Source organism: Panthera onca, chromosome A3 (genome assembly GCF_046562875.1).
Source record: "Panthera onca isolate mPanOnc1 chromosome A3, mPanOnc1 haplotype 2, whole genome shotgun sequence".
NCBI lineage: Eukaryota > Metazoa > Chordata > Mammalia > Carnivora > Felidae > Panthera > Panthera onca.
In genome coordinates this window covers 89698591-89842769 of record NC_138341.1, presented here as the reverse complement: position 1 = coordinate 89842769, position 144179 = coordinate 89698591, and the positions used below count along the sequence as shown (strand labels likewise).

Genomic DNA, 144179 nt, shown 5'->3' with positions numbered 1-144179 from the left:
AGGACTTGGTTCCCTAATTGCTGGCAAGGTCTCTTTCAATGCTGACCCCCTCCTCGTTCCTTCTGCCCATGTGCAAACTGTCTGCTTCTCAGAATGAAGGCACCTCTGTCATCCAGGTCAGTGAGACATGCTGGCTCTCCTTTATGTTCCATAGCACAACAGGCCAAGCACCAAGTGCCCAGACACTCAAGGCCTCCTTTCCTTTGGTAGAGCAGAGCCTGGCACCTCTCATTGAGCACAGGAGCAGAGTGAGAATTTTGGCCTACCCAGGGGTGCCAAGTGATTGAGGGATGCCTCTATGGCACCTAATAGAGAAAAAAAATACATTCTCAAAAACACAGCAAGGGAACAGAAATGGGTGCCAGGTGGGCCAAAGCTCAACATTTCAGGTGGGAATGGGGATCGACTTGGAAAGAAGTTTTGTTTGATTTTCCCTCAGCCCAGAAGGAGACTAGCTCCCTGCCCAAATCTCCCGCCAGCATACACACCAAACTTCCTCTGTTAGGTCCCTTCACATGCCTTGGGCCTTTGAATGGACGCATACTTCTGAGACCCAGTGATTTAATGAACAAGGGGCCTTGTGGCAAAAACTCTCCAACAGTCTCCAACAAGTCCTCTCCAACAAGGACTGGACCAGACTCTCAGGGGCAAGGCAGAAGATAGGACTCTTGAGACACTGATTCTGAACACATTGTGAGAAGAACCTTGTTTCTACAAGAGAGCAAGGATGCATCAAGGTGGATGAGGAGGGCCAGAGCTCTCCAGAGCTTGGAAGGGGTATTCTATGGAGAAGGAATGCCCTGCACCAGCTCCTGGCAACCTGGCTAGAAGAAGAAGAAACACTAGAGAGCTTATGCAACAACACCATCTAGTGTCTCCATCTGGGAGCCATGACAGCACCAGACCTGCCTTCTTCCTTCAGAAGGACCTACGGCACCTGGAGGCCTGGCTGGCTTTTGTTGCTTTTTGTATCATTGAATGGAGTGAGGAGTGACAGTGCTATAGCTGGGAGGTTCCCCCAGCTGTGGCTCCAAAGTGGAGAGGGGCACTGGTGCCATCTTATTGTAAGAGGCTCTTTCTGTGCTGACCAGCTTCTGGAGCCTTTGGCTGCTGTGTGAAATGTCTGCTTTACTGAAGGAAGGCACATCAATCAGGCAGAGAAAAGGGGCAGGCTGACTTCACCCCCCACCCCTTGCGACAAACAGCCAAGCACCAAAGTCTAGGTATGGAGGCCCATTCTCCTTTGGGTTGGCTATCAGATGTTAATGGCTGTAACTGAGCACAGAACGAGTGCAAATCCAACACCCATCTCTGGGTGCTTGCTGACTGAGGCCAACTTCATGGCTCCTAAGGATGAATGAAGAGGCAGTCAGAATCACAAAAAGGGAGAGGATATGGCTGCAGCCAGGACCAAAGCTTTCAATATTTCCAACAAGTGGGAATGCGATCAATTTGGAATGGAGATGTTTATCTTCATTTTCAACAGGCTCAGCAAGGGGGACAGCTCCCAGCTAATACATCTGGCCCAGCATCCCCACAAACAACGCTCTGCTGGATGCCTTACATTTTTTCTAGGTCTCTGGATGTCCATGTAGACCTGAAACCAAAAGGCCAAGGCCACATTGGCTCCACCTGTTGCACAGTCACAAGGGCTGGTCCCTGTTGGACATCTGCAAGCCAGAGACAGTACTCTGAAAGACTGAATTTGTATGGATCCCAAGACAAATCTTGATGGATGATAAAGCAATGTCATGAAACTGGATACACCAAGGGCCAGACTTCTTCATGTTTATAAGAACCTCACTAGCACAATGTATTCGCAAGCTGGCTTGCTCAGGAATCACAACCACCTTTTGTGGGCTTTGGCTCCAGAAGTCCTGCAATGGTTGCCCTTTGGAGCCCTGTGAGCCAGAGACCCACTTTTCCCTTATGAAATAGAGGGGAACATTGGCTTCTGGTGTGCTTCTACCCCTAGTGTCCTACAAGAGGGACAGCAGGAGCTCTAGATATGAAGAATGTGCTTCCATGTGGTGATCAAGAGGTGGGAATGAGGCCTTGGTGAACTATTTATTCACAAGGCTTTTTGTGTGCTGATCAGGTCATGGAGCATGCTGCACATGCACAGAATGTCTGTTCTTTGGATTGAGGGTATCTCCATCCACTAGGGACGGGGGTCCAGGTGGCCACCCATTCCCATGATACTATAACCTGCCCACCACCAAGGGCTCAGGGACAAGGGGTAGAGCTGTCCTCTTGGACATCAGGCCCTGAGAGCCCTGCTTTGGTTCAGAAAAGGCTTGGAAAGTCACCCCCAAACCAGCAATCTTAGTCACTGTAGGAGACAGACACAGGGTCTCTCTGTGTGAAATGAGAACAAGTTAGGAAAGCAGCAGTGGGAGAGGAATGACTCCAAGGGTAGTCAAAGCTGTGAATTCAGATGGGCATGGGGGAAACCAAGGAGAGAGACCCTGACTTTCCTTTCCCCTTGACCCACACAGGAGGCGGAATCCACCCTAACCATGGGTTTAGCCTAGAAATTATCATTCTCCCTGGGCACCTTCACACACCCTGGGTATAAGCAGGGCCACATCATTCTGAAACAAAATTGAGAAGGGCCCAATGCAATACCTCTATCACCATCACAAGCACACCACCAACACCCAAGCTGAAACAAGAGGATATTACTCTGAGACACTATCCCAGAAGAGTGTCCATGTAAACACTCTTTCATCATAAAGGTTCAGGAGTGGAAATGGAGACACACACGGCCAGAATTCTTCACCACATTTGAGATTTGGAGAAAGTTGAGAATGGGTACTTACCCAGCACCATCTCCTATCAAGCCCATTGTATCCAGAATAAGAAAGGCCTGTGGGATTAGGCCAAAGGGGTCCTCTGAAGGACTACTCCTGGGAGCCCTGTCAGCAAGAAGCCTGCCTTCTTTCTTAAGGAGCCAGGGATTTCTGGCTTGGTCTATCCTGCCACGTTTCCCATCAGTTGTGGGAGACTGCAGTATTTGAGCTGTAGCCATGGGGTTCTGAGGGCTCTTGGTCAGGAATGTGCAACAAAAACTTGGTTCCCTAATTCCTGGCAAGGGCTCTTCCAATGCTGACCCCCTCCTCATTCCTACTGCCCATGTGCAAACTGTCTGCTTCTCAGAATAAAGGCAGCTCAGTCATCCAGGACAGTGAGGCAAGCTGGCTCCCCTTCACCCTCCATAGTACAGGAGGCCAAACACCAAGCACCCCGGCACTCAAGACCTTCTTTCCTTTGGTAGAGCTGAGCCTAGTACCTCTCACCAAGCACAGAAGATTGGGAGATTGTGGCCTAGCCATGATTGCCATCTGAGTGAGTGATGGCTCCATGGAGCCTAGGGGAGAAAAAAAATACAATTTCAGAAACACAGTAAGGGAAAGAAAACGAGTGCCTGGTGGGCCAAAGGTCAACATTTACGGTGGGAATGAGGATCCAGTTGGAAATATGGCTTTCTTCATTTGCCTCTGCCCAGAAGGAGGCCTGATCTGTGCCCAAAGCCCCAGCCTAGCCTAAACACCAGACATCTTCCACTGGTTCCCTTCTAATCCCTGAGCTCTGAATGGCTGCATATTTCTGAAAGCCCCAGAAGTAATGGAGTAGTAACCCTGTGGTAATTTCTCTTCTGCAGTCACAAGAATTGGATCAGACTCCTAGGTGGAAGACAGTGGATAGACTCTTGAGACACTGATTCTGAATGGATTGCAGGAAGAGCCTTGTTTCTACAAGAGAAAAAAGATGTGTCAATGTGGATAAGTGGGGCCAGAGATCTCCAGAGCTAGGAAGGAAAATTCTATGGAGAAGGGAGTGCCCAGAACCAACTCCTGGCAACCTGGCTGGCTGTGAGAAGAAGAAACAGCAGAGGGCTTAGGCAAAGACCCTCCAGAGTTTCCTTCTGGAAGCTCTGGCAGCAACTTGACTACTTTCTTCCTTCAGAAGGACCTATAGAACCCTGGGTCTTGGTTTGATTTTGTTGCTTTCCCATCATTGAATGGAGTGAACAGTGACAGTGTTGTAGCTTGGAGGTTCCCAGAGCTGTGGCTCCAAAGTTTGAAGAGGGGCATTGGTGCCTCTTCAGTACAAAGCTCCTCCTGTGCTGACCAACCTCTGTAGCCTACTGCTCTTGTGTGAAATGTCTGCTTTTCAGAATTTTCAGATGCTTTTCTGCATCTCAATCAGGCAGGTAGGAGGTAAGCTGGCTCCTCCACCCCCTACCCTTGGCTACAAACAGCCAAGCACCAAACTCAGTGATAGGAGGGCTATTCTCCTTTGCAATATCTGATGCTCATGGCTGGTACTGAGCACGGGACCCAGTGGGAAGCTGACGCCTGTCCCTGGGTGCCTGCTTAGTGAGTGCCAGCTCCAAGGCTCCTAAGAGTGAATGAAGAGGAAGTGAGAAACACAGGAATGGAGAAGGTATGGCTGCAGCCACATTCAAAGGGCATTCCATATTTCCATCAAATGTGAATGCAATCATGTGGAAGGGGATGTTTATCTTCATTTCCCCTAGGACCTCCAAAGGGGCCAGCTTCCCGCTAATATGTCTGGCCCAGCCTCCACACAAACAGCTATTGACCGGGCCCCTTCCAAATCCTTAGTGCTCTGGATGTCCATGTAGTCCTGAAACCAAATGGCCAGGGACGCTTTGGCTCCACCTGTCCCAAAGTCACAAGGGATGGCCCCATTTGACATCTGCAGCTGGATATAGTACTCTGAAAGAGTGAGATTTTATGGAGCTAGAGATGTACCTTGATGGATGATAAAACAATGTCTTGAAAGTGGATGCACTGAGGGCCAGAGTTCTTCATGTTCAGAAGAACCTGATCAGCACAATGAATTAGTAATATACCTTGGTCAGGAATCACAAGAACCTTTGGGACCTTTGGCTACAGGAATTCTCCACAGGAGCCCTTTGGAGCCCCATGAGCAAGAAGCCCACATTCTCCCTTAAGAAATACAGGGGGGTTGCACCTGGGCAGCTCAGTTGGTGGGTGACCAATTTTGTCTCAGGTCATGATCTCATGGTTTGTGGGTTTGAGCCCCGCATCGGACTCTGTGCTGAATGCTTGCTCTGAGCCTGGAGACTGCTTCGGATTCTGTGTCTCCTTCTCTCTCTGCCCCTCCCCCGCTTGTGCTCTGTCTCAGTCTATCTCTCAAAAAATAAATGAATGTACAAAAAAATTTTTTTAAGGAAATAGAGGGGAACTTTGGCTTCTGGTGTGCTTCTACCCATCATATTAGTGGAGAGGGGTAGCATTGGCTGTGACATATGAAGAATGAGCTTCCATGTGATGATCAGATGTGGGAACGAGGCTTTGGTCCTCTATGTATTCAAAAGCATTTTTGTGTGCTGATCAGGTCCAGTATCATGGTGCACATGCACAAACTGTTCTTTTGATGGAGGGCCAGATGGAGGACCCTCCATTAGGGTCAGGGTTCCATGTGGCTACACATTTGCACGATAGTGTAGCCTTCCCACCACCGGGGGCTCAGGGACAGGGGGGCCAGCTGTCTTCTGGGACATCATCTCTGGGAGCCATGCATTGGGTTAGGAAAGGCTTGGAAACTTACCCCTAAACTGGAGACGTCGGTTGTAGGTGACAGGCTCAGGGTAGGGTAACTGTGTGTGAACTGAGACCAAGTTAGGAAAGCAGCTATGGGAGAGAAATGACTACAAAGTGAGCCAACATGTTCATTCAAATGGGCATGGGGGAAACTGAGGAAAGAGACAATGACTTTCCTTTCCCCTTGTCCCACACAGGAGCCTGGATCCACCCACAACCACAGGCTTTGCCTATCCATAAGCATTCTCCCTGGGAACCTTCACATACCCTGGGTATGGGCAGGGCCACATCACTCTGAAACCAAATTGAGAAGGACCCAATGCAATACCTCAATCACCATCACAAGCACACCACCAAACCCCCAAGCAGAAACTAGGGGATGTTACTCTGGAACACTGTCCCAGAATAGTGCCCTCGCAAACCCTCTTTCATCAAACATCTTCAGGAGTGACAAAGGAGACACACTGCCAGAGTTCTTCACCACACATGAGATTTGGAGAAAGTTGAGAATGAAGTACTCAGCGCAGTCTCCTATCAACCAGGTTGTATCCAGAATAAGAAAGGCCTGTGGACTTAGGCAAAGGGGGCCATCTATAGGCCTACAACAGGGAGCCCTGTCAGCAAGAAGCCTGCCTTCTTTCTTTAGCAGGCAGTGATTTCTGGCTTGGTCTATCCATGCCATTTTTCCCATCAGTTGGGGGAAGAAGCAGTGTTTGAACTGTAGCTATGGGGTTCTGAGTGCTCTTGCTCAGGAATCTGCAAAAAGGACTTGGTTACCTCATATCTTCAAGGGCTCTTCCAATGTTGACCCCTTCCTCATTCATACTGCCCAGGTGCAAACTGTCTGCTTCTCAGAATGAAGGCAACTCAGTCATCCAGGACAGTGAAGCAAGCTGGCTCTCCTTTACTCTTCATAGCACAGCAAGCCAAGCACCACATACACAGGGACTAAAGTCCTTCTTTCCTTTGCTAAAGAAGAGACTGATAGCTCTCAATGAGCACAGGAACAGAGTGGGAGATTGCGGCTTACCAAGTTGTGCCAGCTGAGTGAGTGATGGTTCCATAGCGCCTAATGGAGAAAAAAATACATTCTCAAAAACACAGCAAGGGGAAAGAAGTGGGGTCCAGGTGGTGCAAAGTCACCATTTCAATTGGGAATGGGGATCCACTTGGAAAGAAGATTTTTTCCTTCATTTGTCCTCAGCCCAGAAGAAGGCCAGCTTCCTGACCAAGTCTCCCACCAGCAAACACACCAAACATCCTCTGCTTGGTCCCTTCAAATGCCCTGGCCTCAGAATGGATGCATACTGCTGGAATCCAGCGATTTAATGAAGAAGGGGCCTTGTGGCAAAAATTCTCCCAGAGTCACAAGGACTGGCCCAGACTCTCAGGGGCAAGGCAGACTATAGGACTCTTGAGGGGGCCAACATGGAAGAGAAGTAGGGCCATCCATACTTCCCACATCTCTCAAAGAAGTGCTGAAGCCAAAGGACTTTGAACCACAGAGTCTGTTAGGAAAGAGACTGAATATACCAGGAAGAAAAAGGAACAATTGGAGAAAAGATAGGTGGTTGACTGTAAACTGGGGAGATTAAAAAAAAGGCCACATAGGAATTGGAGGGGAGGGATCTCCTTCCACGGAGAGAGAAAAGGAAGAGAAAGGACGCCTGGGGAAGTGTAGGACTATACCTGGACAGGAGATAGACCTCAGCCTGGGACTGAGAGGGATCCTCTCTCTAACTGCAGGTTTTCTTCAGACTGGGGCTGGCTCCCTGTTCGCATACTTGGGGAGGAGGGGAGCCAACTCTGGGTTCAATGGTAAGTCAGGGGCACAGTCTGAAGTGGGAGAAAGTGGTCCCCTCCTTTGAGGGCTGTGTGATAGTACAAAGCCTGCCTTCGTCTGCCACCCCTGGGCTCAGTGGCTGGATCGAGGGCTCAGTCCACAGTAGGAGAAAGCGTCCCCCTCCCTGGAGTGCTGCGGGAAAGACAAAGCCTCTCTGCTGGAGACCAGCTCTAGCAACCAGGCGTTCCCAAAGGAAGAACAGCATTGGTGAAAATAAAACAAAACTAAAATAAAAAACTAGAAAATAAAAAACTAAAATAAAAAACTAAGATAAAAACAAAAAATAAAAATGGACACAGACAACAGCAGTGTGTTGATCTGGCAAATTTATTATAGTAAACTTGGCATTATATATGCTAGTGATTTCCTTGTAGCATACATCATCTATATTTTTCTAACATTACCTAATTTTGAAAATGTTCCTATGTATAAACAACCTGTAAGAAATAACATGGTGATTTTCCCCTAACTTTACCACATACCCTTTGATTATAGATTAATTTCTTACATTATTCCATTATGCATCCGCCTTTATAATCTACAAAGCATTTGCTTTGCTGTTCTCGTGAAAGGGCATCCATTTCTCAACACCTCAAGTGGAACAGTTAGAGGGACATGACCTCCTAACCACATGAGGCCAGAAGAACATGTTTGACTCGGTCTGAGGTGCCAGAAAAGGGCTGAAAAAGCCTTAGAAACCCATGCCTCATACATTCTCAGAGAGACAATGCACCTAGGAACCAATGAACCACTCTGTAGCTTAACTGACTAGGTTCAGTCATCATCTGGAATGCCTCTGGGAGGCCAGGTGGGCCTAGGGGTTGAAGTCACCTGTGTACAGAGATACACTCCTTAGTTGTCAGAATGAGGCTTTCAAATCCATATGTCTCTCCTTTACAGGCCCTCTTTGCTGGCAAAGGTATGAGGCTATCCTTCCTGTAAGAAGAGGAATCTCCATAGAGGATGGCAAGGGCTAAATGTAAGGCCACACAATTTCTTGCAGAGCCTTTTTTCTTCCCCAATGGTTCTTTGCCCAGGGAGCCTTCTGAGGACAATTCCCCACCAGACAATACCCCAGGTACTTTAATAAGACCAAATTACCTAAAAGCGGGAGTACAAGAAGCTTCATTGTTGGTGGGCCGCCCTGCAGTCACCTGTCCGTCCACAGCCCAGGCCCTGCCACTCAGGCTGGGATAGCTCGGCTTCCAGCACCTCCTGAGTCTCCCTGCATCCGCCACCCCTGGGGTCTCGACGGCGAGGTCAGTGGTACAGTCTGCAGTAGGAGAAGGCAGCCCTCCCTAAAGGGCAGTGGCACAAAGCTAGCTGGGACCACATATCGGGCCACACTGAGAGGTGCTTCCCAGTGCCAGAGTGCACAGAGTGGGACATTGAATCCTAGCCAAGCGAAAGGTCAGGGGAGCTGGCAGAGTGAGAAGGACCATCCCGTCTGTGCCCATGGCACAGTGAGGACAACTGAAATGGAGTCCGCCGGGTCCCGTCCATGGAGAGGAGACTATGGGATCACCATTTCCCTACCACCACTACCATCAAGGCAGAGCCTCAGGGATCAGTCCCAGGGTCATAATGGAGGTGGGTCCAGACTACACCAAACCATGCCCCTTCGCACCAGGTAACTGTATATTTACTGGAGCTGGACAGACCCTGCGGACAGCTCCCCCAGACCAGCACTGCAGCATTGCCTGGTATAACTCTAGGTCAATTTTGGATATATAAATATATTCTGTCGCCCATTATCTCTCTCTTTATCTCTTCTGTCCTCTAGGCTGGTTACTCTGGTTATTGGTTTGTCTAAATGGACATATTTAATCCATTCTCTTGATACATGTTCTACACCTCCTTCTTTACATTCCTTTCTCTCTCTCTGGAATAATCAAGCCATATAGTTTCTCTCTCTGGGTAATGTTATCTTCATTTCTTTTTCCTGCCCTTCTTTATTTTCCTTTCTTTCTCTCTGGATTAAGCCTTTTAGTCTCTCTGCCTAGTCATTATTTATTTTTTCCTTTTCCCTGCTCCTGTCATTTCTCTCTTTGTATGTTCTCTTCCATCAGCACAACCTTCACCCTGTTCTTTACTTGTAATCAGTATTTCGGGGTTTTTAGCTTTTAGTTTTTATTTGTTTGGGTTATCTGTTTGTGTGTTTGCCTGTTTTTGTCTCCTGTTTGTCAGTTTGTTTGTTTTCCTTTACAAGGCTACTTCAAAGAACAAATCAAAGCACACCTGGTGGAGGGTCCAAAATATCACTACGAGTTGGGTAATAACCAAAGTCAACAACAGAGAGCAGGTAACCATCTCCAAAAAAAACACCTTCTGAAAGTCCAGGCCCTGGACAGTGTATGATGCTCCTTTAATATTGCAGTGCTCGCAGGTGCAGAGCACACAACAATGTTTTAAATGCATAAGGGACACAAAACTAGCCAAAATGATGAAATTGAAGAATTCTAAAAAAAAAAAAAAATTCCAGGAAGTAGCGACACCTAATGAATTGATTAGAATAATACTCATGAAGTTAATTGCTGGCCTTGAAAAAAGCATAGGGGACAGCAGCGAATCTATTGCTACAGAAATCAAGGGAATAAAAAGTAGTCATAATGAATTTAAAAATGCTATAAATGAGGTGCAAAATAAAATGGAGTTGGCCACAGCATGGCTTGAAGAGGAGAGGGGAGAATAGGTGAATTAGAAGATGAAATTATGGAAAAAGGAAGCTGAGAAAGCTGGGAAGACTTGAGAAGCAAGTGATGCAATCAAACAGAACAATATCCATATCATAGAAATTACAGAAGAAGACAGAGAAAGGTGATGAAGGTGTACTTGAACAAATCATAGCTGAGAACTTCCCCAATCTGGGGAAGGAAACAGGTATTCTCCCTTAGACAACTGGAATCAATCTTCTGCATGACATATCATAGTGAAGCTGGCAAAATACAAGGATAAAAGAATTCTGAAAGCAGCAAGGAATAAACGAGCCTTAACATACAAAGGTAGATACATAAGGGTAGGAGCAGACCTATCTACTGAAACTTGGCAGGCCAGAAAGGAATGGCAGCAAATATTCAATGTGATGAACAGGAAAAATATGCAGCAAAGAATCCTTTATCCAGCAAATCTGTCATTCAGAATAGGAGAGATAAAGGTTTTCCCAAACAAACAAAAACTGAAGGAGTTAATCACCACTAAACCAGCCCTACAAGAGATCCTAAGGGGACTCTGTAGGTGAAATGTTGCAAGGACCACAAAGTATCAGAGACATCACCACAGGCATGAAACCTACAGATATCACAATGACTCTAAACCCATATCTTTCAATAATAACACTGAAAATAAATGGACTGAATGCTCCAACCAAAAGATATAGGGTATCAGATTGGATTAAAAAAAAAGACCCATCTATTTTATGTCTACAAGAGACTCATTTTAGACCAGAGGACACCTTCAGATTGAAAGTGAGGGGGTGGAGAACTATCTATCATGCTAGTGGAAATCAAAAGAAAGTTGGAGTAACCATACTTACACTAACTAGACTATAACTTAAAGTCTGTAACAAGAGATGAAGAAGGGCATTATATCATAATTACAGGATCTATCCATCAGGAAGAGCTAACAATTATAAATGTCTATGCACCAAATTCGAGAGCATCCAAATATATAAAACAATTAATCACAGACATAAGCAACCTTATTGATAAGAATGTGGTAACTGCACTCCACTTACAGCAATGGATAGATCATCAAGACAGATAATCAGTAATGAAACTATGGCTCTGAATGATACATTGGACCAGATGGAGTTGGCAGATACATTTAGAACTCTGCATCAGCAACAGAATATACTTTCTTCTCTAGTGCACATGGAACATTCTCCAAGATATATCACATACTGGGTCACACAACAGCCCTTAATAAATATAAAACAATTGAGATACCATGCACACTTTCAGATCATAATTCTATGAAATTTGAAATCAACCATGGAAAAAGTCTGGAAAGCCTCCAAAAGCATGGAGGTCAAAGAACATGCTGCTAAAGAATGAATTAGTCAACCAGACAATTAGGGAAGAAATTAAAAAAAATATGGAAACAAATGAAAATGAGAATACAACAATCCAAATGCTTTGGGGTGCAGGAAAGGCAGCCCTAAGAGGAAAATACATTACAATCCTGGCCTATCTCAAGAAACAAGAAAAATTCCAAATACAAAATCTAATAGCATACTTAAAGGAAATAGAAGCAGAAGAGCAAAGATACCCAAAACCCAGCAGAAGAAGAGAAATAATAAAGACCAGAGCAGAAATAAACAATACAGAATCTAAAAAAAACAGTAGAGCAGATAAATGAAACCAAGAGTTGGTTTTTTGAAAAATAAACAAAATTGATAAACTTCTAGCCAGTCTTCTCAAAAAAGAAAAGAGAAGACCCAAATAGATAAAATCATGAATGAAAATGGAATTATTACAACCAATTCCTCAGAAATACAAGCAATTATCAGGGAATACTATGAAAAATTATATGCCAACAAACTGGACAACCAGGAAGAAATGGACAATTTCCTAAAAACCCACACACTTCCAAAACTCAAACGGGAAGAAATAGAAATTTTGAACAGACCCATAACTAGTGAAGAAATTGAATCAGTTATCAAAAATCTCCCCAAAAATAAGAGTCTGGGACCAGATGGCATCCCTGGGGAATCCTACCAGACATTTAAAGCAGAGATAATACTTATACTTCTCAAGCTGTTCCAAAAAATAGAAAGAGAAGGAAAACTTACAGACTCATTCTATGAAGTCAGCTTTAATTTGATTCCTAAACCAGAGACCCAGCAAAAAAGGAACTACAGGCCAATATCCCTGATGAATATGGATGCAAAAATTCTCAACAAGATACTAGCAAATCGAATTCAACAGCATATGAAAAGAATTATTCACCATGATCAAGTAGGATTCACTCCTGGGCTGCAGGGCTTTTTCAATACTTGCAAATCTATCAAGGTGATACATCACATTAATAAAAGAAAAGAACCATATGATCCTGTCAGTTGCAGAAAAAGCATTTGACAAAATCCAGCATCCTTTCTTAATAAAAACCCTTGAGAAAGTCAGGATAGGAGACTGCTGGGTACTTCATTCTCAACGTTCCCCAAATCTCATATGTGGTGAAGAACTCTGGTAGTGTGTGTGTCCATTAACACTCCTCAGCATTTTTTATGAAAGAGGGTTTGCATGGACGCTATTCTGGGACAGTATTCCAGAGTAATATCCTCTTGTTTCTGCTTGGGAGTTTGGTGGTGTGCCTGTGATGGTAATAGAGGCATTGCATTGGACCCTTCTTAATTTGATTTCAGTTGATGTGGCTCTACCCATACCCAGGGTGGGTGAAGGTGCCCAGAGATAATGCTCATTGGTAGGTTAAGCCCAAGTTGGGGGGTGGATCCCACCTCCTGTGTGTGTGGGGGGGAAGGAAATGGGGGAGGGAAATTCAGGTTCACTTTCGTCAGTTGCCCCAATACCCGTTTGAATGCACAGCTTTGACTACCCTTGGAGTCATTCTTCTCCCATTGCTGCTTTCCTAAATTGTTCTCAGTTCACATAGAGAGACCCTGTGTCCGTCCCCTACAGACTGAGGTAGCCAGTTTGGGGGTGACTTTCCAAGCCTTTCCTGAACCAATGCAGGGCTCTCAGAGTCTGATGTTCAATATGACAGCTATCCCCCCTGTACCTGAGCCCTTGGTGGTGGGCAGGTTATAGTATGATGGGAATGGGTAGCCACCTGGATCCCCACTCCTAATGAATGGAGCCACCCTCAATCCAAAGAACAAACATTCTGTGCATGTGCAGCATGCTCCACCACCTGATCAGCACACAAAAACCTTGTGAATAAATAGTTCACCAAGGCCTTGTTCCCACCTCTTAATCATCACATGGAAGCACATTCTTAATATCTCGGTGCCCCTGTTGCCCTCTGGAAGGATATGATGGGTAGAAGCACACCAGAAGCCAGTGTTCCCATCTATTTCTTAAGGGAGAGTGTGGGTATCCTGCTTTCAGGGCTCCAAAGGGCAACCTTTGCAGGGCGCCTGGAGCCAAAGTCCATGAAAGGTACTTGTGATTCCTGAGCAAGCCAGCTTGTGAATGCATTGGGCTAGTCAGGTTCTCCTAAACATGAAGAAGTCTGACACTTGGTGACTCCAGTTTCATGACATTGCTTTATCATCCATCAAGTTTTGTCTTGGGATCCATACAAATTCAGTCTTTCGGAGTACTATCTCTGGCTTGCAGACGTCCAATGGGACCAGCCCTTATGACTGTGGGACAGGCAGAGCCAATGTAGCCTTGGTCTTTTGGTTTCAGGTGTAAATGGACATTCAGAGACATAGAAAAATGGAAGGCATCCAGCAAGAGTTATTTGTGGGGATGCTGGGCCAAATGTATTAGCTGGAAGCTGTCCCCCTTGCTGAGCCTGTTGGAAATGAAGTTAAACATCTCCATTCCACATTGATCACATTTACACTGGATGGAAATATTGAGAGCCCTTTGGTCCTGGGTGTAGCCATCCCCTCTCCCATCCTGTGTTCCTGAATGTCCTTCATTCACCCTCAGGAGTCATGGATCAGGCACTCACTCAGCAGGCACCCAGGGCCAGGAGAATGTTCCTACTGTGTCCCTAACTCATCATAGCCATCACCATTAAATACCTCAAAGGAGAATAGTCCTCCTATTCTTGAGCTTGGTGCTTGTCTGTTTGTAGTACGTGGTGGGGGGGAGTGGAGCCACCTCACTTTTTTGCTCTGCCTGATTGAGGTGACTTCCTTTGAAAAAGAGACAACTGACACAGGAGCAGTAGGCTCCAGAAACTGGTCACCAGAGAAAGAGCTCTTTAGAATAAGAGGGCATCAATGCCCCTCTCCATACTTTGGAAACACAGCTGGCAACACCTCCCAGCTACAGCACTGTCACTGCTCATTCCACTCAATGATGCATAAGCAACACACCCAACCAAGTCCCAGGGCTCTCTAGATCCTTCTGAAGGAAGAAGGCAGGCCTGGTGCTGACACGGCTTCTAAGATGGAGACACTAGATGGCACATTTGCCTAAGCCCTCTGGTGTTTCTTCAGCCTCTTATAGCCAGATTAGCAGGAGCTGGTTTTGGGCACTTCCTTGTCCATGGAATTCCCCTTCCAAGTTCTGCAGAGCTGTGGTCCTCCTCGTCCACTTTCACACATCATTGCTCTCTTGTTGAAACTAGATTTTTCCCACAGTATTTTCAGAATCAGTGCCCAAGAGTCCTATCCTCTTCTGTGCAACTGGGATTCTGACCCAGTCCTTGTGACAGGAAAAGAGATTTTGCCACAATGTTCCTCATTCACTAGATTTCAGAAGTATACAGCCATTCCATGGCCCAGGACATTTGAAGGGGTCAGCAGAGGATGTTTGATGCATAGTCTGGGCCAGAAATTTGGACAGGGAGCAGTCCTACTTCTGAGAAAAGAGGAAATGAAGCAAGACATCTTGTTTCAAGTGGATCCCAATTCCACTGGAAATGTTGAACTTCAGCCCACCTGGCACCCATTTCCTCCCCTGGCTGTATTTATGACAATTGTTTTTCTCCTTTAGGAGCCATGGAGCCATCACTCATTCAGCTGGCACAACTGCTTAGGCTACAATCTCCCACTCTGCTCCTGTGCTCAGTGAGACCTAGCAGGTTCTGCTCTACCAATGGAAAGTAGGCTTTGAGTCCCTGCATGCTTGATGCCTGTCCTACTGTGCTATGGAAGGTGAAGGGGAGTCAGCTTGCCTCTGTGGCCGGGATAACCGAGTTGCCTTCATTCTGAGAAGCGAATATGAAGTGGACTTGGGCAGTGTGAACCAGGAGGTGGTGAGCATTGGAAGAGCCCTTGCCAGGAATTAGGGAACCTTGTCCTTGTTGCAGATTCCTGAGCAAGAGCCCTCAGAACCCCATAGCTACAGCTCAAACAGTGCTGCCCCCCTCAACTTATGGGACACGTGGCAGGGATAGACCAAGTCAGAAATCCCTGGCTCCTAAGAAGGCAGGTTTCTTGCTGGCAGGGCTCCCAGCCGTAGTCCTTCATAGTAACCGCTTGGCCTAATCCCAAAGGCCTTTCTTATTCTAGATACAACCTGATTGATAGGAGACTCTGCTGGGTACTTTTTTCTCAAATTTCTCCAAATCTCTTGTGTGGAGAAGATCTGTGGCAGTGTGTGTCTCTGGCAGTGTTGAAAGAGGGTTTACATGGACATTATTCATGGACAGTGTCTCAGAACAATATCCTCTTGTTTCAGCTTGGAAGTTTGGTTATGTGCTGTGGTGGTGATAGAGGTATTCTATTGAGCCCTAACCAATTTGGTTTCAGAATGATGTGGATCTCCCAAAATTCAGGGTGTGTGAAGGTACCCAGGGGTACCCTAAGCCTAGTTTAGAGTGGATCCCACCTCCTGTGTGGGACATGTGGAAGGGAAAGTCAGGGTCAACTTCCCTTGATTTCCCTCAGGCCCATTTGAAAGCAAAGCACTGACTCCCCATTAGTCATTCCTCCCCCATTTTAATTTTCTTTCTTGTTCTCAATTTACACAGAGTCCATGTGACAGTCCCACACACAACAGAGTCACAAGGATGGGAAGTGAGTTTCCAGACAGTTCCTGAGCCACAAGCGTTCTGAGTGTCTGATGTCCCAGAGGGCAATTGATGCTCATGTCCCTGAGCTATTGTTTTTAGTAGTTTATTATAAGAATAGTAAATAATTTCTCTTCTTGGGAACAAGTGTTTCCCTGGAATCGTTTCAGAGTCCTTGTCTCAAAGTCATATCCTTTCCTATTAAGATCTGAGTTGGGTACCATCCTAGTGAGTGGCCAAATGGGCCTTGCAGTTTGGGTACCAGAATTTGTGGACATCACCAATCCTAGATCATCTACAAGTGTCCAGTTGAGAATGTTTGTGTGTAAGCTAAGCCAGAAGCTTTAGGAAAAAAGCTGGCCTTCTGTCTGGAACGAGACTTGATTAAGAAATATATTTTTTCGCTGGTGTATATCATTCCCTTTAGAAGATGCAGAACTTTGGTACTGCTTATACTCATGCACAACGCATTGCTGCTTTTCTAGCTAGGTCTCCGCTCATGTCCAGGAGCCATGGCTGTATGTATGTTGCCAGTTTCCCAGTCAGCTCCTGAGGAAATTAAAGGTATATTGGTCTAATATCCCAGAGGAAACCTGGCCCTTCCCTCTCTTAGTACATGGTGTTACTTAGCTGGCCCAGGTACTCACACACATAGGTATCCAGTTGGACTACTCTCCTCACTAATGGAAATCGTTTCTTTTGACAAAAGGCACGTTTTCATGTTGGCAGGTTGTTCCAGGATCTTGTCAGCACAGAAAGTACCTTTGGGTGGAATCCTGCACCAAGACATGCTTCTAAACAATTGCCCATCAGCCAGGGGCACATCTCTGCTACAGCTATATCACTGCTGCCCTGTGTACTGTTGGAAAGGGCAGAACACATGCCCAGAACCAGGTCTTTCCTTCTACTTCTGAAGGAAGAATCTGGGCAGGCTTCTTGGTGACAGAACTTTCAGGTGGAACTTAGGGACAGCACTGTTTGACAAACCCCACAGGTGTTTGTCCGTCCTGAGTCAATCAACAAGCTGCAGAAGACTGTGCTAGTCACATCACATCTTTATCCTTGATGCTGAACTCTGACACTCCGTCCAGCCATTTTCACCCCTTTGCTCTATTTTAACTCTGAGTCTTCCCTGCAGTCCATTCCATGTAATTGTCTTACAGTCATATCCTGGGTCCTCAACCGGGGTTTCTGGTCTAGTGATTGTTGACTGTGACACATGTTTGGCCAAATGGCCCCTGGCTCTTCACCAGGATAGTTTTCCCTATATGCTTGTGCATCTGTGTTTGAGTGTCACAGAGCTCAGGTTTCTGGCCATGTAGTCCTGTGTTTTTGTGTTTGTTTTGCCACAGATTCTCAGATCCTTTCAGGTTTTCAAGCATCTTGAAAAACAGGAATAACTGTAAAATGGGAGGTTGTTACAGTATCTGAATGATGTTCAGGGCAATGTCTATTTTCAACCAATGAAACCTTAATAATATATGACTAGTCAAGACAACCCTGCTGTAGTACACCAGTCTGCTTTTCTTCCAGGTGTATTGCATACTAGCCAGCATCTTGACTCAGTACATCCTCATTATAGGTTATCCCTGGCCTTCTGCAACACATCACATCATGCTTATCGATTTCTTGTGAGGGTACACATGTGAGAGCACTTTAATCCTCCAAACATAGTCTGGGAGAAGTGAACCGATAAGGAGGAAAACACCAGGTGCTGCTCTACTGGGTTCCACCTTATCTTCCAGCCTTGCCATCTACCACGGACCTTTGGACTGTTTTGGAACTAGTCCTGCCAGGAAGAACTGTCCCTGTTGCTACTGTTGAGCATGATGAAGGAAGACAGCACTGCACAGACCAATGCCATGGTTGTCACACCGTGAGCACAGAATGGCTTTGCTGGGCCACACTGCCTTGATGCACAGGGCTATTCATGCCTTGGCACCTGGCCCAGAAACCTCCTTGTGGTGGTGACCTGCACCCACCAACCATGCCTGTGGTCCTACAGGTCCCTCTGTGCCCCAGGTGGAAGGTGAATCCAAGTCTGAACAAGTGAAAGTACTGCCATTAGCAGGGGCTGGGCTGCTTTGCTTGGGGCCCACCTCCAACATGCACATGCTAGTGTTAAAATCTATCCCTGGTCATGGGTTAGTGAGTGACAGCTCCATGGCTCCTAAGTCTAAATGGGGACATAGTTAGACATAAAGCCATGGAAGGGAGAGTCATTACGTAGGGCGAAAGTGCCATATTTTCAATGGGAATAGGACCAATCTGGAAAGGCACCGTGTAACTTCATGTCCCCTCAGTCAAGAAAGAAGGCCAACCCCCTTCCCAGTCCTCTGACCCAGACTGAATGCAAATGTTCTAATCTGGGCCCTTCCAAAGCCTTAGGTCTATGAATGCCTGCATGGTTTTGATAAAACCTTGCCCAGACCCTATGGCCACATTCACATGGAACAGAGTAGGAATCCCACCTGAACACCATGATTATTCCTTTGAGAGACTGCATCAAACACCCCAGTGAGGACCTGGATTGCAAATAAAGCAAAGAGATGAAAATAGATTCCCAGAAGGCCAGAGTCCTTCACTAGGAATGAGAATGGGATGATGTGGAGAATGAAGCGCCTATTGCCATCTCCTTTGCAAGCTGGCTGTCTCAGGAATAAGGAAGATTTGTGGGGTTTGGTGAAGGGAACCCCGTAGAGGTTACACACAGGAGCGCTGTAAGCAAGGGGTCTGCATTCTTCCTTCAGAAAAAGATGGAAAGCCCTGGCTTTGAGAGTGTTTCCTGCCTTTCCCATTGGTAGACAGGAGTCGCAGTGATTCAGCTGTGGGTGTTTGGGTCTCTCTCAGGATGGTAAAGTGGTTAGATCCCAGCCTGGGTGCAGTATTTCCTTCAACATCCCTTGGTGCACTGACCAGTGCCTTGAAGCAGAGTGCACATCAATGAACCATCTATTTTTCAGGATGAAGGCACCTCTTTCAGCCAGGGGAGGGAGGCCAGCTCGTTATACATCCCTGCACTGACTCTAGGTGACTAAGCACCAAGCCCTCAGGGGCAGAGGGACTTCCTTTCCTCTGCGATACCAAACACTGAGAGGCATAAATTGCCTCAGGAACTGACTGGGAACTGCACACCAATATTTGGACCTGGAACACAGCCCCATGCAGCCTGGAATTTTCAACGTAAACAGAGTACATTCTTCTGAAGCCCTTGCTTTGAATCACTCCCAGGAAAAACCTAGTTTGAGAAAAGAGCAATAAAATGGAAATAGGCACCCGGAAGACCAAAGCCCTTCATTACAGAAGAGAATGGGATAAAATTAGAATTAAGTGCCTACCCCTATCTCCTGGCAGGCTGGCTGTCCGGGGAGTAAGCAACACCTGACAGCTTATGGAAAAGGAAACCTCCATTGCCTACTCATAAGAGTGAAAATCTGCAGGAGTTCTGTATTTTCCTTACAAAACAGGAAAAGTTGTATTTGGCTATTTTTCCTGTTCTTCCTATCAGGAAATGAAAGCACCATAGATGTAGAGGCAAGGGTTTCCTGCTCCCAGCTGGTGGTGAAGTGTTTGGACCTGAACCTGATACAGTAGTTCTTCAAAGGGCCTTTTCTGTGCTGACCAGGTCTGAAGGATAGTTTGCATAAGGGAATCATGTTTCACACAGAATGAAGGCATGTCTGCCCTTGACTGCACTTAACCAGAGCTGGTCAAGAACCAAGCACTCAGGAACAACAAGGCCATCCTTCCTTTGATTTGAAGTTAGTTTGTTCTCCCATAACAACAGACCACAGTGGGAGTTTAGCACCAGTCTTTGGGTTGTACTTGTGTGAAGTGAGTGACAGCTCAATGGTCTCTGGAAGTGACCCAGGACTTAGAAAATAAATAGCAAACTGGTGGGTATGGCTACAAGGGAGGCCAAAGCTCTACATTACTAATGGGAATGAAATATGTTGGCCATGTATATCTACTTTCATTTCTCCTTGCTCCATGTGTAAGGTCAATCCCTTCCCAAAGCTCTGACACTGCCTACTCACATCTATCCACATCCAACTTGGCACCTTCATATGCCCTAGGCTTCTCATTGTGAAAAGAGGTGTAATAGGAAGTTACAAGAGGTCCTGTTGCCAATTTATACCAGACTCACCGGGACTCAGCCAGAGGCCCCAGTACAAAGTGGAGGATATTGCTCTGAGACACTGACTCTGAATAGACTCCAGCGAGATGTTAGTTTGAAGAAAAGAGCAAAAGGATGGAAATAGAGGGCTAAAGTGCACATTACCAAGGAGAGCAGAATGAAGCTGAGAAGGACATGCCTAGCAAAATCTCCTGAGAAGCTAACTGTTGTCTATAGTAAGAAACACCTGTCTGCAGGGACAAAGGGAAACATTCATTACCTACACCTGGGTGCCCATTTGGCACAAGGCTTGCACCTTTCTTTCAGAAAGAGAAGGAAGGCTCCTGACCTTGGCTCCTTTGTATGGCCTACACCTAAGGGCATAGAAAGGGCAGTGATTCAGCGGTAGCAGGTTAGTGGTCCCATTGGTGCTTTAGGTATTGTAACCAAGTCATGGTGCAGTATTCCTTATAAGGGCTTTGTGGGGCTGAATTGTCCTGTAGTCTACTGTGCATGCCTGATCCACCAGCCTTAGAGGATGAAGACATTTCAATCAGCCAGGGGAGGGAGGAAAGCTGGCTACCCACCATGGAGATTTCCATGGCCAGACAAGCAACAAGTTCTCATGGACAAGAGAGTCATTATTCTTTGAGATAAAGTAACTGATTGCTCTCACATAGCACAGGACCAGAGTGGTATTTCATCAAAAATCCATGAAGTGGCTGTGTGGCTGACAGACCAGTTCCACTTGGTTGTGACCTGACCTAGTTAAGAAACAAAAAATGGATGGAAAGGGCTATAAGGAAGGCCAAGCTTCTACATTAATGAGGAGATTAGAATAAAGCTGGGAATGAAGTGTCTAACATAGTTTCTCCATCAAACGGAAGTAAGGCCAGCTCCCTTCGAAACCCTGGCATTGCCTACACCTGGATACTCTGCTGGGCACCTTCAAGGACCCTATGCCTCCCATTGTCAGCATACTTCTGAAAAGCAAATAATGATGGGTCCTGTGCCTCAAACTATGCCAGAGAACTCCCGACTTGGCCAGAGTCCCCTACATAATGGAAAACATATTTTTCTGACACATTTACTCTGAATTACACCTCAGGAGAAACTAGTTTGCAACTGTTAGCATTAGGGACCATGAGATGGTAGTGACCTCTTTGCCAGTAGTGTAGAGCACCCCCCGAAGGGTTGAGTTGAGGATGAGTGTTAGGTGAGGATGAGGCTTATGGATTGTGTTCCTAGGCCTCTGAGGTGATGGTGAGGTTTAGGGTTGGGTATTGTCCACAGTCCTTCACTCCAGTTCCATCCTAGTTGCAAAGAACACAACTGCCTTTTCTATTCCTGACTGAGTAATCTTTCATCAGTCTTGTGTTCCAAATTCCTTATTTGGTAAGACCTGAGACCTGGGTCTGGGTAGGGATAGTCATGACTAGGGTTAGGGTTAAGGCCCAGCAGTTTGTAGGCGTCAATCCAGAAACCTCAGCAGTACAGAAACCTCCCTGGAGGGTTGCTTTGAGGGCAAAATTCAGGAATTAGTCTCAATTCAAGGGCTAAGCTCATTGTGTGGTCTAGAGTTAGGATTGTGCTCAGAATCCTGTTCTCAAGGCTGCATGCCAGTCCTTGCATTCCAGTCCTTACAAATGGCACACTATCCTTTCTTTCTAGCTAAGTCACCTTGTATCATTCATGTGTCTCAATTCAGTTGTGTCTTTGGAACTAGCACTCAGGCCCAAGTAGGGCCAGGGTGATGGCTAGGATTAGGGTGAGGCTGTTGAAAATTATAAAGGTCTATATGCTGGCAATGCAAAGACCTACATGGAGTGATCAGTTGAGCCTGAGTGTCCAGGTGTCCATCAGGGTTTGGTTTGGAGTAAAGGGCTAGGCTGATTTTGTGGTCTACATTATGTTTGTCACCAAGAATCATACATCTGGGTCCATCGTGGTCTTTGCAAATGGCAAAATTTCCTCTTATGGACTTGGCTGAGCAACTTGGGTCAGACTAATTCCTGAATTTTGCCCTCAAAGCAACCCTCCAGGGAGGTTTCTGCACTGCCGAGGTTTCTGGATTGATGCCTACAAACTGCTGGGCCTTAACCCTAACCCTAGTCATGACTATCCCTACCCAGACCCAGTCATGTGTTCCACATCTGTAGTTTTGTCAGACCTAGCATTCAGTGCCATATGGGGTCAAGGCTTTGGCTAAGGTTATGGTTAGGGCGAGGAAAATGATAAAGGTTTACTTCTTGCAGTGGGAAGATACACAGAAGGCTCAGCTGATGTTAAGTGTCAGTGTGAGGGTCAGCATTAGGTTCTGCTTCAGGTCTGATCTTTGCAACAGCACCATTTCTTATGCGTCTGGTTGAGCCATTTGAGTTGGTCATTTGTCTCCAATCCATTGTTTCCTAAGTCTTGAAATGTGGGCTTGGAAGACCACATCCATGGGAAAGGTTAGATTTAAGACTCAGGAGACAATAGAGCCCTATCTGCCAGCAAGGCACAATGCCCTCACTGTAGAGGTCTTTTGAGGACAAGGGTTATGGTGAGGATCAACCTCGGTGCAGCCTAGGGTGCAGGGACTGGGCTGCTGGTGTGCAGCCAAGTTAGATTTTCTGTTGGAATCATATTCTTTTTTCCATACCAGTCATGGCCAGGGGCATGGATTCCTTCTGTGTTCCTGGCTGAATAATCTTGCATTGGTTATGTATCCCAAATCGGGATTTTCCTCAGACATAGGATTTGGGCCAGGTTAGAACCAGTGCCAATGCTAGAAATAGGGTAAGGACTCAGGAAATGGTAGGGGCCTATCTGCTGGCAGGGAAAAGCCCTACCTGGAGGACTGAGTAGAGGGCGATGGCCAAGGTGAAGGTCAGTCTTCAGGTTTACATTCAAGGGCTAAGCTGTTGTGGATTATGGTAAAGGTTTCACTCTGAAACCTTGGTCCAGTTATTGGAAAAGGCATCAATTCCTAGTACGTACATGGTCAAGTAATCTCGCATCAGTTCTGTGTCCCCAAATCATGGTTTCCCCACATCTGGAATTTGGAACCAGGTAGGGCAGAGCCATGGCTAAGGCTAGGGTTAGGGCCTATTAAATGATGGGGACTATCTGCCAGCAGTGTAGAGCCTTCCTTAGGGGGCTGAGGTGAGGGTGAGTTTTAGGGGGATAGTTATACATAAGGTTCTGTTCAGGGGCTATGCTAATAGTGTGAGTTAGGGTAAGATTCTCCCTCAGACTAAAACTCCCTTGTTCCATCCTGGTTGTTGCAAATGGCATGATTGTTTTTTCTCTGCTTGGGGCTGAATAACCTTACATCAGTCATGTGTTCCATTTCTGTTGTTACCTCCAACCTGAGATTCAGGCTTGGAAAGAGTCAGATCCATGACTACTGTTAACTTTAGGCACTGGGAGATGGTAGCAGCATGCCCAGCAATGGTACATTGCACTCCACAAAGGTCTCAGAGGACAAGTGTTAGGGTGAAGTTCAGGCTTATGGATAATGTTCAGTGTTAAGGTGATAAGTACAGCACACAATTTCCAAATGAACCACCTCTCATATACCACTCAAACACACTCCACATACACACCACACACACCAAACCCAAACCACATATACAGAAGACAGATGTACCTTACAGTGGGGGAAGAAGAAGAAGAAGAAGAAGGAGGAGGAGGAGGGAGGAGGAGGAGAGTCGGAGGGAAAGGGAGAGGAGGAAATGAAGGATGAAGAGAGGGAGGAGGACGAGGAGAAGAAAGTTTAAAACTGTGTGGAAAGATCTAAAACTATAAAGAACTTATCAAACTCAGCACCCTCAAAACAAATAATCCAATGAAGAAATGGGCAAAAGAAACACATACAGACTTTTCCAAAGAAGACATTCACATGGTAACAGACACATGAAGAGATGCTTTGCATCACTCATCACCAGGGAAACCAAAACCACAATGACATACCACCCTGTTTGAATGGCTAAAATTAATAACTTGGCAACTGCAGATGTTAGCAAGGATGCAGAGAAAGAGGGATCCTTTTGCACTTCTGGTCGGAATGCATAATGGTGCAGCCACCCTGGAGAAGAGTATGGAGGTTCTGCAAAGAGTTAAAAATGGAAGTACCCTATGACTCAGCAATGGCACTGCAAGTAATCCAAAGGGTACAGGAGTGGTGACTTGAAGGGGCACAAACACCTCAAAGTTTATAGCAGCCTTATGGACAATAGCCAACGTATGGAAGGAGCCCAAATATCCTCCGACTGATGAATGGATAAAGAAGATGTGGTATATATGTAAAATGTAATATTACTCGGTGATGAAAAAGAATGAAATATTGCCATTTGCAACAAGGTGGATGGAACTAGAGTGTATAATGCTAAATGAAGTGAGTCATTCAGAGAAAGACAAATATAGCATGGTTTCACTCATGTGGAATTAAGAAACATAACAGTTGAAATTAGGGGAAGGGAAGCAAAAATAAGATAAAAACAGAGTGAGACACAGCATAAGTGACTCTTAACGTAAACAAACTGAGGTTTGCTCATGGGGTTTGAATGGGGGATATGCTAAATGGGTGATAAGCTATAAGGGGACACTAGTTGCGATGAGCCTTGGGAGTTATATGTAAGTGATGAATCACAATTCTATTATTGAAATCATTATTTTACTCTATGTTAACTAGCTTGAATTTAAATTTTTAAAAAGTTCATGGGAAAATATTAGAATGAAAACATAATGGTCCAAAACTGCTGGATGCAGCAAAACAAATTCTAAGGTGAAGTTTTAGCAATACATGTCTACTTCTAGGTGCAAGAGAAATGTCAGGTAAGCAACCTAATCTGGAATTCAAAGGAGCTAGCAAAGGACAACCATAAAACCTAGAACCAGCAGAAAGAATGAAATCATGAAGATTGGAGCAGGTATAAATGATAGAGAAATGAAAGAAAAAAGAGAAAAAAAAAAGAAAGAAGACAAAAACAATAAAAGGGATGAAAGAAAGGAGAAGCTGGCTCTTTGAAAAAAAATCAAAATCAAAAATCAAAAACTCTTTCTAGACTTATCACAGAAAAAAAGAAAACACTAAAATAACATAAAATAACAAATGAGTAAGGAGAAATAACAACCAACACCACAGAAATACAATCTCGTGAGGGGATATTATGAAAAACTACGTGCCAGTGAATTGCCAACCTAGAAGAAATTATTAAACTCCTAGAAACATATAAAGGACCAAAACTGAAACAGGAGGAAACAGAAAATTGGAACAGACTGGTACCCAGTAAAGAAATCAAGTCAGTATTGATAAAGTTCCAACATGCAATATCCAGAATAAGATGGCTTCACAGACAGATTACACCAAACCCTTAAAGAAGACTTAACACCCATTCTTCTTAAACTATTCCCAAAAATACAAAAGGAAAGAAAACTCTGAATTCATTCTCTGAGGCCAGAATTACCCTGTTACCAAAACCAGGTAAAGACACCATTACAAAAGAGAATTATAGGCCAATATCCCTGATGGACCTACATGCAAAAAATCTCAATACAAGAATAGCAAACATCATGCAACAATGCATTAAAAAATCATTAACCAAGGTCAACTGGGATTTATTCCTGGGTCACAAGTGTGGTTCAATACTCAGAAGCCAATCACTATGATACATGATATCAATAAGAGGTAAGGAACCAAAAGATCATTTCAATACATGCAGAAAAAGCATTTGGCAATGTACACCATCCATTCACTATATTAAAAAAAGCCCTTCAGCAAAGTATGTTTAGAGGGAGCATACATAACTCAACATACTAAAGGCTATCTATGAAAAACATAGCTAACATCATCCTTAATAAGCAAATACTGAGGGCTTTTCCCATAAGGCAGGAAAAACACAAGGATGTCCACTCTCACCACCTGCACTCAATGTAGGACTTAAATACATAGCCAAAGAAATCAGACAACAAAAAGAAATAAAAAGAAATCCAATGAAGTGTGGAAGAAATAAATCTCTCATGTTTCCAGGATAACATATACCAAACCCTAAAGGCTCCACAATAAAAATGGTTCAGACCTATATGTGAATTCAGTGAAGTCTCAGGATCCAAAATCAATGTACAGAAATTTGTTGCATTTCCCAAGATTAAAAATGAAGCCACAAAAAGAGAAATTAAGAAAACAATCTGATTTACAGTTGTGCTCAAAAGAATAACATTCCAAGAATAAATAACCAAACAGAAGAAAGACCTTTCCCTGAAAACCATAAAACACTGATGAAAGAAATTCAAGATGGCACAAAGAGATTTTTTTTAATGTTTTTTTTGAGACAGAGAAAGATAGAGCATGAGTGGGGGAGGGGCAGAGAGAGAGGGGGACAGAGAATCCTCAACAGGCTCTTGGCTCAGAGCTGTCAGCACAGAACCTGAAGCGGGGATCTAACCCACAAACCATGAGATCATGACCTGAGCTGAAGTCGGATGCTTAACCAACTGAGCCACCCAGGCGTTCCAAGATTACACAAAGAGATAGAAAGACATTTGAGCTCATAGATCAGAAGAACAAATATGTTTGTAATGTCTATAGTCCCCAGGGCAATCTACTCATTTAATGCAATTCCTATCATTTTTCACAGAACTAGAACAATCGTAAAATTTCTATGGAACCATAAGAGACCACGAACAGCCAAACACTCCTGAAAGAGAAAATCAAAGCTGGATGCATGGCAATTGCAGACTTCAAATTGTATTACTGGCACAAAAATAGACACACAGATCGAGGGAACAGAAGACATCCAAATGACTAACAGACACACGAAAAGATACTCAACATCACTCATCATCAGGGAAATACAAAGGAAACCACACAATGAGATACGAACTCACACCTGGCAGAAGGGATAAAATTAATAACACAGGCAAAAACAGATGTTGGCGAGGATGTGATGAAAGGAGAACCCTTGCACCTAGGTGGTTAGGTTCCTTAAGCGTCCAACTTTGGCTCAGGTCATGATCTTGCTGTTTAGGGTTCGAACCCTTTGTGAGGCTTGGTGCTGACAGTTCAGAGCCTGGAGCCTGCTGAGGATTCTGTGTCTCCCTCTCTCTCTGCCCTTCCCCCTCTCCCCCTCTCAAAAATAAATAAAAACAATAAAAAAAGGAAGGGGAACCCTTTAACACTGTTGGTAGGAATACAAACTGGTGCAGCCACTCTGGAGAACAGTATGGAGGTTCCTAAAAAAAATTAAAAATAAAACCACCCTATGACCAAACAATTGCACTACTAGGTATGTCTCCAAAGGATACAGGAGTGCTGCTTCAAAGGGGCACGTGCACTCCAAATTTATAGCAGCCTTATTAACAATAACCAAAGTATGGAAAGAGCCCAAATGTCCATTTACTGATGAGTGGATAAAGAAGCTGTGGTACACACACACTGGAATACTTCTAGGTGATGAAAAAGAAGGAAATCTTGCCATTTGCAACAGCATGGATGGAACCAGAGTATATTATGTTAAGTGAAACAAGTCAGTCAGAGAAAGACAAGTATATATGAATTTACTCATGTGGAATTTAAGAAACACAACAGATGAACACAGAGGAAGGGAAGGAAAACATAAGATAAAAATACAGAAGTGGGGCAAACCAAAAGAGACTCTTAAATATGGAGAACAAACTGAAGGTTGCTGAAGGGTGTTGGGAGAGGGGATGGGCAAATGGGTGATGGGCATTAAGGAGGACATTTGTTGGGCTGAGCTCCTAGTGTTATGTGTAAGTGATGAGTCACTGGGTTCTCCTCCTGAAACCAAAATTACACTGTTAGCTAATCAACTTCAATTTAACTAAATGAGGTTTAAGAGATAGAGCAGAATAGAAAAACAGATGCACACACAAATAATGTTCTATTAGTCTTCAAGTAAGCAGGAAGGAATATCCAATATCTTTTCATGGTGCTGGGAAAAGGGGACAGCATCATGCGAAAGAATGAAAGTGAACCACTTCCTTACACCATACACATAAATAAGCACAAAATGGATGAAAACCCTAAATGTGAGACCTGAAACCAGAGAAATCCTACAACAGAACACATGTAGTAACTTCTTTGACATCAGCCACAGCAACTTCTTTCAAGATATGTCTCCTGCGGAAAGAGAAACTAGAGCAAAAATAAACTCTTGGGACTATATCAAATAAAGAGCTTCTTCACAGTGAAGGAAACAATCAACACTAAAAAGCAACTTATGAAATGGGAGAAGGTATTTGCAAAGGACATATCTAATAAGTTGCTGATATCCCAAATGTGTAAAGAACTGATATAAAACAAACACCGTCCCTCCCCCCAAAATAATCCAGTTACAACCTGGGCAGAAGACATGAACAGACATTTCTCCAAAGAAGATATGCAGATGGCCAACAGGCACATGAGAAATGCTTATTTATCATCAGGGAAATGCAAATCAAAACCAAAGTGAGATACTACCTCACACCTGTCAGTATGGCAAAATTCAACAACAAAAGAAGCAGTGTTGACAAGGATGTGGAGAAAAGGAACTATTCTTGGGAATGCAAAGTGGCCACTGTGGAAAACAATATGGAAGCTCCTCTAAAAGCTAAAAATACAACTACCTTATGATCCAACAGTAGCACTACTGGGTATTTACCCAAGCTATAAAAGAACACTGATTCAAAAGGATATATGCACCTGTGTATATATTGCATGATTTGAAATAGTGGAGATACGGAAGCAGCCCAAGTAGCCATCAATGAATGGATTATATATATATTCCATATATATAATGGAATAGTATTCAGCCATAAGAAGGAATGAAATCTTTCCATTTTCAAAGACATGGATGGAGCTACAGAGTATGATGCTAAGTGAAATAAATCAAAAAAAAGACAAATACCATAAAATAATTTCACTCATATGTGGAATTGAAGACATACACAAGCAAAGGAAAAAAGAGAGAGAAAGAGAGCAACAGCTAGGAAACAAATTATTAACAATAGAGAACAATCTGACAGTACTAGAGGTGGATGGTGGGAGGTTGGTGAAATTGGTCATGGGGATTAAGAGGTGTACTTGTCATAATGAGCACAGGGTGATATTGTAGACCTGAAACAAATATAGCTCTGCACATTAACTGACTGGATTTGTAGAAAAAAAAAGAAAATACACTGAAAAAAAATAAAATTAAATGAGGACCTATCCATTCATTTACTAGGTGAATTACATGAGAACTGAGTTATGGCACTCTTGCCATTCCTGCAGTGGGTTAAGAGCTACCTTGGAGGAAGTTACAGTGTCCTCTAAGGCACAGAGCACAGAGACTCCTCCTCATGTGGCCTCCTCCTGCTCCCTTGCATATAGAAATATTTAGCTGTAATTGTACAAGCGTTGAAGAAAAACCAGGATGAAAATAATCTACGGATAGATATAGGAGGCTTTGCAGTGAATAACAGTGGGAAATAATCCATGCTTGCCATCGTGGGCCTGTACTTGTGATGATCTTGACCCAACTCAAATACAGGTTCATTTTGTATGAATTTCTTTACCACCCATCCTTGCTCTGTGCCCACCACTATATCTTTATTACTGACCATGACAAAATGTGACCTGTGCCATGTGGAGATAACTTCCAATGAGGAAGACAGAAGTGAAAGGGGGCGTCCATGGGGTTAGGAGGGATGGTAGACAATAGCAAAGGGTCATTTAAAATAGAGACCTGCACTTCAAAGAAAACTTCTCCCAAAAGGAAAATGTAGCACATAGGTCTTGTAAAAGGAATGAAGTAGAGCTTTTGGAAAAGTATATATATATTGAACAAAAGCTGTGTGATAATGTCACCAGTGTATTTACTCCTAGAACAAAAAATTAAACCGGAATGGACTGGGTACTCTCTGGCAATTTGTCTCACCAAATTATAGCATGTTGGCAGAAAACTTCTAGGCCTCTTTAATTTTTCCAACAGCTTCTCTAATCCTGTGACAATGAAATCATTCTCTTTGGAAACTTCCATTGTGTCATCTTCCTTATAGACTTCCCCTTCTTTGTTTATGAAGCAGCTTAAGCAAATCCAGGTTACAGTTGCCAGTGGCTTTCTGTATCATTTGGAAAGACAACATAAGGAAAATGAAGAAACTAAAATCCTGGCATTCAAAGCTAGTCACAGCCTGTACTATTTTTCGACATTGGAGCATTTTTTTCCACAGAGTGGAATCAATGTGAATTTGGTTATTTGGTTGGGTAAACTGTTTTGTTTTTGTTTTTATTTTCATTTTAACTGAGTAAATCCTACTCCATATCTTTAAATATCCATTCATATTGGTGTTCAAATTTTTTTCCTCTACTTCTCATAGGGAATAAATTTCACCGGCTCATAATGCCCTAAATAATACACAGAAATGACAACAAGTAACTATTGGAGTGCTCTCTAAATTCTTCCTTCAAAAAATCATGAGAGCGTGGTGGCACCAGTTTGTATTTCAATCCGCAGTGCAAGAGTGTTCTCATTTCTCCATATCTCACCAACAACTGTTGTTTCTTATGTTGTTAATTATAGCCATTCTAACAGGTGTAACGTGGTATCGCATTATGGTTTTGCTTTGCATTCCCTAATGATGAGTGTTTGAGCGTCTTTTCATGTGTCTATTAGCCATCTGGAAGTCTTCTTTGCAAAAGTGTCTCTTCGTGTCTTCTGCCCATTTCATATCTGGGTGGTTTGTTTTTTGGGTGTTGTGTTTGATAAGTCATTTCTACATTTGGGATCTTAACCCTTTATCAGATATGATGATTGCAGAGGTCTTCTCCGATTTGGTAGGCTGCTTTGAGTTTTTTTCATTGTTTCCTTCACTGTGCAGAAGCTTTTGGTCTTCATGAGAGTATTACTCAGTCACCAAAAAGCATGGATTCTTGCCACTTATAACTATGTGGGTAGAACTAGAATGTATCACACTAAGCGAAATGAGTCCATCTGAGAAAGACAAGGATAATATGACTTCACTCATATGTGGAATTTAACAAATGTGAAGGCGAGGAAGAGAAGAAATGATAGAGCTTAATGATAGAGAACAAACTGGGGGTTGATAGAGGGAGGTGGGAGAGATTGGGTGGATGAGTTATGGGTATTAAGGAGGGCACTTGTGATGAGCACTGAGTGTTATATGTAAGTGATGAATCACTGAATTCTAATTCTGAAACCAACATGTTAACTAATATTTAAATTAAAAAAAGAGGAAATGTATTAATAGCCACTCATTTTGTCATGGTCCATTAAAGGGTTTTGACACCAACATTTTTAAGGGGTATATCATGGTCCTGCTCCCAGAGGTTTTGGATCCTCTCTGAGGAGGTGTGCCATTCAGGGCACTTAATGTCAAAGTAGAGATAACACATGCCTACATGAATTACTTGTGCAAATCTCCAACCACTGTCTTTGGTTTCTAGAAGCAGACAGCTCACCATCAGAATCAAAGGTGATGGCAACTGAAATCATGGCAACAATGATCCTCCAGTAAGAGAGTTGAGGTCCCTCTCACTACTGAAACATGCATGCCCTTATCTCTAATGCCCAACAAGGGGTCTAGTTTCAGGAGTTTGGTGAAATATTTTGGCTGGGTGAGAAATTACAACAAATCCATTGTCCTTTGTTCATTTTTCTAATGATGAGTGAGGCTGCATGCTTATCACTTACAGCCATTTCCAAAATGTAGCCACTGTTATCACTTCTGGGTGATCCTACTGAACACACTCTCCTAGACTTCCCCAGGGGACAAAGACAGTGATCCATGTCTAGTCACCAAACTTCACTCCTTGTGAAACCACTAAACTGTTAGTGACTTCCTTCTAGCCAACAGAACACAGTTGGAGTGATCCGTTTCAGGATTTCATGGGATAAATTCTGCCACTTTCTTCTTAGTCTTGTGTTTTCTCCATCTCTGTCTGTCTCTCCTCTCTCTCTCTCTCCCTCCCTCCATCTGCTCTCTGTCCTCAATTGCTTTCTCTCTCCTCTACCCCTAAAATGGGGGATCATGCACTACTCGGGACTACTGTATGAGACCCCTATACAGGAGAGAAAGAAACAAGTTCCCAGGTCAAAAGATTGAAACATGCTTTCAGTTCAAACTGAATTGTGACATTGCTCGTGTGAGTGAGCTTGGGTTAAATTATCAGTTCGTTGAGTGTCCATTGACAACACAGTCCTGGCTTCATAGAGACTTTGAGTCAGTGTCATGCAGCTGTGCTGTACCTGGATTGCTCTCTCATAAAAATCTGCAGCTATTAAATATTTGTAGCTTTAATATTCAAGGTATTTGGATAATATTGTTACAGAGGAATGCATAACTAACAGTCTACTAGGTCCCAGCTCTGGTCTATTCTTTGCCTCCTTCCTTCCTCTCCCCTCCCAGGATCCCACAGACACATTTTCAACCTTTCGAATGTTTCTAATGGACAAACTCAATTCTGTCTCCTATTCTCTACACCAGCAATATCGTTTCCTGACACACTGTGGGCATGTGCAGTGTGTCTCCCTCTTGTCATTCTTACCTAAGCAAATGTCACCTCAGTGAGGCCTGTCATACCTTCCAGTGTCTCCCTACTCATTGTGTCCTAACAGCACACTCATTGTTTTCATGATTACAGATCTTGCCCTTTTTTTCAAATATCTTGTTTTCATACCTTTGTTCATCTCCCCTCCAGCTAGACTGAGAGCAGCAGTCAGAATCAGGAACGACTGGCCTGTCCTCAGTGATAAGAAACCCTAGGCAAGTTCCCACTCTGGTGGTGTGCTGCCACACAGCAAGTAGTTTTTGATGTTGGAGAAGAAAGGTTCTTCTGTTACTGAGAACTCAGTGCCTGGCAGGACTGTGTTGACCCAGATGGTCACTGCCTGCTCTCTACTCACCTCCTGAAATACCTGAACTTCCTTCATCCTGAGATACTAATGGTTTGTCAGTGCAAAGTCCATACCTTGCAGAGATAAGGATAGAAAAAAGTCAACTCAATAAGTAAAAGACCAGAGTGCATTTCCTGGGTGTGAGCCAGGAGCTAGACAAGAGTCCCTAAACCAACATTGTTCTATCACTGAAGGAAAGGAATGGAAAAGAGTGAAAGCCCTTTTGCACACAAGACTCTTAAGAGCAGCTAAAGGATGCTCCCCTTAGATCTGGCTGACTTATGTTGGTGAGGACACTGACTTTGCCTCGGGAAAAGTGCTAGTGTGCTCATATGAAGCTTTCTACAATTTTCCTCTGAGATGAAGAAGTTTGGACCTTGGTGCATCCCTTCAGATTCCCTTGCTCTTTCATTAGTGAGGATTTCATTAGGGGACATTCACAGACATAATCTAGGAGGATTTTCTGATTTTAGTCACGGAGTTATGACTAGTTCCCTGTTGGAAAGGCAGAGTGGTATACTACAGCTGGTTGGCTTTTCTAGTCATATATTGTTAAGGTAGCACTCATGGAAAATACATAGATCTTGTCCTGAAAATCATTTGGATACTGTAACAACCTCCCATTTTATAGTTATTCATGTCTTTTCAAGATGCTTGAAAACTTGACAGGATCTGAGGATCTGTCCGTGGCAAAACAAACACAAAAACAGGCCTGCGTGGCCAGAAACCTGAGTTCTGTGCCACTCATGCAGAGATGAACAAGCATACAAGGGAAAGTATCCTGGTGAAGAGCCAGGGGTCCCTTGGCCAAACATGTGTCAAAGTCACAATGACTAGACCAGAATCCCCGGTTGAGGACCCAGGATATGACTGTAAGACAATCACATGGAATGGACTGCAGGGAGGACTCAGAGTTAAAATAGAACAAAGGGGTGAAAATGGCTGGAGGGTGTGTCAGAGTTCAGCATCAGGGATAAAGATGTGATGTGACTAGCACAGTCTTCCACAGTTCTTTGATTCACTCAGGAAGGACAAACACCTGTGGGATTAGTCAAACAGTGATGTCCCCACGTTCCACCTGAAAGCTCCATCACCAAGAACCCTGCCCAGATTCTTCCTTCAGAAGCAGAGGGAAAGAACTGATGCTAAGTGTCCTGCCATTGCCAACAGTACACAGGGCAGCAGTGATATAGCTGTAGCCAAGATGTGCTCCTGGCTGATGGGCAAATGTTTGGAAGCAGGTCTTGGTGCAGGATTCCACCCAAAGGTACTTTCTGTGCTGACCAGATCCTGGAACAATCTGCCTATAAGAAACGTGCGTTTTGTCAAAAAGAAGGGATCTCCATTAGTAAGGGGAGGGAGTCGAACTGGATACCCATATATGTGCATACCTTGCCAGCTAAGCAACACATTGTGCTCAGGGAGAGAAGGGACATGTTTCTTCTGGGATATTAGACCAATATACCTTCAATTTCCTCAGGATTTGACTGGGAAACTGGCAACATACATACAGCCATGGCTCCTAGACACGAATGGAGACCTAACTAGAAAAGCAGCAATGGGATGTGCATGAATATTAGCAGTACTGCATCTCCCAGGGGAATTGCATCCATCAGCAAAAAAATATATTTCGTAATCAACTCTTGATGCAGACAGGAGCCCGGATCCTTTCCTAAAACTTCTGGCTCAGACTACACACAAGCATTCTTTACTGGGCACTTGCAGATGCTCTAGGATTGGTGATGTCCACAAACTCTGATACCCAAACTGCAAGGCCCATTTGGCCACTCACCAGGATGGTACCCAACTCAGAGCTTAATAGGAAATGATATGACTTTGAGACAAGGGCTTTGAAATGATTTCAGGGAGACCCTTGTTTCCAAGGAAGATAAATTATTTATGATTCTTATAATAAACTACTAAAAACCAAGAGCTCAGGGACAGGAGCATCAACTGCCCTCTGGGACATGAGAAAGAACCCTCCACTGGCTAAAGATCTGCCTGCGAATTCACTTCCCATCCTTGTAACTGGGCCATGTATGGGACAGTCACATACACTCAGTGTGTAAATTGAGAATAAGAAAGAAAATAAAAAATGGGGAAAAATGACTAAAGGGAAATCAAAGCTGTACTTTCAAATGACCATGGGGGAAAGTGAGAGAAGGTGAGTCAGACCTACCCTTCCTAATGTCCCACACAGGAGGTGGCATCCACGTTAAACTCGGGTTTAGCCTACACACAAGCCTTCCCCCGGGTACCTTCACACACCCTGAAAACTGGCAGAACCACATCACGCTGAAACCAAATTGGGTAGGGCCCGATAGAATACCTCTATTCCCATCACAAACACACCACCAACACACCAGGATGAAAGAAGAGGATATTATTGAGACGCTGTACATGAATAATGTCCATACAAACCCTCTTTAAACAATAGGGTGGCAATGGAGACACACACTGCCAGAGATCTTCACCACACATGAGATTTGGAGAAAGTTGAGAAAAAAGTAGCCAACACAGACTCCTATCAAGCAGGTTTACACATGAGTCCCAGGTTCCTCTTGTGATCCCCACAAATCCAGTCACTCAGAGTCATAGCACCGACTTGCAAATGTGCAGTATGGACCAGCTCATGTGACTTGTGGCACAGATTGAGCCAAAGGGGCCCTGGCATTTTGGCTTCAGGACTCCATGGGCATCCGGGGTCCTAGGCCATTCGAAGGGGTCCAGCCAAGAACTGTGTGTATGGGTGGTCGGCCAGATGCAATAGGGGGGGGGGGAGATAGCCTCCCTGCCCAGGGAAAACGAAGTTTAACATGTCCCACCCAAACCGGTCACATTCTCATCGGATGGAAATGTTGAACGCACATTGGTCCAGGCTGGAGCCTTTCTCTCTCCATTACTTCCCTTCTGCCTGAGTCTTCCTCCAACCTGAGGAGCCACAGAGCAGGCACTCACTTCAGCGGGCACCAAGGGGTGGGCTTCGGGTTGCCACTCAGTTCCGAGCCCAGTGACAGCCATGAGCATCGGCTATCCCAAAGGGGAGGCTCCTATTGCTGAGCTTGGTGAATGGCGGTTTGTAACGTGAGGTGAGGAAGTGAGCAAACTTGCCTCATTGCTCTGCCTGATGGAGGGGCCTTCCGCCTGAAAAGCAGACCGCTCACACAGGAGCAGGAGGTTCCAGAGGCTGGTCAGCACAGAAAGAGCCCTTTACAGGGAGAGGGCCCAGTGCCGCTTTCCACACGTCAGAGGAAGACCTGGGGGCACCTGACTACACCACTGTCACTGCTCACTCCATTCAGTGATGGGAAAAGGAAGGGCAGCAATGTCCAGGGTTCTCTAGGCCCTTCTGAAGGAAGAAGGCAGGCTTCTTGCTGAAACGGCTCCCAGTTGTGGACGCTACATGGCACTGTTGCCTAAGGCTTCTGGTGTGTCCTCTTCTTCCCTCAGCCAGGTTGCTAGGAGCTGCTTCTGGACCCTCCCTTTGCCACATAATTCCCCTTTCAAACTCTGAAGAGCTCTGACCCTCTTTCTCCACCTTTACACATCTTTTGATTTCTTGTAGAGGCAAGATTCTTCCCATCATCCATTCAGAGTCATTGTCTCACGGTCATATCCTCTGCCTTTCACTTGGGAGTCTGATTCAGTCCCGGCTGGAGACTGTGGGACAGATTTTGGCCACAGGGCTCATTCCTCATCAATTCGTTGGGTTCCAGAAGTATGTGGTCACTCGGAGACCCAGGCCAATGGAAGGGTCCCCTCAAAGGGTGTTCATTTGTCAGTTGGGTGAGAGAGATTTGGGTAGGGAGCTGGCCTTCTTCTGGGCCAAGGGCAAATGAAGTAAGACACCTCCTTTCCAAGTGGCTCCCAACTCCTACTGTGTATGCCAAACTTTGGAGCCCCTTATGCCCATTGCCTTCACCTTGCTGCATTTCCAACCTTTTGTTTTCTCCCTGAGGAGCTATGGAGCTATCAGAAGCTCAAGGAGCTCAACCGGGTATGCATCAAACTCCCACTCTGCTCCTGTGCTCAGTGAGAGCCCTCAGGCTCTGAACTAACAAAGGAAAGATGGCCTTTATTCCCTGGAAGATTGGTGACTGTCCTGCTCTGGTATGGAAGGGGAAGGGGAGCCAGCTTGCTTCACTATCCTGGATGACTGCGTTGTGTTCCTTGTGAGAAGCAGTCAGTTTGCCCATGAGCAGTACGGACAAGGTGAGGGTCAGCCCAGGGGAAGCCCTTTCCAGGAACAGGGGATGATTTCCTTGTTCCACACTCCTGAGTAAGAGCCAGCAGAACTAGATACCTAGCTCAGAAGTGGGGCCTCGATCAACTGACAGAACGTGTGGGAGGGACAGACATAGCCAGAAATCTCTGTCTCCTAGAATCAGAATGCAGGGCACCCAGGTGTATTCCTTCAGAGGGCTCCCATTGCCTAACCCACAAGCACTGCTTATTCTGGCTACAGCCAGGTTGGTAGGAGACTGCTGGGTACTTATTCTCAAAATCCTCCACATCCCATATGTGAGGAAGCACTCTGGCAGTCTGGGTCTCAAGCTCCACCACTTACCATTGTCTTCAAAAGTGGTGCTGCATGATGTTTATCAGAGCCAGTGCCTTTGAATAATGTCATCCTCTTTCAGCCTCGGTGTCCAGCATAGTCCTTGTGGTTATGCTCTAGGTATTGCAATGGGCGCCCCCTCTCATTTTGGTTTCAGAATTATGCGACCATCTCCAAACCTAGGGTGTATGAAGGTTCCCAGGCGGAATGCTTGTGCTCATGGTTAGTCTCAGCCAGAAGGTAGGGCAGTGGATGCTGCGTCACCTGTGCTTACCGGGTGAGGGAAGATGGATATCTCTTCTTCGATTTGACCGGGGGCCTTTTGAATGCAGAACTTTGACATCCCCTGGTAGTCATTCTTATCCCATTTCTGCTTTTCTCTCTTGACCTCACTTCACACACCAAGACCATGGGGTGGCCTTGTAAACAAGAGTTGCGAAGATGCACATGTAGGTTCCAGAACATTCCTGAGTCTAGACAGGGCTCTCAGAGTTGGGTATCGCTGAAGAGACCTATACATTCTGTCCGTGAGCCCTCAGTTCAGAGCAAGCTACTGCATCGCAGGAATGGGTAGCCACATGGACCCCTGATCCTGATGGATGGACATAGCCTCAGGCAGAGGAAGAGACAGGATGTGCCTGTGCAGCCTGCTCCATGACTTGACCAGAGAACTCAAAGTCTTTGGAACGTCTCCTGCACCAGGCCTTGTTCTCATCACTCGATCCTCCCATGGAAGCACCTTCTTCATATCTCGGTGTCACTGGGGCCCTCTCTTCTGATACGACGGGCAGAGAAGCACACAAAAGGCCACAGTTGCCCTCTACTTCTTGAGGAGGAATGTGGGTCTCTTGTTCACAGGGCTCCGAGTGGCTCCCTTTGCACAACACCTGTAGCCAAATCCCACAAAAGGTCTTCTGACTTGTGAGCAAGCCAGCTTGCTAATATATCGTGCTTGTCAGTTTGTTCTAAACGTTATCCCATTCTCATCCTTAATGAAGAACTCTTGCCCTAGGCTTATCAAATCTCATGATACTGCTGTTTATATGTCAAGGTATGCCTTGGGCCTCATACGTTTCAGTCTTGCACAGTAATAGATGGGTCTTGCAAAAGTCCAGGGTGGACCAGCCCGTGGGTAGTATGTTAGAGGTTGAGGTAAAAGGGCCGGCATATTTGTTTCAGGACTACATGCAGCATATGGGCAAGGTAAGGGGTCCAGCTGAGATCTGTTTGTGTGGAGGATGGGCCAGAGGTATTAGGCGCATGCTGGCCTCCATGCTGGGCCTAGGGGGGAAGGAAGTTTAACGTGTCCGGTCCACGTTGATCACATTCCCATTTGCTGGAAAGGTTGCACACTTGGGTCCTGGCTGCAGCCATTCACTTTCCCTTAATGCCTTTCTGACTCGTTCTTTGTTCACCTTTATGAACCATGGAGCTGGCATTCACTCAGCAGGAACCAAGGGGTGGGCGTCAGCTACCCACCTGGTCCCCTGCTCAGTGACAGCCATGAGCATCAGCTATCCCAAAGGAGGATAGCCCTCGTATCCCTGAGCTTGGTGATGGGCTGTTTGTAGCAAGAGGTGGGGAAAGGAGCAAACTTGCCTCATTGCTCTGCCTGATGGAGGGGCCTTCCTTCTGAAAAGCACAAAGTTGACACAAGAGCAGGAGACTCCAGAAGCTGGTCAGCTCAGAAAGAGCCCTTTACACCAAGAGGGCACTGATGCCCCTTTCCACTCTCTGGGGCAACAATGGGGGCCACGTGGCAGCCATAGCACTGTCACTGCTCACTCCGTTCAAAGATGGGAAAAGGAAGAAAAGCAGACAAAGTCCAGGACTCTCTAGGTCCTTGTTCCACTGTTTTCAGTACATGGCACTTCCCGAATGCATAGGACCCTCACAGGGTTGGGAAATTTTTCTCAATGAAACCAGACGTTCCTTGAAAAGTGCTTTCTCGACCGTCTTGTTTCACAGAGTTGAATATATGGCCCCTCACACATAGACCCCTCATGGGTTTTCAAACACTTTTTTCCTAAACTTAGTGAAACAAGATGTTAGATGGGAGATCGTTTGTCCACAGTATTCTCTCACAGTGTCGAGTAAATGTCCCTTTGCCCATCGATCCCCAACCAAGGTTTTCACACCCTTCTACCTTGGTGATAAAAGATGTCAGTTGCAAGATGTTTTCCACAAAGTGCAATTTGATGGAGCTGAGTTCTAAGACAGTTTCAGCAAGCGTCTTCATACTTTTTCGAACACTTCTAACTTAGTAAGCTGAGGTGTTATTGGAAAGACAGTTTCCCCACAGTGTTGTTTCACAGTTAGGTATATGACACTATTCGCCTAGGCCCCGCAGGCGTATTCAAACACTTGTAACTTAATGAACCCAGATTTCAGGTGAAAGAAGGTTTTTCCCACAGTGCCATTTCGCAGAGTTAAGTGCTTGCCTCCTTCCTGGTAGGTGGAGAAAAAAGAGTTGAAACCATTTTTTTTTTTTTTGCCTGGGGAAATCAGATGTTAGGTGAAAGATACTTTGTCCCCAGTGTTGTTTCACAGGGTGGAGTCCATGGCACTTTCCGCCTAAGATGCGCATAGGTTTTCAAACACTTCTAACGGTGAAAACAAGATGTTGGTTGAAAGACGGTTTTTCCACAGTAATCTGTCACTGTGTTGAGTATAAGTCATTGTCCTCATTGTTCCCCGCACAGATTTTTCAAACATTTTTAACTGAGTGAAAAGAGATGTTAGTTGAGAGATGGTATGGCAACCGTGTTGTTTCACCAAGTTGAGTATCTAGAGCACACCGTGTAGGCACTGCATTTGATTTCAGAATTCTCACTTAGTGAAACCTGATGTTGGAAAGTTTGTCACCACAAGGCTGTTTCACAGAAGTGAATATATGGTGCTTACGACACAAGCCCCGCAGAGTTTGTCAAACAGTTCTAAGTGAAACGAGATGTTAGTTGCAAGATGGTTTCCCCACACTGTTGTTTCACAGAGTTGAGTAAATGGCATGTACCGTGTCGGCTCCGCATAGGCTTTCCAAGAGTTTTCAGTGAGTAAAATCAGATGTTGGTTGAGTGCTTCACCGCAGTGTGGGTGGACAGAGTGGTGTATATGGCACTTAATGTGTAGGACCCCTGCGGGGTTTCAAACACACCAAACATAGTGAAACCTGATGTGTGCTGGTGAAGTTTCAGCACGCTGTTGCACAGAGTTGAGTACATGGCACTTTCGTTATTGGCCCCGCATAGGTTTTCAAACAGTTGTAAGTTGGGAAACAAGTTGTTAGTTGAAGGATGGTTTCCCCACAGTATCCTTGCCAGAGTTGAGGAAACGGCACTATCCTCCTAGGCCCCGCATACACTGTACCCAAACCTTTCTAACTTAGTGAAACCAGATGTGGGGTGATGGTTTCCCCACAGTGTCGTTTCACAGAATTGAGGGTATGGCACTTTCCGTGTAGGTCTTGCAAAGGATTTCAAAGCATTTTGCCTTTGTGACACCAGATGGTAGTTAGGTGAAAGGTACTTTCTCCACATTGTTTCTCTCAGATTTAAGTATACAGCCCTTATCGTGTAGGTCCCGCATAGGTTTTGAAAGAGTTCCCACTCAGTGAAACCAGATGTTAGTTGAACGTTGGTTCATCCCCGGTATTCTCTCATGCCCTCAAATATCTGTCACTTTCCTCATCGTTGCCCGCATAGGTTTTGAAACACTTCTCACTTAGTGAGATGAGATTTTAGTTGAGAGAAAGTCTCTCCACAATATTTTTACACAGGATGGAGTGTATGTCACAGCCACCATTTCACCCTGCAAATGTTATCACAAACTTCGAACTTCGTGTTTGAAAAACCTATGCGGGGGCCTATGCAGATAGTGCCATATGCTGAACGCTGTGAAACAACACTGTGGGGAACGCATCTTCAGATATCATCTGGTTTCGCTGTTAGAAGTGTCTATAAACCCATGGGGGTCCGCCACGAAAGCGCCATAAGCTCAAGACTGTGAAACACCAGTGTCCCGACACTATCTTTCAACTACCATCTGGCTTCAGTACGCTAAAAGTGTTTGAACGATTTGCAGGGCCTATTGGGATACTACCATACAGTCAACTCTGTGAGGCAACACTGTGGTGAAACAACCTTTCAACTTACGTCTGGTTTCAGTAAGTGATTAAAACCTATATGGTGCCTACAGGGGAGGCGCCGTCTGCTCTCCTCTGTGAGGCAACACTGTGGGGAAGTAACAGTTCAAGTAAATGTTCAACTAACGTTCAACGAACGCCTCGTTTCATTAAGTTAGAAATGTTTGGAAAACTTGCGGGGCCTTTACCGAAAGTGCCTTATAGTCTCTCAAACGGCACCATGCGGAAACCATCATCTTTCAACTAACATGTCGTACTGCCAAGTTAGACATGGTTGAATACCCATGTGGGGAACGATGTGGAAAGTGACATATACTCGACACGGTGGGAGAATACTGTGGACGAACCATCTTTCAACTAACATCTTGTTTCCCTGAGTTGGACGTGTTTGCAAACCTAAGGGGGCCTAGGAGGGAAGTGCCATATACTGCGATCTGTAGAGCCGCACTGTGGGGAAACCATCTTTCAAATGAAACCTTGGCTCACTAAGTTAGAAGTGTTTGAAAAACCCGTGCAACACCTACAAGGAAAGTGCCCTAGAGGCAACACTGTGAAACAACACTGTGTAGGAATCTTGGAACTCATATCATGTTTCACTGTTACAAGTGGAGAAATCCTGGGTCTGTCAGTATAAAGAACGCGCCATTGACTTAACTTTGTGAAACATCATTGTAGGGAAACTAACTTTCAAAAACCACTGGTTCAACTAAGTTGGAAGTCTTGGAAAACCCATGAGGGGCCTACACGGAAAGTGCCACTCAACTCTGTCACACATCACTGTGCTGAAACCATTGTTAAACATCTCGTTTCACAAGTGTAGAAGTGTTCGAAAACTTCTGTGGGGCTCATGAGTAAAGTGCCATTATCCTCTGTCAAACAGCACGTAGGGGAATAGGTCTGCCCACTAACATCACGTTTCACTAAGTTACACGTCTTTGAAAACCAATGTGGAGCTTACGCGGAAAGTGCCATATACTCAAATCTGTCAAGGAGCACTATGGGGAAGCGATCTGGCTCCTTCCATCTCCTTCCGCTAAGAATTGATGGAAACAATGTGTTGCCTAGGAGGATAGTGCCGTACACTCAACTCTGTGAAACAACACTGTGGGGAAAGCTTCTTTCAAAGAAACTACCACCCACTGTCCCCAAGTTAGACGTGCTCGAAACCTCTCCCGCCCCTGTGCGGAAAGTGCTGTGTACTCAGCACAGTGTAACACTGTGTGGAAACTATTTCTCAAGTAACATTTCATTTCACTGTTAGAAGTGCTTGAAAACCTATGTGGAACCTTTGGGGAAAGTGCCATACACTCAACCCGGTCAAGCAGCACTTTGGGGAACCAACCTTTCACCTAACATCTCTTTTCACCTGAGTGAGAACTGTCTGAAAACCTATGCGGGCCCTACCAGGTAAGTGACATATACTCAACTCTGTGAAACAACACTGTGCAGAAACCATCTTTCAACTAACATGTCGTTTCACTAGGGTAGAAGTGTTTGAAAACCTATGCGGGACCTATGCGGAAAGCACCTTATACCGTAATCTGGGAACTACACTGTGGGGAAACCTGTCTTTCCGCCACATCTTGTTTCGCTAAGGGAGAAGGGTTGGAAAACTTGTGCGAGGCCTATGCCGAAAGCGACATATACTCATCTTTGTGAAAGAAAAAAACAAAACAAAACACAACAACACCGTGGAGACGCAGCGTCTTTCAACTCACATCTGGTTTCACAAAGTAAGTTAAGATAGTTTGAAAACTTATGAATCACTCACAGGGAAAGGGCCACATACTCAACTCTGTGAAACAACACTGTGGGGAAAACATCTTTCACCTAATATCTGGTCTCACTAAGGGAAAAGTGTTTTTGACTACACATGCGGGGCCTAGGCAGACAGTGCCATAGACTCAACTCTGTGAAACAACACTGGGGTGAAAGACTCTTTCAACAAACAACTGGTTTCTCTAGGTTTGGTGTGTTTGAAACCCCTTATGGGGCCATCACGTAAAGTGCCATACACTCCGCTCTGAAATAACACCGTGGTAAAACATCTTTTCAACTAACATCTGATTTAACTGAGAACTGTTTGAAAACCGATGCGTGTGGGGAGGGGGCTACACGGCAAGTGCCATATACGCAACTCTAAGAAGCAACATTGGGGGCTGGGGGGAAACCATCTTGCAACTAAATGTCTCGTTTTCACTAGGTCAGTAGGGTCTGAAAGACTAGGCGGGGCCGATGCCGAAAGTGCCACACTCCCAGTTCTATCACGCTGTGCTGTGCAGAAACCATCTTTCAACTCAATGTTGCATCACGGAGTTCAAAATGTTGGACAACCCATGCATGGAACGATGTGGAAAGGGACATATACATGACACTGTGAGAGACTCCTGTGGACAAACCATCTTTGCGCTAACATCTCATTTCACCAAGTTGGAAGTGTTTGAAAACCTATGCGGGGCCTATTCCCAAAGTGTCATACTCTTTGAAACCACTCTTGAAAACAACGCCGCAGTGACACAATCTTTCAACTAACATCTGGTTTTGCTAATTAGGTGAGTACCGCTTGAAACCTATGCGAGGACTACAGGGTAAGTGCCGTATACTCAACGCGGAGAAACAACACTGAGGGGAAACCGTCTTTCAACTAACATCTGCTTTCACTGTGACAAGTATTTGAGAAAATAAGCGCGGCCTATGCCCAACGTGCCACACACTCAACTCTCAAACTGCACTTTGCGGAACCCAGATTTCAACTGACATCTTGTATCTCTGAGTGAGAATTGTTAAAAACCTATGCAGGGAACGATGTGGAAAAGGACATACAGCCGAGACTGGGAGACAATACCGTGGACAAACCGTCTTTCAACGAGCCTCTTGTTTCACTAAGATAGAAGCGTCTGAAAACCCATGCAGGGAAGCATGAGGAGAGTGCCATAAAACAACAGTTGTGCCGAACCATCTTTCCACTTACAGCATGTTTCACTAAGTGAGAAGTGTTGGAAATCTATCGGGAGTCTAAGCGGAAAGTGCCATCTACTCGACCATGTGAAAACACTGTGAGGAAGCCATCCTTCAACTACTATCTTGTTTCATTACCTTGGCAGTTGTTGCACAACCTAGCACAGCCTATGAGGAAAGTTACATGTACTCAACTCTGTCAAGTAGCACTTTGGGGAACCTATCTTTCAACTACCATCTCGTTTCCCTAAGGTAGAAGTGTTTGAAATCCCTGGCGGGGACTATGCGGATAGTGCCATATCCTCTACTCTGTGAAACACTGTGGGGATACCGTCTTGCAAGGAAGATCTCTCGTCACAAAGTTAGGCGTGGTGGTAACCATATACGGGGCCTGGGCAGAGTGTCATATACTGAACTCTGTGAAACAACATTGTAGGGAAACCATCTTTCAACTGACATGTCCTTTCACTAAGTTAGAGTTGTTTGAAGAGCAATGCGGGGACTAGGCAGAGAGTGTCATATGCTGGATTCTGTGAAACAACACTGTGGGGAAATGCTCTTTCCACTAACTGTCTCATTTCACGAAGTTAGAATTGTTTCAGAAACAATGCCGGACCTGCCATAGCCTCAACTCTGCCAACCAGCACTTTGCCAAGCACTAGTGTTTTGAAACTCTCTTTCAACTCTCATCTTGATTTCGCCAGGTGAGAACTGTTTGCAAACGTATTCGGGGCCTAGGCCAAAAGAGCCATATGCTCAGCCGCGTCGACTGGCACTTGGCAAAAATAATCTATCAGCTAACAGCTTGTTGCCCTAAGTTAGAAGTATCTGGAAACATACGCGGGGAACGCTGGAGAAAGTGACATATACACGACTCTGTGAGAGAATACTGTGGACAAAACCACCTTTCAACTACCATCTTGTTTCACTAAGAAGGATTTGAAAACCTATGCGGGAACTATGTGGAAAGGTCCACATACTCAACTATGTGCGAAAATACTGTGGACAAAGCATCTTTTACCTATCTGGCTTCAAGTTAAAATAGTTTGACAACGTATGGATCACCTACAAGGAAAGAGCCATATGCTCAACTCTCGAAACAACACTTGAGTAGGAACCACATTTCATCTAAGATCTGATTTCACTAAATTAGAAAAGTTAGACTACACGTGCGGGGCCTAGGCACATAGTGCGATATACTCCACTCTGCGAAACAGCACTGTTTTGAAACCCTCCTTCAACGCTCATCTGATTTCACTGAGACAGACCTCTTTGAAAACGCTTTCGGGGCCTATGCCAAAAGTGACCTATACTCCACTCTGTGAAAGAACACTGTGGTGAAACCGTCTTTCAACTCACATCTTGTTTCACTGAGTGAGAGAGACTTCTTTGAAAACCTAGGCGGGGCCTACACAGTAAGTGCCATATACTCAAGTTTGTGCAAAAGCACCGTGGGGAAGCCATCTTTCAACTGCCACCTCATTTCACCAAGTTAGAAGGGTTTCAAAAACTATGCGGGGCCGGTGACGGAACTGCCATATACTCGGCTCTGGCAAACGGCACTTTGCGGAAACCGTCGTTCAACCATTTCATATCACTACGTTCGAAGTGCTTGAAAACCTATACGGGGAACGATGTGGAAAGTGGCATGCATTTGACACTGAGAGAACACTGTGGACAAACTGTCTTTCAACTAACATCTCGTTTCACTCGATAGAAGCGTATTCAAACCTAGGCGGGGACTATGTGGCCAGGGCCAGGTAATCAACTCTGCGAATAAACAGCATGGACAAACAGCTTTCAACTAAATATCCAGTTTCACAAAGAAGACTCTGAAAAGCTATGCATGGAACTACTGTGGAAAGCGCCATGGACGCAACTCTGGACACATCACGGTGGGGAAAGCATGTTTCCCCTAGAATCTGCTTGGACGAAGTTCGAAACGCTTGAATACACATTCGGGACCAAGGCGGATGGTGCCATATACTCCACTCTGGGAGACAACACTGTGGTGAAACTCTCTTTCAACCAACTCCTGATTTCACCTTAGTGAGAACTGCTTGAAAATCTATGCGGGGCCTACAACGTAAGTGCCATATACTCTACTCTGTGGAAACAACACTGAAGGGAAGCCATCACCCAAAATCTGGTTTCACTAAGTCACAAATTCGTTGGACATACACGGGTGGCCTAAGGGATAGTGCCTTTTACTCAACTCTGGCAAAGACACTTTGTGTGGAAACGATCCTTCAATGAACATCTTGCTTCAGAAGTTAGAAGCGTTTGAAAAACTATGCGGGGCCAATGATGAACGTGCCGTATACTCAACTCTGAATGGAACAAACACCATGCTGAAACTATCCTTCAAAAATCATCAGGTTTCACTATGGTAGATGTGGTTCAAACCGCTTATGGAGCCGACACCTAAAGTGCCAATCTACACTGTGGTGAGACAGTCTTTCAACTAACATCTGAATTCACTGAGAACTGTTTGGACACTTATGCGGGGCCTACGCGTTCAGTGCCATTGACTGACCTCTGTTGAAGCAATGCTGTGGGGAAACCACCTTGCAGCTAACATCCCACTTCACTTCGTTGGAACTCCTTGACAAACTTGCGGGGCTTGCAGTGAAAGTGCCCTATGGTCAACTCTGTGATGCAACCCTGTGGGGAAAACCTCCCACTAACATCAGGTTTCACTAAGTGACAACTCTTTGAAGACAAGTGTGGCGCCTACAGGCCAAGGGCCATATTCTCAACTCTGTGAAACAACCCTGTCGCCAAACCGTCTTTCCACTAACATCTCGGTTCACTAAATTAGAAAGGTTTGAGATATCTATGTGGGGAACGATCAGGACAGTGACATATACTCGACGCCGTGAGAGAATAATGTGGACAAACCATCTTTCAAACAACAACACTGAGGGGGAACCATCTTTCAACTAACATCTTGTTTCCCTAAAATTAAAAGGTTTTCAAAACTCCGTGGGGCCTATGCCCAAAGTGCAATATACTCAACTCTGTCAAACTGCACTTTGCGGAAAGCATCTTTCAACTACTACCTTGCATCACTGAGTTAGACGTGTTTGAAAAGCTATGTGGAGAACAATTATGAAAGGGACTTGTCATTGACACTGTGAGAGATTACTGTGGAAAAGCCATTTTTCAACTAACATCTTGTTTCACGGTTAGAAGTGTTTGAAAAACTGTGCGCATCTTAGGCAGAAAGCACGTGTTTTCAACTCTATGAGACAGCACTGTGGGATAAACATCCTTCAGTTAACATCCTGTTTCACAAAGTGAAAATGGTTTCAAATCCTTTGCATGGCTTACGTGCAAGGAGCCATACACTTAACTCTGTGAACCCACACTGTGGAGAAACAATCCTTCCCTGAGTCAGAAGGGTTGGAATACATATGCGGGGCATAGACGGCGAGTGCCATGTGCTCGACTCTGTGAAACAACAACACCGTGCAGAAACCGTCTTTCCACTAACATCTCGGTTCACTCAGTCAGAAGTTTCTGAAAATGTCTGCGGGACCTGTGCCGAAAATGCCTTCTATAGCACTTGGCGGAAACCGTCTTTCAAGCAACATCTTTTATCACTAAGGTAGAAGTGCTTGAAAACCTTTGTGGGGATCGATGTGGAAAGGGACATGTGGAAAGTGCCATGTACTGAAATCGGTGGAAAAACACTGTGAGGAAACCATCTTTCCACTAACATCGCTCGGTGAGACGTGTATGAAAACCTACGCCCGCCCTATGAGGAAAGTACCGTACACTCACCTTTGCGAAAGCACACTGTGGGGAAAGCACCTTTCACCTGACATCTGGTTTTACACCGTTAACGTAGTTTGAAAGCCCAAGCATGACCTACATACAAAGTGCCAAATACTCAACCCCCTGAAATAAGACTGTTGGGGGAGGCGCTCTTTCACCTAAACTTTGTTTCACTGAGTTTGAAGTGTTTGAAGACTCATGCGAGGCCTATGAGCACAGTGCAATACACTCACCTCTGTGAAAGAAGCCTGTAGAGAAATCATCTTTCAACTAACGTCTGGTGCCCCGAAGTTAGAAGTGTTTGAAAGCCCACACGGGGACTATGCAGATAGTGCTAAATGAGTCTGTGAAACAGCCTTGTGGGGAAACCTCTTCAACCACCATCTTGTTTCACTAAGTGACCTACAGGTGCTCCAGGGAGAAGGGCCATATACTCAACCCTGTCCAACAACCCTTTGGGGAAACCATCTTCAACTAAAGTCTTGTTTCTCTAAGTTGGATAGTGTTTGAAAACCCACGTGGGGAACTATGAGGGAAGTACCATCTAGTCAACTGTGAAACCAGAGTGTGATGAAACCACCTTGCAACCACCATCTGATTTCCCTAATTCAGAAGTGTTTGAAAACCAATGCACATCCCAGTCAGAAAGCGCCATGTACTCAACTCTGTGAAACAACACTGTGCACTGTGGGATCAACATCTTTCGATTAACATCATGTTTCAGTAAGTTAGAAGTGTTTGCAGACCAGTGCTGGGGACTGTGAAGAAAGTGATATAAACCCGAGTCTGTGAAAAATACTGTGGAGAAACCCTCTTTTCAAGTAACATCTAGTGTCTGTTAGAAGTGTTTGACTACTATGTGGGGCCTATGCCTAAAGTGCCGTGTACTCAACTCTGTGAAACAACACTGTGGGGAAACAATCTGTCAATTAAGCTGAGGTTTCAATAAGTGACAAGGCTTTGAAAACCTAGGCGGTCCTACAGGGTAAGTGCCGTATATTCTACTCTATGAAACACAGTGGGGAAACCATCTTTCAACTAACATCTCGTTTCAGTAAGTAAGTTAGAGGTGTTTCTAAACCTCTGTGGGGCCAATGCCAGAAGTGCCATATACTCAACTCTGTCCAACTGCACTTTGTGAAGATCTACTTTGAACTAACATCTTGTATCACTAAGGTAGAAATGTTTGAAAACCGGGGGGGGGGGGGCTGGGGGAGGGAATGATGTGGAAAGCGACGTACACTCGACAGTGTGAAAGAGTACTGTGGAGGAAACCTGTTTCAACTAACGTTTGGTTTCACAAAGTTAGAAGAGTTTGAAAACCTACGCAGGGCCTGCCCGGAAAGTGCCATATACGTAACCATGAACCAGCACGGTGGAGAAACCACATTTCCCCTCAAATCTGCTATCACTGTTAGAAACGTTTGACTTCACATGCGGGTCCTAGGCAGATAGTGCCATACACTCCACTCTGTGAAACGGCACTGTGGTGAAACAGCCTTTCAACTAACGTCTGATGTCACCAAGAGACAACTGTTTGAAAACCTATGCGAGGCCTACAGTAAGCTAAGTGCCACACACTACACTCTGTGAAACAACACTGTGGGGAAACCGTCTTTCAACTACCATCTGATTTCGCTACTTTAGAAGTGTTTGAAAACCATGCGTGGACATGCCATAGACTCAACTCTGTGAGACCACTGTGGGGTAAACATCTTCCAATGAACATCTTGTTTCGCTCAGTTAGAAGGTGTGTAAACCAATGCTGGGAACTATGAGCTCTGCTCCTCGGGTGGGGGGGAAATACTGTGGGGAAACTCTCTTTCAAGTAACATCTGGTTTCACTATGCCAGAAGTGTGTGAATACCTACGCGGGGCCTAGGCCTAAAGTGCTACCGTGTACTCAACTCTAGCAACCAACACCTTGGGGAAAGCATCCTTCAACTAACACCTTGTTTCACTAAGTTACAAGTGTTTCAAACCCATGCCAGGCCGACACCGAAACTTTTGCCATGTACCAACCCTGTGAAACAACGCTGTGGTGAAACCATCTGTCAACGAACATGGGGTTTCACTCAGTGAGAAGTGTTTGAAAACACAGGCAGGGCCTACAGCGAGAGTGTAGGAAACCATATGAAACACCCTGGGGAATACATCTTTAACTTGTTTCACTCCGCATTGGACGTGTTTGAAAATATATACAGGGCTTAAAGGGAAAGTACCGTGTATATACTCAACTCTGTGATAAAACACTGTGGAGAAAGCATCGTTCAACTAGCCTCTTGTTCCCCAGCTGAGAAGGGATGGAAAATCTAGGCCTAAATGCATAATGACAGTACCATACACTCAGCGCCTTGAAAATAAACCACGAAGAAACCATCTTTTGCCCAACATCTTGTTTCACTACGTTAGACATGTTTGAAACCCTATTCGAGGAACTCTAAGGAAAGTTCCATACCCTCAATCCTGGGAGACAACAATGTGGAGAACCTGCCTCTCAACCAACACACCAAATTCTCTTGTTTCACACCCACCGCACTATAACCGACACTAGAACCAACTCACCAAGGTCTATGCACCAAACACACTCCGCACACTTACCTCTTCTTACACACCACAAACACCGCACTTCCACCTGCCACAGTGCCTAAGAAACACATAAAACACCAACACGCCGCACAGAGACAAAACATAGCACAACACACGGCAAGTACCACATGCATTCAAACCTCCCACGTGCCACACGATGACACTGCTTTCAAAATCGCATTGGACACACCCTACGTATAAACGACATGCGCAATTTACATGGAACATACCCAAAGCACATCACATACACAAAATATCCGTCACATAGTCCAGACATCACACACACACCACACTACCTATACAGCACAGGTAGTCCACCCCCACGCACACTTTCACATATACCATGCACAGAAATGCACACAGCACACATACACCAGAGACGTACTGCTGATAATCCACATATGCATGCCCTTTCCTTACACCACACACCTAGCAAACACAACACCTCAGTGCTCCACATACACCCTGCTACATCTCTGATGCCCCTATCTGCCGATAGGAAGGCAGGAAAGACATCCAAAGCCAGGGCTTTCCCCTCTCTACTTGAAGGAATAATGGAGGGCCCATGATGGCAGTACTTCGGGTGTGTCCCAGAGAGAGGTCCCTTTCCTGAAGCCCGTGGCTGTTTCTAATTCCTGAGAGACTCACCTTGCTGAAAGACTGTGCTAGTCCCTTCACTCACAACGGTCTCCCTTTCCCATCTGTGATGAAGACCTCTAGCACGCCAACTATCATTTTGAGCCCTTTTGCTCTACTTCCAAAAGAGTTTCTAAACCCTGGGCTTCATTCCAAGTGAGTCTCTCAGAAGAACAGCCTCTGCTTTCAAGTGGAGAGCGTGGCGAAGTCCCTGTGAGCGTGCAATGGATTTTCTCAAAGGACCACCCCTTCATCTGGTTTCAGAGGTATACGGACATCACGAGACCAGGGTCATTGCAAGATGCCCAGTGGAGAAAGTTGGTAGGTATGCTGGAGCAGAGGTTGCAGTGCCCATCAATGGGCTGAGAAGAAATGAAGATGACGAAGACCTCATCTTTCCAGAATGATTCAGTTCCCACATGGAATGTCGAGGTTTGGTGCGCCTCCTAGTCATTTTCTTCCCATGGCTGTCCTTCGGCATAACTTTTTGCTCACACGTAGGGGCCACAGAACTGTCCCTCACTAAGCTGGCACCCTGGGGTAAGCCACAGACTCCCACTCTGGCCCTGTGCTCAGTGAGGGCTTTTCGGCTCTGCTATACCAAAGGAACAATGGCCTCCAACAGGATGGTGCTTGGCCTGCGCTGGTAGAGAAGGTGAAGGGGAGCTGTCTGGCTTTGCTCACTGACTTGATTGGGTTTCATTTTGAGCAGCTGACAGTTTCCACATGAGCTCTGGAAAAATTCCATACAAAGTCTCTTTGGACATAAAAGTTAAGTGGTAGAAACTGAGATACAGTCTCTTAGAGGTCTTCATCATACTTGAGATTTGGAGAATTTTGAGAATGAAGCACCCAGCCGAATCTACTATGAGGTTGGTGGTATTTGGCAACAAAATGCCCATGGGCTTAGGCAAAGGGAGCACCCTAAAAGGGCACACCTGAAAGCCCTGTCAGCAGAAGCCTGCATTCTTTCTTTAGGAGCCAGAGATTTCTGGTGTTGTCTGTCCCTCCAAATCTTTATAGCAGTTTAGGGAAGCAGCAGTATTTGGGGTGTTGCTATTGGGTTCTACTGACTCTTGCTCAGGAGTATGGAAGAAGGACTTCTTTCCCTATTCCTGGAAAAGTCTCTTCCCCTACTGATCATGGCCTGGTCCATACTGCCCCTGTGCAAACTCTGTTCTTCCTGAAATGAAAGCAACTCCATTATCCAGCTCAGGGAGGAAAGCTGGCTCCCATTCACCTCCCATACCACAGCAAGCCAAGCAATAAGTAGTCCTGGACTTTAAATGTCATCTATCCTTTCCTTTGTTAGACCAGAGCCTGATAGCTCTCACTGAGCACAGGAGCAGAGTGGGAGTTTGATGCCTATCCAGGGGTGCCAGTTAAGTGAATAATGGCTCCATGGCTCCTAAGGGGGAGAAAAAAGTCAGAAATAAAGCAAGGGGAAGGAAATGTGCCCAAGGTGGGTCGCAGTTCAACATTTCCAGTGGGAATTGGGACCCATTTGGAAAGAAGATGTCTGACTTCACTGACCCTTGGCCTAAAGGAGGCCAGCTCTCTGCTCAAATCTCTGGCCCAGGCTTCACACACACATTCTTTTTTTTGGACAACTACAAATCCTTGGGCCTATTAAGAGCCACATATTTCTGAAACATAATGAATTAATGTAAAAGAGCTCTGTGGGAAAATCTCTCCCACAGTCAGAAGGACTGGGTCAGACTTCCAGGTGGAAGGCAGAGGATAGGACTCTGAGACACTGACTCTGTATGTATTGTGGGAAGAACCCGATTTCGATAAAAGAGCAAAGATGTGTGAAGGTGATAAGGAGAGCCAGAGCTCTTCAGAGATAGGAAGAGGATTTGTGTGGAGAAAGAATTGCCCGGCACCAGCTCCTTACAAACTGTCTATGAGAATAAGAAGAAACACCCAAGCATGTAGGCAAACGAGGCCTCTCGAATCTGCATCTGGGAGCCCTGTGAGCAACAGGCCTGCCTCTTCCTTCAAAAGGACATAGAGAGCCCTGGGACTTTGTCTGAATTTCTTGCTTTCCCAGCACTGAACGGAATGAGCAGTGACAGTGTTGTAGCCATGAGATGCTCCCAGCTGTTGTTCCAAAGTGTGGAAAAGGTCATTGGGGCCATCTTCTTAAAAAGGGCTCTTTCTGTGCTGACCAGCTTCTGGAGCCTCCTACACATGTGAACACTTTGCTTTTCAGAAGGAAAGCACCTCCATCAGGCAGAGCAATGAGGAAAGCTGGCTCCGCTCCCCCACCCTTGTTATAAACAGCCAAACACCAAGTTCAGGGATTGGAGGGCTATTCTCCTTTTGCATATCCCATGTTCATGGCTGCCACTGAGTGCAGGACTGAGTGGGCACCCATGTGTGCGTGCCAGCTCCATAGCTCATAAGGATGACTAAGACTGAGTCAGAGGAGCAGTAAGTGAAAGGGAATGGCTGAAGCCAAGACCAGAGGGAGTTTGATATTTTTATCCCATGGGATTGTGATCAATGTGGAAAGGACATGTTGAACTTCATTTCTCCTTGACCCAGCAAGGACACCAGCTCCCCATTAATATGGCTAGCCCAGCTTCCACCCGAACAGTTCTCAGCTGGACCTCTTCAAATTGCACCAGGGCTCTGGATGTCCATTGATTCCTGAAAGTAAAACACCAGGGCCCTTTGGCTCAACCTGTCCCATAGTCACAAGGGATGGTCCACACTGGACATTTGCAAGCCTGAACTATTATCCTGATAGACAGAATTGTAGGGACCCCAAGACGAACTCTGATGGATAGTAAAGCACCGTCATGAACCACGATACTCCTAGGGGTAGAGCACTTCATTCAAGATGAGAATTGCAAAATGTTTAGAATAAACTGACCAGCACAATAGATTAACAAGCAGTCTTGGTCAGCAGTCAGAAAAATATTTTGGGGACTTCTGGCACAGGACTATTCCAGAGGATGTCCCTTGGAACCTTGTGAGCAAGAGACCCTTATTCTTCCTTAACAAAGAGAGGGAAGATTTGGCTTTTGGTGTGTTTCTGCCCATCGTGTCAGTAGATAGGGGCAGCAGGGGCTCCGAGTTATGAAGAACGTGCTTCCATGCGATGATGAAGAGGTGGGGACGAGGCCTTGGTGCACTATGTTTACAAAAGGATTTTTGTGCTCTGATCAGGTCATGCAGCAAACTGCACCTGCACAGACTGTTTCTCCAAATGAGGGTATCTCCATCAATTAGGGGTGGGAGTCAGTGTGGCTACCCATTCCCATGATGACTTTAGCTTGCTCAGTACTGAGGGCTCAGTGACAGGACTGCTAGCTGTCCTCTCAGACATCAGAATCTTAGAGCACTGCACTGGGTCAGGAACGGCCTGGAAACTCACCTGCAATCCATGGACACTGGTTGTGTATGGGACAGCCCCAAGGTCTTGGTGTGTGAATCAAGACCAAATTAGAAAAGCAGCAATGGGTTAGTAATGACTCCCAGGACAAAGTTCTGCATTCAAATGGATATGGGTCAAAGAGAGGAAGGAGATAATCTATATTCCCTACCCTCTTCCCATCCATGAGGCAGTTTCCATCCCTAATCTCTGGCTGAGCCTACCACAAGTATTCTGCCTCAGCGCCTTCGTACACCCTATGTTCTGAAACCCAATTGAGAGGGTCCCATTGCAATACCTGTCTCACCATCACAAGGTCTCCACCAGACTCACAAGCCAAAAGAAGAGAATATTACTCTAAGACAATGGCTCTGAATATATTTCATTCAGAACCTTATTCAAAAACAGGGTAATGGGTGGACATGGAGACACAGATGGTCAGAGTTCTTCATGCATGAGATGTGGGAAATGTTGAGAATGAAGTGCTCAGCACAGTCCCCATCGACCTGGTTGAATCTGGAAGAAGAAATGCTTGTGGGGTTAGGCAAAGGGAACCCTCTGAATGACTACAGCTGGAAGCGACTGTTAGCAAGAAGTGTGCATTGTTTCCTTAGGAGCCAGAGATTTCTAGTTATGTCTGTCCCTCCCGCTTTTTCTATCGGTTGGTAGAGGTATCAGTGCATGACCTGTAGCTATTGGGCTCTGCTGGCTGTTGCTCAGGAGTCTGGAACAAGGACATTGTTCACTATTCCTGGAAAGGGCTTTCCCCATGCTGACTACCTCCTGGCCCTGCTGCCCATGTGCAAAATGTCTGCTATCAGAATAAAGGCAAGTCAATCTTCCAGATCCGTGAGGGAGGGTACCTTGCCTTCCCCTTCCATACCCCAACAGCCCAATCCCCCAGCACTCCGGATTAAAGGCCTTCTTTCCCTTGTTAGATCAGAGCCTGGTACGTCTCAATGAGCCCAAGAGCAGAGTGGGAGTTTGCGGCCTACCAAGGGTTGCCAGCTGAATGAGGGATGGATCCATGACTCCTAAGGGAGAAAAATATAGCCAGAAATACAGCAACGGGAGGGAAGGTGTGTAAGGAGGCCAAAGCTAGACTTTTCCATCAGGAATTGGGATCAACTAGGTAAGAAGTCTTACTTCATTTCACCTCGACACAGACAGAGGCCATCTCCCTCCCCAAACCTCTGGCCCAGTCTATACAAACATCCTCTGCTGGTCAGCTTCAATTGCCCAAGACCATTGGGTTGCAACATATTTCTGAAACACAATTAATTAATTAATAACACCACGATGACAATATCTCTTCCACAGTCAGAAAGATTAGACCTTACTGCCAGGTGGAAGGCAGAGGATATGACTGTGAGACACGGACTTTGAATGGATTCTAGGAGACCTTGTTTGTACAAGAGAAAAGATGTGTAAAGATGTAAGAGGAGATCAAGACCACTCAATGAATGGAAGGGTAATTATGTAGAAACAACATCCCAGCACCATCCCCCAGAAACCTGGCTGTGGGATGAAACCCACAGGTCTTAGCCAAAGAACCCTCTACATTCTCCACCAGGGAGACCTGTCATCCAAGGCCTGTCTTCTTCCCTAAGAAGGACCTGGAGAGCCCTGGGTCTTTGTCTGCCTTTCTTGCTTTTTCCACATCAGGGATGGAGTGAGCATTGTCTGTGTGGTACCTGTGAGGTGCCCCCAACTGTTTCTCTAAAGTATGGAAACAGGCATTGGTGCCATCTTCAGTAAAGGGCTCTTTCTGTGATGACCAGATTCTGGAGCCTACTGCTTTTGTGTGCACTCTTTTTCAGAACAAAGGCACCTCAATCAGACTGGGAAATGAGGCAAGCTGTCTTCCCCTACTCCACCCCTCACTACAAACAGCCAAGCACCAAGCTCAGGGAGAGGACGTCTCCCATCGAATATCCCATGGATATTCCCATTTGGAATATCCCATGCTAATGGCTGTCACTGAGCACAGGACAGAGTGGGATCTTGACACCCATCACTTGGTACCTCCTGAGTGTAATCCATGACTTCTTAGGGTGAACAAAGACATAGTCAGAAATACAATAAGGGAAAAAAATGGCTACAGGGAGGACAAAGGTTCTTTCAGTATTTCTATTCACTCAGAATATGTTTACTGTGGAAACGAGATGTTTAACTTCAATTCCCCAGGGCCCACCCATTATGAGAACAGTTCCAACCTAAAATCTCTGGCCCAGCCTCCACACAAACACTTCTCAGCTGGACCCCTTCCAATGCACTAGGGCTCTGGATGTCCATATAGTCATGAAACCAAAATGTCATGGCCCTTTTGACTCAACCTGTTCTGCAGTCACAAGGGCTGTTCCAGATTGGACATGTGCAAGCTGAAGATACTACCCTGAAATACTGAATTTTTATGTATCCCAAGAGGATCCTTGGATAAAAAAGATATATGGTGAAAATTGATACACAGAGGGCCAAAGTAATTCATTAAGGATGAAAACTGGATAATATTGAGAATGAACTGACTAGCATCATATATGAGCAAGCTCACATGGTGGGGAACCAGAAGAACCTCTTGTCAGCTTTCACAACAGGAGTACTCCAAAGGATGCCATTTGAGAGCAAGAGACCGACATTCTACCTTAAAGGAAAAGAGTGAAACTTTGGCTTTTGCAGTGCTTCTGCCCATTGTTTCAGTAACAGGGGCAGCAGTGACTGAGATATGAGGAATGTACTTCCAAGTGATGATCAAGAGATGGAAACGAGGAATTTGTGCACGATTTATTCAAAGGGCTTTTTGTGTGCTGCTCAGGTCATGGAGCATACTGCCTATGCACAGACTAGTTGTTCTTCAAAATGAGGGTATGTCTTACAATTAGGGGTGGGATTCCATGTGGCTACCCATTCTCTTGATTACTGCAGCTTTCTAAGCACTGAGGGCTCAAGGACAGGAGGTCTAGCTGTCTTCTGGAATAGGAGACTTTTAGAGCCCTCCATTGGCTCGGGAAATGCCTGGAGACTTACCTTCAATCCTTGGACTAGGTTGTGTACCAGACCCCATGGATTTGGCGTGTACCTGAAACCTTGTTAGAAACACAGCAATGGGAAAGGATTACAAGGTGAGTGAAAGTTCTGCATTCAAATGGGCACGGGTCCAGTCAAGGAAGGAGATATCTAACTTCCTTTCCTCTTCCGCACACAGGAGGTGGGATCCTACCAAAATTCTGGCTTATCCCACACACAAGCATTCTCCTTGTGTACATTCACACACCCTAAGTTTGGGGATGGCCACAGAATTCTGAAATCAAATTGAGAAGGGCCCAATGCAATACGTATAGCACCATCACAAGGACACTACCAGACTCCCAAGGAAAAAGATGAGGATGGTACTCTATGACATTGGCGCTGAGCAGATTCCATGAAGATCCATTTTTTTTAAAAAATGTCTCATTGGTGGAAATGGAGACACACACTGACAGAGTTCTTCATCACACATGAGATTTGGAGAGTGTTGAGAATGAAGTAGCCAACACAGTCTGTTTGTCTTTTGTCCTAAGTCCATTTTTCCCCAGACCTCAACTGTGGGCCCCTCTTAGGGCCAGGGCCCAAGGTAGGGTTACGGTTAGGTCCCAGGAGTTGACAAGTTTGGAACTCTAGCAGCACAGTGGTCTCCTTGGACGGCTTCAATTTAGCCTGAAGGTCAGGCTTAGTGTTTGGGTTTAAGAGCTGGCCATGCTGTTGGCCAATGTTGGGTTTGGCTTCAGAATCCCCCTAGTACAGCTGTACCCCTGCTTTGGAAATGGCACAGTGACTTTCCAAGTTCCATGCTGAATAATTCTGCCCCAGATAGGGGCTCCAAATCTGTTCTGTTCTCAGACATAGGAATTGGGCCTCCACAGGGAAAGGGCCTTGGCTAGGGTGAAGGTTATGTCCCAGGAGATGTCAGCGGCTAAACCAACACCAGTACATTGACATCCCTGGAGGGCTGTGTTGAGGATGCCTGTTAGGGTGCAGAACAGATATAAGGTTTTGGTGCAGTGGATGCCTGATTGTGTGCTCCCAGTTTAGATTTTGGCTTCAGATCCCATTCTGAAGCTCAATGCAGGCCGTGAAAATATCATGGTTAGGTCCTGGGTCCCTGTTAGGTCCTAGGATGTGACAGGTCTGAACCCAGGCAGCATATGGGCTACCAGAAGGCAGAGTTGAGGGCGGAGTTTTGGATGTGGGTCAGGCTTAGTCTTTGGATTCAAGGGCCGGCCTATAGGGGGGGAGCCGAGCTTAGGTTTGGTCTCAGGATCTTCTTTGTGCAGCTCCATTCCTGCTTTAGAAATAGCATGGCCACTTTCCAAGTTCCATGGCGAAGAATCCTGCATCAGTTATGGGCTGCAAATCCGTTCTGTTCTCGGACCTAAGAATTGGCCCCCCAAAGGGAACGAGCCTTGGCTAGGGGTTAGGGTTAGGTTCCAGGATATTTCAGGGGCTGAATGAACATCATTCCGATGACCTCCTTGGAAGGGTGAGTTGAGGGCGACTTTTAGGATGCAAGACAGGCATAGGGTTTGGTTGCAGTGGACGCCCGATTTTGTATCCCAGGTTTAGATTTGACACTAGGTCTCCTTCTTATCTTCCATTCAGGCCCTGGAAATATTATGGTGAACTCCTGAGTTTTTTGCTAAAGAGTTTGATGCCTTGCATTGATCCTTAGTCTTTTTTTAAATCTCAGACCTAGGAGGTGGGCCCTGTTCGAGCCAGAGCCATGGCTAGGGTTAGATTTGGCAACCAGGAAGTGCCAAGGGCAGAACCACCCACAGTACAGTGATCTCAGTGGAGGGCTGAGTTGAGGGTGCATGGTCGGGTGTGGATCAGGCTTAGAGTTGGATTCAGAAGCCAGAAGATTGGGTGGGCCAGGGTTAGGTTAGGTCCTACAATCCCCTCCTGCAACTCCATCCCAGCCATGGAAATGTTATGGTGACATTCTGGCTTCTACCCTGAAAGAGTCCATATTGGCCATTGGCCCCAAATCCATTCTTTTCTCAGACCTCTATGGTAGGCCCCCTTAGGGCCAAAGGCCTGCCTACGGTTAGGGTTAGGTCCTGGGAAGTGCCAGATGCTAAGACTGCAGCCGTGCAGTGATCTCCCCAGAGGGTTGAGTTGAAGGCGTGTGGTAGGGTGTGGGCAAGGCCTCACTTTCCCCTTGGTGCAACTCCATCCCTCCTTGGAAATGTCATGGCCATTATTTGTTCCCTCAGGATTAACCTGCGCTGGTCATGGCCCCAAATGTCTTCTTCCTTCAGACATAAGGGATGGGACCCCTGAGGAAAAAGCCTGGGGTAGGGTTATGGTTAGGTCTTTGGAGGTGCTGGGGCCTGAAATGTCACCATTTAAGGGATCTCCCTGGAAGGATGAGTGTCAGGTACTGTTAGGGTGTCGGATACCCTTAGCATTTGTGGGAAGGTGACAGATAATTGTGTGTCCCAGGCTTAAGTTTTGTCACTGAATCCCCTTCTGCAACTCTCTTCTGACCCTGGAAATGTCATGACCATCTCCTGTTTCCCTCGTTACATAATTCGGTGCTGGTCATGGGACCCAAAGTGTTCTTTTATCTGCTTTAGTAGGTGGGCCCCTTTCGAGCTATTTTCCAATTATCAGAGAAACCACCACACATATACCACATAAACACACTTCACATATACACTACCCACCCCAAGCTTACACCACATATACAGAAGACACATGCCACTTCCTTTGCACATATACTACATATACCACATACACTGCATATATAGATACAAACATAACACAATACACACCCCTACACCACACCTATTCTGAACACAGCCCACACTTTGTACAAACACATACATCACATAACACAAGAGTATCACACAACCACATCATACATAAACCACACACACACCACACAAATATCTTCCACAATTTACTACACATAATATACATATAACACACACACAATCCCAAACATGTGACACACAAACACACTCCACGTATATAGCACATACATACCATACACGCCCCACACACATCACAATTATATTACACAAACTCCCATATGCCACACCACCAAACCATACATGCACCAATGACACAACACATGTGCCATGCAGAAATCTACATTACACGTGGACACGAATACCACAATCACAACATATACACCACACTTACAGAACACATAAAGACACTTACAGCACCTATAAACCACTAACACCCCATACACACACCACACATGGCAAACAAATGCCATACACAGACACAAACCACATATACACAACACATACCATAAATGCAGAACAGACAAATGTTCTCAACTACAACCATTCCAAACATATACCAAACATACCACACATGTACCTCCTGACTCATACCAAGACACCGCACACACCTTGTGATTAATTGTCTGAAACTACACTTTTCAAGTGTCTTTCACATTCATCTCATAGGAAGGTTGTTGAAACATTCTTTATTAGTGTGTGTTGGGAGAGCTAATATGGCAGAAGTGTATCTCATCCCTTGATATGAGATAGCTTGATAGCTAGAACATCATTCTAATACTCAAGAAATCAACCTGAAGACTGACGGAACAAAGTCCGCAACTACATGGAGAGAAGAAGCCACATCAACGAAGGTAGGAAGTGCAGAGAGGTGGTTTGGGGGAGAAACAGATAAAGGGTGCTGCAGAGGAGATGTAGCCTGCATTGGGGAAAAGGGTGACAGAGAAAGGAGCACACAGGGGAACACACAAGGTGAGTATTTCCCCTGTGAAATACGTGAAAATTTGATCAACATCACTCCTCATCAGGGAAATACATATCCAAACTGCAATGAGATACCACCTCACATCTGTTAGAAGGACTAAAATTAACAACACAAGAAACAACAGGTGTTGACAAGGATGTGGAGAAAGGGAAACCCTCTGACACTGTTGGTGGGAATGCAAACTGGTACAATGACTCTGGAAAACAGTAAGAAGTTTCATAAACTGTTAAAAATAGGACTACCCTAGTGCACCTGGGTGTCTCAATCAGTTATGCATCTGACTCTTGCTACCCACTCAAGTCAGGATCTCAGGGTCATGGGATTGAGCCCCCTTTGGGCGCTGCACTGACATTGTGGATCTAGCCTGAGAGTCTCTCTTCCTCTCTCTCTCTCTCTGCCCCTCCCCACTTCTTTCTCAAATAAACTAATTACTTTGAAAATCGCCCTTTAAAAAGAACTATCCTATTATCCAGCAATTGCACTTGTAGATATTTACCCAAAGTTTACAAAAATAACAACTTGAAGAGATACGATGTTTTTAGCTGCATGATGAACAATAGCTAAAATGGAACAGATATAGATACAAATAGATATAAAGAGTGCACTTTGTAATGTGCACTGGGTATTGTATGGAAGGGTGGAATTATTGAATTATACCCCTGAAATTCATATTACACTTTATGTTAACTAACTGGAATTTAAATAAAAACTTTTAAAAAATTCTATATTAGCCATAGATAAAGGTCCTGTGCTGAAGTGCCTAAAGAATCACTGTGTTTCAAGTGACACTCTTTTTTTAAAAATATAATGTATTGTCAAACTGACTTCCATACAACACCCAGTGCTCATCCCAACAAGTGCCCTCCCCAATGCCCATCATCCATTTTGCCCCTCTCCCCCGCCCCCCATCAACCCTCAGTTTGTTCTCTGTATTTAAAAGTCTCTTATGGTTTGCCTCCCTCCCTCTCTGTAACTTTTTTCTCCTTCCTCTTCCCCTCCCCATGGTCTTCTGTTAAGTTTCTCAAGATCCACACATGAATGAAAACATATGGTATCTGTCTTTCTCTGACTGACTTATTTCACTTAGAATAATACCCTCCAGTTCCATCCATGCTGCTGCAAACGGCAATATTTCATTTTTTCCCATTGCCAAGTAGTATTCCATTGTTTGTAGCAGCACTTTCAACAATAGCCAAATTATGGAAAGAGCCTAAATGCCCATCAACTGATGAATGGATAAAGAATATGTGGTTCAAGCGACATTCTTGTCCCTCATAGACATATATAGTAACACTTTCCCCACAACATCTCTGTGTAAACACTTATGCTTTACTGCTGAAAAGTACCCTTTGTTCCCAAAGGGTTTTGAAAGCTTCTTGGGGATATGTAGTCAAAAGTATTCTTAAACCCATGTGTAGAAGTACTAGGAAATGGCCTAGCTTTAGGTGCCTAAAGGTACAGTGTGATAATGCATTCTTCACACAGCATTAAGTGTATATATAGTAGGAATTATTGTTTAAACCCTCTGTATTTGCATGACGGAATGTCCACGTTTTTTGTTCCCAGAAAAAAATGCTTTTCTTTTTCTTCTTTTTTAAAATTTTGTTTTAATGTTTATTTCTGACACAGAGAGAGAGCATGAGCAGGAGAGGGGCAGAGAGAGAGGGAGACATGGAATCAGAAGCAGGCTCCAGGCTCTGAGCTGTCAGCACAGAGCCCGACACGGGGCTCGAATTCACAAACTGTGAGATCATGACCTGAGCCGAAGTTGGTCGCTCAGACGACTGAGCCACCCAGGCACCCCAAAAAATGCTTTTCTTAAAGCATTTGTGAATTAGCTTCTCATAAATATCCAGTAAGAAGTTTGCCTTCATCCATCTGTATAAGAACTAGGGAAGGCCCATGTACTGAACTACCTGAAATAGCTGTGTTCTAAATGAGGATTTCAAATTCCTTTTCATTACATATAAGTACAAGTGTTCTTAAACTTGTTTTTATGAATGCTACGGAAGGGACTTATATTTAACTGCCTAACTACAATGTGCTTAATACATCTTTAATTTGGTGTTTAATTTGCATCTAGTTGGGTATTTTGTTTAACGTTTCTTTATTATCAAATGGCTATGCACTTAATTGCCACAAACACCATTGTGGCTGAGGCAATTTGAGTTAGCTTCTTAGATTCATCCAATAAGAAGTGTGCTTCAATCCTCTGAATAATCACTAGGGACTGTACAGGTGCTTTGCCTGAAACAGCCATGCACTCAGTGAAACCTCTAATATTAAAAAAAAATGAAATAAAAAGTTTCTTTGTATACACACCTATACTTAATGGCTTAAAACTACCCTGTTTCAAGACTGGTTAATGACTTTGAATACATGCAAATACACTCATTGGAACACTCTATATGAGAAAGAGGAAATGGCCAAGGGTTTAAGTGCTTAAAAGTACAGTGTTCTCTGTAGGGCTTTCACGTGGGATATCACGTATATGTAGTTGGGCCATTTGTTTAAATACTCCATATTTGTGAGAGGCTGATGGCAGTGTGTTTAACTTCCTAAAAGTAAAGGATGTATGTCAAGTGGCTTGCATAGGCCTCTTACACGGAAAAGAAGTGCTTAAAGCCCTAGAGAATGGATATGGCCTTAGCTCCTTGAATCTGCAGTGTACCAAAATTCAGTTAGCCTTTTTGGTCAATGTAGGATGAAGTTCTAACACCTGTGTATGCAAACTAAGGAATGGTCTGCTTAATTTTCTAAAACTACTTTGCTGAATGTGTCTTACATGTAGCTTTTCACATACATCTCACTGGAACATTTATTGAAACAGTATATATTAGTAATACAAATGGCCATGCGCTTTACCTCCTAAACACATACTGTGCTTCAAGTGGCTGTCAATTCCCTCTTTAAAGTGTTTTTTTTTATTTTTTTATTATTTATTTAATTCCATTTAGTAAAAATACAGTGTTATATTAGTTTCAAGTGTATAATCAGAGTGATTCAACACTTCCATATATATCACCCAGTGCTTATCATGAGAAGTGCACTACTTACACCCCAAGACTATTTAACCCATCTCTCCATCCCTTACCTTCTGGTAACTATTAGTTTGTTCTAAACAGTTTAGAGTCTAATTCTGGGCTTGTCTCTTTCTTTCCCCTTCGTGTGTTGCTCATATATGTTTCACTTAGATTGCTGGCCCTGTTCTTTCATGGGGGATAAATTTGTCTTCTCACTTTCTCTATGTCTCCATGTCTGTTTCTGTATAAAATATATGTTAATAATACAGAAAGGCCACGTGCTTAACTTCCAGAAGCAATACTGGACCCGAAGCTTATTTGAGTTAGCTTCTTCAATTTTTCCAGTAAGTACTGTGCTTAAGTAATTCTGAATAAGAAGTAGGAATGCCCTTGTGCTTAACTGCCTGAAAGATCTGTGCGTTCCATAGGGATTTCATTAACTTTTAGGTTCGTGTGGTAGCAAGTCCTCCTAAACTTCATATAAATAGAATGGAAGGACTTTATGCTTAACTGCCCCCAAGTACACTGTTTGTAAAGGGTCCGGAGGTTCCACTTAGACATTCGTACAAGAAGTACTTCTTCATCCTTCTGTGTAAGTTCTAGAGCATGGCGGTGAGCCTGAAATTGCAGTGTGCTTAAGGCAGATGTCAATTAGTGTTTCAGATAAATGTAGTAAGAAGTGTCCTTAACCTCTCTCTCTGTAAACTCTAGCAAGGGGCCTTGGGCTTAAGTGTCAGAAACTTCATTGTGCTTATAGCATCATTCCTGTAGCCCTCATACATATCATAGGATCTTTTGTTGAAGCACTGTCTATTAACAGTAGAAAATGACCATGTTCTTAACTGCCTAAAACTACCTGGTGCTTCAGATATTCTTCATGTAGTCTTTGGCATAAGTCTCATAGGAGCTTTCATTGAAACACCATGTTAGCAAATGGAAAGGCCATGTACTTCTCTGCCTAACTATGCTGTGCTTCAAGCCTAGTTCAAAAAGATTTTTGGATACACACAGTCATAACTAGTCTGACTCTGGTGTAGAAGCTCTGGAAATGCCTTTGCTCGTACGTATCTAAAAGTACACTCGGGTTAATGCATCTTTTGTGTCACTTATAATGGACATCTTTTATAAACTTTTGTGTAAACCCTGTCTATTTAGCCTTAGGAAATGCTCTTGTGTTTAATTGAGGACAAAAGCCTGTGCTTAAAGCACTTTTGAGTTAGCTTCATGGATTTATCCAGTAAGAAATGTGGTTCAATCTTGAAGCACTAGGGAATGCCCATGTTTGTTTAGCTACCTGAAATACCTGTGTTCTCAATGAGGCATCCAAATGCCTCCTAAATACAAATGGTCTTAAACTTACTTTGATCAGCAATAGGGAAGGGCCTTATGTTTAAGTGCCTAAAACTACACTGTATTTATTTATAGGAGACTCCTTCATAGGAGTCTTTTTGAAACACTATATGTTAGCCATAGACAATGGCCATGTATGTGCCTAAAAGTATACTGTTTTTCATGGCACTTGCATAGACCTCTTATTTAATAAAAAGTGCTCCTTAAATGTACCCCATAAGTATTAGAAAAATGCCGTCTGGTTTTTTTAAGTTTATTTATATTGAGAGAGAGAGAGAGAGAGAGACAGAGAGAGAGATTGAAAAGAGGGCAGGGGCAGAAAGACAAAATCTCAATCAGGCTACACTCCATCAACAGAGCCTGATGCCATCAACACAGAGCCAGATGTGGGGATCAAGTGCATGAACTGTGAGATGATGACCTGAATCAGGATCAACAGTTAGACTCTTTCTTTTTTGAAATCTTTATTTTTTGAGAGAGAGACAGCATGTGAGCAGGGGAGGAGCAGAGAGAGAGGGACACAGAATGTGAAGCAGGCTCCAGGCTCTGAGCTGTCAGCACAGAGTCCGACACGGGGCTCGAACTCAAAACTGTGAGATCATGACCTGAGCCAAAGTCGTATGCTCAACCGACTGAGCCACCCAGGCACCCCAACAGTTAGACTCTTAAACAACTGTGCCACCCAGGCACATGGGAAATGCCTTGACTTAACTGCCTTGAACTAAACTGGGCTTAAAATAGCGGTCAACGAGCATTTTAGATGAATGTTGTAAAAACATTCTAACTCCCTCTGTAATAACCTAAGAAAGAGTTTTTCCTTAACTGCCTGAAACTACACTGCACATTAAGCATCTTTCATGGAACGCCTGAGACATCCAGCTTTCTAGGAGAGCCCCTTCATTCTCAAAATTCTCCAATTCTCATCTCCTAAATAATGCTGCTCTTTTATATTTCTGTATTCACCACTTTGCTCAATTTTCCAACAAGTTTACCCCTAGGGCTCATTCAGAGTCGGGTTCTCCAAGGAATATCCTCTGTTTGGAAGTGGGTAGTCTGCTCAAGTCCTTGTAGAGGTAGGTGTTACACAGTACTCCCTTTTAATTCAGTTTCAGAATAATATGGACACCCAGAGGCCTAGGGCATGTGAATGTGCCCAGTGGAGAATGTTTGTGTGCAGAATGAGCCAGAGGTTTTGGAAGGGAGCTGGCCTCTTTTCCGGGGGTGTGGGAATGAAGTTAGACATCTTATTTCCAGATTTATTCCATTCCCATTGGAAATGTAGAACATTGGCCTTCTTTGGAGCCATTCGCTTCCCAACACTGTTTTTTCCAATGAGATCTTTGTTCACACTTAGGAGCCATGGAGCTCTCACACATTCAGCCAGCACCCAGGAAGATGCTGGGAGTTCCTATTTTGGTCCTGTGGTCAGTGAGAGCTACCAGTGACAAATATAAAAAGGGAAGATGGCCTTGGTGCTTAGAAAGTTGTGTTCTGGAAGGTGAAGGAGAGCCTCATTCTCCTGGTTGATTTAGATGCCCTCATTTTGACTAGCAGACAGTTCACACATGCAGAGTATGCTCCAGGAGCTGGTGAGTGAAAGAAGAGTTCTTTCCAGGAAGGCAATACCAGGTCCTGGTTCTAGACACCTGAACAACTGCCAAGAGCACCCAACATCTACAGCTCAACCCACTGCTGTTTCTATCCACTGATGGGACAAGTGGGAAATACAGACAAAGCCAGGGATTTCAGGCTACTACTGCAAGAAGAGTACAGGTTTCTTGTGGACAGTCCTCCCAAAGGTAGCTTGTAGAGGGCTCCCTTTGCTTAAGCTCACAGGCTTTTCTTATTCTTGAGACAGACATAAAGCTAGAAAGCTAGTTCTTTCTCAACATTCTCCCATTAACATCTCTAGTGAAGAACTCTGGCCATCCATGGTTTCCCTTTGACATTGTTGTCTTTTTTGGGGAAACAATGTTCTGCATGTAATCCATTCAGAGTCAGGGTCTCAGAGTAACATACTCTGCTTCTTCTTGGGAGTCTCCTTCCGTCTTCCTCCCTCTTGGGAGTCTGATGGTATAAGTTTTGCACTGGGCGATTCTCAGTTTGGTTTCAGAACTATGTGGACATACAGAGGCCTAGGGCATTTGACAGTGCCCAATGGAGAATGTATGTAGGCTAAGTCAGAGGTTTGGGGAGGGAGCCAGCATTCTGCATGGGGTAAAGAAGTGAAAAAGTATATATCTCCTTTCTGAATTTAGCCCACGCAAAATAGAAATGCAAAACCTTGGCCCTCCATGGACTCCTTCCACTGCTGTTGTTATTTTCCTATGTCACCATTCACATTCCAAAATCAAAGGGCTGTCATTTACACAGCCATGGTACGAGAATCAGATGCAACTTACCTATCAGTTCTAGAGCCTTTGAGGACTCAGTGTCTGATAGTCCAAAGGAAAGCACGCCCTCCTGGTACTTACCCTTGTACTAGCATAATCTTAGGAAAGGGAAGTCAGTTTGCTTCATCCTGTAGCTGATTATGAAACCTTCACCCCGAAGATCTGAAGGTATATGTATGCAAAGTATGCTATAGGAACTGTTCTGCACACTACCAACCTCTTTAGTGCAGACCACACCAAAGCTACATACCAAAACGTGACCACCAGCAAAGAGCATATATCTGCTACTGCTATATCTCTGCTGTCCTTATCTGCCGATGGGATGGCAGGAAACACATGCAAAGCCAGCACTTTCCCTATCTGCTTGAAGGAATAATAGAGGACTCATGACATCAGTACTTCATAGGTAGCCTGGAGACAGGTACCTTTCTAAAACCCATAGGTGTTTCTAATTTCTGAGACAATTTGTAAAAGATTGTGCTAGTCACTTTGTTCACAACAGTCTTCCATTCACATCTCTAATGAAGAACTTTAGTCTGCCAACAATCACTTGAACCTCTTTGCTCTATTTTCAAAGGAGTTTCTCCCTGTGGTTCATTCCGAATGAATCTCTCAGAGTAATATCCTCTGCTTTCAGTAAGAGAGTCTGGTGGAGACCTTGTGACTGTACAATGAATAGTGTTTGTAAAACGACCACCTTTTCACTTCATTTCAGAAGTGGACCAAATTAAGATGGACATCCAGAGGCCTGGGTCATTGGAAGATGCCCAGTAGAGGATGTTTCTATGTATGCTGGGTCAGAAGTTGCTGGAGAGAGTTGGCCTTCTTTATGGGCTGAGAGGAAATAAAGTGAGACATCTCCTTTTGGACTGATCCTATTACCATTTGAAATGTCGAGCTTTGGTTCTTCAGCTCACCATATCCTACCCATGGCTGTGTTTCTAAATAAATTTTTTTTACACACAGGAGCCATAGAACTTTCACTCACACAACTGGTGCTCTGAGGTAGGCCACGAACTCCCACCTTGATCCTGCGCTCAGTGAGAGCAATCTGTCTGCTAAACCAAAGGAATGATAGCCTTTAGTCCTTGAATGCATGGTGCTTGGCCTGCTCTAGTATAGAAAGTGAAGGAGAACCAGCTTTCCTCACTCACCTGGTTGACTAAGTAGCTTCCACCTAAGAGACAGATTGTTTGGACATGAGAAGTATGAACCAGGAGGGGTTCGGAACAGGAAAAGCCCTTTTCCAGTATCTGAGAGTAATTTCATCCTGTTTTAAGTTAGGAGTCTGGTATTGCCCATGTGATGGTGATATAGGTTTTGCAATTGGCCCTTCTGAATTTGGTTTCAGAACTGTGTGGCCATCCAAAATCCTAGGGCATTTGAAGGTGCCCAGGGAGAATGTTTGTGGGTAGGTTAAGTCAGAGGTCAGGGGAGGATCCCGCTTCCCCTGTGAGACAAGAGAAAGGAAAGATAGATATGTCCTTCCTAGATTTGACCCATGCCAATTTGAAATGCACAGCTATGACTCACCTCATAGTCTTTCCTATCCCATTTGCATTTCTACCTTGGTGTCAGTTCACACTCCAAGACTATGGGGGCTGTCACATACACAACCAGGGTCCAAGGATTTGTGGAGATATTCCAGTCAGTTCTTGATCCAATGGAGGGCTCTCAGAGTCTGATATCCCAGAGGACAGCTGACCCTACTTTCCCTGACTGCTCATTACTCAGCAGAATACAGTTATCATGGGATTATGTAGCCACATTTACTCCCACCCATAACTGATGGAGATACTCTCATTTGGAAGAACAGCCAGTCTTTGTATGTACAGTATGCTCAGGACCCGATCAGTGCACAAATCGCCCTTTGAAGAAAGAGAGAACCCAGGCCTCATCCCCACCACTCTGGTCATCAGATGGAAGCAAATACTTCATGCCCCTCAATCACCCATGCCCTTATCTACTGATCTGATAGGCAGAAACACCCCCAAAGCCAAAGGTTTTCCTCTCTTTCTTAAGGCAGAATATGGGCCTCTTGCTCACAGGGAGCCAAGAGACAGCCTGTAGAGGACTCCCTTAGCCAAAGCCCAGAAAGATTCTTCTTATTCCTGAGCCAACCACCTTGCTTACACATTCTGCTAGTCACTTTATTATCAACATTATCAAATTCTCACCTGTAATGAAGAACTCTGGCCCTCCATGTATCCATTTTCACTGCATTGCTTTATTATCAATCTAGGTTTTTCTTGGGTGCATACAAATTCAGTCTTTTGGAGTAATATCCTCTGTTTGCAAATGTTGAATCTAGTCAAGCCCTTATGACTATGAGATAGGTTGAGCAAACGTGCCCCTGATATTTTGCTTTCACAACTACATAGACATCCAGAGGCCTAAGGCAGTGGAAGAGATCTAGCAGAGAACTGTTTGTGTGGAGGCTGAGCCAGAGGGATTAGGAGCCAGGTGGCCTATATTCTGGCTGAAGGGAAATGAAGTTAAACATCTCCTCTCCACATTGACCACATTCCCATTGGATGCACTTTCCCCTTACTGCACTTGGGACTGTGTCTTTCCTTCCTCTTTGGAACCAAGAAGTTGGAACTCACTCAGCTGGCACCAAGGGATAGGTGGATGTTTCCACTCTGTCCTGCACTCAGTGACAGCCATCGCCATCTGATATCCCAAAGGAGAATAGCTCTCCAACCCTGAGCTTGGTAGTAGGCTTTCTCTGGAATGGGGGTGAGGGTGAGGCAAGGGAGCCTGCTTGCCTCATTCCCCTGGCTGATTCCAGTGATTCCATCCTGAATAGTAAACAGTTCAGAGATTCCATTTTGGGGTGATACCAGACAAAGGCTGGCTGGGATTTCCTCTGTGACCTCCATAAAAATGTACCCCAGAGATATCCCTGGGAGTAAGATACTGCCTCCTCCATGCATGCAGAAGAGAGAGGAAAGAAGAAAATGTTTGTTGAGGGGTGAAATATGTGCAATGCTCTCTGCCCAACTAGCTCTAACCCTTTCCCTGAGCAGAAATGAGGGATGGGGTTGGTGCACAGGGGTTAACAATAGGCCAGCAGTTCCATAGATGGTGGTACAGGGTGGGGTCTGTGGTGTGGTCCTCCCACCCAAAAGTTCTTGCCCTTTTCTTTAGCCCATGCCACCACTGGCTGCCCTCCCTCTCCTTCCCATCCCCACTGCCTTCTCCCATGTGCAGATGTGCTGTATAGTGAGTTCATACCTCTTGCTCATGGTTGGGGGAAAGGTGAGGGGCATCTTCCCATTCTGGAAGCCAGGCCCAGCAGGGGCAGGGCCTGGGGTGAGGGTCCATTCTCCTGCCCCCTCATATATCATGGGAGGAGCAGTCATCAGGAGGAAGTGGCCATGTGGCCATACTCAGTGGGTGCACAGACCTCTGCTTGAGAGGAGCTTGGGGGATATGTGGCCCCAGAGTTGCTGGTACCCTCACAGCTGGCCCAGCCCTGATGTTTGTAGTGATGCCTGCAGGTGGGAGGCCTGCAGCTGCTGGAGTGGGAGAAGGGTGGGACAAGTGAAGTCTACCTACCTCAGGCACAATATGTAATGGAGCATCAAAGACTTAGTCATCAAGATGAATAATAGTTTAATGTGATATTTTGAATGTTGTATTGGCAAACCTCAGCCCGGAGGCCTGCATGTGTGTTTGGAAACAAGTACAATTGGGAGTCCTGGCTATCGTCTCACTACCTGGCCATTTTCTTGGTGGGAGACATGCCAAGTTGACTGAGGTCAGACTGAGTCAAATCTGTGCTCTGTGTCCCCATGGGGGCCACAGCAGGCAAGTTTACACCATGGGCATTGGTGAATGCTATGAACCAGGGCTTTTCCCAGAGAGCTGTGTGTCCAGAATCTGCCTGACCCCGTGGGTCTGGAGCCTAGTCAAGATGACTTATGTAACAAAGCCAGTGGGAGCCTCATTTCTTTCACTCTCCGGGTGGATGTACAGATGGAGTGTGGACTGGGGCATCCTCCACCCAGCCTGGCAGGGGCGGGGCTACAAGCATGGTTCCTGTATGAAAGACTCACTTATGCTTCTTGGTAAGTGACCATACTCTGCTCATGAGGTAAGTAGACAGAATTCCAACTGGGTATTTCATGCAAGATTTTAGCCTTAATTCTTCAGAAATATTTGATGTAAAGTGAGTTTCGTCTGCCCTTAAAAAGTAAACATAATAATGATAATACCAAATAGCAGCTTCCTAAAGTTCAACCCAGGTGGGAGGGCTTTCTTCAAATGGTGAAACAAAATTTAAAATAGAAAAACTGGGAAGAGTTAAGATGGTGGAGAATAACGGGACTCTGGGTTTTCTCAATCCTCAAACACAGCTGTATTAACGTCAGATAACTTGGAACAGCCAGGAAATAGATCTGTGGAGTGGCAGAAGGATCTCCACAGTTAGAAGGACACAGTTTGGCTAATTCAAGGTGTGTGGATGTGAATTGGGGGAGAGAAAACAGCAGAGATGCAGAGGGGAGGGAACCCTTTCTGTGGAGAGCAAAAGGGAGAGAAATAGAGTGGATGAGAAAGTGCAGCATTGAGTTAGCACAAGAGAAAAACCTGTCTGGACCAAAGACTGGGGAGTGAGAAGTACTGTGTGTCCCAGTTCTTTTTTTGCAAACAGCTTCTGTAGCCCAAACTGAGGTTTTGGAAGTACTTGACTTTCTCTAGAGTGGAGGTGTGGCTTGTGTTCCTGGAGAGGAGACAGTTCGCCCCAGAGTGCATAGTGTGGTGTAGAAATCTCTGAGGTGTCCTGCGAGAGAACAGTCCCCTTCCTGGAATACTTTTGGAACAAGGTTTACTGACTCCCATGGACAAAAGACCTTTCAGTTGACAGCCAAAGGCTTTTATCAGCAAGGTGGAGAGTCTTTACTCTGGAGGAGGGGAGTGGATCCAAGCAATGCTGGATTCTTTAAGACTTTGGGTTTTGAATCAGCTGCACAACAAAGAAAAAAAAAAAACGGAAGACAGTTTCAATGCAGGGCAAGCTGACTTCCCTTGTATTCAGTGAGGGCTGCCACATTGAATATTCAGTGGGGGATGAGATCCCAAGTCAAAGGACTTCTCTCTCTTCCTCCTCCTCCTTCTTCTTCTTCTTCTTCTTCTCCTTCTCCTTCTCCTCCTGCTCCTCCTCCTCCTCTTCCTCCTCCTTCTTGCTTTGGAATCAGGCACATAGTTTCTGGCTTATTTTTTGGCATTTCCTCTTATCTTTTTTAAATCTGTTTTTTTATTCTTTTCCTTTTCCTTCTTTTCCCTTCTGCCTTTTCCCCGTTTTTACTTTCTTTTTCCTTGGAATCAGCCTGTTAATTTTTTCTGTTTTTTGTTTGTTTTGTTTGCTTGTTTCCGTTCCTTTTCCCTTTTTATGGGATCAGTCTTCCCCCCTCCTTTTTTCCCCTAAGGTTACTTCAACAAACAAATCAAAGCAGACCTAGTTAAAGGTGCAAACACTCCACCTCTGCAAACAAGGAGGAACTCTACAGAGGACTCATAAAAGGGTAAGAACCGCTAAATGCAACAGAATGCACACAGCATACACCAGAAACACTTCCTGAAATGCCAGGCCCTAGAAGTGTATGACCCCTTTTAAATATAGTAGTATTCTCAGGTGCAGGAAAGATAATAAGCTTTTAAAACACTTAAAACACAGAAACGTAGCCAAAGTAACAAGGACAAAAGCATTCTTCCTTCCCGCCCCTGCCATATGTCAAGCAGAAATCACAGCCAAGGATTTACTCAAAGCGGATAAAAGCAATATATGTGAGCCATAATTTAGAAAAACAGTCAAAAGATTTCTAGCTTGGCTTGAAGAAAAGCATAGAAGACACCAGAGAAATCCTTGCTGCAGAGATCAAAGACCTAAGAAGTAGTTAGGATGATTTCAAAAATACTATAAGTGAGATGGAAAATAAACTAGATACAGTGACAGCGAAGACTGAAGGAGTAGAGGATAGAGTAGGTGCAATAGAAGTTAAAATGATGGAAAATAATAGAGCTGAAAACAAAATAGGAAAAGGAAATAGCTAAATAATGCAGGAAGACTTAGAAGGTTTATTTGAACAAATTATACCTGAGAACTCCCCTAATGTAGGGAAGGAAACAGGCATCAAAGTCCAAGAGGCACAGAGAACTCCCTGTAAAATCAACAAAAACAACTTAACACCAAGACATATCATAGTGAAACTAGCAAAATACAAGGACAAAGAGAAAATTCTGAAAGCACCTAGGGACAAACAGTCCTTAACTTGCAAGGATAGACACATAAGGTTAGTAGCAGACCTGCCCACTGAAACTTGGCAGGCCAGAAGGGAGTGGCAGGAAATATTCAATGTAATGAATAGGAAAAATATGCAGCCAAGAATTCTTTGCCCAATAAGGTTGTTATTCAGAACAGAAGAATAGATAAAGACCTTCCCAGACAAACAAAAGCTAAAGGAGTTAGTGATCACTACACCAGCCCTGCAAGAAATTCTAAGGGGGAACTCTATGAGTGGAAAGCAGCAAACATACAAAGGACCAGAAACAATACCACACAAATGAAAGCTACAGCTTACACAGTAATTCATATCTTCCAATACATATCTGAATGTAAATGGACTAACTGCCCCAGTCAAAAGACACAGGATATGAGAATGGGTAAAAGACAAGATCCATCTATACGCTACCTACCAGAGACTCTATTTAGACCCGAGGACACTTGCAGATTTAGAACGAGGGGATGGGGAATAATCTGTAATGCTAATGGACATCAAAAGAAAGCCAGAGTTGTAATTTCCTTATTTGACACCATGAGGTCTTTTATTCATGTGAAAATTCATCAGCATTTTATAAAGTGTAATAAACTTAAGCTTAACTACCACTAAAAAAAGCCAGAGTAGCCATACTTATAACAGAAAAATTAGATATTAAAACAGACTGTAACAAGAGATGAATAAGGGCATTATATCATAATTAAGGGATCTATCCATCAAGAAGAGATAACAATTGTAGGTATTTATGCCCCCAAGATATATACGCACCAAAATATATAGATCAATTAATCAAAAACAAGCAAACTTGTTGATGATAATACCATAATTATAGGAGACTTTAATACTCCATTTGCAACAATGGACAGATCATCTAAGAGATAATCAATTAAAAAAACAATGAATCTGAAGAAGGGACACAGGGACAGAGGCACATTGGGACAGAGGGACTTGACAGATATATTCAGACCACTTCATCCTAAAGCAACAGAATACACATTCTTTTTGAGTGCACATGGAATTATGCAGAATAGATCCCATCTTGCATCACAAATCAGCCCTCAACTGGTACAAAAAAACTGAGATCATATCATGCATATTTTCAGATCACAACACTATAAAACTTGAAATCAACCCCAAGAAAAAAATTGGAAATCCCTCAAATACATCGAGTTTAAAGAAAATCCTATTAAAGAATGAATGGGTCAGCCAGAAAATTAAAGGAAAATTTTTAAAAAATCCATGGAAGCAAATGAAAATGAAAATGACAGTCCAAACCCCTTGGATGCAGCAAAGGCAGTCATCAAGAGGAAAATACATTGCAACTCAGGCCTATCTCAAGAAGCAAGATAGGTACACAATATTAGATTAGGTTTGTAGAAAACAAGCAGCAAATAAAGCCCAAAGCCAGAAGCAGAAGACAAATAATAGATTAGAGCAGAAATAATGACATAGAATAAAGAAACAGAATAGATCAATAAATCTAAGATATGATTTTTTGAAATAATGAACAAAATTGATAATCCCTAGCCAGACTTCTCAAAAAGAAAAGAGTGAAGACTCAAATAGATAAAATCATGAATGAAAGAGGAGAGATCACAACTAACACCAAAGAAATACAAACAATTACAAGAGAATATTATGATCAATTAAATGCCAACCAATTGGGCTATCTGGAGGATATTGATAAATTCATAGAAACCTATGAACTACTGAAAACTGAAACAAGAAGAAATAGAAAATTTGAAGAGACCATAAGCAGTAAAGAAACTGAATCAGTTTTCAAAAATCTCCCAACAAACAAGAGTTCAGGACCAGATGACTTCCCAGGGGAATTATACCAAAATTTTAAAGAAGAATTAATACCAATTATTTTGAAACTGTTAAAAAAATAGAAATGGAAGGTAAACTTACAAACTCATTCTATGAAGCCAGCATTACCTTGATTCCAAAACCAAAGACCCCTCTAAAATAGAGAATTATAGACCAAAATCCCTGATGAACATGTATGCAAAAATTCTCAACAAGATACTAGCAAATGGAATTCAACAATACATTGAAAGAATTATTCACCATAATCAAGTAATATTTATTCCTGGGCTGCAGGTTTGGTTCAATATCCACAAACCAATTAATGTGATACACCACATGAATAAAAGAAAGGATAAGAACCATACGATTGCGTCAATAGATGCAGAAAAGTACATTGGACAAAATACAGCATACTTTCTTCATAAAAACCCTTAAGAAAGTAGGGATAGAAGGAACTTACATCCACATCACAGAGGCCATATATGAAAGACCTCAGCTAATTTCATCCTTGATGGGGGAAAGCTGAGAGTTTCCCCCCTAAGGTCAGGAACATGACAGGGCTGTCCACTCTCACCACTGTTGTTCAACATAGTACTGGGATCCCTAGCCTCAGCAATCAGACAAAATTAAGAAAGAAAATGCATGCAAACTGGCAAGGAAGAAGTCAAACATTCACTCTTCACAGATGCCATGATACTCTATAGGAAAATCCAAAAGACTCTACCAAAAACCTGCAAGAACTGATATGTGAATTCACCAATGTTGCAGGATATAAAATCAAGGTACAGAAATTAGCTCCATATCTTTACACCAATTAGGAAGCAGCAGAAAGAGATATCAAAAAATTAATCCCATTTACAATTTCACCAAAAACCATAACAAGCCTAGGAATAAACCTAACCAAAAAGGTAAAATACCCGTACACTGAAAACTATAGAAAGCTTATGAAGGAAATGGAAGAATTATTCCATGGAATAATGGAAATGGAAAAATTATTCCAAGTCCATGGGTTGGAAGAACAAATATTGTTAAAATGTAGGTACTACCCAAAGCCATCCTCACATTAAATGCAATCCCATCAAAATAACACCAGCATTCTTCACAGAGCTAGAGCAAGCAATCATAAAATTTGCATGGAAACGCAAAAGAATCGAAATAGCCAAAGAAATGTTGAAAAAGGAAACCAATGTGACAATAAATTTCATATTAAGAAAAACTACAACTATAAAACCTCCAAACAAAATAAATAAAAGCCATGACAAAAGTTTTAACTCTAGGTTATAAAAACATTTTTAAAGATATGACACCAAAATAAATGTCCATGAAAGAATAATAAATTGGACTTTATTAAAATTAAGTGCTTTGAGAAACACTTTAAAAAAGAATCAACAAAGTTTTTGACTGGGAGACAATTTTACAAACAGAAAAAAAAAAAAAAGAAAGAAAACCAAAGTTGGAGGCTTCACATTCCCAGACTTTAAGCTGTATTACAAAGCTATACTAATCAACACAGTATGGTACTACACAAAAAAAGACACATAGATAAAGGGAATAAAATAGAGAATTCAGAAATGGACCCACAAATATATAGAAAATTAAACTTTGTCAAGCAGGACAGTATCCAATGGAAAAAAGACGGTCTCCTTAGCAAATGATGCTAGGAGAACTGGAGAGCAACATGCAACATGAAGAATGAAACTGGACCAATAAATTCAAAATGGATGAGAGACCTAAATGTGAGACAGAAACCTACAAGTAGGTTTCAAGACAGGAAATTCTACAGTAAAAACAGACAGCAACCTCTTTGACCTGGGCTTCCACAACTTGTTACTTTACATGTCTCCAGAGACAAGGGAAATAAAAGCTAAAATGAACTATTGAGATCTCATCAAGACAAAAAGCTGCTGCACAGTGAAGGCAACAATCAACAAAACTAAAAGTCAACCAACGCAATGGGAGAAAATATTTGCACATGACATCAGATAAAGGGTTAGTATCCAAAATCTCTAAAGAATTACCTAACTCAACACTCACAAAGCAAATAATCAAGTGAAGAAATGGGCAGAAGACATGAATAGACACTTTTCCAAAGAAGACTTCCAGAAGGCTACCAGACACATTAGAAGATGCTCAACATCACTCACAGAAAAAAAGCAAATCAAAAAAAACCACAATGAGATACCACCTCACTCCTGTCAGAATGGCTAAAATTAAGAACTCAGGCCACAACAGATGACGATGAAGATGCAGAAAAAGATGAACCCTTTTGCACTCTTGGTGGGAATGCAAACTGGTGCAACCATGCTGGAAAACAGTATAGAGGTTCCTTGAAACATTAACATTAGAACTACTCTATGACCCAGCAATTGAACTAGGAACTAGGAACTTATCCAAAGAATAAAATATTGCTGATTCAAAGGGCACATGTACCCCATTGTTTAAAGCAGTGCTGTCAACAATAGCCAAATTATGGAAAGAGTCCACATGTTGGATGGATTAAGAAAATGTACTATATGTGTGTGTGTGGGCATGTGTGTGTGTATATATATATATACATACATGTATACTTATATATATACATATATACCAATTGAATACACAATGGAATACTACTCAGCGATCATAATAATGAAGTCTTGTCATTTGCAACAACATGGATGGAACTACAAGGTATTATGCTAAGCAAAATAAGTCAGTCAGGGAAAGACAGATACATGATATTTTACTCATATGTGGAAATTGAGAAATTAACAGATGAACATAGGGGAAGGGAAGGAAAAAGGAGATAAAAACAGAGAGGGAGGCAAAACGTAAGAGACTTGTAAATTCAGAGAACATACTGAGGGCTGCTGGAGGGTGTGTGTGTAAGGGATGGCCTAAATGGATGATTGGCACTAAGGAAGGCAGCTTCTGGGAAGAACACTGGGAGATATAAGTGATGAATCACTGGGTTCTACTCCTGAAAACAATACTACTCTGTATTTTAACTAACTTGAATTTAAATAAACACATCAGTAATTTGATAATATGATAATATAAGAGGCTTATATGTATCTTCCTAATGCTGACTGAATATCACTGTTCTTTAAAAATTACACATTTAAAAGATATATCTATTGACTTGGAGAGAGAAAAGTTCTTTACTTTTCTTCATTGAGCAAGGAATCTAAACCAGGTGTCAGAAAACCTTACTTGTGTTATCCTTCCAGTGATGCCCTCACTGAGCCTTAGTTCATTTACCTGTAAAATTGGGATACTAGAGGTGCTCAATATTTACCAATAGTTTTTTTTTCTTTTCAGAATTAAAACAAAATTAATTCCAGAATAGTTAAGATACAGACTTATATTCATTGCATAAGAACAGTGATAAAAGAGAAGGCACTCAGTTTATGGACAAGGAAACGGAGTCCTTTCAAACTATGGTCCCCATTTTACTGTGGCCTAGCGTGTGTGCTCATCCTAGTCCTAAGAGCTGAGAATGGTGGATGACAGGACCTCAGACTCTTCTCCAGAGACTACTATGGAGATGGCCTGTTCCCCTGCGAGACTATGGGAACTTTAAGAATCCCCTTCATGCTATGGAATTTTGTACATGTTGCCAGGAGAATAAATGTCCCTGCTCCATGTCATATCTGTCTCCAAGTCTTTCCTCCTTTTTCCCTAACACTTACAGGCTATAAGCCCTTCCTTAACCACCATCCCATTATCTCCACCGATGCAATCCGTTTCTGTGTATGCTTGTCTGTGTGCTCAGTTTAATGTGGAGAGGAGAATGATCTAAATTGGGAGGAGTTAGGTAGGGCTCACCAGGATCCACCAGGATCTTGGGCCATTCAAGCCCAAGAGGCACAGGGAACTCCCCTCAATATCAATAAAACAGGTCCACACAAAAATATATCATAGTGAAACTTGCAAAATGCAAAGAAAAAAAGAATTCTGAAAGAAGCTAAAGAAAAAAGGTCCTTAACCTATAAGGGTAGATCTATAAGGTTAACAGCAGACCTGTCTATAGAAACTTGGCAGGCCATAAGGGTGCGGTATGATATATTTAATGTGCTAAATGGGGAAAATATGCAGCCAAGAATACTTTATCAAGCAAGGCTGTCATTCGGAATAGAAGGAGAGAGAAAGAGTTTCCAAGACAAGTAAAAACTAAAGGAGTTACTGAGCACCAAGCCAGCTCTGCAAGAATTGTTAAAGCGGACACTTTGAGTGGGAAAGAGAGGCCAAAGGCAACAAAGACTAGAAAGGAACAGAGACATTCTACAGGAACAGCAACATTACAGGTAATACAATGGCACTGAATTCATATCTATCAATAATTATTTGAATGTAAATGGGCTAAATGCTCCAGTCAAAAGACATAGCATATCAGAATGGATTAAAAAAATCAAGAACCATTGAAATGGTGCCTATAAAAGACTCGTTTTAGACCCAAAGACACATTGAGATAGAAGGTGAAGGGGTGGAGGGCCATTTGTCATGCTAATGGACATCAGAGGAAAGCTGGAGTAGCAATACATATATCAGACAAACTAGATTTTAAATGAAAGATTGTAATAAGTGATGAAGAAAGTCCTAATCGCTTCTCGGCCTTTTGGCTAAGATCAAGTGTAGAAAGTCTTATGTCATAATAAAGAAGTCTATCAAAGAGGAAGATCCAACAATTGTTAATATTTATGCCCCCAGCTAGGTACAGCCAATTATAGAAACCAATTAATAACAAACTTAAAGAAACATATTGATAATAATACAATAATAGTAAAGGACTTTAACACCCCACTTACGTCAAAAGATAGATCATCTTAGCAGAAGATCAACAAAGAAACAATGGCTTTGAATGACACACTAGACCACACGGACTTAACAGATATATTCAGAGCATTTCACACTAAAGCAGCAAAACACACACTCTTTTTGAATGCACATGGAACATTCTCCAGAGTAGATTATACTATGTCCAAATCAGCCCTCTTATATTCAGACCACTATGCTATGAAACCTGAAGTCAACCAAAGGAAAAAAAAATGGGAAAGACCACCAATACATGGAGATTAAAGAACATCTGACTAAAGAATACATTGGGTAACCAGGAAATTAAAGAGTAATAAATAAAAGAATCAATTTAAAAAATACATGGAAGCCAATGAAAATGAAAACATGACAGTCCAAAACCTTTACTATGTGGCCAGGCGGTAATAAGAGGGAAGTATATAACAATCCAGGCATTCCTCCAGAAAGAAGGAAAGTCTCATGTACACAACCAAATCTCACACATCAAAGAGTTGGAAAAAGAAGAGCAAATAAAGGTCAATGCCCGCAGAAGAAGGGAAATAATAAAGATTAGAGTAGAAATAAATGATATAAAATTTAAAAAAGTAGAAAAGATTAATGAAACTAGGAGCTGGTTCTTTGAAAGAATTAACAAAATTGATAAACACCGAGCCAAAGCTATCAAAAAAAAGAGAGGGTAAAGGAACCAAATAAATAAAATCATGAATGGAAAAAAGAGAGATCACAACCAACACTGCAGAAATACAAACAATTACAAGAGAACATTATGAGCAAGTATATGCCAAAAAAGTGGATAATCTGCAAGAAATGGATGAATTTCAAGAAACTTGTAAACTACCAAAACTGAAACAGGAAGAAATAGAAAATATGAACAGATACATAACCAGTAAAGAAATTGAATCAGTAGTCTCAAATTTCCCAACAAACAAAATTCCAGGGCTGGATGGAATCTGAGCACAATTCTATAAAAAAAAATTTTTGGCATTTATTTATTTTTTATTATTTTTAATTTTTTAAATATAATTTATTGTGAAACTGGTTTCCATCAGTGCTCATCCCAAAGATAGATGGTATCTATCTTGCTCTGCCTGGCTTATTTCACTTAGCATAATACCCTCCAGTTCCATCCACATTGCTGCAAATGGCCAAGTTTCATTCTTTCTCATTGCCAAGTAGTATTCCATTGTGTATGTAATCCACATCTTCTTTATCCATTCATCAGTTGATGGACATGTAGGCTCTTTCCATAGTTTGGCTATTGTTGAAAGTGCTGCTATAAACAGTGGGATACAAATGCCCCTCTGCATCAGTACTCCTGTATCCCTTGGGTAAATTCCTAGCAGTGCTATTGCTGGGTCATAGGGTAGTTCTATTTTTAGTTTTTTGAGGAATCTCCACGTTTTCCAGAGTGGCTGTACCAGTTTGCATTCCCACCAGCAGTGCAAGAGGGTTCCCGTTTCTCCACATCCTCACCAGCATCTATAGTCTCCTGATTTACAAAACATTTAAAGAAGAATTAATACTTCTTTTGAAACTGTTCTAAAAAATTAAAACGGAAGGAAAACTGTTAAACTCATTCTGCAAGGCCAGCATAACCTTGTTTCCAAAAGCAGACAAAGATCTCACTAAAAAGGAGAATTACAGACCAATATCTCTGATGAACATGGATGCAAAAATTTTCAACAAAAGCTAGCAAAGCAGATTCAACAGTATGTTAAAAGAAGTATTCAACATGATTCAGTGGTATTTATTCCTGGGCTGTGGGGCTGGCTCAAAATCCACAATCCAACCAATGGGATACATGTCATTAATAAAAGAAAGGATAAGAACCATATGATCCTCTGAATAGACGAAGAATAGGCATCTGACAAAATACAGCATCTTTTGTTGTGATAAAAACTCTCAAGAAAGTAAGGATAGAAGGAACATGCCTCACCATCATTAAGGCCATATAGGAAGGAAGCCAGCATCCTGTAGGAAGGATGAGTTAATATCATCCTTAGTGGGTAAAAACAGTTTTCCCCTAAGGTCAGGAACACAACAGTATGCCTATTCTCACCACTGTTGTTCAAAATAGCACATGAAGTTCTAGCCTTAGCACCCAGAAAACAAAAAGAGAAAAAAAAATCCAAATTCACAAGAAGTCAAACTTTCATTCTCTGCAGACGACATGATACTGTATGTGGAAAAGACTCCACCAAAAAAATTGCTATAATTGATACATGAATTCAGGAAAGTTGCAGGATATAAAATCAATGTACAGAAACCTGTAATATTTCTACACACCAGAAATGAAGCAGCAGACAGAGAAATCAAGGAATCAATCTCATTTACAATTGCACCAAAAATCATGAGATACCTAGTAATAAACCTAACCAGCGAGGTAAAGATCTGTACTCTGAAAACTATAGAATACTTACAAAAGAAATTGATGAAGACACAAATTAATGGAAAAACATTTTCTGCTCATTGATTCAAAGAACAAACATTGTTAAAATGTCTACACTACCCAAAGCAATCTACACATTTAATAATACCAGCATTTTTCACAGAGCTCAGATAAAAAATTCTAAAATTGTATGGAACTAGAAAACACCATGAATAGCCAAAGTATGTTGAAAAACACAAGGAAAGTGGGAAGCATCACAATTCCAGACTTCAAACTGTATTACATATCTGTGAAGACAGTATGGTACTGGCACAAAAACAGATAAATAGATCGAAGGGACAGAATAGAAAACCCACAACCACAAAATGGACCCACAACTATATAGTCAACTAATCTTCAACAAAGCAGGAAAGAATACTCAATGGAAAAAAGTCAGTCTCTTCAACAAATGGTGTTGGGAAAACTGGACAGCAACGTGCAGAAGAATGAAACCTGGACCACTTTCTTAACACCATACACAAAAATAAATTCAAATAGATGAAAGACATAAATATGAGACAAGACACCATCAAAACCCAGAGTAAAATATAGGCTGCAACCTCTTTGACCTCAGCCAGAACAGCTTCTTACTAGACACATCTCCAAAGGCAAGAGAAACATAAACAAATGTAGACTACTGGGACTTCATCAATATAAGAAGTTTCTGCAGAGTGAAGGAAACAATCAACAAAACTAGAAGGCAACTGATGGAATTGGAGAAGATATTTTAAAATGATGTACCAGATAAAGAACTGGTATTCAAAATCCATAAAGAACTTATCAAACTTAACACCCAAAAAACAACTAATCCTGTTAAGACACGGGGAGAAGATATGAACAGACATTCCTCCAAGAAAGACATAAAAATGCCTAACAGACACGTGAAAAAATGTTCAACATCACTCATCATCATGGAAATACAAATCAAAACCATGGATAGAGTCCAAAATCCATTGATGAATGGATAAAGAAGATTTGGTATATACATGTATATATATTTACACACACACACACATATATATAATGGAATATTGGTGATTACAAAGAATGAAATATTTCCATTTGCAACAACGTGGATGGAACTAGAGTGTATTATGCTAAGTGAATAAGTCAGAGAAAAATAAATACCATGATTTCACTGATATGTGGAATTTAAGAAACAAAACAGATGAACATAGGAGAAAGGAGGGAAAAATAAGATGAAAACTGAGAAGGAGGCCAACAATAAAGGACTCTTAAATACAGAGAACATACTGAGGGCTCCTGGAGGGAGGTGGGGGGGGGGTGGCCTAAATGGGTGATGTACATTAAGGAGGGCACTTGTTAGGATGAGCACTGGGTGTTATATGTAAGTGATGAATCACAAAATTCTCCTAAAGCCAATACTACACTATCTGGTAACTGACTTGAATTTAAATAAAATGTTTGAAAGGAAATAAAAAAGAAAGAAGTCTGGGTATTCAAGGGATATCATATTTAAATATAAAGATACCATAATGATATGTTAATATACCATAATTTTGTTGTTAGATATTTCTCAACTGGTATGATTACAGACTACTTTCTTGCACATAAAAATGTAATTGGATAGAGTGGTCATAAGCATCATGTTCTTCCCTATCTCATTAACTTCTGATAAGACTTGTTAGGTGAGAGAAAACACAATTCAATTCCCTCCCTGATGAGCTCAGAGGCATACCAGCTGTATTCCACTGCTTGAAAGTAAATGTCCCTGCACTACAATTTCCATATGAGCATGAGCAAAAAAAAAAAAATCCTTCATTTCTGCCTTAGTTATCTGTGATTTTAATCAAGGCCACACAGCAGTTTATCAAGGAGGATCTTTTCCTGAAAGAGCTGAAGCCCTCTCTAACCGTCTGAACATCTAGTGGAGAATTTAATGGTTGAAATGGGTGGATCTTTTGTAGGGACTTGAGACTTGATTCTGTCACTGTGGCATGGCATAGGGATGATGTTTTTGAGATGACTTAAAACCCTGATGTCTTTTTTCTTCTCCAAGCCATTACTTCAAGGGCATGTCCCAGGCAGGAGAGTGGGCATGAATGAAGCAGAGCAACACCAGTGTCTTCCAGAGGCTGGGGCACTGAGATTTTTAGTAACTTAGCACTTTGGCCAGGAGGGGAGCAAGTCCACCTGCAGGTGAACCCCAAGGGTCCTGTGCTGCCCTCATTAGCCAGCAGGAGGCACACAATTCCACCATTTCTGAGCTGCCCAGAGCTCAGGAGGTCAATAGCAGGGTCAGTGAGAAAGAGCTTCCTTCCCTCAGCACAGTGACTTAAGAGACAACACTCTGGTTTGGGGCTGATGTGGGACAGAGTCCCCATGAGAAGAACTCTGTATCCTAGCTCCTGGGGCTGAGGAGAGGCCGTGCCATCAGGGTGTCCAGAAAATTTTCCCTCTGTAGCCAGCACTGAGCCTTTATTATCTGGACCCTTCTTACATCCTTTATTCCCCACTTTCTCAGGTAATACTTGAACAAAAGTTATTTTACAACAGGATCTGTTCCTAAAGGGGCTTGGTGGGCAAAGTCATGCTGTCATGTTTGCTGTGGACTAAAACTTAATTTGTGAGAGAAATTCCTGCACAGATTCAGAGTCAGGGAAACAAATGTATAACTATGAAAGAAACATACAGCTGCCAGGAGCACCAGCCCAATATGATGGGACACACAGGATGTGTATGGCCAACATATACAAAATCTTTAGATGAATGGGGAAAAAATATTTACAATTATGTACATACTTGCGTTTATTTTAATGCTTAATTTTTCATCTAACGTGGAAGTATGTTAAAATGTAGAAAAGGTAAAGAGGTGTGTAAAACTCCATTATTTTAAGATTCAGTGTTTTCAGTTTTGCAAAATCAGAATTTATTATAATTCTACTTTTCTGCTATAAATTAAGCAAAGGTCTATATACTTAAAATATACTTCTGTGCTTGTTTTCAAATGGGAATATTGTGTTTTTTGATATCTTATCCTAACAGTGACATTGTGAAATGTTTTTAAATATTAGTTCACTGGAAAATCTTTTTCAGGACTGCAATGTGAAAAACATTGTTAAAAATGATAATAAATCCAGGTGACACCAAATTTTGTGTATGAATGTAATAAGAAAATCTCATGTATCAGTTCTAGACTATTCGATGCAATGGCAATTTTTAAAATGCCAACCATGGCATGCTGCTCAAAACCATTTGAGATGAAACATTTTTAAACTTAAAACTTCAGAATAGTAAAGAGCCCATAAAATGGCTGCTTTTTAAAATTAGATGTATTCATTGCAAACAAATTATATCCTATTAAAAATGTTAACTCTGAAAGCAGTTAGTTTGGTATTAAATTTTTATTCAAAAGCTGAAATTAGGATATGTATATTATATCTGATATGTCATTTTCCCATAAGAGTTGATATTTTTAGCCATAGATTATCCACTGTCCATTGCTTTAATTTTCCTGTTTATTTCTAAATCAGGAAGTATATTCCTATGATTTGTGAAGGCATTGTTTTTCTCACATGTTTCAAAGTTACTTTTTTACTTTGTAAGCATGGGTTGAGGCTTTTTAATAAACAAGCATCTTTGCATATCATGATGAGTTTTCATTGGAGAGCTTTCTTAACCATTTCCACTTGAGCCTAACATCATACCATTAAAAAAAAAACACACAAAAAAATTAATCTATATATGCTAAGATGCATCTGACTACAGCATAGTGTATTTCATAATTTGACTTTACATTATAAAATATAATAATAAATTTATTTTATATTACCATACACTAATACATTATATATCTGTACATATATATCTGTTTGCTAGTTGACATGAATTTGCATTGGGTGGTGGCTGATTGCATTTGATCTTGTTGCCAACTGGATATTCATATGTGTATCTAAAGTTCTTTTTAGAACAGACATCTACTCATGGAGTTCACAAAGCCTGTTATCTACAGTAGGATATTTAAAGGACATCTTACTTTATTTCACGGGAGCAGAAATTTTGTCTAAGATTATGAGCTGATCAAGGCACAGATATGGCACTATCATATTCAATGGAGGACTAATGGCTTCTCTCTCCTTGTACAACTGCCATCGATGCTTCTGTATAATTACTGTGAACTTAAGTGTTTTTATGTCAACATTATCTGTATCCCATTTACTAACAGTTATCTAAGCTACAATATATACATTTTTTTTTCTTTCATTTCATTACAATCAGTAAATCTTTGTGGTGATGGCAGTGTTTTTAACATGAACATTGTCATCTGACATCTTTGTTCATAATGAGTTATGAACCAGGGCCCGCTTCACGGCTTCCTGGGTGTAACACTAGTGCTGTCTCACAATGGTTTTTGCTGAGAAAAGTTTGTGCTTATTTGCATACTGTGCTGTTGCAACAGATAATGTTGACATAAAAACACTTAAGTTCACAGTAATTATACAGAAGCATCGATGGCAGTTGTACAAGGAGAGAGAAGCCATTAGTCCTCCATTGAATATGATAGTGCCAAATCTGTGCCTTGATCAGCTCATAATCTTAGACAAAATTTCTGCTCCCTGGTTCAAAAAGTTATGAAAAAATATGATTTTCATATTCTCAAATGTATATCAGCTTTATGCACTTTTCTTTGAATCATTCCACATGTCTCTTGTGTTCTATTAAACTCATAGAAAGAGATCACTTTTTATCTTTCCCAACAGGGGCAAGACCAAGTAAAATGCCGCAAAAAAGAACATGACTGGCTTGTTTATGAAAGGATAAATATCATACGGCCTGTTAGAATTGAAAAGAAAAGATGATTAATAAATGCAACACTTAGGCACAAAAGATAGATAATTATATGAGGTGACAGAGGTGTTAGCCAATCTTATTGTGGTAGTCATCTCAAAACATATACATGTATCAAATCATCATGTTGTAAAACTTATATTTCCCAATGATATATGCCAATTATATCTCAGTAAAACTGGGAAGAAAAGAATTTCAGGATTGCAACAGCACAGTATGCAAATAAGCACAAACTTTTCTAAGCAAAAACCATTGTGAGACAGCACTGGTGTTACATCCCGGAAGTCGTGAAGCGGGCCCTGGTTCTATCTGCAAATACGTCCCAAACATCTGACCACTTGTCACCATCTCCACTGCTAACAAACAGCCTAATTTCCCCTCTAGGTTACTACACCAGTCTCTTAAGTAACCTCTTGCCTCTGCCTTTGCCTTTCCAGTTGATTGGTAGCATAGAAATCAGATTAGTTCTGATAGACCTCCTCTTCTGAAAATCCTCCAATGATTTTCCTTTCACTCCAAGAAAAGTCAAAGTCCTTGCCATGGCTGACAAATCTGTTTACACTCCAAGTGCTGTCTCCTTGCTCACTTAACTTCACCCACACAGCATTCCGATGGACAATTAACAAGCCACACATGTGGCCTTCTTTTTTAGAGAAACTACTCAGACAACGGGCCACTTTCCTCTTAGTCCCCCAAAGGAGGAGGGAACAATTATCAATGACAAGGGCAGCTGTGGAAACCACACCCAGAGTCGGTTTTACAGTCAGGAAGGGACACTATTTCTCCTCCTCATGCTTTCAGGGACTCCACACTTAGAGAAATTTCTCTAGTGACAAACTTTAGAAACAATCCCTGAAAGTACAGTCTTCACATTTCCAATCATTGAAAAATCCATGGTCCTACCAACACGTCCCAGTTCTATCTAAAATTCCCTCCAATGTGATGTCCTTAAATATAAAAAAGATTAGGGGTGCCTGGGTGGCTCAGTCGGTTAGACATCCGACTTCAGCTCAGGTCGTGATCTCACAGTTTGTGAGTTTGAGCCCCGCGTCGGGCTCTGTGCTGACAACTCAGAGCCCGGAGCCTGCTCCAGATTCTGTGTCTCCGTCTCTCTCTGCGCCTCCCCTGCTCGTGCTCTATCTCTCTCTCATTCTCTCTCAAAAATAAATATTTTTAACAAAATTTTTAAATAAAATAAAAAAATTAGCAACAAGGGAAAAGAATGAAGATATAACACGAACCCAAGAATTCAGCAACTTCGTAATTCGTTGCTGGATTATCAAAGGTTGAATTTTTTTTTTTTTTTTAGTTTAATAATAGGAGAAACAAACTTCTTATCCCAGAAATTAGTTACACTACAGGTCTGTGGTTTGGAATGTTAAATTATCCATTTAAAACAGAAAGTCAATTTATATTTCTCAGAAACATTTATGACTTAATTGCTGTTATCAACCTAATAAATTACCCTAGTAATTTGGTTTCCACAAACTGGTTATACACTCAAATTTCATGTCTGATGAAAGAATAATTGTATCAATATTCTGCAAATATGAAAAGGAAATTAGCTCATTGGCCACAAGGGAAAGGCATATACCTTGAGTGTAAACGCATCTATCTTTTTCTGTCTTTAAGCAGGCAAATTAAAATGGGAAAGAAACAGTTTGTGTCTCACAGGAATAATGTGTAATATGTTAATTGCTTTTCAAACACCATAGCATGACTCAAAAATATTCTTTGTGTCTAATGAGAATGTCATGTACTCTTGTGAACTCTGTATTTTAATGTACGTCTACTGGCAACAAGTTCAATTACATAGATTCTTTTTATAACACAAGAAAACAGATACCTGAAAAGGGTTAACCCAACCCAGAAGATCATGAATTTCCCTTGGAACGTAACAATGGTCATGAAGACATGGAACATCTTGTAGAGAATATGCTATGGCAATAGTCCAGAAAGCTAAGAAGAAATTTTAAGTGGAGAAATCATAGCCACTAAGATCGAAACAGTGAGCATATTCATTTCGGTACCCATTCAAGAAACATTTATGTCATGTCTGTGTGCTAACTGCGCAGATGAAAATATAAATGAGACCTGCTTTTTAATCTCCCAGTGCTCACATTTGGAAACGTGAAACCAGAGACATAGTAACATACTTAATATTAATATGCACCAAGTATAATACTAACATCAAAGTAATAGTGGTTTCATTGTGTAGAGAATTAACTTCAAAAACGAAGCTACTCAAAGACGGATGAATATAAATATATTAGGTTAAAAAGAGAAGGAAGTTCAGACAGAGAAAATACCATGAGTGGCAGCACATAAACGAAATAGTCACTCTACATCTGACAACAAACAATTGTAGCAGAACATAGAATGGAAGGCAAAGAAAAGTAGGATAGGAAATGAGAGAGGTCGTCAGGGGCCTACTGAAATAATTTGATGCCATGCTAAGAACTTTAAAGTTTATCCTGAAGGTGGAATTTTGCTGGTAAATAACGCAAAGCGCCCTGTTTGCATTTTTGCAAAGGCAGACTGTCAGAGATAATGGAATATAAGGGAAGAAGTTGGGAGGGGGGCAGGACAAGCAGTTAGGAAATTATCTCAATGATCCAGGCAAAATACATGGGCCTGAACTAGCCAGTGGTCATAAAGATGAAGGTGTGAGTCCAAAGCAAGAGTTGTAAAAGGAACTGAATCAGAGGACTTCAAGATAAACTGAGGAGGAGAGTGGAGAAGACCCTCAATTTTCTGGATTGAGTGATCACATTAAAAAAAGATAGTACCTTTAGCTAAAAGAAAAATACAAGAAGAAAATTTAGCATTGATGAGAGATAAAAAAAAAAACTAGATTTAGTCTGAGAACTTTTTTAGATGCTTGAAGTCATCCAAATTAACATGTCACATAGGCAGCCGGGCATAGGTCTGGAGCTTGGGAGAGTTTGGTACTAGAGAAACACATGGGGGTACAAGGGATTCCAAGAAAAGAGGCCATTTAGTGGGAATCAGGTGGGGCAAAGGACAGAGCTCTAGGGAAAAGCCTTATTTAGGTGGCAGGAAAGAAGAGAAAACCACGGAGACTGAGGTATAATGGTCAAAGAGGCAAGAAAAAAATGAAGCAAAATGAGGTTATTCATGGAAGTCCAAGGGAACAGGATGTTGAAGAAGAAGTCATCCGTGGAAAGAGATGCTTTAGGATGACAAGGGTTAGCTCCAAAGTTAAACCTACCCAAGTGGCTGGTTCCTAAGGCAGATGGCTTGATGACTTTAAGCTCTCCAAAATCCAAGATTCCAAGATAAAAGATATATTGATTCTAACCTAACCTTTGACTTTGCTAAAGTACATGGCAAGGTCAAAGATCTATATTCTCTTGTTATAATTATTATGTATCATTTTAAATTATTATCAACAACCTTTCACTGTATTAGTACCTTTTCTCCTTCCTTAAATGTAAGTTCTGACGGTAATTACAACCCTTTGGCCAAACTGACTGACTCACTTTGCCTCATCTGCGATCCAGCAGGTACTGTCATTCCTTCATCCATATTCTTAATTTCCCAAACATTTCTTGAGAGCTTACTAAGTATGAGGCAGTGTTACGCACCAGAACTGAAACTGCTACCACACAGTAATTTCTTTGATGGGACACAATTCAAAAGGATATGAATTATTAAAACACATGAAAAACTTGGACATCTGCTGCTTCTTTTAACTGTTCATGAAAAACTCCCCGTGGAAAGGCATGGGTTGGAGTTGCTTGAAAGACAGGGAAAGCCTTATTACTTTTCAGCAATCTGCTAAGAAAAGGCAGCTGTGTTAGCTTTGTTGGCTGGATAAGGGCTGTTTACCTAAGCGTGTAGTACTAATTGTTAGTTCCTTTTGGTCTCTTCTTTTAGTCTCTCTCAATTTATCAATATTGCTATGTTCTTTCTGCCACTGAGACTCCTCTTGCTTTTCCCTATAGCCTCTCACCCCTCACCCTTGCCAACGTCTCAATGGAAAAATTAATGGCTCAGCTCTCCCCACCACTTATCTGTTCTGCACATGGCACCTGTGTAAGGCCTGTACTACATGAATTTAAACTATCAACAATGTGTGTGGTCTTGCCACAGCTATTTATCTGCTAGAATGTTCTGCTCCAGCCTGGCAGCAGTTAAGTGATGAGAAAATTAGCCTTTCCTTACTGTAATTTACAAGGCTGTGCAAAGCTTAAGTAAGTATGGCACACAGATAGAAAGTTGTATAGGAATTCCAAAGGATCTCTCTACTTTTCCCCAGTCCATTCCTGCACACAGATACCCTCCAGGTACTGATTTTAAGTTAATTACTCCTTACATAGGAATATAGAGTGGTCACTAAAGGATGACTATTTTATCATACATAACAATTATGCTCAGATAAAATTAATCTATGTGCAATTCATATTTGCATAATTATAAACGCACAATCATAAATAAAACACAATGGACTTCAGAGGACCACAACAAACAAACTGCAGAATTAGTATTATTGACATTAGTAAAAGAAATAGATGGTAAATCAAAGTTACTTGCCATGATTTGGGAAACTATTTGAAGTGTTTGGGTCTAACACAAGTACACACCAGTTTTATACCTTATTTTTTAGCATAGGTTTCAGCAGTAATAAAACTTTAATTCGCTTTTTCAAGTGTGTGGCAATTTGAATGCAGTTCCTTACCTTTGACTATAAATATCTAATATTGTAGAGTCTATTTCAGGAGATTTGTCAATATCTACTGAATTTATAATATAAAGTTAGTTAAAGTAGCAAACCTTGAAACTCAGTATCTAACTTTTAACCAAAGAACTGAATGTAGATCATTTTCCCAAAAGAAATCAATGTTAAAAAACTTTTAATGCAAAAACTTAATAAAAACTGTATCTCACTAGCACCTGGGTTAACTAACGTTTTAGTGTTTGCCTCAACCAGTCTACAGAATGTTTTTGTAGATGATGCCATTAATTCTAATAACCAACCTAGGTAACCATTTTACCTATGGAAACACGAAGGCTTAGAGACCTGCTCAAGCACCAGGAAAGGCAGAGAGGTAACCAAGTTAGTCCCATTTGAAACACAAAACTAATGGCTTCCTCTGCTTCCAGACCCACGAACAACAGCTGATCTACCCGTATTGTGTGGGGACACCGGAAAGACTTTTAAATTTTCTTGTCAGACAGAGCAGAAGAGAAACATGGACACTTCTGGTTTTTTTTTTTTTTTTTTTTTTTTAATTTTTTTTTTTTTATTTTATTTTTGGGACAGAGAGAGACAGAGCATGAACGGGGGAAGGGCAGAGAGAGAGGGAGACACAGAATCGGAAACAGGCTCCAAGCCATCAGCCCAGAGCCTGACGCGGGGCTCGAACTCACGGACCGCGAGATCGTGACCTGGCTGAAGTCGGACGCTTAACCGACTGCGCCACCCAGGCGCCCCCACTTCTGGTTTTTAGAAAGAAGTTAGTAGCAATGTGAGAAAATGGGCTGAAGAAGGTTGGAAGGATGGAAAGAAAACCACTTGCTAGGCCACTGTCGAGATATGACAGGAAGATCTGGCAGAATCAAGTACTCCAAAATATTTATTAACTACTAATCATGGGTGAAAGATGATTAAGGGAGGAGACTGCAATAGAATTTGCTCCTCAAGGATTTCTCAGCCCTGTCTTGCAAGTAGGACTTGTATTTATGACCCTCATAAAATGTGATAAAGGCTAACGAAGGGGGGACAGATGAGGTGCTTTGGAAATTTACTTAGGAAATTTTGGTGTAAAAAGGAACTTTATTTCTCAAATATTAGAGCTTCTGTAAAATACAACAAGAAATCACCCCCAGTGATTTCCTCCCAATATTATCTTGCAAAGGCAGAAGGTCCACCTATGAGGGATGCTAGGTACAGACTTTCTATCTTATGGTAAGTTAACCACATGACCTCCAGTATCTTTACCAACTCTGAAGTTTTATGGTGCTCCCAAGAACAAAAAAGCCTTTGCGATGAATTAGCTTCAGAAATGAATAGATTCTGCAGGTTTCCCTCCCTCTTACTCCTCAAGAATACTTAGTGCCTTATTAAAATGTCCTAAGTTTTCTTTGTTCACACCATCTAATTGAACATCACTTTTCCCCCCACCTTTTAAATGTTTCTTAAACTTTATAAAATGCTTAAAAACAAGTATGCAATGATCAACCAGGAACAAACTTGACTCAGGTCAAACTTAGGTAGCTGATTGCTCTAACCTTCTAGTTACAAAGACCCAAGTTAAAAAAATTTTTTTTAATATTTATTTTTGAGAGACAGAGAGAGAAGACAGAGCACAAGCGGGGGAGGGGCAGAAAGAGATGGAGACACAGAATCCAAAGCAGGCTCCAGGCTCTGAGCCATCAGCACAGAGCCTGACGTGGGGCTCGAACCCGCAGACTGTGAGATCATGACCTGAGCTGAAGACGCTTTAACCGACTGAGCCACCCAGGCACCCCAACACAGTTTTTTTTATGGATGTTACTGTGTAAAGACCGTATTGGGGAAGATTGTATCGTACCCACAGCCCTTCATCAAATAACCCTTTGAACCAGGCAAAACTAGCAAATTAATACGTGTGCTGGTGTCATCCCTTTTAAAAAATCTGTAATTCTGGGGGCACCTGGGTGGCTCAGTTGGTTAGGCGCCTGATTTTGGCTCAGGTCATGATCTCACAGTCCGTGAGTTCAAGCCCCGCGTCGGGCTCTGTGCTGACAGCTCAGAGCCTGGAGCCTGCTTCAGATTCTGTGTCTCCCCGTCTCTCTACCCCTCTGTGTCTCATGCTCTATGTCTCTCTGTCTCTCAATAATAAATAAATGTTAATTTTTTTTAAAAGATCTGTAATTTTTAGTAGATATAATTAGGGAAAGAGTGTCTGTTATGTGTGTAAGCATATATAATAAAGCTGACTTTACCCATTTGACAATTAAGGAGTCTGTGTGCCTGAAGGAGAAAGAGAGAACACACACAAAACAGTAACTGGGGTAAAACACTAACAACAGGTGAAGCTTGAAGAACATAGAGGTATTATTTTTATATTTGCAGTATATCTGTGAACAGTTTCCAATATTTTCAAGTAAAATATATATATATTTTTTCCACTGTGTTATTTAAATAGTCATCTTTTTTTTTTAATATATGAAATTTACTGTCAAATTGGTTTCCATACAACACCCAGTGCTCATCCCAAAAGGTGCCCTCCTCAATACCCATCACCCACCCTACCCTCCCTCCCACCCCCCATCAACCCTCAGTTTGCTCTTAGTTTTTAACAGTCTCTTATGCTTTGGCTTTCTCCCACTCTAACCTCTTTTTTTTTTTTTTCCTTCCCCTCCCCCATGGGTTTCTGTTAAGTTTCTCAGGATCCACATAAGAGTGAAACCATATGGTATCTGTCTTTCTCTGTATGGCTTATTTCACTTAGCATCACACTCTCCAGTTCCATCCACGTTGCTACAAAAGGCCATATTTCATTTTTTCTCATTGCCACGTAGTATTCCATTGTGTATATAAACCACAATTTCTTTATCCATTCATCAGTTGATGGACATTTAGGCTCTTCCCATAATTTGGCTATTGTTGAGAGTGCTGCTATAAACATTGGGGTACAAGTGCCCCTATGCATCAGTACTCCTGTATCCCTTGGATAAATTCCTAGCAGTGCTATTGCTGGGTCATAGGGTAGGTCTATTTTTAATTTTCTGAGGAACCTCCACACTGCTTTCCAGAGCGGCTGCACCAATTTGCATTCCCACCAACAGTGCAAGAGGGTTCCTGTTTCTCCACATCCTCTCCAGCATCTATAGTCTCCTGATTTGTTCATTTTGGCCACTCTGACTGGCGTGAGGTGGTATCTGAGTGTGGTTTTGATTTGTATTTCCCTGATAAGGAGCGACGTTGAACATCTTTTCATGTGCCTGTTGGCCATCCGGATGTCTTCTTTAGAGAAGTGTCTATTCATGTTTTCTGCCCATTTCTTCACTGGGTTATTTGTTTTTCGGGTGTGGAGTTTGATGAGCTCTTTATAGATTTTGGATACTAGCCCTTTGTCCGATGTGTCATTTGCAAATATCTTTTCCCATTCCGTTGGTTGCCTTTTAGTTTTGTTGGTTGTTTCCTTTGCTGTGCAGAAGCTTTTTATCTTCATAAGGTCCCAGTAATTCACTTTTGCTTTTAATTCCCTTGCCTTTGGGGATGTGCCGAGTAAGAGATTGCTACGGCTGAGGTCAGAGAGGTCTTTTCCTGCTTTCTCCTCTAAGGTTTTGATGGTTTCCTGTCTCACATTCAGGTCCTTTATCCATTTTGAGTTTATTTTTGTGAATGGTGTGAGAAAGTGGTCTAGTTTCAACCTTCTGCATGTTGCTGTCCAGTTCTCCCAGCACCATTTGTTAAAGAGACTGTCTTTTTTCCATTGGATGTTCTTTCCTGCTTTGTCAAAGATGAGTTGGCCATACGTTTGTGGGTCTAGTTCTGGGGTTTCTATTCTATTCCATTGGTCTATGTGTCTGTTTTTGTGCCAATACCATGCTGTCTTGATGATTACAGCTTTGTAGTAGAGGCTAAAGTCTGGGATTGTGATGCCTCCTGCTTTGGTCTTCTTCTTCAAAATTACTTTGGCTATTCGGGGCCTTTTGTGGTTCCATATGAATTTTAGGATTGCTTGTTCTAGTTTCGAGAAGAATGCTGGTGCAATTTTGATTGGGATTGCATTGAATGTGTAGATAGCTTTGGGTAGTATTGACATTTTGACAATATTTATTCTTCCAATCCATGAGCAGGGAATGTCTTTCCATTTCTTTATATCTTCTTCAATTACCTGCATAAGCTTTCTATAGTTTTCAGCATACAGATCTTTTACATCTTTGGTTAGATTTATTCCTAGGTATTTTATGCTTCTTGGTGCAATTGTGAATGGGATCAGTTTCTTCATTTGTCTTTCTGTTGCTTCATTGTTAGTGTATAAGAATGCAACTGATTTCTGCACATTGATTTTGTATCCTGCAACTTTGCTGAATTCATGTATCAGTTCTAGCAGACTTTTGGTGGAGTCTATCGGATTTTCCATGTATAATATCATGTCATCTGCAAAAAGCGAAAGCTTGACTTCATCTTTGCCAATTTTGATGCCTTTGATTTCCTTTTGTTGTCTGATTGCTGATGCTAGAACTTCCAGCACTATGTTAAACAACAGCGGTGAGAGTGGGCATCCCTGTCGTGTTCCTGATCTCAGGGAAAAAGCTCTCAGTTTTTCCCCGTTGAGGATGATGTTAGCTGTGGGCTTTTCATAAATGGCCTTTATGATCTTTAAGTATGTTCCTTCTATCCCGAATTTCTCAAGGGCTTTTATTAAGAAAGGGTGCTGGATTTTGTCAAAGGCCTTTTCTGCATCGATTGACAGGATCATATGGTTCTTCTCTTTTTTTTTTGTTAATGTGATGTATCACGTTGATCAATTTGCGAATGTTGAACAAGCCCTGCATCCCAGGAATGAATCCCACTTGATCATGGTGAATAATTCTTTTTATATGCTGTTGAATTCGATTTGCTAGTATCTTATTGAGAATTTTTGCATCCATATTCATCAGAGATATTGGCCTGTAGTTCTCTTTTTTTACTGGGTCTCTGTCTGGTTTAGGAATCAAAGTAATACTGGCTTCATAGAATGAGTCTGGAAGTTTTCCTTCCCTTTCTATTCCTTGGAATAGCTTGAGAAGGATAGGTATTATCTCTGCTTTAAACGTCTGGTAGAACTCCCCTGGGAAGCCATCTGGTCCTGGACTCTTATTTGTTGGGAGATTTTTGATAACCGATTCAATTTCTTCGCTGGTTATGGGTCTGTTCAAAATTTCTATCTCTTCCTGATTGAGTTTTGGAAGAGTGTGGGTGTTTAGGAATTTGTCCATTTCTTCCAGGTTGTCCAATTTGTTGGCATATAATTTTTTATAGTATTCCCTGATAGTTGTTTGTATCTCTGAGGGATTGGTTGTAATAATTCCATTTTCATTCATGATTTTATCTATTTGGGTCATCTCCCTTTTCTTTTGGAGAAGCCTGGCTAGAGGTTTGTCAATTTTGTTTATTTTTTCAAAAAACCAACTCTTGGTTTCGTTGATCTGCTCTACAGTTTTTTTAGATTCTATATTGTTTATTTCTGCTCTGGTCTTTATTATTTCTCTTCTTCTGCTGGGTTTAGGCTGCCTTTGCTGTTCGGCTTCTATTTCCTTTAGGTGTGCTGTTAGATTTTGTATTTGGGATGTGTCTTGTTTCTTGAGATAGGCCTGGAATGCAATGTATTTTCCTCTCAGGACTGCCTTCGCTGCATCCCAAAGCGTTTGGATTGTTGTATTTTCATTTTCGTTTGTTTCCATATATTTTTTAATTTCTTCTCTAATTGCCTGGTTGACCCACTCATTCGTTAGTAGGGTGTTCTTTAACCTCCATGCTTTTGGAGGTTTTCCAGACTTTTTCCTGTGGTTGATTTCAAGCTTCATAGCATTGTGGTCTGAAAGTATGCATGGTATAATTTCAATTCTTGTAAACTTATGAAGGGCTGTTTTGTGACCCAGTATATGATCTATCTTGGAGAATGTTCCATGTGCACTCGAGAAGAAAGTATATTCTGTTGCTTTGGGATGCAGAGTTCTAAATATATCTGTCAAGTCCATCTGATCCAATGTGTCATTCAGTGCCCTTGTTTCTTTATTGATTGTGTGTCTAGATGATCTATCCATTTCTGTAAGTGGGGTGTTAAAGTCCCCTGCAATGACCACATTCTTATCAATAAGGTTGCTTATGTTTATGAGTAATTGTTTTATATATCTGGGGGCTCCGGTATTTGGCGCATAGACATTTATAATAGCTCTTCCTGATGGATAGACCCTGTGATGATTATATAATGCCCTTCTTCATCTCTTGTTACAGCCTTTAATTTAAAGTCTAGTTTGTCTAATGAAGTATGGCTACTCCAGCTTTCTTTTGGCTTCCAGTAGCATGATAAATAGTTCTCCATCCCCTCACTCTCAATCTAAATGTGTCCTCAGATCTAAGATGAGTCTCTTGTAGACAGCAAATAGATGGGTCTTGTTTTTTTATCCATTCTGATACCCTATGTCTTTTGGTTGGCGCATTTAATCCATTTACATTCAGTGTTATTATAGAAAGATATGGGTTTAGAGTCATTGTGATGTCTGTATGTTTTATGCTTGTAGTGATGTCTCTGGTACTTTGTCTCACAGGATCCCCCTTAGGATCTCTTGTAGGGCTGGTTTCGTGGTGACAAATTCCTTCAGTTTTTGTTTGTTTGGGGAGACCTTTATCTCTCCTTCTATTCTAAATGACAGACTTGCTGGATAAAGGATTCTCGGCTGCATATTTTTTCTGTTTAGCACACTGTAGATATCGTGCCAAGCCTTTCTGGCCTGCCAAGTTTCAAAGGAGAGATCAGTCACGAGTCTTATAGGTCTCCCTTTATATGTGAGGGCACGTTTATCCCTTGCTGCTTTCAGAATTTTCTCTTTATCCTTGTATTTTGCCAGTTTCACTATGATATGTCGTGCAGAAGATCGATTCAAGTTACGTCTGAAGGGAGTTCTCTGTGCCTCTTGGATTTCAATGCCTTTTTCCTTCCCCAGTTCAGGGAAGTTCTCAGCTATAATTTGTTCAAGTACCCCTTCAGCACCTTTCCCTCTCTCTTCCTCCTCTGGGATACCAATTATGCGTATATTATTTCTTTTTAGTGTATCACTTAGTTCTCTAATTTTCCCCTCATACTCCTGGATTTTTTTATCTTTCTTTCAGCTTCCTCTTTCTCCATAACTTTATCTTCTAGTTCACCTATTCTCTCCTCTGCCTCTTCAAGCCGAGCCGTCGTGGTTTCCATTTTGTTTTGCATTTCGTTTAAAGCGTTTTTCAGCTCATGACTGTTCCTTAGTCCCTTGATCTCTGTGGCAAGAGATTCTCTGCTGTCCTGTATACTGTTTTCAAGCCCAACGATTAATTTTATGACTATTATTCTAAATTCACTTTCTGTTATATTATTTAAATCCTTTTTGATCAGTTCATTAGCTGTTGTTATTTCCTGGAGATTCTTCTGGGGGGAATTCTTCCGTTTGGTCATTTTGGATAGTCCCTGGAGTGGTGAGGACCTGCAGGGCACTTCCCCTGTGCTGTGGTGTATAACTGGAGTTGGTGGGCGGGGCCGCAGTCCGACCTGATGTCTGCCCCCAGCCCACCGCTGGGGCCACAGTCAGACTGGTGTGTGCCTTCTCTTCCCCTCTCCTAGGGGCGGGATTCACTGTGGGGTGGCGTGGCCCGTCTGGGCTACTTGCACACTGCCAGGCTTGTGGTGCTGGGGATCTGGTGTATTAGCTGGGGTGGGGAGGCAAGGTGCACGGGGGCTGGAGGGGCAGGCTTAGCTCGCTTCTCCTTAGGTGATCCACTTCAGGAGGGGCCCTGTGGCAGCGGGAGGGAGTCAGATCTGCTGCCGGAGGTTTGGCTCTGCAGAAGCACAGAGTTGGGTGTTTGCGCTGCGCGAGCAAGTTCCCTGGCAGGAACTGGTTCCCTTTGGGATTTGGCTGGGGGATGGGCGGGGGAGATGGCGCTGGTGAGAGCCTTTGTTCCCCGCCAAGCTGAGCTCTGCCGTCCGGGGGCTCAGCAGCTCTCCCTCCCTTTGTCCTCCAGCCTTCCCGCTTTCTGAGCAGAGCTGTTAACTTATGACCTCCCAGACGCTGAGTCGCGCTTGCTGTCGGAACACAGTCCGTCCGGCCCCTCCGCTTTTGCCAGCCAGACTCGGGGGCTCTGCTTGGCCGGCGAGCCGCCCCTCCGCCCTGGCTCCCTCCCGCCAGTCCGTGGAGCGCGCTCCGCCTTGCTGCCCTTCCTACCCTCTTCCGTGGGCCTCTCGTCTGCTCTTGGCTCCAGAGACTCCGTTCTGCTAATCCTCTGGCGGTTTTCTGGGTTCTTTAGGCAGGTGTAGGTGGAATCTAAGTGATCAGCAGGACGTGCGGTGAGCCCAGCGTCCTCCTACACCGCCATCTTCCGGAACCCCCTCGTAAAATATATTTTTTAATTAAGGAATCACTTGTCAAAGTTTGGGAAGAAATATAGGTGAAAAAACTCTTAACAGTCATCACAAGCCAAAGAAAAACCATAAACATCTGGTGAGAGTTTATATATGTTATAATTCATACTCATATATATTCACATAAAACATACATTCAGGTTTACTGGGTATTTTCACTGCAATTTTTTTTTCAAATTTACCTGCTGCAGGGAAGTGATTTCTTAGGTGCTAGAGTGTTAGTATTAAATTTTTTCCTTAACGCTCATTTACTTTGAGAGACAGAGACAAAGCACGAACAGGGGAAGGGTAGAGAGAGAGGGAGACACAGAACCCAAGGCAGGCTCCAGGCTCTGAGCTGTCAGCACAGAGCCCCACGTGGGACTCAAACTCGCAAAATGTGAGGTCATGACCTGAGCTGAAGTTGAACACTTAACTGACTGAGCCACCCAGGCGCCCCTAGAATGTTAGTATTAAGTCTGCATCTTCCTTGTGTCACTTTCGGCTTATTTTGCTGCTCCAGATTTTAAAAGTGATTCTGGTATGTGAGGCTTGAGAGAGTGTGAAAATAAAACCAGCCTGTATCCACAGACCAAAGGGCTGCCACATTTAGGAGGCTAGTAACAGATCAAGCACATTACCTTTTTCACCCTAGGAGATCTACGTCAGATATCCACAAATGACATCTTTCTTCACATCTGTCAGAGATCTTTGTTTAAAACAAAATGAAAGTAAGAAATTTCTGAGAAAACTTTTCTGGTTGATGATGCTTCTGTGTTTAAATGCTATGCCAAACAGACTATTTTGAGCAAATGGAGGATTTAAAAATCTTCGCATCATTCATTCAAATACATGCAAATATTCTTCAGAGTAATACTTGTTTTCAGGTAAAGAAGATTCTTAACTTATGTGCAAATCTGGTCAGTTTTGCTAGGTTTAGAAAGTATCCTGGGGGGGGGGGGGTGTCACTGCAATTAGTTCAAACTTCCCAACTAGGAATTCATTTGGTCTTTCAAATAATATGCATAAGCATCTCCTGGAAGGAATGAAGCTGGAAGATGTATTTAGAACAAAAGAAAAACGAAAGGAGGAAAGATCACAGCTTTTTTCTTATGTAGAAAAAATTGTGTACATTATATACAATATATGATTATGAAAGCTTATTTTTAAATTTCTAAACATACATCAAAAACTGAGAAGGAAAAGTAAAAGAAAATGACACCAAGAAGAGGTGCCTAGGCGGCTCAGTTAAGCCTCCAATTCTTGGTATCTGTTCAGGTTGTGATCTCACGGTCTTGAGATCTAGCCCTGCATCGGGCTCCACTCTGGGTACAGAGCCTGCTTGGGATGTTCTCTCTCCCTCTCTCTCTCTGCTCCTCCCCTGCTCACACTCTCTCAAGACAAATAAACTTAAAAAAAATAACACCAAGGTCAATTACCAGCTTAGAGGCCCTCAGCAATCAGAATAAGCTTAAGAAGTATGATGAAGGCTAAGCATGAAGAAGTACGAAGAGGACAGGAAGACCCCTCACACAGATGTACGTGTGTGTCTCATCCTTTCAGAGAATATACTAAAAGCCTGGGCCTGGGAGACAAGCATGTCAGCTGCAGAATTTCTTCAAAGAAAAGCTGTAGGAAAGGCAAACTAGTAAGAGAGGGAGAAGGCAGGACCTGTCTGGAAGCCGCACCTGCATTGCAAGCACATTCTTTTTTTTCTTCTTAGTGTTTGTTTAGTTTTGAGAGAGAGCGAGTGAGCAAGCAGTGTGAGTGGGGGGCAGAGAAAGGAAACACAGAATCCAAAGCAGGCTCCAAGCTGTCAGCTGTCTGCACAGAGCCTGATGCAGGGCTCAATCCCATGAATCATAAGCCTGAGTCAGGCGCTCAACCAACTGAGCCACCCAGGCTCCCCACAAGCACATTCTTCTACTTAGATTGCATCATTAATGGGGGGGGGGAGTACTTTTAGGGACTTAATAGAAATTTAGAGGAAGCACTTCGTGTACCATTCTTGGCCAATACCTCTGAAATAGAAAGACATATCCATACTTGGGCTAGAAGGATAATAGTTTCTATCACTTTGAACTAAGTGAGTTCTTCGGAAATCACTTTCTACACTACTAAATTGGGTTATTTTACAAATTGGGTTATATGAACTCAACAATAAAAGGAGATTATTACTAATCTTTGATTCTCTGTATCATCCAGGTATTAGAAATTCCCTCTGATTTACGAGTCTATGTTCTATTCCAGGAATATGGATCCATTCTTCTCCTCATCAAAACTGAGGGGTTTAATCCTGGAGGTTTTTAAGAGAATATTGGTGATAGAAAAGCTGAGCATTAAGTGTAGGCATTAATAATGTCTTTTCACGGTGTTTTTTCCTTATCTTTTGTATTAGGCTTTTTAAACCAAGTGTCGTGTCTTGCTAATTAACTGTGGTAGAAAGTTATCACCTGGGTAGAACATGTTAAAAAATAATTATATATTCCTTTGCATTGTGGTTCTTGGATGAAGGAAGAACACCAATCTTTGCCATCATTTCATCTTCCATTTTTACCCCTTTCTGTCAGCCACTCTTTTCCTTCTTGGTGTACTAGGAGAATCTTAAGAGACCACCAAACCTGAATAACTCTGATATTTAATAGGAAGATAAAGGGGTCTCTCACCACATCAGAAGCAATGAGAATTACCAAATAAACCCAAGGGAGAAACGTACATTCCTAGTGCTAGCACTAGACTTACAACTTCACTCTTTACAATTCATCCTTGGAGAGGGGCACATGAGTGGCTTGGTCAGTCAAGGGTCAAGCTGTTGATTTCAGCTCACAGTTGTGAGATCAAGCCTACCTCAGGCTCTGCTCTGATGGCACGGAACCTGATTGAGATTTGCACTCTCTCTGCTCCTCCTCTCTCACTCTCTCTCACTCTTTCTCACTCTCAAAATAGACAAACATTAAAAAAAATTATCCTTGGAGAAAGGGAACCCTTGTGCACTGTTGGTGGGAATGTAAATTGGTACAACCACTATGAAAACAGTATGGAAGCTCCTCAAAAAATTAAACACAAATACTATAGGATCCAACAATTCTACTACTATTTAGCCAAAGAAAACAAACACTAATTTGAAAAGACGTATGAACCCCTATGTTCACTGTAGCATTATTTACAATAGCCAAGGTATGGAAGTAACTGAAATGTCCATCAATAGATGGATAAAGAAGATGTGCTGTGTACACACACACACACACACACACACACACAGGAATATTACTTAGCTGTAAAAATAGAATGAGATTCTGCCATTTGCAACAATATGGATGGACATAGAAGGTATTATGCTAAGTGAAATAAGTCAGGCAGAGGAATACAAATACCATATGATTTCAGTTATGTGTGGAACCTAAAAAAAACAAAACAAACCAGAAATGGACTGAAGGGTACTGGTGTTTGCCAGAGGGAGGGGGTGGGGGAATGGACAAAATAGGTGAAGGGGATTAAGAGGTACTAAAGCTCAACTTTAAGTCACAAGCATGAGGAGGAGTACAGCATAGGGAGTATAATCAATGGTATGTAATAGTGTTGTATGGTGACAGATGGTAGCTAGACTTAGTGTAGTCAGTACCGTATAATGTATAGAACTGTTGAATCAATGTTGCACACTTGAAACTAATATAACATTATATGTCAACTATACCGCAATAAAAAAGTTTAAGAAATTAATTCTTAGGCCAGGTGGTAATTTAATCTACACTTTGGCCAGACTTTTCTTGGAGGTCTGGATGTGACCAAGGAAGAACACAACTTTTCAGTTAGGAACTGTTCTCTAAGCATTTTCTAGCCAATAGTTTCCACAGTAACTTTGGATGGAAGACATCTGTCTGTGACTTCTGTAAAGAGAAGTAGGAGAAAAAGACAACTAGCATTTCTAAGTGCCCACCAAGGATGAGGCACCCAAGAATGTTTATCCCATATAACTATTATCACCATCTTGGTAAGTCAACATTATTACCCCATTTTATAGATGCAGAAACAAAGTCAAGGAGGGAAGAGTTGTATGGTCAGATTTAAACACAAGCTTGTTCTGTTTGTCCTATGCCATGCTGTGCCATTGTCCATAAGTATGACCACTGTAACGAGGACGACTAGCATGGGCCCCAGTCATGCCCTCAGTGATGTTAGCCACCTGACAAATTTACTACCACACTTGCATCTCTGGGTAACCGTTCCCCTCCGTTCTTAGCTCAATGAATGTGTGCAGTAAGAACAAAACAGCCCCAGAGAACATTTGGATAAATAAACAATGGGACTCAATAGGTTACAGTAAAGTTTCCAGAAAATACTGTCGGAGAAGTTCAGGATGTATATTAAGGAGTTTGGTTAATAAGAAATCAAAATTAGTGTTTTTAGGGGGGAGGAGCAGGTGTGTGTGTGCATGAGCACATGTGTTTACCTCATCACGGAATCAAACCAAATCCTATAAATGAGTACTGAATATATGCCTACTTGTAATATGGAGAGTGCATAAAAGGGAAAGGTATAATCCTGAAGGGCTACGACAAGCACTTCTAACGTAAGAAATCACGAAAGAAACTAAGACTAAGGAGGTCAATATTTTAAATAAATCCTATTTTTCACCACTAAATAGTTCACTAGATAAAAGAGCTCATTTGGTTCCCCAATTTTAAAGTATAACTAATTAGATGATAATCAACATGGTATTTGCCATCACACGTTTAGACAATGTAGAATATGATGATCCATTACATCAATAATCAGTTACATTTAGAACTAATTATTTGAAATAAAGGTGAGCTCATATGCACAGAATCTGCCAATATTCTCAAAGGAAAACATTATTGGGGCACCTGGGTGGTTCAGGCAGTTGGGCGTCCAACTTCAGCTCAGGTCATGATCTCATAGCTTATGAGTTCGAGCCCCGCATCAGGCTCTGTGCTGACAGCCCAGAGTCTGAAGCCTGCTTCAGATTCTGTGTCTCCCTCTCTCTCTGCCCCTCCCCGACTCACGCTCTGTCTCACTCCTTCAAAAATAAATAAACATTAAAAAAAAATTTTTTTTAAAGGAAAACATTATTCAGTGAAGAAAAGATTTTCATTTTCTCTTGTGAAAAGAAATAAAAAGATTGAAAATATGATTTTAATTACAGACAACATGGAGGGTAATAAGGATTTGAAATTTCAAATACAATTTTCAAATATTTCAAATCATATTGTTTTTTTCTCTCAATGATTTTTGTAGCTCCATATTTACTAAGTGAAATATAGAAAACTAAATTGTCTTGGGATATTTCCTTGAAATAGCTTTTAAGAAAATAAAAATTTAAATGATACGATCAGAAAATATTCCTGGTTTACAACACCTTAAATTAAAGCTGTTTGCAGACAAGAAGTCATCGGAGGAGTCAGTATCCCACAGTAAGATTTCTTGGACAAAAAAGGAGGATAGTGGATAAACTGGTCCTGGGGAGGCACGTGGTATGACTCAGGAAGCAGAGAATATGTTGTTGGTTGATGTTGGCTGACCTGGTCCCACACACAGCCAGCAGAACGACCCTCAGCTCTACCTCCTGCCTGGAGCTTCTCTTCTTGCAAACTCATCTGCCTCTGTATCCATCTTTACCACTTTCTTAGAGCTAGTTTTCCGAAAAGGATTAATGCAATTCCCATGGCATAATTTTAGTGTGCAGAAGGGTGCCTGAGGCCGACTGAAAGTTCTGTGAAGGCAGAGTACACCTTTTCCGTATTTACATCGGGAGTCTTGGCCCATATTTAGGTTGTGCTAGGTTTACAGGCATACAGGAATGCACTGGAGTGTTCCTAATGTTCGATTTGGCCACCAGATGTCAGTACATGATAACAAATGCTGTAATACCACATTAAGCCAGAAAAGCTTAAAAGGCCATTTTCAAGAGTTTAATTTGGCAGAGTAGAAAAGAGCAGACAGATTTACAGGCAGTACATTGTGATAGTATCTGGAAAAAAGATGAGAATCTCTGGACCCTACTAACCCCCAGTTATTGATACTATGTCCTCTCAGATGGGGAAATCCATGTCCCATTTTTTTAAAAGTGTCTCTAAAATTTAGTTTTTAAAAAGTAAAATGTGCATTAGTAAGCACATACTAATGAAAGCTCAGTTGTATATAAATAACTTAAACTAATTAGGAAAATCCTAGATGTAGAGTTTAGATTTAAATTATCAAAAACATAGATCTATGTCAATTATTAGGCATTTAATAATCATACTGTAGTGTATATACGTGAATTAAAGAGCCAGGAAAAAAAAGCGTGAGAAGGTTTTTTTTTATGCAAAAAATCAAATATCCCACAAACAACTGAAACTTCCCCAGATTTCATAGTTGGAATTACAAATGTTTGGTCTTTTTAACTAAAGACTACTGTACAAAACATTAACTTTTCATATATGAAAACGACAAGTACAATTGTCAAGGCCTGTTCACTCTCCTTCCTCAACATGGTTCAGACCCACCCATTTATCCCATTCCTCCTCCAACAATGGATTTAGGGCACTGGTCACCTTGCTCGCCATAACCACCCTCCTACACTGCAGCTTTGTCCCTTCTGAGTCCATTCTCCACCCTGTAGGCAGAGGTCACTTTAAAAACACAAATTTGACCATGCATTCCCCTGCCTGGAGCACCAGCAACTTCCTAATGCCTTCAGGTTGAAGCTCAGCCCTTGGCTTTGCAAGGCCTACAGAGCACTCCCGGATCTGCCTCCAGCTCACTCAGCCAGGTTTCTTCTCATTCCTCGGTTCCAGAACTATTTTAGTGATTAATGCTGCCACATGAAATGGTGTTCTTTCTGAGACATACTCATTCACACATCAGCATGTTAATTCCTACTCATGCACTGCCTCCTCCAGGAAATCTTCTATGATTTGACCCTCCCTAATTTTACCCATCCCCCAACACACACTAGTATGTAGGTGCATACTACATAGGTAAGTGTATAGCACATCATTTATGCATCGCAGTAACTATAGCTGTTTACAGAGTATTACTCCTTTATACCTTGCAGTCCTTCCTTCTTACATCTCACTTGGCATACTCTATACTCTTAATCATCTTAGCTATCCTGTAGCTAAATCTTTTTCCAAGGCCTAGAGATACTATCTCCGCAACCCAAGGTCACACATTCTTAAAATTTTACAGAGCTTGGAGTAGTAGCCACACACTGCAATCCAAGTCCTGAGCTCTTCCCAATATCCTGGGCTACTTCCAAAGGCCATTAAATGGGAACCATTTGATAGGAATATGGCAGAGATTATTGAAGAGTACTAATAGGGGTGCCAGACTGGCTCAGTCAGCAGAGCATACGACTCTTGCTATTTGGGTTGCGAGTTCAAGCCCCATGTTGGGAATAGAGCTTACTTTAAAAAAAAAAAAGTACCAATAAAAGCATTAAAGAACAACAGATACAACTCTACAGATGATAAGCCTTCAAAAATATTGGTATACACTCAGACAGAAAGTTGCTGAATTTGCCTTCTTCCTCTTTTTAGTACCTGAATTAGGAACCCAAAATTGCTTTCCAGAAGCTAAATGGTCCTGCTTACTGGCTTTAATTTTTATGCATTTGGCTTGCTTCTTGCTAACTGCTTTAGGACATAAGCTGTATCTTGAGTTTTCTTCATCAGTATGTTTACAGTATTTTGTCAGGGATTTCTCCTCTTTTTTCTGTCCTCATGCTAATGTAATACATAGGAAGCTTACCTTTTCCATAACCTAATGTGAGTGTTCCCACATGTCTGCAGTCAGAATGGCTTTACGGAGTATCACAGAAGAGGAGACCTAGGGTAGGCCTCTCTGAGAAAGACCTATGTTGATTTCCACAGCAAAAGGGAAGGTTAGAACTGGGAAGGAGCTCAACAAGATGCTCTGTGAAAATGTACTACTTTAAGGAGGCATTCCTTCTTGCCTCCTTGGAGAGACCATGAGTCAACAAAACCCTTTAAGAATCACTGAGCCAGCCAGAATTCTGGTTCACGGCTCCTTAAGGGATCAGGCTTTCAACAAGAGCATCTAAGAATTAATCTCACTATTCAAAAGGTATTAAGAGAGATGTTTAGAGTAGAGTACCAACTGAAAAACTCTACTTCTTTAGTCTCCTGAAGCATAGGTCTGCATGAAGTCATGCATTTGGGCTTCTTACCTAAGATACCTGTATTAGCACTCCAGCTCTCCACTGGGCCTGTATTCCAACCCTGGGTTCTAAACCCTGGGCTAGGGTTATTATGCTTGGGTGTCCAGAACCCTCCATGTCCCAAAAATGGGCTGGGGTCTTGCTATGAAATGAGTTACCATCTAACTCCTGTTTCTTAACCATGTTTTTCCAACTAGATCTCCTAGATTGTCCATACATACCTGAGAAGTGCACATAGTTGGAATCACCTTGGGGCAGTGACCACCATAACATGGAGATGCTCCCCAGAGGACAATTCTCCCATCAGTGCAGTTGGTCTATGTGCCCTACCCTTGTCAGATAAAGAGTTTTGCTATCCTCATTGGCCTGTGATGTAGATGCTCCATGATGTCTTATGCTCACATTCCAACACTTCTATCCACTGAATACCAGCAGTAAGAGAATTACAATTAGATCCACACAATTATACTTAAAAAGAAAGAAGAGGGAGAAAATGGGAGAAATACCAGAGGGAAGAGGGTGTGAAAAATCAGGTAGAAATAGCAAGGGCAATGTATGTAGAGTTGGTATGTCATGGTGACATTTCACTCAATGTATTTGAGGTCTGATTGCCCTACTCTTCAATAAAAATAAATCTTGCAAATCAGAAATAATACGAAGAAAAAAAAAGAATATGGTTAATGCTATTAAAATCCACCCCCCCATTCGAAATTTAAAGTAGTTGAGAACTAGCAAGTAAAATCACATAGACTTGGGGGTCCTTAAAGATTCAAACACAGAGTTACAGAGGAGGGGCAGTAAAAGTTGGATGACAAGGCTCAAAAAGGTAGGAGCTAGTGGTAGCCAAGACACGGAAACAAGGACTGGCATTGACTTATTTAACAACTGTTCTTAAAGAACTGTGTAAGGAGAAGAGTGAAGTATGAGAAAAATGGTAAACATAGTAGACTAATGCTTTATTTTCTTCTTAGACTGTAGAAGAGAAATACATTTTTCTATAGGCTGAGGGAATTTCTCCTAGTGGAGAAAGAGAAACGAAATGTCCAAGAAAATAATTACTAATCAAGCAAATACCCAGGGCAGGTGGGGAAAAGTAAGAAAATTCACAAGTAAGAAGGTAATAAAGTTAGAGGAATTTGAGATTGTGTTTACTTACTATCTGATTTAAAACAAACGTTTAAAATGCAAATAGCTACCAATTATAAAGACTGGTCCATGAATGGTGTTAATTTCCATTTTTCTCAAGTGCCTTCATCTACAAAAGAAGCTTCAAAAAAACAAGATATAGTATACTCTCTTCTCTTTAAAATAGAAATTCTGTAGGAATAACTTAATTTTCCTCTCTCTCTGTCAAGTTTTCTGGCAGTAAAATAGACATTTTAATAGGATTTATTTCTGAGTAGTCACTATATTTTTAAAATTCTTTTTAGTATTCCTCAGTAGTTTCACCCAATAAAATTAACTACCTCAAGCTGCCACATTTTAAACAGAGGCTGATTTTTCCATTGGTTAGCAATCATTTTCTCTTTGCTATTTTATCATTAGAAACTCCCTTGACAGTTTCAAGTTGTTAAAATCCTGGGTTTTTTCTTCATTCCTTTGCTTCATAAATCACTACATCAACTCTTCATGTAGGCAGAAAAATAGTGCCAGAAAATAGGTCACCATGCATTGAGCCACAATTTTAACTACCTAGATTAAAAAAAAAAAAAAAAATCAATCCTACAACTTAACAAATTAACGTAAAAATACTAATTTTTACTTTGTTTTTAGTCAGCTATCAAACTTTACGTCACTTCTGCATCCTACCGCCCCTAAAACTGGGTTTTGCATACTGATGACTAATACAAATTGTGCTTGAAATTGAACATTAAGGCATGCTAGCCATGCTCACAATGGACTTGTGTATTTCTCTAGTTACTTTCACTTCAAGATCTCAAACATACTTTACTTTTGAAAATCTCCTTCACATTGGCAAGTCAGTAAACCTAGCATCAGGAAGGGATATTGCCAGAAACCTAATTCACAGGAAGTTTGAGTGAGTTTCCCTCCCAATGTGGTATCAATTTGTTTAATATCTGAGAATAGCTTTTAGGATATAAGACAGATGTCTGAATTCAAAAATCAATTTCAAGTCACTATGTCTGCAGAATAAAAAAAAAAATATTCATTATGCAACTAAAGAACAGAAATGGAGAATTCTGTTACCAAGAGAAGGAGAACATTAATTATTAGTGATAATTTCAAATATCCTTAAGGACTGTCTAGATTTACTGGTGTCAAATGGTGGAAAAATCAACACATCTACAAATGGCTAATTACCTTATGTCTGGTCATATTCTGTAATACTTTATTAGCATTACTATGTTTGAGAAAGTACTGAAACTGCACTTACTAAATTTTTAGGGAACCATACCCAATTGAATTACTATCTATAAATCACCAATATAGATGGTTCTCCCTGATGATTTTTGTCAATCTCTGAGAAATGAAGTTTTAAACATTTGTCAATCTCTGAGAAATAAAGTTTTAAACATTAGATAATGCTTTAGTTATTTTTATAGCTTGTGAACCAGTATACATTCTTAATAAAATATTACTTGATTAATATACTTAGCCAATATATAATTGAGTAGTCTGGTATTATATAAGCATAGAATTGACATAATACACTTATTTTAACTAATAAAAATTACCTAGTGTAATAGTGAAAATACAGTGAATTACTTAGTTAATATGTCATGTTCTGTAAGAAACTTACATTTCTGTATCAACCTCCCAAAGCCATATTTGCACAGCGTATCACTACAGTTAACAAAATACTACATGGCAATGAGAAAGAATGAAATATGGCCTTTTGTAGCAATGTGGATGCAACTGGAGAGTGTGATGCTAAGTGAAATAAGTCATACAGAGAAAGACAGATACCGTATGTTTTCACTCCTATGTGGATCCTGAGAAACTTAACAGAAGACCATGGGGGAGGGGAAGAAAAAAGAAAAAAAAAAGAGAGGTTACAGAGGGAGGAAGCCAAAACATAAGAGACTCTTAAAAATTGAGAACAAACTGAGGGTTAATGGGGGGTGGGAGGGAGGAGAGGGTGGGTGATGGGTATTGAGGAGGCCATCTGTTGGGATGAGCACTGGGTGTTGTATGGAAACCAATTTGACAATAAATTTCATATTTAAAAATAAATAAACATTAAAAAATAAAATAAAATAACACACACACATACATACAAACCAACATTTCAAATGTTTAAGTATTTCCAACATACTTTGCTAATAGATTTTCCCCATACAGGCTTAAGTTTTATTTTATGAGTCCAAAGCCTTTTGTATTGTGAACCTCATTTTTATTAAAAGCTCCTTTCAGTGAGAAGGTTCTGGATACAAAGAAAATGGGAAGGTGGAGTCCTCACGCTTGGGCAGAAGGTGGCAGCAGCTGAAGGGTCTGACTGTCCTTCCAGGGAGTTAGTTCTCAGCATTCAGTGCTTCTACTCCTATTACTAGGTCCTGGCAGGGTTTACTGTTTACTTTTTGAAGTTAACATAGGATTATAAAAATATAGTTTTGTCAAAATCTGACTAATCCACCTACTAATTTTAAAAACTATCATTTCATAAGATAATTTTGTATTGGAGATTCTTTGCAATTTTCTATTCGGTTTAACTTGACTAGGCATTTTTTGGTCTAATGCACACTTTTAAAATTAATGTAGCATTAGAATGTTTTAATATCGAGTACATCACCCGCTCATATTCATCTCCTTAAAATATGGGCTTATTCATTCTTAGTCCAGAAAAAAAACTTCATCATTACTCTGTCAAGTTGCAAAAGAACTCTTAGAATTTTTATTGGGATTGTCTGAACATTGTAAAAATTAAGAATCAATAGTTTTCCTACCCAGGCTTGTGATATCATTGTGATATCATACCCAGAAGTAGAACTTGCCACTCAGTTTTTTTTGTTTTGTTTCTAGTCTTCCACATTTGCATCAGGATGATTTCCAACATTTATAAGGAAATAAGGAATAAAATAAAGCCAACAAACTATTTTTCATTTCTATCAATAGGATCATTTTTTTAAAAATAAGATCTGTTTTTCCATTACTCTATGTTTTTGCACTTTGCAAATCTGTGGACGTATATTTTAAAACTGATAACCTTACTGAACTCTATTAGCTCCAATGGATTTTCAGTTGTCTCCTCAAACTTTGTGAATTACATATTAACCCCCAATCCCTGTGGTAAATACTTAAATAATATTTTTTAACGTTTATTTATTTTTGAAAGAGAGAGCGAGCGTGAGCATGAGTGGGGAGGGGCAGAGAAAGGGAGACACACAATCTGAAGCAGTCACCAGGCTCCAAGCTGTCAGCACAGAGCCCAAAGCCAGGCCCAAACCCAGAAACCATGAGATCATGACCTGAGCCGAAGCCGGACACTTAACCAACTGAGCCACCCAGTTGCCCCTAAATTTCCAAATATCTTTAAATAAATATAACCTGTCACTTGCATGAAATCAGTTGAATGTGATATGTGAGTTATTAACTTTCTCTCCCAACACTTAACCGACTGAGCCACCCAGGTGATCCTGTGGTACTTTAAATTTATTATATTTAATCTTGACTAAAAAAAAAAAAAAAAAGAAAAGAAAAAAACATAGGAAACAGTATATGGTCTAAGCTATCTCGATTATATTTTGACTGACTGAAAAAACTAAAAGAGGAGACACCCCTGTGAAAACAGCTAGGTCAAGTATCATAATTATTCCTCCATTAGATCTTCCAGCTTTAGGTCTCTAGCAATCACTGCTTTGTTCCCGATTCTCTTCTCTAGCCAGTCATCTCCTGCCAAAAATTCATGTCAACAGATCCAAAAGCAAGCTCATCATCTTTCTCCACAGCTGTTAAGTAACCTATTTTTCTCTTATGAATTTCGTTAATACTGTGTTTTATCCCTTGAAAGGTATTTAATACATTCTACTTCTCCCATCTCTTTACAGGGAAATAGAATCCTTGAAAGCAGATACCAATTATTTTAAATCTTGGTAGTTCTCACAACACAGACTCTCACACTGAACACAGAATGAGCTCAGATGAATTCCAGCATCCCATAGGTGGGTACATATCCTGATCCAGGAGAAGTGAGGGCTCTCATCCTGGGGTACTGATTACATGAATGCCTCCCATTCACTTTGATGCCATCTTCCTACTGCTTCACTCATTGGGACACACCCCCAGAAACAGCAGGTGCAGAATGTGGGTCATTCATGGGTCCTGCAGAGGCATTACCCAGAGGGGTCTATTCAAGGAAGATGGCGATCCCATGTGGGATCAGTGGGCAACAACGTTTGTCAATGATTTAAAATGAACACATTGAGGGTAGTTCTTCACCCAGGCACAACATAGAGGCAATCTATACCTACACTGCTTATGACATTTGTCCCCTTAAAAATAAAGGTCATCATCCAAGTGATGAATGGTCCCTAAATAACCAGTGGGATAAAAAAAAGTTAATGATTTACAGGGCTTCTGCTTGCCTAACATCAGGTCCTCTTCAACATTGTTGTTAGATCCTTTGAATACAAGAAAACTAGGCTCTGCCACTATGTTGGATTCCCATCAACAGAAATAGGATATAATTTACCTTTTATCGTAAGCTTCCATGAGGGGTAAATTCATGTATGCTACTGTGGCCCTTCATCCCCAAATCATTTTTTTCAATGCAAGTGTATACTCCTCTGTGTGCACCACTGGGACACTTACATCAAACTCATTCAGGACTGCAGCCAGCTCACCGATGCCTGTGTGGCCTTTGGCTTCATCGGTGGGCGAGGTAGCTTGAGCAGCATTGGAGATGCCAGCAATGGCTTCCTGGACTTGTTTAAACACATAATCTCGGTTGGCTCTGGTGGCAGCAACATCTGGGTGGCAGAGAAATGCTTGGGAGGCTGTGTACAGCATTGTGGCATTCTTCTTTAGAGCCCCTCGGGCGGCTGCCATCTCATTCCGACAGTGAGGGTCCTTCAGCTCCTGTGTGTGCAAAACATGAAACCTGTCACATCCATGGAGTTTGCCATGGAAACGTTTGTTATTGAACTCTGAGTCAGACGCACCGAACTCCACTGAATTTTGTAAACCATCTACCTTCCCTTGTCCTCTCTCTAGCTGCCAGGACTTTGTGTATGGTGTTCTTTCCATATGAAATACTGGAGTACCCCTCTTCTACCCAACCCTTTCACTCAACATGGCCCATCTTCCTGGAAACTATTCCATCCAGCTCTCTAGGCGATGTCTCCTTCTATCTGCTCCCACAAGCCCCTATCCCCTCCTATCATCCATACTTATTATACTGTACTGGAGTTACATATTTAAGCACGTGTCCCTCCTGTGTTGTATCTCTTGAGAGCAGGAAACCCGATCTTGTTTAGTGGCCCTTTACATATTAGCAAATGATTGGCCTATAAAAGGCACTCAAATATTGCTGGGGAAAATGTAAAAACCAAGATACAGACAAGTAGCCTGCATGGATAGGAGTTAGTTAAGCAGCAGAGGAAAACCCAGACTTCAGTCTTCTGATATTGCTTGCCCTTATAGTCAATGACAATTACAAACATGGGAAATCAAACTCTTCTGATTTTTGCTTAGTGCATATCTGCCACTTCATTTTGAGGTTCGGACTAGGGTTCATTTCATTTTATTTTTTTAAAGCTATCTTTAATGGCAGCTCAATCACTGAGTTTAGGGAATAAAAATAGATCAAAGGTGTTGTGACTTCCTTGTTTGGGCTGTCAAAATACTACTACCTGGGAATCTCTTGATCTTCAGCTTTAAAGAGCATTGTTAAGAAAATGTTCACATCATTTACGGAAATGTTAAAGGCAGCGCTGCTCTCTGAGGCCATGTAGGATTGCCAGCTGAGGATCTCAGAGAAATTTTTCCAGTTTCAAAACATCATTGAAGGTTACTTGAATCACTGGGGTTCAGTTTTTATTTGTTTATTCAGTATGTGTTATATGAATGACCTGGCAACAATTGTATCTTTTCTTTTGTGTGTCAAAACAACTCTGAGACAAGCACAATGGATTGGTTATCTAGGATTGTCAAGGCAGATTGACAAGTAATAATTAACTGAACCATCTATCCTCTTTTGCTTATCCACTAATGAATTTAGCCCGCCAACATGATTTCTAGTTTGAGGGCATTTCTTTTTGGTCCTAAACATGAACACCAATAGGTAACCAACACATGTATGTACTTTCTATGCCAGATAATTATCTAGGCATTCAAAGTAAAAGGTTTCTCCCGACTAGTCATGAAGAGCCTTTTAACCTCCACAACTCTGGTCCAGAAATTGCATATTATATTACTGGGTACCTACACTTAAAAAAGGAAGAGATGGAAGGGGGATTCTCTCTATAAAAACACTTGAGGAAACATTCCTTAATTACATTTAAAAAACCCTGCAAACAATCTAAATGTTAAATTATGAAGAATTGGGGGCGCCTGGGTGGCTCAGTCGGTTGAGCGGCGGACTTTGGCTCAGGTCATGATCTCGCACTCCGTGAGATCGAGCCCCGTGTTGGACTCTGTGCTGACAGCTCAGAGCCTGGAGCCTGTTTTGGAATCTGTCTCCCTCTCTCTGATCCTAACCCGTTCATGCTCTGTCTCTCGCTGTCTCAAAAATAAATAAGCATTAAAATTTTTTTTTTTAAATTATGAAGAATTGGCTAAGTAAATGACTGAAGAATTTATTTATTTCATAGACTCTGGATACTATAGTTTTCAAAAAATGACATGAATAATATTTACAAGATAAGTGAAAAGGCAGAAAATAATATGCATACTTGTATGCAAATTATGATTATAAATATGCTAAAATATGAAGATAAATAACTAAAATGCAATATACCAAAATTGTACCACTTTTTTTTGGGTGGTAGGGTGTTCTATGGTTTTTTCCTTCTTCCAATTGTACCTGTTTTCTAAATTTTCTTGAAAGAGACTCAACTAGCAGTTAATTAAAAATAAGGTATTAATGAAATAAAATATACTTATGGGTATTCTCATATAAATCTCATACACGTCCATGAATTTTAATACACATCTATATACACACCAGTACCTGATGTGTCCATCTCCAACCCACAACTCTCTTCTATTTGACATTTTTATATGGAGAGTTCACAGACATCTCACAAGCCATGTATCTAAATATGAAATATTAATTTCTGTACCCAACTGACCCAGTCTTTCCCATCTCTGTAAATTTACCAACATTTACTCATGCGCTGAAACCAGAACCTTAGAACTGAACTGGTTGCCGTCACTTCCTAACATGTCCAATTTCACATCAGGTCCTCAGAGTTCTAGTTTCAAAATAAACTTGGATTCTTTGCAGTTTCCTCCATTTCCACCACTACAAACGAATCAAGACCACCATCTCTCACCTAGACTACTTCAGCTCCCCCACCCCCCCAACTATAGCCGGTCTCTCCTCTTCCATTCTCTTCTGCACAGCATATCTAGAATCCTAAAATACGTCTCTGAGACACTGATATCAAACTTTGAACTATTCAAACACTACCCACCCACTTACAATAAAATCCAAAACTTCTGCAAGACTCCCAATGTCCTGGCCCCTACCATTCTTACCAACGGCCCGCGTGGTTCACTAAGATCAAGATTCAATGGCTTTCTTCTCAGTTGTTTGAAGTAGCTAAGTAGCTTTCTTGGTCTCACATTGGTGTTTCAGAGTAACTTCACTCCTACCCATCTTACATTGTGGACTATCACACAAGAGCTCATTTGAGTCTGCTGATGACAAAACGCTTAAATCATCAAGTAATCTCAAATCACATGCGTGCCTCTCTCACACAAAGAATACTGCAAGCATGTTAGGGGCAGAAACTAGATCTTGGTCCAGCTTGTAATACCAACGTTCCTTCAACCTGGCACAGAAGAACACTCGACAAATGTTTGTGGAATAAAACTTGCTTGTTGGTCACAGACCATCTTGAATCACTAGGAATTGCCCTACGTGTTGAATTCTAGGAACAGTCAAGAGGACGGGTGAAGGAGTTTTAACTGACCCTTTCACATCTGGAGATGTTTTTCCTAGGGGAAAAAAATAAAACCAAATTCCTTGAGGATAAAATCCTAATGGTACTTGACAAACAACTAGAATAGACTAAATTGAGACTGCTAGCTCTAGACAAAAGGACGACAGAAGACACTACGTCAGTCACCTTCATCAGAGTAACTCACACTTAACCTGTGTTATCCCACACCCCAACACATTTATTTTCTTCTCTGCCTTTCCTTGATTTTCTTTGCATAGTCCTCTTGTCTTTCATAAAGGGGTCACTCAACATGCTGCACATTTGGGCTATGCATATGCATGATGGGGTCTATAGGGCTAGGAAACAAAAAGTGAGGGCAAAGGGTGGTGCTCAGAAAGCATCCACTGCACTACATGAAACCACTCTCCCCTCCTTTCTTTTTTTCTTTTTTTTCTTTTCTTTTTCTTTTTCTTTCTTTCTTTCTTTTTTTCTTTCTTTCTTTCTTTTTTTCTTTTTTCTTTTTTTTGATGGGGGAGCTTTTCTTACAGTGGAAAAAAGGTTACAGTGGTTCCCACCAGTCACACAGGAGGCCTGTGACCTACCCTAGGTAGGCAGGGGGCAGAGAGTACCCCAGGGCCCACAATGCTATGAAAACTGGCCCATATAATAAGCAACCTTTGTTGATCATAGGTTCTGAGGACATTTGCTAATTTGATAACCAGCAGATAAGACTGATCTGTTGTTTAAGCCTACCAAGCGAGGAGGTTACTTAAACACACATTTTCTCGCCCAGCATTTCCTGAATTGTCCCCACCTGTTGTCTTCTTGCTGCTACATAGTTCAGTGTCACCATTGCTTTGCCAAATCCTTTAAGGGATTTGCAAGGTCTTGTTCATTTGTAGCATTTTTGACAGCTTCCAAGGCCTCTTCCACCTGAGGTAAGAAGGAACATTTATCAGTGGATAGAATTTAAATAGTAAACATGTTAGAAATGGTCATTTGTAAAAAAAAAAAAATTATGCCTAGGGATTCACATTTAAATAAAATAGAAGTACCACTAATAAGTACTTATAATCAGAATATTTCTTCACAACACACAGGATATTTTCTACCTAAAAAGATAATGCCTGAACTCTCGAAGCACTAGAACTGTATCAATGGTCATTTATTGGGTTAGGATTCTGACGAGGAATACAGACTAACAATTTCACATAGACACATACAAGAAAATCGATCGAAGAAAAAAAAAAAAACATGGAATTTGAAGACAAATTCTAGAAATCTTCAGGAGGAAGTGCTTCACCAACAAAAACTGAAGGAATTCCCCGAAGCGTGAGTGCGCTTGAATCTGCAACCACAGTTCTTGGCAACACCTGTGCAGCCAGAGCTGAACGGCCTGTAACTGTGAACCGAGTTCACTCCCTGCCATCCACTGCAAAGAGGAGCTGTTCCCTGTGGAGAAGCAAGTGAATCTGAAGCTTCGTTGTCACTGCAGGTGGTGTCAGCTGGGGTAGAATGCAGGTGAGCAGAATGAGAGCAGGCATGCCTCCCTAATGATGTGCCCTGCTTCCAATTCTTGCCAACTGGATCATGCAACTTTTGCAGAGAGGTCTTAGCCTTGAATTAGGAATTTCACTAAGAACTCCTTTACAGATGATTTGAGGATTTGGTGGGTGCCTGGGTGGCCCTGACTTCGGCTCAGGTCATGATCTCACCGTTAGTGGGTTCAAGCACTGCGTCGGCTCTATGCTGAGAGATCAGAGCCTGGAGCCTGCTTCAGATTCTGTGTGTCCCGCTCTGCCCCTCCCCCAGTCACCTTAGGTCTCTCTCCAAAATAAAATAAAAAACATTAGAAAAAATAAAATAAATGACTCGAGGATTTGGGTGGTACTAAAGTCTCTTCTCCAGAATGACTTTAATGTTTTTATTTATTTTTGAGAGAGCACACACATGTGGGAGAGTGGAGAGAGGGGGACAGACGATCTGAAGCAGGTTCTGCACTGACAGGAGAGCCCGATGTGGGGCTCGAACTCATGAACCAGGAGATCATGACCCAGCAGAAGCTGGCGCTTCACCAACTGAGCCACCCAGGTGCCCCCTCCAGAGTGACTTTACTACAGTGTGAAGATTTCCACAACTGGTAACGTTAAACACGTGGGGTCTCGATTTAAATTAAAACGAAAATTGAGATATGAAGTAATCCAGGACATCATCATCATCATCAGTCAACTTGCTATTTTGTCAGTGGAAATAACCAAGAACAAAATTCTAAGGCACAAGACAGGTATGTGTTTGCTAAATCAAAAGTTCTTCTATACAAAAAGGGACCCTAGTAGACAGACCTCTGCTAATGCTGTCTTCTAATAGAGGCAACAGAAAAAGAGCAGGCAGCTCAGTCACGTGAAGTGAAGAAAATGCAGGGCCTACTGAAGAATTCCGATTAGCTCTTCTATTTGACATTTTTACTCTCTTCTATTTGACATTTTTACATGGAGAGTTCACAGGCATCTCACAAGCCATGTATCTCAATATGAAATATTAATTTCTGTACCCAACTGACCCAGTCTTTCCCATCTCTGTAAATTTACCAACATTTACTCATGCGCTGAAACCAGAACCTTAGAACTGAACTGGTTGCCGTCACTTCCTAACATGTCCAATTTCACATCAGGTCCTCAGAGTTCTAGTTTCAAAATAAACTTGGATTCTTTGCAGTTTCCTCCATTTCCACCACTACAAACGAATCAAGACCACCATCTCTCACCTAGACTACTTCAGCTCCACACCCCCCCCCCCCAACTATAGCCGGTCTCTCCTCTTCCATTCTCTTCTGCACAGCATATCTAGAATCCTAAAATACGTCTGTGAGACACTGATATCAAACTTTGAACTATTCAAACACTACCCACCCACTTACAATAAAATCCAAAACTTCTGCAAGACTCCCAATGTCCTGGGCCCTACCTTTCTTCCCAACTGCCCGCGTGGTTCACTAAGATCAAGATTCAATGGCTTTCTTCTCAGTTGTTTGAAGTAGCTAAGTAGCTTTCTTGGTCTCACATTGGTGTTTCAGAGTAACTTCACTCCTACCCATCTTACATTGTGGACTATCACACAAGAGCTCATTTGAGTCTGCTGATGACAAAACGCTTAAATCATCAAGTAATCTCAAATCACATGCGTGCCTCTCTCACACAAAGAATACTGCAAGCATGTTAGGGGCAGAAACTAGATCTTGGTCCAGCTTGTAATACCAACGTTCCTTCAACCTGGCACAGAAGAACACTCGACAAATGTTTGTGGAATAAAACTTGCTTGTTGGTCACAGACCATCTTGAATCACTAGGAATTGCCCTACGTGTTGAATTCTAGGAACAGTCAAGAGGACGGGTGAAGGAGTTTTAACTGACCCTTTCACATCTGGAGATGTTTTTCCTAGGGGAAAAAAATAAAACCAAATTCCTTGAGGATAAAATCCTAATGGTACTTGACAAACAACTAGAATAGACTAAATTGAGACTGCTAGCTCTAGACAAAAGGACGACAGAAGACACTACGTCAGTCACCTTCATCAGAGTAACTCACACTTAACCTGTGTTATCCCACACCCCAACACATTTATTTTCTTCTCTGCCTTTCCTTGATTTTCTTTGCATAGTCCTCTTGTCTTTCATAAAGGGGTCACTCAACATGCTGCACATTTGGGCTATGCATATGCATGATGGGGTCTATAGGGCTAGGAAACAAAAAGTGAGGGCAAAGGGTGGTGCTCAGAAAGCATCCACTGCACTACATGAAACCACTCTCCCCTCCTTTCTTTTTTTCTTTTTTTTCTTTTCTTTTCTCTTCTTTTTCTTTTTCTTTCTTTCTGTCTTTCTTTTTTTTCTCTTTTCTTTTTTTTGATGGGGGAGCTTTTCTTACAGTGGAAAAAAGGTTACAGTGGTTCCCACCAGTCACACAGGAGGCCTGTGACCTACCCTAGGTAGGCAGGAGGCAGAGAGTACCCCAGGGCCCACAATGCTATGAAAATTGGCCCATGTAATAAGCAACCTTTGTTGATCATAGGTTCTGAGGACATTTGCTAATTTGATAACCAGCAGATAAGACTGATCTGTTGTTTAAGCCTACCAAGCGAGGAGGTTACTTAAACACACATTTTCTCGCCCAGCATTTCCTGAATTGTCCCCACCTGTTGTCTTCTTGCTGCTACATAGTTCAGTGTCACCATTGCTTTGCCAAATCCTTTAAGGGATTTGCAAGGTCTTGTTCATTTGTAGCATTTTTGACAGCTTCCAAGGCCTCTTCCACCTGAGGTAAGAAGGAACATTTATCAGTGGATAGAATTTAAATAGTAAACATGTTAGAAATGGTCATTTGTAAAAAAAAAAAATTATGCCTAGGGATTCACATTTAAATAAAATAGAAGTACCACTAATAAGTACTTATAATCAGAATATTTCTTCACAACACACAGGATATTTTCTACCTAAAAAGATAATGCCTGAACTCTCGAAGCACTAGAACTGTATCAATGGTCATTTATTGGGTTAGGATTCTGACGAGGAATACAGACTAATAATTTCACATAGACACATACAAGAAAATCGATCGAAGAAAAAAAAAACATGGAATTTGAAGACAAATTCTAGAAATCTTCAGGAGGAAGTGCTTCACCAACAAAAACTGAAGGAATTCCCCGAAGCGTGAGTGCGCTTGAATCTGCAACCACAGTTCTTGGCAACACCTGTGCAGCCAGAGCTGAACGGCCTGTAACTGTGAACCGAGTTCACTCCCTGCCATCCACTGCAAAGAGGAGCTGTTCCCTGTGGAGAAGCAAGTGAATCTGAAGCTTCGTTGTCACTGCAGGTGGTGTCAGCTGGGGTAGAATGCAGGTGAGCAGAATGAGAGCAGGCATGCCTCCCTAATGATGTGCCCTGCTTCCAATTCTTGCCAACTGGATCATGCAACTTTTGCAGAGAGGTCTTAGCCTTGAATTAGGAATTTCACTAAGAACTCCTTTACAGATGATTTGAGGATTTGGTGGGTGCCTGGGTGGCCCTGACTTCGGCTCAGGTCACGATCTCCCCGTTAGTGGGTTCAAGCCCTGCGTCGGCTCTATGCTGAGAGCTCAGAGCCTGGAGCCTGCTTCAGATTCTGTGTGTCCCGCTCTGCCCCTCCCCCAGTCACCTTAGGTCTCTCTCCAAAATAAAATAAAAAACATTAGAAAAAATAAAATAAATGACTCGAGGATTTGGGTGGTACTAAAGTCTCTTCTCCAGAATGACTTTAATGTTTTTATTTATTTTTGAGAGAGCACACACATGTGGGAGAGTGGAGAGAGGGGGACAGACGATCTGAAGCAGGTTCTGCACTGACAGGAGAGCCCGATGCGGGGCTCGAACTCATGAACCAGGAGATCATGACCCAGCAGAAGCTGGCGCTTCACCAACTGAGCCACCCAGGTGCCACCTCCAGAGTGACTTTACTACAGTGTGAAGATTTCCACAACTGGTAACGTTAAACACGTGGGGTCTCGATTTAAATTAAAACGAAAATTGAGATATGAAGTAATCCAGGACATCATCATCATCAGTCAACTTGCTATTTTGTCAGTGGAAATAACCAAGAACAAAATTCTGACTAAGGCACAAGACATGTATGTGTTTGCTAAATCAAAAGTTCTTCTATACAAAAAGGGACCCTAGTAGACAGACCTCTGCTAATGCTGTCTTCTAATAGAGGCAACAGAAAAAGAGCAGGCAGCTCAGTCATGTGAAGTGAAGAAAATGCAGGGCCTAATGAAAAATTACTATTAGCTCTTTGTATTTGAAGCATGCCAAAGGGAACATGCAGGGAGTTCATCGTATGACAATGCGGAAATACAAAGGACCACTAAAATAGCTAGAAAAAGCCAGAGTTTAGCAGTTCTGAGCTACAGTTATCTACCTTTAATCTTGACACAATCACAAAGATACCTAATTCAACAGCCTTAGCAAGTTTCACTGCGTGGAGGAAGACAATCGTGTATATAAACCAGTGATAATGGAGATCATCAACCTTTTTCTCTGTAGACGTGCCATTCAATTTACTAAATAGGCTAACCCATTTTTATTAAGAATTGTATCAAGCCAGGGAAGTTATTTAGAATGCTTGTAATCTAGACTCCACATAAAATTGTTTCCATTCACATTTCCTATAGAAATTCTGAATCTTTTCTTAACTGTGAAAAATATAAAATACTTTCACTTCTCAATGTTAGTCTTGTTCAATTTTTATCCAGGCTAATACTCAAGGAAAAACAGTAACAATCATTGAACAAAAAAAAAAGGACTGTTGTGTGTAAAGATATTTTTTAGGGACTCAAATCAAGTTACATTTTATGGTATGGAATAGGCCAGATAAAGCATTTTCATAGTTTAATTAGAATCTTATACCTCAAACCTTTAAAACAACAAATCAGTGATGTCTCACTTTCTAATAGATTTGTAATATCTTAATACGGCTATCAGCATCATGGAGAGGACAGCTCTTGGCAGTTAATTTGTTCCTGGTGCTTATTTGAGCTGTAAATCTTTTCAGAGGATGTAAAAACAGGTTCCAGCCAAGAGCAAAATAATTATCTCAGAAGGAGATAAATGTTGGATTTGTTTTCTAATACATATATAAATCAGGCTTCTTACTGAATATTAATCAGACCAATTGGGTTTATACCTTACATTTTCTTATTGACTGTATCTGAAGAATCCAGATGCTAGTTTGAATTTATGTTTCTAATTCAGTGAAGTTCTTTTAAAAAGAAACACCAACAATGGGGTCTCTGTGTAAAGGTAGACTTAGCCATACTTAGAGTTTTAATCTACAAGGATCTCCAAAGGTCAAGTAATGCAAAGTTCTCATGTAGAAACACGGGTTCAGAATCAGTCCAAGGTCTGGAAGAAATGGGACCATAGTAGAGAGTGGTGGGAGCAGACAAATGGGGGGGGGGTGTGTGCTGAAGAGACAAGAAGGAAAAGGGAAAAAAAGGCAGTGACAAGACACACTTCTTCTGAGAAGTCAAAATTAATAGAATAACCAAGTTGGTCCTTTTTTTGTTTTTGTTCTTTTTAAACAGAGCCAATGATAATTTCTTTCTGGGTGTCTGGATTAAAGGAAATTACAGGGATATAAGCCAAACAAACACTTTAAAAGTCAGTTCTTGTACAGAATACTCAGGACACTTTTTCCAAAAACTTTTTCAGAGCACTTAGATGGCACAATTGGTTAAGCATCCAACTCTTGATGTCAGCTCAGGTCATGATCTCACCGCTCATGAGTTCAAGCCCTGCATCGGGCTCTATGCTGACAGCATTGAACCTGATTGGGATTCTGGCTCTCTGCTCCTACCCAATGCTCTCTCTCAAAATAAATAAACAATTAAAAAAAAAAAGAGGAAAACCTCCCTAGGCCCCACATTGTTAGATATGAGTCAATATGTGTGAGGAAGGCTTGGTGTGAGGTCAGACCGTTGTGTTTGAACCCCAGCTCTGTCACTTGTTTGCCTTATGATCCAGGCAAACCACTTAACCTTTCAGACCCTCAGTGTCATTTAATAAAATGAAGGTAATAAATGTTTACATATTACACAAAGTTATTGTGAGAATTAGGGAAGAAATGAAGAAGGTTTGTAAATGGAAAAAATGAAGATGGCTAACTAAGCTCAATTAGAAAATAAATATAAGTGGGCTAAATACTGTATTTATGATAAAACTCTCAGATGGAACTTTTGAGAGACCGACAGAGAATCCCAATCAGGCTCCACACTGTTACCGCAGAACCCAATGTGGAGTTTGCACTCACAAATCTTGAGATCATGCCCTGAGCCGAAATCAATAGTTAGATGTTTAACCAACTGAACCACCCAGATGCCCCAACAGATGGAACGTTTAAAAACAGACCCCACAAGAGGCTATCAACAAGAGATAATTTAAACAGTAAGATAAAAAAGATGAAGATAAAACCTCTCATGCTAATGAATTTTAAATGTATCTGCAATAAATTCTAAATATATAAAATGCCAATAGGAATGTAAAAAGAAACAGAGAACTTGAATAGATCCAAGTATATGACAGAAATGGAACAAAGACTTCTGTACTCTTTTCTCAAACTACATATTCTGTATATGTAGGAAAGGAAAGAAAGAAATGCAAAATAGCAAACACTTAGAATAACCGGCAAGAATTAGCTCCTTAAACAGAGACACTGACCTGCCACTCAGCGTCTAGCTAAGTATCGGAGTATCTGTTAAGGAAAGTATCTAATGAAGAGGTTTTCCCAAATAATTTCCAAGAGGCAAGGCGCTTGGAACATCTGCAGACCAGGCACTTGGGAGAGTGGAAGCCTCACAGTGAAGGCCTGCCAGCGAGGACTCTAAGCAGAGCAGAGCTCCTGGGAGGTGTTATAAGGGGGATGCTTGAGAGACGCACCTGTCCAGAACTGGGAAGTCTTTTCCAATGAGCTGATAAAGGAAGCCTTTAGAGGCAGCAGCCATAGCTTCCCTTCTTAAGAACGCCCTTGGAGTCCTGGATATCACAATTAAGTGTTCTCCTCCCACAGCAGGCCCAGCTGTGAACACCAAAGTGAGAACTCTTTGCTCAACCAGGTAAACCTGTCCTTAATATTGGCAGTTTGGGCAGGGTACAGCTGAAAAGACTCAAAGAGCTAGAAAAGATATTAAAATTTCCTCCCTTGTTAGTGGATTTAGGTATTATTTTCGGAGCTTGTCACCTAAAACTCTTAAAATCTTGGTCTTTTCACAGAGATTGTTCAAAATAGCCTCTATCCCCATTCCTAAAGCAAGCCTGCCTTCCACAGACTACAGCTTTGTCAAATTGTTGGCAACCAGCTCTTTAAATCAGTCTCCCATTTTCCTGATTGGAACTTCTTGTATTTACTTCATTATACGAAAGTAGTCTGAATTCATGTAGTCATTCAATACTTATTAAGCAGCTCCTAGGAGTCAGGCAGATATATAGGGATGGGGGTACTGAACTGAGGAGTCGATCCTTCACCCCCCCTGGACAGTGTCACCTGGCTCTCCCATCAATATTTACCATCCATACCAGGGCCACAAATCAGGGCGTAAGGATCCTCAATCCTGTTGGGACAGACTAACCTCATTTCAGGATCCTCCCATAGATATGGGGTTGATTGGATTTTAAGTGACCTGAACTAAACTATTTAATAAGTCTTATATAATTCTCTTATTAGGATCTAGTTTTACAGCTAAATTAAAAATATTGTCTTGGGGGCACCTGGGTGGCCCAGTCGGTTAAGCATCTGATTCTGGGTTTCAGCTCAAGTCGTGATCTCACTGTTCATGGGATAGAGCCCTGTGTCAGGTTCTGCACAGAGCCTGCTTGGAATTCTCTGCCTCTTTCTCACTCTCTCTTTCTCTCAAAATAAATAAATAAACATTCAAAAATATATAGTATCTTGGAAACAGTAGTTGGCTAAGATTCCAGTAGTTGGCTAAGTAGATGTAAGATTCCACATTCTATTACTTTACTTGTTTAATCATGTACTCTGGTTTGACTGCGATACCACAGCACCATCATATTTTATGTCTCTGCCTAACTCTGGCTTTTTTTTTTAAAAAAGAAACTTTTTAACAATTATTTATTTTTGAGAGACAGAAACAGAGTGCAAGTAGGGGAGGGACAGAGAGAGAGGGAGACATAGAATTCAAAGCAGACTCCAGGCTCCCAGCTGTCTGCACAGAGCCCTACACGGGGCTTGAACCCATGAACCATGAGATCATGACCTGAGCCAAAGTCGGACACTTAACCAACTGAGCCACCCAGATGCTCCCTAAAGCTGGCCTTCTTGATTAAATATTTTCTTTCCTTCATAAGCCGCTCCTCCTGATTAAATTTTGTCTTCTTGTTAACAAGTGAAGAAAATGATTTCATCAGAAAGCAAGAATGCTTAAATGCTATTGTCATGTATTCTTAACGTGTCATGTTTTATAAAGCACAATAATACAGCTTATATTCCCAAAGTTATTTTCAGCTGCTGCAAGAAAAATGACACTAGCCAGTGCCACTGAGTACTTATGGGATGTACCAGACACTGTTCTAAATGGCTTATATATACGTAATTTCGTCCCAGAAAACAGCTCTTTTCAGTGGATAGCTTTCCTATTTTTTACTTTATGCAGGATATACTGAGGTCAGGGTGGTTACACTAGCTTCCCAAGAGGTCTCACAGCAAGTGAGTTGGGAACCTGGATTTGAACCAAGGTAGTCTGCGCCAGAGTTCGTGCTTTTAACTCTCCAGCTCTACTGTCTCAGTTTCCCAGAAAGGATAGGTTTATGACGTTGATGGAGTTTGGGTTTGGGTTGTACTGATCAGTTGACGATGAACACTCATTAAGAGCCTTGCCCCATCTGATCAGTCTCCAGGATCTAGTCATTCCACCTCTTTAATATCTTTAAAACCTACCTCCTTTTCACAACATGCACTGCCACTGCCTTCACCTGCCTTTCAGTCACTGGCCTGGATAATTTCACTGGTCTCTTCATCTGTCTCCTTGCTCGGATGCACCCCTTTTCTAATTCTTTCTCCATATTGCTACCAAAACTATTGATATAAATCCCAAATCTGATTCTAAGGCTTACAAGTACTCAGTGGCTCCCCATAATCCACACAGAGTCCAAATGAATCCTCATGTTATCTGAGGCACTAAACAACTTGTATTGCCCCATCCAACTTTGTTAGTGCCTCTCCCCACCTTGCCCTGTATGCTCCAGCAAGACAGAATCAATTATATTATTGAGAACACCCCAAGTCCCTTCTCTTGCTCTCATCCCTTGGTTCCTTCCCTTGGTGTGTGAAGCTCTCTGTAGCTGAAGTCTGTTGTCTGACCTGAATCTATCTCCTTTATTATGGCACAAGCACCCCATGAGCACACTAAGGGCAGATTTCCAGCAAGTTCCATTAGCTTGTGTGGCACCTCGGTGACCTCTCTGTCACCCAGTGAGGTAGGAATATCTGGATCTTGGCCCCAGCTCAGAGTGGCTGGGATGGTCTCCCTGAAGTGCTCCATTCCAGTCTTTGGGGTAGCAGCTGCTCCTTATATCTGCTATTCCTATGTTGCTTAGAGCTCTCTTCCTGCTACCCAAACCATTATAACTCTACTCTGCTATTGGAGTTAACAGTTCTTCATATTAAGCTTCCCCCTGCTGAACTTACTGTGAAGTTTTTTTTTTTTTTTTTTTTTTTTTAGATGATCTTTTTTTTTTTTTTTTTTTTTTTTTAATTTTTTTTATTTTTGGGACAGAGAGAGACAGAGCATGAACGGGGGAGGGGCAGAGAGAGAGGGAGACACAGAATCGGAAACAGGCTCCAGGCTCCGAGCCATCAGCCCAGAGCCTGACGCGGGGCTCGAACTCACGGACCGCGAGATCGTGACCTGGCTGAAGTCGGACGCTTAACCGACTGCGCCACCCAGGCGCCCCAAGTGAAGTTTTAATCTCATCACTGAACAGAATGATAGATCCCCAAGCTCTTCTGATGGGACCAACCTCTTCCAAGTCACCCTCAACCTTTAGGCTACAGTTTAGCTTGGCCGTCTGACTCCCACATACTCAATCTTGTCCAAGAAATTGGTTCCAGGAAAAGCAAATCGCAATTTAATTAGACCCAATCCTGAGACCTCCTCCCAGCCACATCACCCTTTCTCATATTATCCTCAAATGACCAACACTATAATTTGGTTGAACTGATCCCATCTGTGACTTGGGGGATGGTGAGGGAAAGGAGTAAGCACTGACCAAATTAAAAAAATCAACACATCCCATTCCCGCTCTAAATAATTTTTAGAGATAATCACTTAATTCATCAGCCAATAGAATTAACAAGACCATGAAATTTTATTTGTGCTAAAAATAAAAGGGAAGAGAATTCACTCTTTCCTGCTATCTTTAGTCTAGAAGCATGTAATCTTGAGAATAGTTAGCAGCTATCTTGAGACTATGACAAAAGGGCCTACAGAGAAGTGGGCTCTTAGTGAAGGAAAGGAGATAAGAGCCTGGTTCTTATCACATTTTTGTGCCTTGATCAAGCCTTGCTTGAAGCTAATTACCTCTGGACTTTTTACTTTGGTGAGCCAATACACTCCTTTTTTAATATACAAAGTTGAAAATGAACTTTTGGGACCTCATCAAAATAAAAAGCTTCTGCACAGCAAAGGAAACAATTAGCACAACTAAAAGGCAGCCGATGGAATGGGAGAAGATATTTGCAAATGACATAGCAGATAAAGGGTTAGTATCCAAATCTATAAAGAACTTATCAAACTCAACACACACACACACACACACACAACACACACACACACACACTCATTAATCCAGTGAAGAAATGTGAAGAAACCATGAATAGACACTTCTCTAAAGAAGATATCCAGATGGCACACACATGAAAAAATGCTCAACGTCACTCACCAGGGAAATACAAATCAAAACCACAATGAGATACCACCTCACACCTGTCAATGTAGAATGGCTAACACTAACAACTCAGGCAACAACAGATGTTGGCGAGGATGAGGAGAAAGAGGATCTCTTTTGCACTGCTGGTGGGAATGCAAACTGGTGCAGCCATTCTGGAAAACAGTATGGAGGTTCCTCAAAAAATTAAAAGTAGAACTACCCTACGACCCAGCAATTACACTATTAGGTGTTTATCCAAGGGATACAGGTGTGCTGTTTCGAAGGGGCACATGCACCCCCATGTTTATAGCAGCACTATCAACAATAGACAAAGTATGGTAAAAGTCCTCATGTCCATTGATGGATGTATGGATAAAGAAGAGGTGGTATACATATACAATGGATTATTATTCTCCAATAAAAAATGAAATCTTGCCATTTGCAACTATGCGGATGGAACTAGAGTGTATTATGCTAAGTGAAATTAGAGAAAGATAAATCTCATATGACTGAAGTCATATGAAGAATTTAAGATACAAAACAGATAAACTTAAGGGAAGGGAAGCAAAAATAATATAAAAACAGGGAGGGGGACAAAACATAAGAGACTCAAATATAGAGAACAAACAGAGGGTTGTTGGAGGGGTTGTGGGAAGGGGAATGGGCTAAATGGGTAAGGGGCTTAAGGAATCTCCTGAAGTCATTGTTGTACTATATGCTAACTTGGATGTAAACTAAAAAAATAAGTAATTAATTAAAAAATAAAATAAAATACCAAGTTGAGTTGGGTTTGTGTTACTTAAAGTGGAAAACATCCTAATTAGTATAACTTCATTGTAGGTGAGATCACAGCCATGTGCACATTTTCCTAATATGCAATGCTTTTTTTTAATGTCTTCCTTAGTAGCCTATAAAGTTTTGAAGGCAGGGGCTGAGACTTATTCACCTTTGAAGTTATCTGAGCACAGTGTCTTGTATACGCTAGGCATCCAGTAAGTCCTTTTTGAAACGATAACTGAATACATAAATAAATTCCAAACAACCCAGCTGTGTGAAGTTAATGCTGCAATAGCTGTGACAGAAAAGATATGCTAAGAACCTGGGCAGTAATTTCCCTCTTTTATATTCAGAAACAAGGCTATTTTATGTCAATTGACTGCTGTTCTTCTAACACAAGACCCACATTAGAGCTGTAGGACTACACAGCCAACTACTGAGAAATAATCCGTTACTGAGGACACCCAACACTATTTGATGCTTATGTCCCGAAAAGCAGAGGCAATATTCAAGTCACCCTGTCTCATCAATGTCCTGCAAACAGGAGGCAGCTAACTCAAGAGAGTTAAAAATCTTTATTATTTCCCTTCTTCTGCTGGCATTGAGCTTTATTTGCTCTTCTTTTTCCAACTCTTTGATGTGTGAGATTTGGTTGTGTACATGAGACTTTCCTTCTTTCTGGAGGAATGCCTGGATTGTTATATACTTCCCTCTTATTACCGCCTGGCCACATAGTAAAGGTTTTGGACTGTCATGTTTTCATTTTCATTGGCTTCCATGTATTTTTTAAAAATGATTCTTTTATTTATTACTCTTTGATTTCCTGGTAAACCAATGTATTCTTTGTCAGATGTTCTTTAATATCCATGTATTGGTGGTGTTTCCCATTTTTTTTTTCTTTTGGTTGACTTCAGGTTTCATAGCATTGTGGTCTGAATATAAGAGGGCTGATTTGTGACCTAGTATAATCTACTCTGGAGAATGTGGCGTGTGCATTCAAAAAGAGTGTGTGTTTTGCTGCTTTAGGGTGAAATGCTCTGAATATATCTGTTAAGTCCGTGTGGTCTAGTGTGTCATTCAAAGCCATTGTTTCTTTGTTGATCTTCTGCTAAGATGATCTATCTTTTGATGTAAGTGGGGTGTTAAAGTCCTTTACTATTATTGTATTATTATCAATATGTTTCTTTAAGTTTGTTATTAATTGGTTTCTATAATTGGCTGTACCTAGCTGGGGGCATAAATATTAACAATTGTTGGATCTTCTTCTTTGATAGACTTCTTTATTATGACATAAGACTTTCTACACTTGATCTTAGCCAAAAGGCCGAGAAGTGATTAGGACTTTCTTCATCACTTATTACAATCTTTCATTTAAAATCTAGTTTGTCTGATATATGTATTGCTACTCCAGCTTTCCTCTGATGTCCATTAGCATGACAAATGGCCCTCCACCCCTTCACCTTCTATCTCAATGTGTCTTTGGGTCTAAAACGAGTCTTTTATAGGCACCATTTCAATGGTTCTTGATTTTTTTAATCCATTCTGATATGCTATGTCTTTTGACTGGAGCATTTAGCCCATTTACATTCAAATAATTATTGATAGATATGAATTCAGTGCCATTGTATTACCTGTAATGTTGCTGTTCCTGTAGAATGTCTCTGTTCCTTTCTAGTCTTCGTTGCCTTTGGCCTCTCTTTCCCACTCAAAATGTCCCCTTTAACAATTCTTGCAGAGCTGGTTTGGTGCTCAATAACTCCTTTAGTGTTTACTTGTCTTGGAAACTCTTTCTCTCTCCTATTCTGAATGACAGCCTTGCTTGATAAAGTATTCTTGGCTGCATATTTTCCCCATTTAGCACATTAAATATATCATACCGCACCCTTATGGCCTGCCAAGTTTCTATAGACAGGTCTGCTGTTAACCTTATAGATCTACCCTTATAGGTTAAGGACGTTTTTTCTTTAGCTTCTTTCAGAATTCTCTTTTTCTTTGCATTTTGCAAGTTTCACTATGATATATTTTTGTGTGGACCTGTTTTATTGATATTGAGGGGAGTTCACTGTGTGCCTCTTGGGCTTGAATGGCTGCTCCCTTCCCCAGATTGGGGAAGGCCTCAGCTATAATTTGTTCAAATAAACTTGCTGTCCCTTTTCCCCATTCTTCTGACACTCCTATGATAAGGGTATTATTACACTTTATAGAATTGCTTATTTCTCTTAGTCTATATTTGTGACCCAATAGTTTTCTTTCCCTCTCCTTCTCAACTTCATTATTTTCCAAAATTTTATCCTCTATAGCACCTATTTTGTCCTCTGCTTCTTCCATCTTCATTATAATTACAATGAGTCAATTTTGCATCTCAGTTATAGCATGTTTTATTTCAGCCTGACTACTTTTTAGGTGTTTTATTTCTGCAGCACAGGTTTCTCTGAAGTCTTCTATGGTTTTTTTTTTTTCAAGTCCAGCAGGCATTCTTAGGTCTGCTCTTCTAAATTATTCTTCAGATATTTTACTTCTATCTGTTTTGAGCAAAATCCTGGGTGTGGTTTCTTCTTCATCTTGAGGGGAGAATTCCTCTGTCTTGTCATTTTGTCTAGGTTTCAGTCTTTGTCGTGTTGTGAAAGCTTGTTATGTTTTCTATTCTTGGTGTAACACTATATTAAGAAGGGATTATACACTGTCAAGGGCCTGGCACTTCGGGACGTGTTTATGGTATATGCTGTGTGCACTCTGCTGTTGTGATTTGGCTGCTCTTTCCTCCAGCCCAGTCCTCTGCAGAGTTCCTCCTTGCTTGCAGTGGGAAGTGTTTGGAACTTTGACTAGATGTGCTTTGATTTGTTCTTTTTAAATAAGCCTGATTTGGAGCTCCTTGGTGGCTCAGTTAAGTGTTCAACTTCAGCTCAGGTCATGATCTCCTGGTTCTTAGGTTTGAGCCCTGGGTCAGCCCTGTGCTGATATTTCAGAGCCTGGAGACTCTTTTGGATTCTGTGTTGTGTATCTCTCTCTTTCTCTCTCTCTCTCTCTGCCCCTCCCCCCGTCTCTCTCTCGCTCTCACTCACTCGCTCAAAAGTAAACATTAAGCCCAATTTAAAATAGATAATAAGCCCGATTTAAAAAAATAAAAGCCTCATCCAAAAAGAAAAAAGTAAAGGAACAAAAATAGAAAAACAAACACACAAACAAAAAACTATAAGCCTAATTCCAAAGGATAAGATAGCCAAAAAGGAGAAGAAAAAAAAAGGAAGAAAGAAAGAAAGAAAGAAAGAAAAAGTAGCCTTTCCAAAAAAAAAAAAAAAAAATGAGATATAGGAAATTAAAATAAAACTAATAAAAAAACAAAAGAACTGCAATTTTTTTTTCAAGAAAAAAAAAATGCCTGGTCCTATTTCCACCAGAACCAAAACACTGAAATTGAGGCTTTGGAGCATTATTTTTTTGTTGTTTTTTGTTTGTTTTTTAATGTTTACTTTGTTTTGAGAGAGTGAGGGAGATAGAGCATGAGCAGTTAGGGGCAGAGAGAATGGAAGACACCAAATCCAAATCAGGCTCCAGGCTCTGAGTTGTCAGCACAGAGCCCAACATGGGGCTCAAACTTATGAGCCATGAGATCATGACCTGAGCTGAAGTTGGACGCTCAACCAACTGAGCCACCCAGTCACCACAAGGCTTTAGAGCAGTCTATGATCAGTAGATTAAGTGCATGTGGAAGGCCTTGTATAGCTGTGTTGGTCCTCTGGGGGAGAGGCCTGCTGCCCATCATACCTGCTCTTGTAAAGATGACCCTGTCAGAGGGCGGGGTTTGGTGTAAGCAGCTCCAGCCTCAACTGGAGGTGCTGTGCTACTCACTGAAGGCTTACCATGCTGGTGGGTGGGAGAAGATGGCATTACCCTGCTCTATTTTTCCTGGGTAGGGGACCTGATGCCTGCCACTGTTTAGGTAGCCCTCACAGATAAACGATCTTCCCTTCTCTGTCCCAGGCTTCTCTCAGATCCCTGCCCTTAACCCTTCTGTGCCCAGACCATGGACATGCCAGTGCCGTAGCTCTCCTGTGTTTATCTCTGGTGTGTGACTGGGATTCAAAATTCCAAATTTGAAAGGACGGGCAAGGTGTAAACCTGCTTCCCCCTTTCCAGAGGAGAGCTTTGCAGTGTTGCACTGGCACTTTTCTGTCCAAGAAAAGCAGTCCTTGGGCTGCAAACGTGTCTAAAGTTTATGTTGAAGCACAGCAAAAAGCTGTAACCACTTTATTTTCCCTCTGCATGTGTCTCTGTCCCCTGCTATTCAATACCCTCTCAAAGGTGCCGGCCATGTCTTTTGTCCTTGAAGAGCCAATATACCCTCCTGTAAATGCACTGAGGGAAGGGGACCTTTCTATCCCAGTGCAACCCAGGAGATTGAGTACCACTGCCTACCAAGGCCTACTCTAGTAAATGATGCAGACTTCCAAAAACTCAGAACTTCAGCTACACTGTTTGCAAAAACTTGCAATATTCACTTCTTCACAATTCCCTGATCAATGGTTTGGGGGGGGGGTGTTTTTCTTGTGTGAACCCAATACACTGTTCTCTCCCCCTCTTTCTTTCTCCTCCCTGTGCAAAGGGCTCCCACCCATCTGTGGCACTGAAGCTTTACTCTCCCCCAAATCTCCACTCCACACCTTGTACCTGCCATGTTCTCTCCCTCAAATTATGCATATTGTTCTCTTAACCTTTAGATCAATTTCCAGGTATTCAAAAGAGATATAGTGTTGATCTGTGTTCGAGGGATGAGACTAGCCCAGGTTCCACCTACTTCACTGCCATCTTAACTTCTCCCCAGACTTCTATCATTTAAGGTTGGCTGCTGTAACAATGTGCATAAAAATAATATTTTTCAACATTGCACAAATTTATTCTTACTTTACATAGAAACTAAACACAGGTCCCAGGCATGAGTCCTTTCCACTCCTGCTGTATGTCCTTTGTCATTTACCCATGTTAGAAAGGCCTGTGCATCTGTGTCTGCCTCAGTTTGCTCAGATGAATCTAGTGTTGATGGAGTCTGAGAACATATCCCCCTACACATGCATTTATGCAGTCCACATTCAACCCTTTGTATATTTGCAAAACTGAGGCCAAGGAATAGGCTGAGACTGGCTTAGGGCACAGTATGTGAGCAGAGTCCAGAAGAAAAATGAGGAATATGGCTTTCTAGGCCAAAGCTCAACACTGTCTATCCAGTTTGCTTTGGAAAGAGAGCCTTTAGGATCCTGGTGAGCCCTACCTAACTCCTCCCAATTTAGATCATTCTCCTCTCCACATTAAACTGAGCACACAGACATGCATACACAGAAACGGATTCATCACTGGAGATAATGGAATGGTGGTTAAGGAAGGGCTTATAGCCTGTAAGTGTTAGGGAAAAAGGAGGAAAGACTTGGAGACAGATCTGACATGGAGCAGGGACATTTATTCTCCTGGCAACATGTACAAAATTCCATAGCATGAAGGGGATTCTTAAAGTTCCCATAGTCTCGCAGGGGAACAGGCCATCTCCATAGTAGTCTCTGGAGAAGAGTCTGAGGTCCTATCGCCCACCATTCTCAGCTCTTAGGACTAGGATGAGCACACACGCTAGGCCACAGTAAAATGGGGACCATAGTTTGAAAGGACTCAGTTTCCTTGTCCATAAACTGAGTGTCTTCTCTTTTATCACTGGTGTTCAGGAGACACTCTGCGTTGAGGATACCCAAATAAAGTTTCCTCTGTGGGGATTAAGTGCTAGTGCTGGCCACCAAAGGGGAGGCAGCCTCCTGAATGTGTTTGTGCTCAGATTTGTTACAGCAGCTGGAGGGAAGAATCATACAGAGGTCATTCTGACCTTTCCCCTGCCTCAGAAACATCAGGCACCTATTATTATGAGTGACCATCTCCACAGACTGAGCTGGTCAGAATGAGGAAAGGGGGACTCGACAATCTTTCAGTTTATTCAGCCACTATGCCCTGAGCACCCACCCAGTGCCAAGTACCTTGGTTCACCTAAGTGTGGTGCTGTAATTGAACAAGTGTTCTCGGCCTGTCAAGAACTCGTAGTCCAAGGGTGAAAGTTACAAAAGCAAAAACATGACCAAAAAAAAATAGCAATTAAGACAAAAACAAAGCAGGGTGCAGTGAGGGAGGTCTGGCGAGCCACTGTGTAGGAGGGTTTGAAAGGCCTCACTTGAGATTCTTACTGGAACCAGAATAGGAAGAGGGAGCCAGCCCTGCACACATCTGGGAGCAGTGAGTCAAGGACAAGTCACGTGGGTGAGAGGCTCACTGAGAGAAGTGAATTTGACCAAAGGAGGTAAGGAAGGCAGTCAGTTTGGCTGGAGGGGACCTGGGAAATGAGAAAGGAGATGGGGATGGATAGTTGGGTCTCATCCTTGGGTCTGATAGACTTTTAACAATCAATTCCTCCCTGCAACAGTCTACAAAACTCAGCACCTCCAAACCATGAATATTGAATAGCTCATAAACTGGAAACTAGTAATCCTGGCAAAACAAGGCTGGGCGCTCTATTTCTAGGTCTCAATGAAGTTGGAGCAGTGGTCTCAACTGAGGCTCAACTGAATATTTCCTCTCAAGCTCATTCATGTGACTATTGTCAGGATTCAGTTTGCTCTCAGAGCATGACTTCCATTCTGCCTGTTAGCATGTGGTTTCTCTCTCTTCTGTCCTATATGTGCCTGTCCATGGAATCAATGTTAACATCAGTGCTTTTTCCCATTACAAGGCAATGAAAAATGAGGGAAACGGGGAGGGGGGCACATTGGCATGGAGAGAGAGAGAAAGAGAGAGGGATGGAGAGGGAGAAGGAAGGGGAGAGGGACATGGGAAGAAGGAGAGGGAGAGAAAAGGAGAGGGAGAGGAAGAAAGAGAAGTGGAGGGAGAGTTAGGGAAAGGGGAGGGGAGAGAGAGGTAGAGAAAGGGGAAGGGAGAGAGAGAAATCAATGAAGAGAGAGAAACAGGGACATAATAGCTTTGATGTTTTTTAAACGTAGACATGATATCTCATCACTTTGTGCTCTATTGATAAGAAGCCAGTTACTAACTGCTTCATGCTTACCCAGGGATGTGTATACTTGTGGAGAAGAAAACTGCAAGTCATAGTAGAGAGGATATGGTGATACACTCACACAATTCGTCTAGAGGAAAGCACTAAAATGTGACTTAGAATTAATGAGTGCCATTGAGATTAAAGACTAGAATATGCTTACTTGGTCTCCTCAAGGTGAATATAAATCTACACTGAAGATGAGTGAAAATGTACAAGGCAAAAATAAGTATGGTAATATGGAAAAAGCAGATCATACCCCTGTAGTCAAATAAAAGGCAACTCCCCATGAAATTTACATTTGTAAGATAATTTTTCTGAAATAATTAAAAGGAGAGCTATGCCCCTTGGTTTTTCAATTCTTTTAGGTTAAGTGTCTTAAAAGTTATTTATTTATTTATTTTTAATTTTTTTATTTAAATTCCCGTTAGCTAACACACAGTCTAATATTCATTTCAAGTGTACAATATTGTGATTACATACTTTCATACAACACGGGGTCTCCTCACAATAATTATGTTAAACACGTGATGTGGATTCAGGACTGCACTTAAAAGTTCTTTGAAAAAAATTGCAACATGTCTTTCATGGATTAAGCAACACTTGGTCATTTACAACCATCAAGTATCAAAGCTTCAAGTGCTATTGGAAAATATAGAGTAGTTCTAATGTTAATGTTTCAAGGAACCTCTATACTGTTTTCCAGCATGGTTGCACCAGTTTGCATTCCCACCAAGAGTGCAAAAGTGTTCACCTTTGTCTGCATCCTCATCGTCATCTGTTGTGGCCTGAGTTCTTAATTTTAGCCATTCTGACAGGAGTGAGGTGGTATCTCATTGTGGTTTTCATTTGTTTTTTTTTTTTTCTGTGAGTGATGTTGAGCATCTTCTAATGTGTCTGGTAGCCTTCTGGATGTCTTCTTTGGAAAAGTGTCTATTCATGTCTTCTGCCCATTCCTTCACTGGATTATTTGCTTTGTGAGTGTTGAGTTTGGTAATTCTTTAGAGATTTTGGATACTAACCCTTTATCTGATGTCATGTGCAAATATTTTCTCCCATTGCGTTGGTTGACTTTTAGTTTTGTTGATTGTTGCCTTCACTGTGCAGCAGCTTTTTGTCTTGATGAGATCTCAATAGTTCATTTTAGCTTTTATTTCCCTTGTCTCTGGAGACATGTAAAGTAACAAGTTGTGGAAGCCCAGGTCAAAGAGGTTGCTGTCTGTTTTTACAGACAGTTTTACAGCAGTAGAATTTCCTGTCTTGAAACCTACTTGTAGGTTTCTGTCTCACATTTAGGTCTCTCATCCATTTTGAATTTATTTTTGTGTGTGGTGTTAGAAATTGGTCCAGTTTCATTCTTCATGTTGCATGTTGCTCTCCAGTTCTCCTAGCATCATTTGCTAAAGAGACCGTCTTTTTTCCATTGGATACTGTCCTGCTTGACAAAGTTTAATTTTCTATATATTTGTGGGTCCATTTCTGAATTCTCTATTTTATTCCCTTTATCTATGTTTCTGTTTTTGTGTACTACCATACTGTGTTGATTATTATAGCTTTGTAATACAGCTTAAAGTCTGGGATTGTGGAGCCTCCAGCTTTGGTTTTCTTTCTTTCTTTCTTTTTTTTATGTTTGTAAAATTGTCTCCCAGTCAAAAACTTTGTTGATTCTTTTTTAAAGTGTTTCTCAGAGGACTTAATTTTAATAAAGTCCAATTTATTATTCTTTCATGGACATTTATTTTGGTGTCATATCTTTAAAAATGTTTTTATAACCTAGAGTTAAAACATTTGTCATGGCTTTTATTTATTTTGTTTGGAGGTTTTATCGTTGTAGTTTTTCTTAATATGAAATTTATTGTCACATTGGTTTCCTTTTTCAACACTTCTTTGGCTATTTCGATTCTTTTGCGTTTCCATGCAAATTTTATGATTGCTTGCTCTAGCTCTGTGAAGAATGCTGGTGTTATTTTGATGGGATTGCATTTAATGTGAGGATGGCTTTGGGTAGTATCTACATTTTAACAATATTTGTTCTTCCAACCCATGGACATGGAATAATTTTTCCATTTCCATTATTCCATGGAATAATTCTTCCATTTCCTTCATAAGCTTTCTATAGTTTTCAGTGTACGGGTATTTTACCTTTTTGGCTAGGTTTATTCCTAGGCATGTTATGGTTTTTGGTGAAATTGTAAATGTGATTAATTTTTTCATATCTCTTTCTGCTGCTTCATTATTGGTGTAAAGAAATGGAGCTAATTTCTGTACCTTGATTTTATATCCTGTAGCATTGGTGAATTCACATATCAGTTCTTGCAGGTTTTTGGTAGAGTCTTTTGGATTTTCCTATAGAGTATCATGTCATCTGTGAAGAGTGAATGTTTGACCTCTTCCTTGCCAGTTTGCATGCCTTTTCTTTCTTAATTTTGTCTGATTGCTGAGGCTAGGGATCCCAGTACTATGTTGAACAACAGTGGTGAGAGTGGACAGCCCTGTCATGTTCCTGACCTTAGGGGGAAAACTCTCAGCTTTCCCCCATCAAGGATATTAGCTGAGGTCTTTCATATAAGGCCTCTGTGATGTGGATGTAAGTTCCTTCTATCCCCACTTTCTTAAGGGTTTTTATGAAGAAAGTATGCTGTATTTTGTCAAATGTTCTTTTCTGCATCTATTGATGCAATCGTATGGTTCTTATCCTTTCTTTTATTCATGTGGTGTATCACATTAATTGGTTTGTGGATATTGAACCAAACCTGCAGCCCAGGAATAAATATTACTTGATTATGGTGAATAATTCTTTCAATGTATTGTTGATTTCCGTTTGCTAGTATCTTTTTTTTGTTGTTTGTTTTTTTTAGTTTTTAATTTTTTATTTTTTAATATATGAAATTTACTGTCAAATTGGTTTCATACAACACCCACTGCTCATCCCAAAAGGTGCCCTCCTCAATACCCATCACCCACCCTGCCCTCCCTCCCACCCCCCATCAACCCTCAGTTTGTTCTCAGTTTTTAACAGTCTCTTATGCTTTGGCTCTCTCCCACTCTAACCTTTTTTTTTTTTTTCCCCTTCCCCTCCCCCATGGGTTTCTGTTACGTTTCTCAGCCGTAGCATTTGCTAGTATCTTGTTGAGAATTTTTGCATACATGTTCATCAGGGATTTTGGTCTATAATTCTCTATTTTAGAGGGGTCTTTGTCTGGTTTTAGAATCAAGGTAATGCTGGCTTCATAGAATGAGTTTGTAAGTTTACCTTCCATTTCTATTTTTTTTAACAGTTTCAAAATAATTGGTATTAATTCTTCTTTAAAATTTTGGTATAATTCCCCTGGGAAGTCATCTGGTCCTGAACTCTTGTTTGTTGGGAGATTTTTGAAAACTGATTCACTTTCCTTACTGCTTACGGTCTCTTCAAATTTTCTATTTCTTCTTGTTTCAGTTTTCAGTAATTCATAGGTTTCTATGAATTTATCAATATCCTCCTGATAGCCCAATTGGTTGGCATTTAATTGATCATAATATTCTCTTGTAATTGTTTGCATTTCTTTGGTGTTAGTTGTGATCTCTCCTCTTTCATTCCTGATTTTATCTATTTGAGTCTTCTCTCTTTTCTTTTTGAGAAGTCTGGCTAGGGATTATCAATTTTGTTCATTATTTCAAAAAATCATATCTTAGATTTATTGATCTATTCTGTTTCTTTATTCTATGTCATTATTTCTGCTCTAATCATTTATTTTTCTTCTGCTTCTGGCTTTGGGCTTTATTAGCTGCTTCTTTTCTAGAAACCTAATCTAATATTGTGTACCTATCTTGCTTCTTGAGATAGGCCTGAGTTGCAATGTATTTTCCTCTTGACGACTGCCTTTGCTGCATCCAAGGGGTTTGGACTGTCATTTTCATTTTCATTTTCTTCCATGTATTTTTTTAAAAAATTTTCCTTTAATTTCCTGGCTGACCCATTCATTCTTTAATAGGATTTTCTTTAAACTCGATGTATTTGAGGGATTTCCAATTTTTTTCTTGGGGTTGATTTCAAGTTTTATAGTGTTGTGATCTGAAAATATGCATGATATGATCTCAGTTTTTTTGTACCAGTTGAGGGCTGATTTGTGATGCAAGATGGGATCTATTCTGCATAATTCCATGTGCACTCAAAAAGAATGTGTATTCTGTTGCTTTAGGATGAAGTGGTCTGAATATATCTGTCAAGTCCCTCTGTCCCAATGTGCCTCTGTCCCTGTGTCCCTTCTTCAGATTCATTGTTTTTTTAATTGATTATCTCTTAGATGATCTGTCCATTGTTGCAAATGGAGTATTAAAGTCTCCTATAATTATGGTATTATCATCAACAAGTTTGCTTGTTTTTGATTAATTGATCTATATATTTTGGTTCATATATATGTTGGGGGCATAAATACCTACAATTGTTATCTCTTCTTGATGGATAGACCCCTTAATTATGATATAATGCCCTTATTCATCTCTTGTTACAGTCTGTTTTAATATCTAATTTTTCTGTTATAAGTATGGCTACTCTGGCTTTTTTTAGTAGTAGTTAAGCTTAAGTTTAGTACACTTTATAAAATGGTGATGAATTTTCACATGAATAAAAGACCTCATGGTGTCAAATAAGGAAATTACAACTCTGGCTTTCTTTTGATGTCCATTAGCATTACAGATTATTCCCCATCCCCTCGTTCTAAATCTGCAAGTGTCCTCGGGTC

The 144179-nt window shown here is 42.0% G+C and overlaps 1 protein-coding gene and 1 non-coding gene across 2 annotated transcripts; both read right to left on the bottom strand.

The window, feature by feature from the left end:
* Window positions 1-38256: 38256 nt before the first annotated feature.
* On the bottom strand, window positions 38257-119987 carry LOC132676363 (catenin alpha-2-like). Its single transcript, XM_081795129.1, has 3 exons — window positions 119945-119987; window positions 115835-116101; window positions 38257-38532 (listed from the first exon to the last, which is right to left on the bottom strand). Exons 1-3 carry the CDS (start codon window positions 119981-119983, stop codon window positions 38257-38259), a joined length of 582 nt encoding a protein of 193 aa, XP_081651255.1. The 5' UTR covers window positions 119984-119987.
* On the bottom strand, window positions 89449-89660 carry LOC132677012 (small nucleolar RNA U3). Its single transcript, XR_009609176.2, has one exon. It is a non-coding gene; the product is annotated as a small nucleolar RNA U3 (small nucleolar RNA).
* Window positions 119988-144179: the final 24192 nt, after the last annotated feature.

Excerpts from the sequence above, each read along its gene's own strand:
- LOC132676363 (XM_081795129.1), bottom strand. The coding sequence starts at position 119,983 with ATGGTGACACTGAACTATGTAGCAGCAAGAAGACAACAG. Across the intron at positions 116,102-119,944 it reads TAGCAGCAAGAAGACAACAG|GAGCTGAAGGACCCTCACTG; the intron begins GTGGGGACAATT and ends TTGCACACACAG. Across the intron at positions 38,533-115,834 it reads CAGTCCTGAATGAGTTTGAT|GTGTTGTGCAAAGGGAGCCA; the intron begins GTAAGTGTCCCA and ends ATTTGGCTACAG.